This window comes from Stegostoma tigrinum, chromosome 1, assembly GCF_030684315.1.
Source record: "Stegostoma tigrinum isolate sSteTig4 chromosome 1, sSteTig4.hap1, whole genome shotgun sequence".
NCBI lineage: Eukaryota > Metazoa > Chordata > Chondrichthyes > Orectolobiformes > Stegostomatidae > Stegostoma > Stegostoma tigrinum.
Genome location: NC_081354.1, coordinates 37,467,773 through 37,611,951, shown reverse-complemented (window position 1 = coordinate 37,611,951; position 144,179 = coordinate 37,467,773). Strand labels below are relative to the sequence as shown.

Here is a 144,179-nt window from a genome sequence, read left to right as displayed (position 1 = left end):
TGAGGATTGTCCAGGTAATTGTGGGAGTAGTTGGGTTTGTAGTGGACATGTGGTTCAGAACACATAACAGGATAATATTCTCATAGAAAAGATAATAATCAAAGTTCTCATCTATTATTTAAAAGTATGGAATTTTTGGTGATTTTAGTTTGTAATTGTCATGTTGAGGTCCTTCAATGCTGGAGAATGAAACTTTTATCTAACTTGGACGTAGATTAAAGATGGGGCTATAGTACTGTTATTTGAGTTCTTGAACCTGCGCTCCGTTCACACAATCATAGATTCATAGAGCTCTATAGCACTGTAAAAAGGCTCTTCGGCCCATCAAGTCTGCACCAGTCAAAAACAGCCACCTAATTATTCTAGTCCCATTTTCCAGCAGTTGGTCCATAACGTTGTATGCCTTGACATCACAAATGTACGTCCAAATACTTCTTAAATGTTATCAGGGTTTCTAGCTCTACCACTCTTACAGCAGTAAGTTCCAGATTCCTGCCATCCTGATAGGAAAAAAACATTCTGCACATCTCCTCCAAACCTCCCACCCCTTACATTAAATCTGTGCCATCTGGTCATTGATCCTTCCACCAAGGGGAAACATTTTCCTGTCTACCCTATTTGATAGTTTTATACATCTCAGTCGTGTCCTCCTTAGTATCATCTGCTCTGAAGAAAACAACCTCAGTCTGCCCAATCTGTTTTCATACTAAAACTCACTAGCCCAGGCAACATCCTGGTAAATCTCCTCTGCAGCCTCTCTTATTATAATGTGAATTCCAGAGCTGCACACCACTCTAGCTGTGGCCTAACCCACATATTATGCAGTTTCGGTGCAACCTCCCTGCTCTTAAACTTTTTGCCTCGGCTGTTAAATAAGTAGCACACATACCTTCTTAATCACGTTATCCACTGTCCAGCTAATTAAAGGGACAGGTGCGCTGCATACCAAGATCCTTCTGATTCTCAGTACTCCCCGTGGCTCTACTGTTCATCATATATTCCCTTGCCTTGTTTGGTCTGCTCGAGTGAATGATGTCACATTTATCCGGATTGAATTCCATTTGCTACCGATCAGACTATCTGACCAGCTCATCTGTATCCTCCTATAATCTAAGGTAGTTTGGGCTCAGAGTGCAGAATCGACATCAAAAAGGAATTTACCCACAGTGACAAAGACTCCAAGATTAGGAACAATGTATTCAATTATAACATTTAGGAGGTTTCTATGGAACCGCATAAATTTGCCTTAAACCCTTTGTCTGCTAGAATTATTGTACCGTGGGGTGTGTTCACACTCTGGTGTAGTATTGATAATTTTGTATCATTAGCTCACTGTATCTCACAACTAAATTGTGTATTTTCCAGGCTGTTCCATGTAGGATCCTTGCAGCCTTCAGGGAGAAAATTTTCATACCATCAGTTTGCTGAACAAAAACCCATCAAGTTAATCAGTAATAAATTTAAAGATTTTAGAAAATCTTGTGAATGCACTTCATTCCTTACAATTCTTTCAAGGACAATTTCAAATGCGGCATTGTGTAACAAAAATCAATTTCTGTTCTCTTTAACCTTTCTGCAGAGCTTGTGTATATAATTTACCATCTGGACAACAATAACACGAACCCTTACTTGCAATGGAAGAATCTTGGAAGGCCAGATTTTCCAACAGTGGAACAGTTCCATCTTATCAGAGAAATGGAGGTTTTACTTCAATTTCAATTTTATCATTCAATTGTAACATTGGTAGATTAGCACAATTTATGCAATATGTTATTTATTATCTGTTTTTATATATGTGGAGTACTCTGAATAAAAATTGTTTCTATATATCCAAGTGCAATATTTACATAGATAACATGGTGTGAAGCTGGATGAACACAACAGGCCAAGCAGCATCAGAGGAGCAGGAAAGCTTGACGATAGGAGGTAGGGGTGGGGCTTGAGGTGGGAGGAGTGGAGAGATGGGAGGAAGGACGAACAGGTTAGGGAGGTGGGGACGAGCTCGGCTAGTTTTGGGATGTGGTCAAGGGAGGGTAATTTTGATCTCACCTCCCCCTACAGCATCCCAAATCCAGTCGAGTTCGTCCCCACCTCGCTAACCTGCCCGTCCTTCCTCCCACCTATCCACTCCTCCCACCCCTGCCTCCTTGACCTGTCCATCCTCCCTGGACTGACCGTTCCCCATCCTAACTCCCCACCTACACGCACCTTTACTGGCTCCATCCCCGCCTCTTTGACCTGTCTGTCTCCTCTCCACCTATCTTCTCCTTTCTCCATCTTCCATCTGCCTCCCCCTCTCTCCCTATTCGTTTCAGAATCCTCTTGCCCTCCCCCATTTCTGAAGAAAGGTCCAGACCTGAAACATCAGCTTTCCTGCTCCTCTGATGCTGCTTGGCCTGCTCTGTTCATCCAGCTCTACAGCTTGTTATTTCAGGTTTTATTTTAGAAAATGCTGGAAACATGAGACTGCTGGACATGTATATGGTCACAGAAATTTGAGGGTGCATACATGAGGATCAATGGTCGGCACAACATTGTGGGCTGAAGGGCCTGTTCTGTGCTGTACTGTTCTATGTTCTATGTTCTATGATGAAAATCTGTTTTGATGAAAATTCAGCAGTACTAGTTTACTAAAGTTCTATGTGACGTAAAGTCTTTATTACCATCCTTACATAGCTATTATTTTGATATTTGGGATGCTTTTTGGCAACCTTCATCATGTCCACATCAATATATTATTCCAAACATGCAATTTAGTGTTTTGAGGTAATTTGATCTTGTTTTAATTAGGACCCTGTGGTTAAGGGACCAATGCCATTTCCTCCAAAAGGCAATATCATTCTGAAACTGCAACTTCCTATTCCCTCTGTATATCTGTTGCACATCTGTGCAAAGCCTGAAAGACCTCCAAACCAGGTTAGAATTTGAATTTTATTAATTCTTGTCGATTAAAATGGTCAAAGAGCTTCTTACATAGTTGGAAATCGTAAGGACATAATCATTTCATGTATGATCAGTAAATAGATTGCTGAAAAGATAAATGATGACAATTGAATTGAACCAAAATGAATTGCAGATTTGCAATGAAAATGAATCAATGGTTTAAGATCAGCATTTGTATTGTTTGCAGGTTATAAAGTAAATAAGAGGTGATATTCAAATTTTTAATGTAGAAACATAATGTTTTCACATTTTTGACATCATTGTGAAACTTTTTTCAATGATACATTACTTAGTATAACAATTTGATAACATAGAAACAAGAGTCCAAAACCCAGGGGTTTTGAGAGCATAAGCAGCCTAATTTCCACCCAGGAACCAGGCATTTAAAGCGTACCCAGGTAATGACATGATTCTGTGCTATTTATATTGGGTGTCCAAATCCTGGGTCAGAAGTTGTATCCAACTTTTTTGCTTGTCTTCTCCTTGTTTACATAACAGACCAACATGTCTGGATAGTCCCTAAAGTTGGTAGGCTGAATTTCGTGGCACTCACCAAAATAGGCATGAAGTGGGGATCCTGGCCTGTTAAATGTCAGATTACATTTAAGTTGCAACAAGCCATCTGGACAGAAGTGAGATAGGGTTTTCACCATTCTCCAACTAGCGTATGTTGGAGGTGAGGTTTATAATGCTTTTGTTAGAACTTTACATTTCTGATGGTAGGAATGCATTGATTTATCAAGTCCCACTATGCAATAAAGCATCCCAAAAGTGTAGATATTCAGTTGACTCATTAAAATATCTAATTTGCTTTGATTTGCTGTTGACAAAGACAAAAAGATATGCCCATCAGTTTTAACTAGAAAACACAGAAACATTTATTTATTAGCAGTTCAACTTTCAGTGACGTTGAGCATTTATTATTCAGAGAGAGAGAGAGTTGGATAGAAACAGCAATGCTTCTTTTCAAACCACTCCACAACTCCTAAGAGCACTTTTTTTTCTCGGAGAGACACAGAGACTTGTATTTTCTGCACACTTTTTGGAGTTTACTCTTCAACTGCACAACTCCCAAGTTTAAGCTGAACAGAAACTAACAATCCAAAAGCTGTCACTATGCAACCTGTAGGCCAAGGCTCCTTTCACTAGTTTATCTAGTCATAGTAACAAGTCCATGTTACCTGTTTCTAAACAACCCTCTTTTCACTTGACCTTGTGTAAAAACTAGGTGAAGCACAACATTAATTCCACTTTTGATGTTTGAGTTCCAAATAAAAAGTCACATGGCAAACTCTCTGCAACCCAGGCATTGTTCAAATTTCCAGTTTTAGTTTGAAAAAAAATCTGGGAGTCTAACACAACTTGTTAAGCTGTTAAATTGTTGGCAATCCTTTGTGATTCTACATAGTTCAACTGAGTGTTTGAATACTTTACATGTTACCTAAGAAATAAAGTGTGTAACGTAGTAATTTTAACACATTATTTGATCTCTTCACAGACTAGTGGTGTGAACTTTATACCTCTGATACTGGGACAGGTGGCTGTTACATGGGATGATAATTATGTCAACTCAAAGTAAGTACTAGATAATTACAGTTATCAACAGCAACACAGGCACAATGTTAGACAAAATGAAGCCTTTGGAATTAAAGAGGCAATTGTTGCATGAAAGTGAAATTGTTTGAAGAACAGGAGGTGGAGTAGAGGTAAGCAGGTGTTTTCAGACTGTGAAATAGAATACCATGTTTCGCAAAGGGGCCAATGTTGGGACTTCTTTTTGAGATATGTTGATAATGTTATGTTCAGTTTGCAGATGGCACAAAACTGAGAAATATAGTGTTATGATCTTGGTATGCCTAGAATTTTTGGGACAGTGAAAACCCAGGTATTCTCTAAAAGAATGCAACCACAGCTTTCACTGTTTAAAACAAAAGTATTTCTCTATATTAAGGTCAAAAAACAAGAATTTAACAACTGTACTCTATCTTAACTTGTGAGTTACATTAAAACTATTAGGAGCATGATGTATGGTTAAATATAGCCAAACTAAGTTTAATTCAAATTTCCTTCTGAGCCAAGATAATAAAATGTGCGGCTGGACGAACACAGCAGGCCCAGCAGCATCTGAGGAGCACAAAAGCTGACGTTTCGGGCCTAGACCCTTCATCAGAGAGGGGGATGGAGTGAGGGTTCTGGAATAAATAGGGGGGGGAGGGGGATGTGGACCGAAGATGGAGAGAAAAGAAGATAGGTGGAGAGGAGAGTATAGGTGGGGAGGTAGGGAGGGGATAGGTCAGTCCAGGGAAGACGGACAGGTCAAGGAGGTGGGATGAGGTTAGTAGGTAGGAGATGGAGGTGCGGCTTGGGGTGGGAGGAAGGGATGGGTGAGAGGAAGAACAGGTTAGGGAGGCAGAGACAGGTTGGACTGGCTTTGGGATGCAGTGGGTGGAGGGGAAGAGCTGGGCTGGTTGTGTGGTGAGGTGGGGGGAGGGGACGAACTGGGCTGGTTTTGGGATGCGGTGGGAGAAGGGGAGATTTTGAAGCTGGTGAAGTCCACATTGATACCATTGGGCTGCAGGGTTCCCAAGCGGAATATGAGTTGCTGTTCCTGCAACCTTCGGGTGGCATCATTGTGGCACTGCCCAATGATGGACATGTCATCTAAAGAATGGGAGGGGGAGTGGAAATGGTTTGCGACTGGGAGGTGCAGTTGTTTATGGCGAACCGAGCGGAGGTGTTCTGCAAAGCGGTCCCCAAGCCTCCGCTTGGTTTCCCCAATGTAGAGGAAGCCACACCGGGTACAGTGGATGCAGTATACCACATTGGCAGATGTGCAGGTGAACCTCTGCTTAATGTGGAAAGTCATCTTGGGGCCTGGGATAGGGGTGAGGGAGGTGGTGTGGGGGCAAGTGTAGCATTTCCTGCGGTTGCAGGGGAAGGTGCCGGGTGTGGTGGGTTGGAGGGCAGTGTGGAGCGAACAAGGGAGTCACGGAGAGAGTGGTCTCTCCGGAAAGCAGACAGGGGTGGGGATGGAAAAATGTCTTGGGTGGTGGGGTCGGATTGTAGATGGCGGAAGTGTCGGAGGATGATGCATTGTATCCGGAGGTTGGTGGGGTGGTGTGTGAGAACGAGGGGGATCCTCTTTGGGCGGTTGTGGCGGGGGCGGGGTGTGAGGGATGTGTTGCGGGAGACGCGGTCACTGTGGGGGGAAAGTTGCGGTCCTTGAAGAACTTGGACATCTGGGATGTGCGGGAGTGGAATGCCTCATCGTGGGAGTAGATGCGGCGGAGTCGGAGGATTTGGGAATAGGGGATGGAATTTTTGCAGGAGGGTGGGTGGGAGGAGGTGTCTTCTAGGTAGCTGTGGGAGTCAGTGGGCTTGAAATGGACATCAGTTACAAGCTGGTTGCCTGAGATGGAGACTGAGAGATCCAGGAAGGTGAGGGATGTGCTGGAGATGGCCCAGGTGAACTGAAGGTTGGGGTGGAAGGTGTTGGTGAAGTGGATGAACTGTTCGAGCTCCTCTGGGGAGCAAGAGGCGGCGCCGATACAGTCATCAATGTAACGGAGGAAGAGGTGGGGTTTGGGGCCTGTGTAGGTGCGGAAGAGGGACTGTTCCACGTAACCTACAAAGAGGCAGGCATAGCTGGGGCCCATGTGGGTGCCTATGGCCACCCCCTTAGTCTGCAGGAAGTCGGAGGAATCGAAAGAGAAGTTGTTGAGGGTGAGGACAAGTTCGGCTAGGCGGATGAGGGTGTCGGTGGACGGGGACTGGTCGGGCCTGTGGGACAGGAAGAAGCGGAGGGCCTTGAGGCCATCTGCATGCGGAATGCAGGTGTATAGGGACTGGACGTCCACGGTGAAAATGAGGTGTTGGGGGCCAGGGAATTGGAAGTCCTGGAGGAGGTGGAGGGCGTGGGTGGTGTCACGGACGTAGGTAGGGAGTTCCTGGACCAAAGGGGAGAAAATAGTGTCCAGATAGGTGGAGATGAGTTCGGTGGGTCAGGAGCAGGCTGAGACGATGGGTCGACCAGGGCAGGTAGGTTTGTGGATTTTGGGAAGGAGATAGAAACGGGCCGTGCGGGGTTGGGGAACAGTGAGGTTGGAGGCTGTGGGTGGGAGGTCCCCTGAGGTGATGAGGTCATGAATGGTGTTGGAGATGATGGTTTGGTGCTCGGGTGTGGGGTCATGATCGAGGGGGCGGTAGGAGGTGGTGTCGGAGAGTTGGCGTCTGGCCTCGGCGATGTAGAGGTCAGTGCGCCATACTACCACTGCGCCACCCTTGTCTGCGGGTTTTATGGTGAGGTTGGGGTTGGAGCGGAGGGCTGCCCGTTTTGCGGGCGAGAGGTTGGAGTGGGTGAGAAGTGTGGAGAGGTTGAGGCGGTTAACGTCTCGACAGCAGTTAGAGATGAAGAGTTCGAGGCAAGGTAGGATGCCTGGGCTGGTGTCCAGGAGGAGGACTTGTGTTGGAAGCGGGTGAAGGGGTCAGTGGAGGGAGGGTTAGGCTCCCGGTTGAAGAAGTAGGTGTGGAGGCAAGGCGGCAGAAAAACTGTTCTATGTCCAGTCGTGACTGGTATTCGTTGATGTGTGGTTGTAGGGGGACAAAGGTGAGCCCCTTACTAAGGACTGACCGTTCGTCCTCAGTTAGTGGGAGGTCTGGGGGGATGGTGAAGATGCGGCAGGGTTCAGTGTGGCTGTCTCCTCTGGGGTTGCTGGCTGTGGAGGTTGTGGGTGGAGCGATGAGGGCGTCGGCCATGGGCGGGGTTCCGTCGCCGGTTGGAGGATCGGGGTGGGTGGCAGCGGCTGCGGTGAGGGTGGTGTGTGAGCTGTTGTAACTGGAAGTGGAGGCGGTGACTGCAGCAGCGGTCCCAGAAGTGGTGTGGCCGGCGGAGGCGGATGTGACGTCATCGGTGGGGTCTCCGGCCCTGTCCTCATGGTCAATGATGGCGGGTGCATGGTGGGGGAGGGGCAGGGACAGACTCGGGATTGGGGAGGCGCAGGAATCCTCTTGTGGGTGGCAGGGGCCAGTGAGTTGGTTGTACTTACGGTTTTTGGTGTCCAGTAAAGCTGAGTGAAACTGGATGTTCAGTCTGTGGATCCTGCGGAGGATAAAAAACAGCAGGGGTCCTTTGCAGGTCTGGGAGAGGGAGGCTCTGAGCTGGGGCAGGCTGCATTGCAGTGTGTGGAGGTGCTGGCGCATGGCTGCGAGTTTTTGGAGGTGCCGGTGCATGGCTCCTTCTGAGCCATTTATCTTAACACCACCAAGAAGCTGACTTCCAGTATGGTGATTGCTTCAAATCTACTCTTACCAGCCAACATTTATAAAATCCCACTCAACATAGATCACCAGGGTCTTAAGTCCAGCCACCTCGAATATCAGATTTCTGGTTCTAACAATTTAAATTTGGATTCTTGCATTCAGAAACTCTCTTCTCAGCTTTGTTATTTCAGATGTCCCAATTCAGTGTTAGTTGAACCCTTTAATTATCAAGCAATTTAAACTCTCATAACCAATGCACAGAATTTCAACTGAATCCTGTTTGAAACACATGCATCCTGCTGTCAGATTGTTCCAAACTAAATTGCTTAAAGGGAACCAATATAACCCGCTTCTTGTTGATCCTTTTCCTGTTGCTAATCTCCTAGGCACATTGGCACATGGTCAATTCTACATAGCCTGTTGATTTTTCTCCTAACAAGAGATAATCTGCTAGAGAAATCTCTTGAAGGGACCATCACCACATATAAAACATAGGTTTTGTTTCTCAAAGGCACACAGGTATCACAATTGTAATCTGCAAGGTGTATAGAACAGACTTCCAGATGGAATAGACTAGTGGAATTGAGAGCAGCATAACAGATGAAATTTAACACCACGCTATAACATGGTTAGCTTTGACAGAAAGACCAAGTGGATGCAATGTAAACTAAATGGAACAATTTTAAAGGGGGTGCAGGAAAGCAGAGTACAATGGATGCATCCACACAAATCTTTGAAGCTGGCAGAATTTAAAAAGACTGATTAGAAGGCATAGGATCCTTGATTTAATAAATAAAAGAATGAGAATTCTGACTTCCACAGATCAAGACAGAAGGGGTTGAAGTAAAACAACTGGAAAAACAACCCTAAATATCTTCCTTCTGCTCTTGCGGACCAGCCAAATCTAACAGCATACACAAAGCAATATTTGGCCACCTTCTCATCAGCGAAAATTGCTTATCATTTCAGACTCATACTGTGTTATAAACATTATCTTTTCTTTCCTATAAACTGCCATGTAGAACCTTTCTACCCCCAACCTCGCCTCCAATACATGTGAGGAGTTCATGGATTTCTTCAACACTAAGATTGATCAGCCAGCTCTGGCACATTCTCAAATGCCCTGTCCCAACCGAGCTAAACTTCCAATAAGGCTCTCCCTGTCCTAACACTGAACCTGTGTCTTTCTCTGCTTTATTTATGATGTTTCTTGCATGCCTTTTCCAAGTTTATTTTCTAGTTAAGAAGACCTCTCTTTATTCTCTTCTGAGTAAATTATTGACCATCCACTTTTACTTCCGGGCTTTCATGTTCAATGTGGGTTGTTAATGATTCATGCTCCTCAAGATACGTCTTGATCTCACACTCAAGTCAAATAGTGTCTGGATGTCAATAGCAGTCACTCACTGTCATCTAACTTCTGGAACTCAGCTGTTTAGTTCAGGTTTGAATATATCTTGTAATGGGGTCTGAAACAAAGCAGTCCTGGCAGAATCCAAATTGAACATCAGTGAGGAGGTCATTGCCAAGTACATTCTGCTTGATAACACTGTTGACAATCCCTTCCATTACTTTGCTGATGATCACAACTATTCAAATAGGGTTGTTAAAGCCATGGATTTTTTTTTGTTTGGCCTGGACTTGGCCTACCTGGGCATTTTCCTAATTTAGTGAATTGATGCTAATGTTGTGGCTTTACCACACTGGTTAGTTTTGGAGTCAAAGCCTTCAACGTTACAGTATTATAGTGGCCTTTGCCATATTAAAGGCACGGTGTATTTAGGGTGGCACGGTGGCTCAGTGGTTAGCACTGTAGCCTCACAGCGCCAGGGACCTGGGTTCGATTCCAGCTTCGGGCGACTGTCTGTGTGGAGTTTACACGTTCTCCCCGTGTCGGTGTGGGTTTCCTCCGGGTGCTCCGGTTTCCTCCCACAGTCCAAAGATGTGCAGGCTAGGTGGATCGGCCATGCTAAAATGCCCATAGTGTTCAGGGGTGTGTGGGTTACAGGGGGATGGGTCTGGAAGTAATCTAAATGCAGTCTGTAGTGATAGAATGAATGAATCGAACCAACTGAAGACTGGCATCAGTGATGGTGGAGATCTCAGGAGGTGGCTGAGAATCATCATCTGCTTGGCAATTCAGGCTGAAAATGATTGCAGTTTTTGTCCTTTTCACTCATGCACTCAACTTCCCCATCTTTGAGGATGGAACCATTCATGAAGCCTTTTGCTGTGGTTCCTTCTTTAATAACCTATCACCATTCATGACTGGATGTAGAAAGCCTGCAGAGCTTTGATTATAATGCATTGACTGTGGAATCGCATAGTTCTGTCTATAGCCTACTGTTTAACATGTTGGATATTAGGTTTTTAGTCCTGCATTCTAGCTTCACTTGGTTTTAACCTCAATTTTAGATGCACGTGCCAGTATGCCACTTCATTATCCTATGCTGTTCTTTCAAACTACTTATTAGTTTTGGGTGAATCATGTCAAGCTGAAAATTGGTCAAGTACATTCTCTAAACATGTATGCTATATTTTGATATTTGGATGACATTTTAGCCCCAAATGTCCTAGTTATTTAAAGGTACTGCAGTGTTATAAATATCACAGCTGTTGGAATTTGGGCTGGATTTGGGTTCTGCCAAAGTACTTTTCTGAAACAATTCCACTTGTTCTAATAATTTTGAATATGACACTTGTTGCACCTACCCATACATTTTAGAGTACAGTTTTAAGTTTTAGCAATTAATGTTAGACAGTAAAAAATGGATAAATACAATTGAAGCTAGTTCGGAATGCGTTACAGTTAAAAGGATGCTGTTGTGCTAATCTAAAAGATTAAAATCTAGAAAGATCAGCTAAATAAAAATTTGAGTTTTAGAAATTACTAGAATACCTTAAGGAAAAGAAGTTCAAAAGGTAACCCATGTTTGTTTAATTGAGTCAGAATGGAAGGCTAGAGCTACAAAATAGCAGATGGATTTAACTAGCTAAAAAGCTGGAGACATATTTCTAATGTTTACAATAATGGCATTTCAGAGTGATGGTTTTGTTTCGCAAGTTAGAGCTAAATTAGTTTAAAAGCAGCTAGTAAACCATGAAAGGTTGTAAAACCCATTTCTTTCCTCTGATCAAAGAAGCAATCATTAATGAGGAATAATTAACCTAAAGATTAGTTGAGGACATCCCAGAACAGGCAACATTTTCATAGAGACAGGTGATGCTTAGGAATGTTCCTTGGTTTCAGTTTATCTGGTTGTTTGCTGAGGGAGTTTGCTGCAGTTTTGACCTCTTGTAGTTTGCAGCTTGCTTGAAGATGACTGACATGGTGGAGGGCCCTGGGCTGTGTGCAGGAAAGCGGGATTAGGAAAGGCATCTAGGTGTCTTTAGGGTGGCATGGACAAGATGGGCTGAATGGCCCCTTTGTCCTGTATTATTTCTGTGGTTCTAATATAAATGACAGCTGGATAGACCTGACCTGTACACGGAGTAAAAACATACTACTTCACCAACTATATCAAATGCAGGTGAGGCTTAATCTTAGTTTGAAATTTCTCAGAGAACAGAATCTAGAAAATTGCCTAGTTTAAAACTTGTGGGAGAACCTACAGTTGTATCCACACAATCTAGTAGAAAGATATCAGCTGAATTAGCCTGGAAGTTAGTGTTGGTTGTTTTATTGATTTATTTAATTATTGTATATTATTTATTTACATACACAAATGCACACTCAGCCAGGACCCAAATGCTCACTAACCTACATTGACTGCTGACTTGACAATACCATGACTTTGTCCCTTCTAATTTTTAAGCTCCACTAGTCCTACAGCCATTATGTGGTCAATGTTTCAGAATGAGCATTCTGATTTAGTGCTGCCACAAATGTAGAAAATTCCATTTAGACCACTCAGGTGACCTGTTTGCCTCACTGACTGCTATTCACAACAAAATTACTTCATATCAGCTTTCATTCTTAATAAAAATAAATATTCATTGTAATATATTTAACTTTAACAAATGGCACAGAAAAGAAAGGCTTTCTAATCCTACGACTTAAACAGTGCCCCTTTAAAAAAAACCTCATCCTCACATACACGCGCTGACAATTAATACAGACAAAAGACAGACAATTTGCCACACATTATGGGGAGGAAAAAGAACCATGGGAAAAACAAAATTCCAAATAACAAAAGTCCAGATCACAAGGGTGGCTTAAATAGTGTCTCACTATTTAATGATTTCAGCATTGCGTGACACACTGTGGTCTGTAAAATAGTGGTCCTGCTTCACTTCAGTAGTGGATCTGGTGGACATAAGTCTTTTCTTGTTTGATGTATTTCTCTTAAAATCTGTTCTGGTTTTTCTGTTTTTCACCCACGTGGAGAGGTTGGGTGGGTGGGTGGAGAGAGATGTTTTTTGCACTTGCAGCTTTGTAACAAACTGCAGATGAAACAATCACAAGACTGGTATCAGGCTCAGCTCAAAGAAGCCTGTTGTCACTCTGTCTCAATGGATCCCTCTTACTGCTTCAAAAAACATTATCCTGCTACAGATATAGCAAAGTATGGAGCTATAGGAACACAGCAGGCCAGGCAGCATCAGAGGAAAAGGAAAGCTGGAGCTTTGGGTCAGGACCCTTCTTCAGAAACATCAGCTTTCCTGTTCTTCTGATGCTGCCTGGCCTACAGTGTCCCTCCAGTTCCACACTTTGTTATCTCTGACACTAGCATGTGCAGTTCTTGCTTTCTCATTGTACTACTACGAGTGTTTAGCACTTGATCTTTGGAAGTTTCAAAACTTTCCTGGTATTTCAGCTTTGTATTAGTCTAACTTCCACTTCAGTTTCTCATCCCAAAATGAAAATATGTGTTCTCTTACAATTGCCTTTACCACACTTTAAGGGAGTGTAAATATTCACCATGTGAGAAGGTTTTTTTTTATCATATTTGCTTCTTTTGCAAATTGTTTTATATTTGTGCCCTCTCATTGCCAAACCTTGTATGGAGGTAGCGGGTTGTCCCTGTGTACTTTGTCCAGAACCCTGATGCTTTACCTTCTCATCCCCAAGGAAGACAGTCCCAACTTCTCCCACCTATCTGTGTGATTGAAGTTCCTTATCCCTGGAACCATTCTCATAATCCTGTCTCACCTCCTTTCCAATGTTGTCTTTAAAGGAAAGTTTTATTTTAAATATTATAAGCTTCAGCAATTAATATTTGTCATTTAAAATGTGAAGCTAGAAATGTGTGTCTAATATGTTTTTTTATTAATGCAGATGTTTAAAAACATTTGAAGTGGAATTTTCAGTTGACGGAAAGGTTTACAGAAGGATCAATGATAAAGACACTATATTTACTATTTTTGTGTATGCTCCACTCAACAAGAAAAACGGTTAGTTTTAGCTTCTTTATTTCTGTTTATACTGTGAATTTAACCTAACATAAAATGACCTATGGTTTTGACTGTGTACAATGATCATCATTTTGTTTGCAAGCGATGTTTTGCAAATGAAAATCACTGAGTTGATTTGGGGCTCACAACCGAATTTGCCGTAAACAAATGAACTTTAAAAGATTTTTACAAATTACAGAAACAAGTAAAAACTGGTCATTTTTAAAGTGATGTTCCATTGATGTGAATGCAGCAAAGCATAAAGAATTGTCTGTTGTTGCCCAATACTGAGATTTGAAATGGAATCCTTAGTATAGGCAGCATACACCATCAATACCCTCAAGTTTCCATCTAATAGGTTGATTAGAAAGATAAATTGAAAACTCTTTTCAAAAACCAGATGCCAGACAGCATAAACAATGTACCAAAACTGTATACAGTACTCTAAGTATGATCTCATTAAGAGGCAGCAGGAACTGCCGATGCTGGAATCTGAGATAACAAGGTTTGGAGCTGGATGAACACAGCAGGCCAGGCAGCATTAGTGGAGCAGGAAAGCTGATGATTTGGGTCTGGACCCTTAGAACATAGAACATAGAACATTACAGCACAGTACAGGCCCTTCGGCCCTCCATGTTGTGCCGACCTGTCATACCGATCTCAAGCCCATCTAACCTACACTATTCCATGTATGTCCATATGCTTGTCCAATGACGACTTAAATGTACCTAAAGTTGGCAAATCTACTACCGTTGCAGGCAAAGCGTTCCATTTCCTTACTAGTCTCTGAGTAAAGAAACTACCTCTGACATCTGTCCTATATCTTTCACCCCTCACTTCAGAAATGTTCTCATTAAGACTCTAATGTCTTAATTAGAGAGTTGCAGCAAGACATCTTTACACCTGTACTCAAATCCTTTTGCAGTATAGCCTTTGCCTTCCGAATTGCTTACTGCCCTTGCAAGTTAGCTTTTAGTGACTTATGAATGATACCCACATTCCCCTGAACAGCAAAACTTCCCAATATCTTGCCATATAAGTATTATGCTGCAATGCTTTCTTCACTGCAAAAATGGATGACTTCACAGTTTTCCACTATATTCCATCTGCTATATTCTTTCCCACTCACTTAGCCTGTCTAAATCCCTTGAAGCTTTGTATCTTCTCTTCTCAACTCTCGTTTCCATCTAGTTTTGTTTTATTATCAAATTTAGAAATATTACATTAGGTCATTTGTATAGATCATGGATAGCAGGAACTGAAACAGTGATCCTTGTAGTATCTTGATGGTTATAGCCTACAGTCTGAAAGTGATTTGCTTTTACCTGTTTTCTGTGCCTTAACCAATTGTCAATCCATGCTAATAATAACCCTGTCCCATGAGATCTAATTTCCCTTATTAACCTGAATGGGACCTTTTCAAAAGCCTTTTGAAATTCAAATACACCATAACACTAATTTTCCTTTATCTTGTCTGCTAGTTACATCTCAAAAAACTACAACTAGTTTGTTGAACATGCTTTCTCTTTCATAAATCCACATTGATTCTTGCCCAATCCAACCACTGTATACTAGGTGTCCAGTTATCACATTATCACTAAATGTCGAGTTATCAGGCTAACAGGTCTGCATTTTCTTTCTCTGTCTTTTCTTAAATAATGGGACTATGTTTGATAACTTCCAATTTTCAAGAATCTATAGAATTTCATAAGATTACCAACATGTCCACTATCTCTTTCAATACTCTAGGATTTCAATCATCACATTCAGGGAATTTATCAATTTTTGGTTATGCTAATTTTACTAATTTTCAATAAAACTAATTTATTTTAGTTCTTCAATCTCACTAGTCCTTGGTTCTGTAGTGTTCCTGAGTGTTTTTCCTTTACATCTCAGTGAAAAATACTACATTTAAAGTGGCGCATTCATAACTTGATTCCTCAATGTATTAGAAAACTAGGAGCAAATTACTGCAGATGCTGGAATCTGTACTGAAACCAAAATTGCTGAGATCACAGCAAGTCAGGCAGCATTCATAGAGAGAAAGCAAACAAACGTTTTGAGTCTAGATGACTCTTCATTAGTGCTGAAGTAAAGTGTGGAGAGAGCAGCATTTATGCAATAATGGAGGTGGGGGTGTTGGGAATGCAGGGGGAGAAAGGGTGTTGACAGTTCAGATTAAGTGAACGGAACATGAGAATGGCAGAAGAATGGTGTGTCTAACTGCCAGACCAGAAAGAACAGACAGTTCCACTTGGATGGGAGAAGGAGAGAGAGGACATGGTGACAGAGACTATGACCAGTAAAATTAAAAGAAAAGGAATAAGTGGGTTCTCAATTTGAAGGTGCTAACCCAATATTGAACCCAAAATGTTGTAAAGTGCTGAGTATGAAGATGGAATGGCGCTCCTTCAGTTTTCGCTGTGCTTGCTGGAGCATTGCAGCGTGCTGAGGACAGACAAGTGGGCATGAGAGCAGGATACTGTGTTGAAATGACTGGCTACGTGAAGGTCGTGGTCATGCTTGCACACACTCCAGAGGTGTTCTGCAAAATGGTCACCCAGTCTGCATTTGGTTTCCTCGATGTAGAGTAGAAAACTATCTTGTATACGTTCCAGGAAATTATCCTGTGCAACTTTAGTGCTTCATCAGGTTTATCCAGATTAAATGTAGTTCAAGGTCCCCCCTAACTACTGTGTAACCCTTGTTACAAGCACCTCCAGTTCCAATACTACATTCCTACTATTGCTTGGTGGTCTATTAATAATTCCTCCAGAAGTTTGTTGCCTCTTGCCTTTTTTAAATTATAGGGAAGCAGATTCTATATCTTGACCTTCTGAGCCATTCCATTCTGTAATGTGTTAATCTCATCATTTATTAATATTGCTACCCCACCTTTTTACCCTTGTCCTCTGGAATGTGGAATGATATTGAATATTCGGTTCCCAGCCTTAGTCACCCTGCAGCCATTTCTCTGCAATGGCAATTAGCTCATATCCACTTACTTCCATTTGTGCTGTCAATTCACCTACTTTGTTGTGAATGCAGTGTGCATTCAAATTGAGTGCCTTTTAATTCTTTAATTATTTTTGCAATCTCTAGCTGTAATCTGCTGGGGCACTCTTAAGTTCGTACGTTCCATCCCTTCCTGCCACACTCTGATCATCAACTCCCTTATTGCTACCTGGCTGCATTGCCTTGTCCTCAGTCTAATTTATCACATTTTCCTTCACTTGAACATCAACTCCACTGTTTAGTTTAAAGCTCTCTCTGCCATTGTAGTTATATAACTTGCCAGAACACTGGTCTCTATATGGTTCATGTGAAATCTTGCCCAAAGATACAGCTTCCTGATGCTCCTAACTGTACCCTAATCATCAACATCCATTTTTCTCGCATGAATCATTGAACCTCCCCATTTAACTTTCTAATCCCAGTTACTGTAATTTGCTCATAGTTCTTTGAGGTTCTGCTTTGTAATATAAACCCGAGCTACTCATACTCTCTAAGCAGAACCTCTTGCCTAGTTCTGCTTATGTCATTGGTGCCTACTTGGACCAATGCAACTGGATCCCTCTCTTCCACTACAAGTTCCTCTCAGGTCCAGTGCAAATGTACCAAATTCTGGGCCAGTACAGGCGACAGTGTCTTCTGGACAGTTTTTCTCAGCTACAGTGAACTTTGTCCCTCTGCTGACTATACTATAACCTAGTACCTGCATCACAATGCCATGGTCATTTCACTCATCCAACCTGCAATCTCCATCTTCATCCATAAATCTCTCACCTGTTGGACTATTGCAAGAGCTGAGGCTCCTTCTACCATCCCGTTCCCAAATCTGCTTCACTCGCAGTCGAACCTTACTGATTCTGACCATGGGCCAAATAGGACAAGCCTATACTAAAGGGTGTATCTACCTCCTTGAACAAAATGTCCAAGTGACTTTCCTGTTCTCAGATACATTGCAGTATTTGCTGCTCCAGCCTCTAACTCATTGACTCTAAACCAGAATTCCTCCTGCCACAGGGACGTGTTGCAAACATGTTTTCCTTGGATCATACAGATATTTACTAGTTCCTAATCCCGCAGCCTTCACACATCACCTGTCCTGTCATCTTTATAGAATCTAATTATTGAATGATTTAAGTGATTAAATTTTAATTCTTGCCTCTAGGACTGCTGTACTTATATTCATTGAAAAACTAGGAATACCCTGATTAAAATTCCCTAGTTAAGATAAAAAGGAAATATTCACCAACCAGTCTAATAAGCCTTATTACTGTTAGAGTTGTAGAGTCCCTACAGTGCGGAAACAGGCCATTCAGCCCAACAAGCCCACCACCACCCCTTTGAAGAGCATTCCACCCAGACCAATTCCCGTACCCCTGCATTTCCCATGTCTAACTCACTTAAATATCCCCGGACACTATGGACAATTTAGCATGGCCAGTAAACCTACCCTGCACATCTTTGGACTGTGGGAGGAAACTAGAGCACCTGGAAGATACCCATGCCTACATGGGGTGAGTGCGCAAACTCCACACAGACAGTTGCCCGAGGGTGGAATCGAATCTGAGTCACCATGCTGCCCTCTTCATAAACATTTCTTGCATTAATACAGTCTTACAATTTCTAAAATTATCAGAATTTTTAAAAAATGACAAAAATACTTAAACAATGAATTCCCTGTTTACCTTTTACATTGTGTTTTGATTTATCTTCAAACACCATCAGTTTGCTCTAGTACTACAGTTTTAATTGGACTGAATACTTTTTTACAAATTGCTCCCTGTCTCTCTCCCACTTTTCCTAAGTGATGCTGCCTGTCTCCGGGTCCTCTTCTCTCCTGTTTTGGGATGCGTCATATCTTCTGGCTCCTGGTAGAATTGTAAGACCTGGATTTTAAGACTCCCATTTTTCTCCGTGTTAAATGGCAGGCATGGTGTGAGATGTAACATTGGGCACCATGGCACTAGTTGTACAAAAGAACTGCCAGTTATTTGATTGACCGACTATTTTGACGGGGAATGTACGATAGGGGTAGCGGTTTATCTCAAAACCATCTAAAGGTGCATCCACTATGGCTTGCCTCCAACCTTTACATTCCCTCCTCCCACGTAAAATTCAATCCAGTGTATTTTTGGAACTTCTTTATATTTAGCCAAAATTTCAGTAGTCTACTGAGAGCGACCTGGCTGATGCTAAAGTACTTAGTTTTTCATTTTAAAAACCTCAGCTGAGAAAAAGTTGCTTCTGTGTATGAGTGGCCTTGTAGGCCTTCCATTAGGAATTGAATGTGATAAGAAGGAAGAAGTGGTGGGAAGAGAAGTATTCTAAAGGAGACCATAACTCCAGGGATTTTAGGAAGCAATTTTCTTTCTTTAACCTTAGCAAGGACCAGATGTTCTGAAATCTGTCAACTGCTGGAACCACAACAGTCTCAAAGCAGCTTTCACCCAAGGCTGTTCAGGCAACTACAGTGGACCTTCTAAGTGCCTGCCTCTTGGATTCTATCTTGTATCTCCTGGTTAGCAACAGGAAGTAATTTGCATTGCTCTGCTCCATGAGAAAAATTATCGATCTCTTATACAGACACATTCTTTCTCATGAAGAATTCAAATGTTTGGTTTAAATGGAGAAGAATTCTGGCAGAATTAGTGTCCAGACCATAGCCCACCAATGTTCTAGGCTTAAATATGTTCAATGTACAGGAAGTTTGGTGTCTAATATGTTTTCCTTTCTTTCTTCAACAGAACTTTCACAGGTGTCCGGTTTCTATCGTATTCGTGCAGTGGATTACTGGGGCAAACCTGGACAGTACTCTGACCCTATCAAATATATTGAAGGAAAAGGTTAGAAACTTTGTGAAGACAAGTTTCACTCTCTGTGATGGATGGATGGATGGTTGGATGGATAAACAAATACATATGTTTCCTCTAAATGGGTAATTTAGTTGAATGTTGTCAGGGTATATTATATCAGGTTTGAGGATGTCGAATTTGCTTCAATGGTTAGTTGTTGAGGTAGAAATATATAAAGAAAAATGATTTCAACTTCGAAACCTAGAAACATAGAAAATTGGTGCAAGAGTAGGCCTTTGAGCCTGCACCACCATTCAATATGATCATGGCTGAACATGCAATTTCAGTATCCCAATCCCACTTTCTTTCATACCCCTTGATCCTTTTAGCCACATGGGTTGGGTCCAGCTCCCTCTTGAATATATCTAACAAACTGGCCCCAACAGCCTCCTCTGGGAGAGAATTTCACAGGTTCACAACTCAATGAAGGAATTCTACTTCACTTCAATCCCGAATGGCTTACCCCTTATTCTTAGACTGTGATTCCTAGTTCTGGACTTCCCCAATATCGGAAACATTCCTCCCATGTCTAGCCTGTCTAGTCCAATCAGGATTTTATATGTTTCTATGAGATCACCTCCCACACACATTCTTCTTAATTCCAAAAAGTACAAGCCCAGTCAATACGGTCTTTCTTAATATGTCGGTCCTGCTATCCTTGGAATGAGCCTAGTGAACTAGTGGATTCTCTCAATAGCAAGAATGTCCTTCCTCAAAGTAGGAGACCAAAACTACAAACAGTACTCAAGGTGTGACCTCACCAAGGCCCTGTATAACTGCAGCAAGACATCTTTACTCCTATACTTCAATCCTCTTGCAATGAAGACCAACATTCCATTAGCTTTCCTCACCACCTGCTGCACCTGTCAATCTTCAGTGATTGTTCAACCATTATAACCTGCACTCGGATAATAATCTGCCTTCCCATTTTTGTCACCAAAGTGGATAACCTCACATTTATCCACATAAAATTGCATTTTTGAAGTATTTGCTCATTAGTCAGCTTGTCCAAATCACCCTATAGCCTCTTAGCATCCTCCTCACAGCACACACCGCCACCCAGCCTAGTGTCATCTGCAAACTTGGAGAGATTGCATTCAATTCCTTTTTCCAAACTGTTAATATATATTGTGAACATCTTGAACATTGTGGTACTCCACTCGTCATTGCAAAGGGATACAAGAATAAATTAGTTAAATATAATTCAAATATTTGCCCATATGGAGTGTAAAAGATAGCGTGGACTGGTTTGATCTAAAAGCTTGTTCATAAGTTGTAACTTCTGTACATTCTTGTATATGAAATAAATGTATTTTTTCCTCTTACGTTTGTGTTTTTCATTAGTCATTCAAGAAAAAACATAGAAATGGACCACGGTCCATCTCATACATTTTCAACCTGGCAATCACATGATACAATGAAAATGGCATTACTGAAGAATCATAGTAATCAACCTTTATAAATTTATTCACACATTCGAAAATAATAAGAAAAATCCTAGTGAGGACTACCTTTGGGAGATATAATGCAGAAGCCAATTTTGTATCCCAAGTATGTTTATATTATGGCCCCAATTACTCCATTAACTTTGTTTTTTGTTAATAAATGTCCAACTTGCATTTGATTCAATCAATGCTTCCACCATTTTGCTTGGGGGCGATTCTCCATGGATTGACTGAACTATTGAGGCTAATTTTGACACTGTTATGTTAAATAGCACAGAAGGAAGCCTTTTGGCTGATCAGTCCTGTTATCTCTTAGCACACATTTACTTTGTATTTATTTGATTTACTTTGATTTTTCACATTAGTCCAAAAGTTCCTCAACATCAAGTGCCTTCAATAACTCCTGTTAAAAATAATCAATCCACTTGTTGTGCAGAACTTAAGCATTGTTAAAAATATATCCAGTTTGTCAAAACTTTTCATGTTGCATTTAGAGTCATACAGCATAGAAACAGACCCTTTGCCCATGCCAAACATAATCTCAAACTAAACTAGTCGCACCTGCCTGCTCCTGGCCCATATCCTTCCAAATCTTTCCTATTCACATTTCTATCCAAATGTCTTTTAAACATTGTAATTGTACCCACATCCACCACTTCCTCACGAAGTTCATTCCACACATGAACCACCCTTTGTGTAAAAAAATTTGCCTCTCATGTTTTATTTTAAAATTTCTCTTTCACCTTAACAATGTGCCCCTTAGTCTTGAAATCCCCCATCCTAGGGAAAAGACAACTACCATTAACTCTATCTATACCCCTCATTATAAACTTCTATCAGGTCATGCCACAACTTCCTATACTCCAGTGAAAAATAAGTCCCAGCCTATCCAGCCTTTCTTTTAACTCAAATCTTCCATACCCAGCGACATCTTCTGGACCCTCTCCAGCTTGATAATATCTTTCCTATAACTGGACGACCAGAACTGGACACAGAATTTCAGAAGGGGGCTCACCAATATCCTGTAAAACTCAACATGACTTCCCAACTCCTATACTCAAAGGACTGAGCAATGAAGGCAAGGGTGCCAAATGCCTTTTTAACCACCCTATGTATATGTGATGCAAATTTCAAAGAAATTAAGTACCTGCTCCCCTAGATCCCTCTTGTTGAACACTATCCAAGGCCCTACCATTAATTATTTAAGCCCTACCCTTTGTTATACCAAAATGCATTACCTTGCATCTATCCAGATTGAACTCCATCTTTTTAGGATATTTCACATGATGTTAAATGTAAAAGGAAAACAAGCTCCTTATACTGTATGAAAAGAGAGTACTGATTGGTAAACGTATTGACATGAAGAGTGCACCAGTTGGATGATGATTAACAGCTGACTGCCAAACTTTGTTTGTGTGTAAACTGTGCAGATTGGTCAAGGTATTGTCTTGTAAAATAAACCAGAGATAGGCCATCCTCTATGTTTGCAGATAGAAGCAACATGTACGCATAGCACACCCATTTGAACTCAACAAAAACAAAGTTGTGTATTAATTTATATAACTTCTCGAATGCACTAATACCCCACACTCTGAGTCTTAGAATCTGAAATCGGTTGTGAGCATAATTATTAGCACACTCTGAATTATTTAGTAAATATTGTCCAATCACAGAACCATATCGCAGAGTGAGCAGTGTTTTGAGTTTTTCAAGTTCCTTGTAACAGTACCAAACAGCTGATGGGAAATTCTGTTTGATATAATCTTTATTTTCATGCATTGGTATTTCTTGCAAGTTGTCCTGTTGAGTGCAAGATGAAAGTTTTTAAAAAATCCATTTTCAGCAATGGAAAATATTTATGTAACTAACTTCTACCACTAATTCATCCATACCTTTCCAGGTCCTAACAATTCTCTAACTGAAAACATGACTTATCTCCCCTCTTGATCTTGTGCTAGTGATTAGGAATCTATGATGCTGACTGTCCATCTCCTGGACAAAATAATTGTTTTCTTTATGTTCTACTATCAAAAACTCTCATCATTTTGAAACCCTCTATTAATTCACCTTTAAAACTAAGCAGTTCCAAGGAGAAGAGACTTGACTTTCACTTGTAACTGAAATTCCACATCCCTAGAATCATCCTGAAGCCTCGTTAATTACTACTATCTAGTTTTCCAGGGTTCTACAAAACCTATAGCGTTGCCAACTCAACCAGACTAAATTTTGTTAATAAAAATTGAAAGGATTAATGGATCTGAAGCTGCCTCTTGGAAATACTATTCCAAATGATGTCCAAGTCTGAGAAATATCCATCCATCCTTTGTCTCTGAACCAGTTTTTGTCTGTCTTTTGTGTGGATGGGGCCAGAAACAAAGGTTTTTGGTTTACAGTATAGACCAATTAGATTACATTGTTGTTTAATTTTCCTCTGTTAATAAATTGCTATGTCTTTTGTATAAGATACAAACCAGTGTCTGGAATTGATTATTCAGAGTCTGGGATTGGTCATTCAAATATCTGGTTAGGAACCATTGAGGTCAATTTTAAGGGTCTTTGAGGGTTTAAATTTTTCTGTATTGCGAATACAGAGGTGGGAAGGCTAATTTTGTTCATTTGTCTGTCTATATCATAACACCAATCATACCACCTCTTTAGGCAGGGATTTCAGAACGTAGAGAAGCTGAAAGCATAGCCACCAATAATCAGGTCTTAGAGATCAGAGACCGGAATTCAAGAGTGCAGAAAACCTGGAGGACTGTAATATTGAATCTCAAACTTCAAACCCTCATTCGTGCAGTTTTTTTTTCTGTCATCTGTGAGCAGCAAGTTCAAAACTTGCTGATCTGCAATACTGAGTTTGACAAATTGGTGTGAAAAATAATAAAAACATAATCTGACTGATGAAAGATGATCACTTAATTGACAGTCTCTCTTCCAATGACAAAAATGTGGTTCATTTTATCTATTTTGTCCACAGGTCTTAACAATCTAAATTCAATTTGTTGATTATGTTTATGTAAGGTTTAGGAAAAGAGGAACAGAAAAGGCTCTAGAGGGATACAAGTTAGGCAGGAAGGAGCTGAAGAAAGGGCTTAGGAGAGCTATACGTGGGCATAAGAAAACCTTGGCAGATAGGATGAAGGAAAACTCCAAGTCTTTTTACACGTATATGCAGAACAAGAATGACCAGAGAAAGGGTACAGCCGATCAAGGATTGTAAAGGGAATTTGTGCACAGAGCCTAAAAAGATGGGAGAGGTCCTTAATGAATACTTTTCTTCAGTATTCACAACTGAGAGGGACCTAGTTGTAGAGGAGGACATTGTGAAACAGGCAGGTAGGCTAGAGGAGGTTGATGTTAGTAAAGAAGATGTGCTAGGGATTCTGAGGAAGCTGAAGATACATAAGTCCCTCGGGCCTGAAGGGATTTATCCAAGGATTCTATGGGAAGTGAGGGACGAGATCGCAGGGTCTTTGGCAATGATCTTTTCATCCTCATTGTTCATAGTGCCGGAAGATTGGAGAGAGGCAAAGAAGGGAATAGGGATAACCCCGGAAATTATAGGCCAGATAGTCTTACATCAGTGGTGGGTAAATTATTGGAAAGTGCTCTGAGAGACAGGATTTATGATCACTTGGAAAGGCACAGTTTGATTCTTGATAGCATGGATTTGTGAGGGGTAGATCAATGCATCACAAACCTTATTGAATTCTTTGAAGCGGTGACCAAACACGTGGATGAAGGTGGAGCAATGAATGTGGTATACATGGATTTAAGTAAGGCATTTGATAAGGTTGTGGACGGAAAATATTCAACACGGTGCTCAGTTACGAGTGGTGTACCACAAGGATTTTTTCTGGGTCCTCTTCTATTTATGATTTTTGTAAATGATTTGGATGAAGGAGTGGAAGGGTGGATTAGCAAGTTCGCGGATGATACGAATGTGGGTCACGTTGTGGACAGTGCAGAAGGCTGTTCTAGGTTACAAACGGACATTAATAGAATGTAGAGCTGGGCTGAGAAGTGGCAGATGGTATTTAACCCTGAAAAGTGTGAGGTGATTCATTTTGGAAGGACAAACTTGAAAGCAGAATATGGGGTTAACAGGAGGATTCTTGGCAGTGTGGAGAAGCAGAGGGATCTTGGGGTTCATGTTCACAGTTCCCTGAAAGCTGCCATCCAGGTGGATAGAGTTGTTAGGAAGGCGTACGGTGTGTTAGCTTTCATTAATGGAGGGATTGAGTTCAACAGCCGTGAAGTTATGCTCCAGCTGTACAAAAGCCTGGTTCAGCCACATCTGGAGTATTGTGTCCCGTTCCGGTCACTTCGTTACAGGAAAGATGTGGAAGCGTTGCAAAAGGTGCAGAGGAGATTTACCAGGATATTGCCTGGAATGGAGGGAAGGTCTTACAAGGAAAGGTTGAGAGAGCTAGGGCTTTTCTCCTTAGAACAACAAAGGATGAGAGGTGACTTGATAGAGGTGTACAAATGATCAGAGGTATAGATAGAGTAGGCAGCCAGAGACTTTTTCCTAGGGTGGAGATAGCTTTTACAAGGGGACATAGTTTTAAAGTGAAAGGGGGTAGATAGATATCAGGGAGTTGGCAGAGGGAGGTTCTTTACTCAGAGAATGGTAGGGGTGTGGAATGCATTGCCGGAGAGAGTAGTGGAGTTGTCCTCATTAGGGGCATTTAAGCGGCTATTAGATAGGCATATGGATGATAGTATAACGTAGCAGTGGAGGTTAGACAGACCTGAGGTTTCGGGTAAAAGTTCAGTACAACATCCTGGGCCAAAGGGCCTGTACTGTACTGTACTGTTCTATGTTCTATGTTTATTATATTTGTTTACCTGGAAGGCTTTTATTCCTTATTAATTTCTTTAAATCATCTATTAAAATAACATGTTGTAAGATTAATCATAGATTTGTAATGGGATAACTGCAAAAACCTCACCTCCCAATAAAGTTGTGGGGCTGAATCTTCTGTTTTTTGGCCATGTGAATTGTGTCAAATATTTTGGAAAGTTTTTCACCCTGAGGCCAAATATGTTTTCTCACTGTATCTTATCCAACTTGGCCCATTAACAACTTGCCACACTGTTTTGTGTACCTTATGTCCAACCCTATCCTATCATGCATCGTTCCCAGAGCAATTCGCCACTGAACGGATATCTGTCAAAAGACCAGCATCTCTTGTGCTCATGCCATCTTCAAAAGCCAATTATACACTCAGACAAGAACTGCCAGCCGGTAACTGTTCTGCATAGATCCAGACATTTGCCCCAGAGAAAGCAGGAAAAATCTGGCACTCAGCTGTGTGGGCAAGGTCATGGAAACCCTGCTGTACAGGGTGGTGTTGAGACAGGACTTTATCCTGAGGGACTAGCGATGAAGCCCACAACACCCAAGTACTTCTGGAGAAGTACCTAGCACATAGGAAGAATGGGGACTCCCCATTCGCCCAGTATAAGTGCTGTCATCTTTTCAATACCTCACATGCACTGTCTTTGCTATTGTACTCACCTCCTGCCAAGGTGCAAGCTCTATCTTTTTTACCGTTGTCTGTAACATCTTCCTCACTTGCACTCAATTACCCCAAACTCCAATACCACTAACCCACTGCATACTCACTTGCTTAGGACTCCTCACCATCTGAACCAAAAGTAACAGATATGCCACCCACTTTCTTATTACTTGCTTTACTCTCAATCCAGGAAGAAAGCAGCACACAATAGGGCAGAAAGATTCAACACAGATGGTGGGCTACCTGATATTTGGCTCTTTGTTTCTTATGTAGAGAGCATCCTGACTGACTGTCTCAAGTGGCTGACTGGTATTGGAGGCTGCCTTGACTTGCTATTTCAGGAACCCCTGTTTGAAGGCTGTCTCCCTTGACTGAGACCTGCTGAAAACCATCCTGTCTTTGTGTCTGTACTTCAGCAAGGCAAGACAGATGATATGTGAGTCCGGTATCTTTCGCAGAGGGGGCAAGTACAAGATGTCAATGCAAGGCATTGCAAAATATGGATGCTGTGAGCATCCAGTTCAGAGTAGGTGAGTGTGCCTGGAGATATCAATATCATGTGGCCAGCATGGACATATTAAAGCAAGCAGCACTTGGATTTCCACAGCACTTTTTTTTAAACAAATAGCTTATGTTACACATATGTTAAAATAGGAAGCTAAATATTAGAGATGAATTGGACTGTTAACAAGCTGCTTAACAAGTTATAATTAATCAGCACCTCACCACTGCCTAGTGAGAAACTCGCCTTGCTACTTGCAACAAACATCAGTGCTGGACTGAGATGCTGCCAAAATCAAGATTGGCCATACAGAATTCTTGACCGATTCTGTCACAAAGTTTGTCATGGTCCAAGTCACTTAAACCCCTATAAGATTCTATCTGTGGTGGGCAATCAGAAGAACCCCTATAGTAGTTCAACCCCACTGTATATTATTAAGGGCAGAATTTTAATATTAAGGTTGTCTTTATTTTTGTTACAGTTATTGATAAAGGACTTGGTTACGTCCATTTCTGGATAAACGAATTAGGTAACAACAGCCTTTTATTTTCTCCTCTATTATTTAAGAACAAGTGCTCTTTAAATTTTATTACAGTGCTTGCTACAAAACCATGCATTCATGATACATTTGAGAATGAGAAAATTATGCTAAGGCCCAATATATTTAATGCCAACAAACTGCAAGCATTATGTCTACTATTAAAAGTGCCAAAAAAAAAACTTTTGATTTGTAAAAGGCAACTACTTTTGACCAGGTGTTATTACCAATGCTGGAGTCTGAGGTAACAGGGTGTGGACCTTAATGGACACAGCAGGCCAGCAGCATCAGAGGAGCTGGAAAGCTGATGTTTCAGGTCTGGACCTGAGATTTCTTCAGAATTTCTGAAGAAGGGTCCAGACCCGAAACGTCAGCTTTCCTGCTCCTCTGATGCTGCCTGGCCTGCTGCTACATTTGACCAGGATATTTTTTAAGGGTCTCTAAGTCATTCTCAACTCTAGATATAATCTCTCATTGGAATTCCATTTTGTAATGTAAGTGTTCTGTCTTCAGAAAAGTTCTTTTTCTTATTAGACTTCAAGGACAAGCACCTAAAATAAAAATGAATTAGTGAGAAATCATGTGAGATCATCAAATATTTGGTTTAGTTAAAACACTGATTATTATTTTCTAAAATAATCCCATTAACTTGTGTACCTCTAATCTCAGTGACTCTACTGGAGTACTTGGGGTGAACAGAAGATTCCTTAAATAACATTCACAGGAACTCAATCGGTATAACTCCAACATCCAACCAAAGCTAGAGCTAAATGCTGCGCTGTTGAGCAATCACTTGCAATCACTTTAATATCTCAACACTGTTGAAGTTAAAGGGCACTTGTGGCAGAGGTAGAGTGCCTACCTTGGACTTGGAGGACCAGATACAAGTCCACCTGCCCCAGTGGTGTGTAATCATATCTCTGAACAGGTTGATAAGGAAAAATATCCAGTATAAAGCTGATCTAATACAGGAAGCATCTAGTTTTCTCTTTGAGAGACCAAGTCAAAGCCACTAGTTAGCTCCATATTCAAAAGTCAGGGGGATAGTGCTTATGCTTATCTCAGAGCAAGCTTACCCCATCCTCTGCCAGGTTTGTGATGGATAGATGTTCTGCTTCAACAGGACCTCAAGAAATTTGCACTGAAATCCTTGGATCTATTTCGAATTAGCATTTTGACCTTGCAAAACAGGAGAAGTACCAGAATCACAGGTCATTGTTAATTCTTACCATGTATCATCAAAGAATTCTGAAGAATTCAAGTGGGTATGAGTGGTTTATTTCAGGGCCTCAATTGGATCTTAGTTGGAAGATATTCTATGAGCCTTTGTGCCCTGGAATTAATTGGGATAAATGTGGGAAGGCAAAAGATCTTCACGAGGCACACTGCCACCTGATTAAATGCCCTCTCCTACACCCAGACTGAATTATGGAGAGTTTGGTAACGATCATAATTATGACTGTTGTCACGTTGAGGATGAAGGGGGTTATTGAGGATGGATGGGTGTGTAATTCAGTGAAACGCTATTTATTGAACTGATTTCTGATTATTCAGGAAGTTAGGAGCACTGGTGATCAGATCCAAATCTGCTCTTATTTTACATCCTCCCACATCACCTCCCATGCTTTTCTTGTTTCCCAGATGTTGAAATCATCATGGAGAGTTCAGGAGACAATCATAATCTATCCAGCCGCTAAGCAATGTATTCCTCCTGAATAGTCCCGAGCTCAAAAGTATTGCTTGAGCATGTCAATTTTCCAATTATGTTTCTGGCAGCACTTTGGACCTTCTCTTGGTCTAGATCTGTAATGATCTTAGGAAAGGGAAAGTCCTTGTTTCCCAGTAGTCAGCATGTAACTTGCTGATTTTGTAGGCACAAAACCAATATAAAGAGCTGGTGCAGGGAAGGAAGCAATGGTGATGTGGGAAAAAGCTTTTTTCACCACAAATAGATAGGGGATGGAATGTGGCGGAGGCAGATTCAATTGAGGCATTCAAGAGAGTGTTGGATGAGGATTTGGATAGAAATAGTGTGCATGTGCATTTGGGAAAAGCAGGAGATTGGCACTAGGTAATGATGCTAATTTGAAGAGACAGCACAGACTCAATGGTATCCTTCGACACCATAACAGGTCTGGTGATTCTGTGATAAACAAAGCAGAATTTCCGTCAGGAATTTAGGCACAGACCTGCATCATATGTTACCTGTGGTCACAAAGAAACTGGGTATTGAAAGGGTTTAATCCTAAAGGGGGCATCAAGGCAATGTCTCCGCAGTCCAAGTTACTTTTCACCCTGTGGAATCCTGCTACTTGGTTTTGTTCTCACTTTGTTCAGAGTATGGGGAAAGAGCTAGATATGTTTGTCAGTATTAGCCTCTTTGGTTTTGAAATGTACTGTATGCTGAGGACCGTAGTTGTTTCCTTTTTTTAAATATGGAATCCCTATAGTGTGGAAACAGGCCCTTCAGCCCAACAAGTCCACACCGAATCTTAGAGCATCCCACCCAGACCAGTCCCCAGTAACCCACCTAATCTACACATCCCTAAACACTACAGACAATTTAGCATAACTAAGCCACCTAGCCTGCACATCTTTGGACTGTGGGAAAAAACCAGAGCACCCGGAGGAAACCCATGCAGACATGGGGAGAATGTGCAAACTCCACATCGACAGTTGTCCAAGGCTGGAATCGAACCCGAGTACTGGCACTGTGAGGCAGCAATGCTAACCACTGAGCCACCATGCCACCCCTTCGTATTAGGTTAAGGCCATGATGCCATTAAGAGCTGTGTGGTCCATGCCTAATATGAAGTTCTAGAAGTGACTGCAGCAAATTACACAGCCAATGATAGCCCCTTTTTTTTGAGTGAAGGCAATTCATATATTGCCACACATTAAAGCTGACTTCTCCCTGATAATTTACTGTGGACAATGCCTCCTTGTGCTGTATCTTTCTCCTGTCACCTCTTCCAGTTGCTCCTGCTCCCACCAGTATTCCTTATTGCTCCAGTTCTTCCTCCAGCCCCAAAGGCAGCCCTGCTAGATCACACGTGACTTCAATAAAACTGTCTAGAGGGCAACCAAAATCTGTATCATAGTAACAAACTTTGTAGGAGTCAGAATTGCAATTTCAAAATCAGTAAAATGGTAAATGATTGCCAAATTGTACTTATGTGAGTCTTGGTTACTGATACTTGCCATCTGCACATGATGCATCTGAAACACAAGTAACGAAACATTGGATTTGAAGGCACCTTCTCCAAAGTTCACTCATTCAGAAGGGGTTATCTCCTTCCCAAAGGACGATGGATATTGAGTTTCTGTTCATTATGAAAAAATGTTAATATTACTCACCAGATTGCAGCACTGGTTCAAACTGCCCAGAAAGGCAAATCTCTTCTTGTTTCCGACGAACAATGCGCTGGTAGTTTGGTGGAAGACCGAGTGGGCTGCGGGAGAATATGATGGCATAACCATCATCACAGGTTCCATCATCTTTTTGCCTTCGACAGGCGTAGGTAATGGCATAGTTATCGTAGTCAGTGTCAATAACCCAGTAGTGATCACCTAGAAAATAGAATTAAGTACTGTTCAGTAGCTGATAATTTGACATCAATTGTTATTGCTTATTACTGATACAAAGTAAATCCAATTATGAATACAGAGGTGTGTTCAAGTTAAGGACTTGTATTGGATGTGAGTTTGCTCGCTGAGCTGGAAGGTTAGTTTTCAGATGTTTCGTTACCATTCTAGGTAATTCTAGGGTTTACCTAGAATGGTGACGAAACGTCTGAAAACTAATCTTCCAGCTCAGCGAGCAAACTCACATCCAGAACCTCAACTTGAGCTACAAATCTTCTCAAAACTCGCTAAGGACTTGTATGTTAATTCGAAGTTAGAGTGAAACACAACTTCTTTGAAAATGTTGCAATTTCACCTTTCATATCTTATGGCACCACCTCACAACTTCCTACCTCAATACAGGACTACACATTTCCATTTTTAAAATTCATTCACAGGATGAGGGCATTGCTGGCTAGGTCAGCATTTTTGGTGCACCCCCACAGGACAGTTCAGAATGAACCACATTGCTATGGATCTGAGTCACATGTAAGCCAGAACAGTTAAGGATGGCAGTTTCCTTCCCTAGTGAACCAGATGGATTTTTCCAACAACAGATTTATGGTCATCATTGGACTCTTATTTCCTGATTTTTATTGGATTCAAATTTGACCATTTGTCAAGGTGATATTTGAACATGGGTTACCAGAATGTTAACTGGATCTCTGAAATAATAGTCTTGTTTTAATACCATTAATTAGGTCATTGCCCTTCCGTGTGCTTGTGAAGATGATGTCCTGGCTACAGAAGGAAGCTATGCTAAACCTCAATGGCATCTATCAAAACACTGGGGCTCTTCCCAAAAAGCTCAGCCAATTCTGAGATGCCACAACAGCTCGAAAAGTGTAGATAACACAAGAAATACGAGCAGAATAAGTCAATCATCTCCTTAAGCTTGTTCTACCATTCTATAAAATCATAACTGATCTGCCTCAGGTCGCAACTCCTCTTTGGACCAGCTCCTCATTGCTCTTGACTTTCAGATCTTTCAAAACTCTATTCAGCTCCTCTTTAAATGCTTTCAGTTTTCTACTCTCTACATCTCTCTGGGGTAGAGTTTTCAGATATTCACTACCCTATGAGAAATTACTTATAGTTTTAAATGAATGTATGCCCTTTAGTTTGAAATTCCCCAACTAGTGGAAACATTTTTCAACATCTACCTTGCCAAGCCTCCTCATTCTTCTAAATGCTAATGAATAAAGGCTGAACCTTTTTAGCTGTCAATTTTTTCATCTCGAGCATCAGCCTAGTGAATCTCTTTTGAGTTGCCTCCAATGCAAGCATATTCTTTCTTAAAGGCAGGGACCTAACTACATGGTTCTCCAGGTTTGGCTTTGCCAACATCCTGCACAGTTGTAACAAGACTTCCCTACTTATAAACTGTAATTAGTTTTGAAATTCTGACCTCATTCCTAACAGCTTACATTCTCACTGTAAGCAAAACGGGATCAGAATGTGATTTACACACCAAAGAAACCCAAGCTCAGCAGGGCTATTTGAACTCCATCCTCCATTCAAACTGACACCATTTTCATTGTAGCAAGCACCTTAACCCACAATGGGAATTTACTCCACTAGCCTTTAAAAATAAATAAAAACACCTTGTCTATGTCAGTGTGAATTAAAAGAAAACTGTTCTAGCAATCAAATAGCTCTTTGTTCACATTGCCCCAAGGCCTGTTATGCCATTATTAATGCTTGGCTACTGTCTGCAACCCAGCATTATCTAAATAGAGGCTCCAAAATTCACAGCTTGATTGACAGTTCAAAGAGATGATTAAAGATTATCTGTCCTTGATGTGGGTTATGAATGCAAGTCTATTTGTTTTTCATAAGTGACTAAATTGAGGAAGAAATTTAAATGTTTTGATGGGCCTTCATGATTTTGTTTTAATATAGCGAAGGTTGTAAGAGATAGTTACAAGTTTATTTCATCTCAGCATGACTCTTGAGGTGTACCCATAGCAAAAGAACTGTGGATGCTATAAATCAGGAGCAAAAACAAAGTTGCTGAAAAAGCTCAGCAGATCTGGCAGCATCTGTGAAGGAAAAAACAGTTAACATTTCGGGTCCGGTGACCCTTCCTCAGACCCTTTGAGGAAGCATCACTGGACCCGAAACATTAACTCTATTTTTTTCCTTCTCAGATGCTGCCAGACCTGCTGAACTTTTCCGGCAAGTTTGTTTTTGTGGCATTAAATTGGCATTAATGGGACTATTGGAGGAGAATGGGAGTTATGGGTTGGCATGTGTTGACATAGATGGGCAATGCGGAGTGGTTGGAGTGTGACAGTGTGTGAAGAATGAGGGCTGAAGGTCCTAAAAGCATTAGCAGACAACTAGGGAAAAGTCCCAGAGAACCAAGGTGGGCCTTTTAAAGAGCTTGCCTTGGCATTCAGCCACGTCTACGGATGCCTCTGGTTTTCCTCTGAGGGGTTGGGTCTTTTTTTTAAATTAAGAAGTCTCCTTGCCATTTTTCATAAACAATGACATTTCTTAGTATGCAGTTGCCTGCAAAGCTAAAAACATGACCAAGACCATCACCAGGTTGAAGGTCCCACTATTAAGGAAAATATCTCTTAAAATAGGTGTACGAAGCTAGAAAATTTCTAATTTCGGCCATCTGCCTTGGAGCAGAAATCCAGGCCAAACCTTACTTCCAAAAGGTATTAAATTGTGAATTCATAAGTTTTTTTAAAAATTGATAAATCCTAAACCAGACTTATGAAGCCAAGATATTGGTTAATTTGACTGTAAATCTATGTATTTAAAAGCCATGATTTGTATCTGAAGCTCCTGTAGGAGAAAATAGCTCATTAAGTTAATTGACACACTAACACCTGTAAATAACATTTGTGCCACACAAGTGCCAGGCAATCACCATTAAAATTTAAAAGTCTAGCTATCTACACTTGACATTGCTGTATCACCCACTATCAAAGTCCTGGGGGGGTGGGGGGGGGGGGGGGGGGGGGGGGACAGTTCAAAGATGTGCAGGTTTGATGGATTGGTCAGGAAAAACTGCCCATAATGTCCAGGGATGTGCAAGCTAGGTGGATTGGCCATGGGAAATGTACAGTTACAAGGATAGGGTGGGAGGAATGCTCTTCAGAAAGGCAGTGTGGACCACATGGGCTGAATGACCTGCTTCTACACTGTAAGTGGATTCTATGATATAATTGACCAGAGACTTAACATGACTAGCCCATGTAAATACTATGGCTACAAGAACGGGTCAGAAACTAGGAATTCTGATACTAATTCACTTCCTAACTCTCCAAAGCTTGTCCACCACCTACACGATACAAATCTGGAGTAAAGGAGAATACCTTCTATTTGTTTGGATGACTACACCTCCAACAACACTTAAGAAGCTGAACACCATTCAGAATAAAGAACCATACTTAATCACACTTAATTAACCAACTTGAATATACATTTCCTTCAACCTTGGGCTCAGTGGCAACAGTGTGTCTCACCTATAAAATATTTCATCAAGGATCCTTCAGCAGTAGGTTCAAAACCCAGGCCCTGTGCCACAAGGGGAGCAGACACATAGGATCTCTTTCAAGCCACACACCATCCTGACTTAGAACAATATTATCATTCTTTTACTGTTGGACTGTCCTTTTGTCACCTTCACCTCCATGCTAGATCTTACCAATGGCATTTGTCCAGCTTCAAATTTTCATTCCACCTGTACTCCTCCACCTGCTCTATTACCATTCTCAACCTTTTAATTAGGAATTAGGTAGGTCATGCCTTACAAACCTTATCGAGTTTTTTGAGGATGTGACTAGAAAGGTTGATGAGGGTCGAGCTGTGGATGTGGTGTATATGGACTTCAGTAAGGCATTTGATAAGGTTCCCCATGGAAGGCTCATTCAGAAGGTCAGGAGGAATGGGATACAGGGGAACTTAGCTGCTTGGATACAGAATTGGCTGGCCAACAGAAGACAGCGAGTGGTAGTAGAAGGAAAATATTCTGCCTGGAAGTCAGTGGTGAGTGGGGTTCCACAGGGCTCTGTCCTTGGGCCTCTACTGTTTGTAATTTTTATTAATGACTTGGACGAGGGAATTGAAGGATGGGTCAGCAAGTTTGCAGACGACACAAAGGTCGGAGGTGTCGTTGACAGTGTAGAGGGCTGTTGTAGGCTGCAGCGGGACATTGACAGGATGCAGAGATGGGCTGAGAGGTGGCAGATGGAGTTCAACCTGGATAAATGTGAGGTGATGCATTTTGGAAGGTCGAATTTGAAAGCTGAGTACAGGATTAAGGATAGGATTCTTGGCAGCGTGGAGGAACAGAGGGATCTTGGTGTGCAGATACATAGATCCCTTAAAATGGCCACCCAAGTGGACAGGGTTGTTAAGAAAGCATATGGTGTTTTGGCTTTCATTAACAGGGGGATTGAGTTTAAGAGTCGTGAGATCTTGTTGCAGCTCTATAAAACTTTGGTTAGACCGCACTTGGAATACTGCGTCCAGTTCTGGGCGCCCTATTATAGGAAAGATGTGGATGCTTTGGAGAGGGTTCAGAGGAGGTTTACCAGGATGCTGCCTGGACTGGAGGGCTTATCTTATGAAGACAGGTTGACAGAGCTCGGTCTCTTTTCATTGGAGAAAAGGAGGAGGAGAGGTGACCTAATTGAGGTATACAAGATAATGAGAGGCATGGATAGAGTTGATAGCCAGAGACTATTTCCCAGGGCAGAAATGGCTAGCACGAGGGGTCATAGTTTTAAGCTGGTTGGTGGAAAGTATAGAGGGGATGTCAGAGGCAGGTTCTTTACGCAGAGAGTTGTGAGAGCATGGAATGCGTTGCCAGCAGCAGTTGTGGAAGCAAGGTCATTGGGGTCATTTAAGAGACTGCTGGACATGCATATGGTCACAGAAATTTGAGGGTGCATACATGAGGATCAATGGTCGGCACAACATTGTGGGCTGAAGGGCCTGTTCTGTGCTGTACTGTTCTATGTTCTATGTTCTATGTTCTATGAATTGGTAGCTTGAACTTGTCTTTTTCAATTTCTCTTCTCACTTGTTAATTCTAACTCTTCTGACACTGGTACTTCATTCTCTCAGGTACAACTTAAACATGGTCACCAAACACACTGACAAGGCTGTTGTTGTTTGGTAAAGCAAGGTCCACATGTTTTACTGCCTGACAACTGTCTGATACTTCCTCCTACCTGCCTTGGACTACTGACTCCACCATTGTACTTCAAGCCATCATTTCCCAAACTGTTATTGACTTCATTTCCTCTGATGATCTTCCTTCCATGTCCTCCTACTTCCAATGCCCACCAACCACTTCTAATTCCATTCCAAAAACCATAAACAAGATAACTGCAGAGACACAATTTCAGCCTGTTTTTGACCCAGTGACCTCATTTCTTCCTGTGAATGTATTTTTCCAAAACCTCTTGTTCAGTCTTTCCCAACTACATGTGTGATTTTTGTAATGCTCACATTTAACAATTCTCATTGGATATCTCCAATGTCTTCGAGATAAAAGAATCATAGAATGATTATAACAGAGGAGGCCATTTCAGCCTATTGCATATATTCTAGGTCTTTGCAAAGCAATCCCCCACCTTTTCCTCTTGGCCTTGAAAGATTATCTATTTAAGTAATTAGCCAACTCTGTTTTGAAAAGCCTAATTGAATCTGCGCCAACTATATTTCAAGCAGAGTATTCCATATCATAACCACCGGCTATGTAAAAATAAAACACATTTTTCTCAAATGATCTTTGATTCCTTTACCATTCTATCTGATTCAGCATTTTCTGGTTTTGGTCTTTGTTAATGGTAATAATTTCTCCCTATCTACTTTGCCTAGGCCTCTGTTTTTTGAGGATCTGTATGAGTCCTAGTTATGCATATTTGCATGGAATAAGGAATATTATTTGTTCCAGTCCCAGTCAGATCCTTTTTCTCACCTCTTTTTCCTGCATATCAACAATTATTTCAGGCCATTCCTTCCTCTCAAAAAAAATGGAACATTTCACACACTTTGTATCCAATATTTTCTCTCGTCTTTGGGTTCATCTCCATTTCTTCCTATCCTTGATTGTTCTGCCTCTATTTCAGAGAATAGGCTACCAATCAATATTGAATGTATGCCCCCCGACTCCCAATGCTACTTCGACTATATTTATTCATAATCTCTGCTCAATAAAATTCTATTCCAGTTTCCTAGTTTCTCTGTCCTCATTTACATCTGTTTGGATGATGGAATCTTCTATTCAAGCACTTCTGATATGTCTTCCTGTTGCCTTAAATGAGGATTTCCCACACCTTAGTTGACTGGCCTATGATTAGTATGGGAAGTACAGCAATGTCATATTTTTGATCACATAGTTGGAATGGGCAAGTCTATAGTTAAAGGGAAACAATGGACAGTGTTCTTCAAAGAACTGTAGGGATTAACCTTGTAATATATTACTGGTTAACAGCCTAGACATCCATTGGAGGACTGAAACACCTGAGACCCTATTGATTTACAGCTGTGCTGCCAACCCAAAATGTTTATTTACATGAGGTTAATAGCCTTGCATTGAAGGATTTAAACGATTGACATTTTAATGTTTTGATGTGAATGGAGCTTTTGGCGTAGTGTAAAATTACAAATGGCATGGAGGTTGTTTCAGGACCGTATTTTAGCATGGAAAACATGAGGAGGATCTTTTCAATTTACCTTTTGAAAGGCTCTTTCCCATAGACTGTGCTTGCCAATACTTCTGAGGAGCTATGAATCATGACCTTTTAAAGGCTTGGCCTGACAAAATGAAAATTGTGGAGGATTAGGCCATGTCCATCTTTGCAATTGTGCCAGCCAGGTTATGGCTACTGGGTGTGGGCTGAACCTGAACCAGCTCAGACACCTAAAAGACATCCTTGAAAATTGGGAAGTCGGGAATGGGGTCAGGTGAGGTCACAGTGTCTGAATATAGACCTATTGCATGAGGTTCCAACTCAACTGACTCATTGAAAATTAATTCTGTTCCTATTAGGCAAGAGGCAGCAGTGCACAACCAGAAAAACCACTTTGTATAGGCAACGTGAACATTCAAGACAGAGAACAAAACACTGCGAAAGTAATCAAGCAATAGCCAGAAATATTAGAGAAATAAATACCTGTAGGTTCAAAGCTGACTGAAACCTTTAAATATAAATTCCTCCTGTTGCCCAGAACAACATTGTATTGACTGAGGCCAGCAATATGTTGAATGGAACAATGGAGGAATACAAATGAGAAAATGGGCACTGTGAAGAAAATTAATACCAAAATTAATTTTCACTTCTAATGTGGCATGCATGCCACTATTGCCAGAAGCCTTACTCCTAAGGCAGTATCAGAGGCAACAACTTCTGGCCAGAACTGTATGCAAATTCTTGGTCTGCCATATTGTGGTCTCTGTACACATTTATGTGGTATGACCTTGAGGCCTGTATTTGCTGCACGGCCTTCACAATTTTCAATACTACAGTTACTGGTGGATGTGGGCAGATACAAATTATCTAGTAATGTAAAAATGCTTTCATTAAAGAAAAACATGAGAAACTAAGGCATTATGATTTATTTGATTATTAAGCCTGAGCTAGGTAATTGTGAAAAACACAAAAACTACAAATCCCTCACCTCCACTGGACAGGTAGCTTGCAAGTCCCTGGTAAGCCATCTCCATTTTTCCTGGGACGTGAGGGTCAGGTACACTATACTGAGCCGCCATATCTGCACAGATCACCCAGAACCTACCAGCCAAGGTTCAACCATTTAATTGACGCAGAAAATAAGTTACAATACTCAGATCTGAATATTAACAAAAAGGTATTTTTCTATTAATTGAAATGAAACAGAAGGTTTTCAAGCTCATATTAGAAAAACAGAAAATGCTAGAAAAGGTCAACAAATCTGACAGCATCTATGAAGAGAGAGGTATATATGACACATGGAATTTTACTAGGGTGGCAGAGGAAGCTTTAGAGGCAGGAATAGCTGGGAAATGGGCAAAAGGTATCAGTCTGGTATCCCAACATCTCCCTACAATCCTCTGTTTTCCCAGGAACTGGTTGTGTGCATCAATGCAACTCACATGGTGGGGAAAGGAAGGCAACTGAAGTAATTAGACAGCTAATTAAGAGCCACTTTCCCAAGGTAATGCTTGTGTCTAGCAACAACATAAGTAATATTCAGCAGCTGGAGCTCAGCAAGTTAAAGGATGCAAATGCACCACAAGAGATCATTGTCACCTAAAAGTGACAATTGCTGAGACCTGTAAAAGGGAAAATGGCAAGAATGAGGGCATCCAAAGACTCTTGCCACTGTGGAAGAAAGTCTTTGAGACTGCCATTACTACTTATGTTTGGGCAAAGGAATTGCTGAAACATCATTTGACACCCCAAGTGAGTTCCAGATTCTTGTAGCTTTGAACCTGCAAGGATAAAGAATTGGCTGAACCATTGAGTAGGAGTAGCTTCACTGAGGAGGAGAGGATGAAGAAGAAGACACTCAGCAAGTTGAATATGCAGCACTAAAAGCAGCAGAGGGCTTAACTGACAACCTGGAGATAGCAGATCTGCAAGTTCAGCCATTTGGGGGTGTTTGGAATTGCAATGTTTCCAGAGGTAGTGATTCTCCCAGCTAAGTGATCGCAGATCTCTGCCCTTTGGGAGGAAGACCAGCAGCAAGATGACTGTGTGGATATAATTGTTAATAAGTGAAACAGATAGAATATTCATTACAGGGTCTGGTACTAACATTTACAGGATTTTACAACCTGCTGCCTTTTCACTGCATTGCACAGTGAAGGATGCCTTGCATATGACAGATATTGTACTACCTCAGTTTGAACTGGATACAGCCAGATTTGCCTCAGTTTTCCTCAATTGCAGGGCATGATGGACGACATCCTTGTGGCCTTACAGGATGTGCCAGAACAGCCAGGGCAATCATTAAGCAGAGGTTTGCTAAAAGATATGATCCCAATGCTTCGACCAGACTGGATGGCTGTATTCCAATATAGCCCCGAAAGCGCCTCATTTATCTGGGTGGTTCAGCACACATTTCACTCCATAGAGCAGTGGAGCCTACGCAACCCTATCTGTCTTTCAGTGAGTCTGGTCAGTTGCCATCTTCTTAATCACCAAGGGTCTCCTCCATTGGTATGAAGATTGCTCGTAATGGGATTCCATCCCACTTTGACATCTCAACTGGGAGTGAGGTGCTCTTTGTTCTATACAATGAGAAACAAGTGTATTAAAAATGTGAAGGATGCAGTTTCCAGACCATAAGACACTCTCACACTTGTTGTGCCTGATCGAGGATGGATTGCACAATACCACAGTTTCATGGCTCAGTGTGAATTCTGTATATATAAAAAATAGGTTGCAAAGGGACTTGGAATCATTCCTTTGTATTATTGCAATTAGTGTACCTTTCTTCATTTTTGTGTACACATGTCTACTTTGCCAGCCTGCAAAAGATCATCTAAGTACTTATTGCATTGTGTCCAGGTCCTGATGATGATGGCATAGCTGTTGACCTTCTCAGCTACCTCTAGCCATGATAGCTGGACTCCTTCATTTGAAATAGCACCTGTTTCCATGATATCACTTCCTCTGGTATAAGCAACAGGAAAGAGGGGTTAAATATAGTGCTCCCATTCCCTGTTTGATTTGCATTTCCTGCAGAAGTTATTTCTCCTAACGTACTCAGTATTAATCTTAAAACAGCCAACCTACAAATCTTCAAATTTTCCAGCCTGCAAATAAGCCTGCCAACTGATCAGATTGAACCTAATATTCCAGATCGTTGTCCTTTTCTCATACCTTATGATGGGGTCATTAACCTGGAAGTTTAATTGTCTGTGTCTCTCTCTTTCTCAGTCTGCACAGATGTTGCCAGACCTGTTGAGCCTTTCCAGAATTTCCTTTGACCCTTCAAATTTCCAGCATCTGTTGATTTTGCTTTTATTCTAGGTAACATTAATGTACACAGTTTTATAAATTCCCCTTATGATTTGCTAAATATCAACATTATCACATTTAAATACATTAACAGTACAGCAAATTAAATGCAGCTTGCTTGGATTACTATTCGTATATGCTATTTTTGTTGTTTATTTGTCAAACCATACATGTTAACGCATATGCAAATTAGAAAAACATAACTATTCAGAATCTACGTACATACACTTAATGCATAGAGTATGTAAGTTACTTCAATTTTGTGAATTCTATTTAATATTATTTAAAAATAAGCTTTTTTCTATTAATGTTTTCAAGTTCTAACTCCATCTAGTTGTGGTTAGTTGATGGAATCCTAAAAGGGTTATGTAAAAGAAAAGTTAAGTAAGTTAAAAACAAATTGTGAAACAGGCCATGATCTATCTGGAGTTGGTACTCATTGACACTAAAATGGGACTCACCCAAAAAGTTTCACTCTTCCCTTTGATAAAGCTGTCATTCTTCCCTCATCATCCACAAAGTATTCAGCTGAGATGTTGTCCTGAAGGAAGAGCCCTTCGGGATCTTTCTTTGCCACAGCATACCACTTGCCAGTATACTGCAGTCAAGGAAATGCAAAAACTGTGGTTATTTAGTGACACACAAGCATGTAAAACTAATTTAAATTCATACTTTGTATATATTTTCTCTCTACTGAATCTATGCTACTAGCCCTTAATTTACTTTACAAACACATGCTTGGAATTTCACTGGGGCCTTGCCAATGAGAAATAGGTGAAATTCCCAGAGAAATCTCTTTCAAAGTTAAGATAGCTGTTTACACCATTTCTCCAAGTATTTGTTGAAATCCTAATCTAGATTGTTTTGGAGGAAGGAGGGGTCATTGCTATTAAGAAACTTCATTTAAATACAGCATGGCAAATGTAGTTACGAAAGAATTTTGGTATTTTTGCAATCCATAATATTTACAATGTTGATTACAAATAAAAATAATGTTGATGAGATCATTTGTTCAGTCTAGCTTCTACTGCTGTGGAAATATATGAACTTTCTCATCAGTTTCAGAATCTGACTACCTTCTGGATGACAAAGGTTTCAGGGTATGTCTGATCCAAGATCCATTTGAAATTTTAAATGACATTTAGAAGGTCTTATTTTTATATGAATCATTATTGCTGCATTGTATTCCACAACTTTTTTCACCCTGCTGATCTCATTTATTATTTTCAAAAATTTTATTGTGTTGTTAGACATTGATCAATCCCAATCTTAATTGTGGGCTTGTAATTATGGTGTGGGACTAGTTTTTCTTAAATAAAGGTTGGGAGCTCTTTTGAACTGGCCAGCAGGTGCCGATACCAGATTTGCCAACCCCACTTTTAGGCTTTCAAGTTTTGGCGAGTACCTTTTAAGGTGCAGGCTTGTTTGGGTTGCGGGTTTGCACTCAGCATTCCCAGCCTGGCTGGATCCATTATAGAGATAAACAGTCCAATCCCCGGTAATTTTCACAACATTGAGCCAAGTTTTTAAACTTTCATGGTTGATGACATAGTAGCAGTTTTTCATTCATCACTTTCTGTACAATGGAACCTTTTAAAAGGTCCTCCTTGAGCTGCACTGGCAAGTTATGCAACCCCTATGGTGCCTCATGCTAAGATGCTTCCTTCATCCCATCTCCTACCCCTATTGCTTCTCAATGTCCATATAATGAGAAAATATGGCATTTTCAAGGTCATTTACCTGGGACACAGTACAGAACAGTACAGGTATAGAAGAAGGCTATGTGGCCCATCATGCCTATGCTGGTTCTATTTCCTAGTACCAATCTCCAGCTTTTCCCCATATCCTTGACCACTATTTCTTTCCCAATAATCATCCATTGCCCTCTTGAATGGCTCAGTTGAACCTGCTTCCACCACATTTTGAAGTAGTGCATTCTATACCCTAACTACTCACCTTGTGAATTAAGATTTTCCAACTTTACCTTTCCTTCTTTTGTACATCACTTTAAATCTATGCCCTCTCATTCATTTTTCTTTAATGAATGGGGCTAACGTCTCCCTATCTATTTTATCCAGCCCATTAATCATTTTGAAAATCTGTGTGTATGTGTGTGTGTGTGTGTGTGCGTGTGTGCGTGCGTGTGTGCGTGCGTGTGTGCATGCGCACGCGTGTGCTTGAGAGAGAGTGTGTGATTGTGAGGCAGTGTATGTGTGTGAGGAAGTGCATGTGTGTGTGCGTATGGAGTGTGTAGTGTGGTGGGGTCACTTGTAGTTCAACATGAACCCAACATCACAACTGCGGCCATCCTCATGGGTACAGAACTTAGCTATCAGCCTCTGCTCAGTGACTTTGCATTGTTGTGTAACTCAAAATCTGCCTTGGATGGTGCTTTCCTGAAGATCGGAGGCTCTATGCCCTTGACTGCTGAAGTATTCCCCCACTGAAGGGCAACACCCCCGTCTGGCGATTGTTGCATGGTGTCCATTCATCTGTCGTCGTAGTGTCTGCACGGTCTCACCAATATACCATGCTTCAGGACATCCTTGCCTTGCCAAAGTCATACGATTATCTGCCACGCACATGGTAGGTGGTGTTCCCATGTATGATGGTGGTATCCTTATTGATGATCTGACATGTCTTGCAGAGGTTGCCGTGGAAGGATTCTGTGGTGTTGTGGTCAATGTTGTCCTGAAGGCTGGGTAGTTTACTGTGAACAATGGTCTGTTTAAGGTTTGGCCATTGTTTGAAGGTGAGAAGTGGAAATTGTTCCTGATTTACAGCATCCACAATTCTTTTGATTTTTATTTTGAAAGCTAGTGTTTTTTAAAAAAACCTGTTGGACTATAATCTGGTGTCATGTGATTTTTGACCTTTTATACCACGACATAACTTTCCTCACAAGTCTGTGTGTGGCATTGGATGTCTTCTGGAAATCCATGAATACCAAATCATCAGTCTTGCCCTCATTCATCCTTTGTTACCTCTTCAAAAAACTCAGGCAAGTTAATTAAACATGATTTTGCCTTTAGAAATTTATGCTGAGTCTTCCTAATCAACCTAACATTTGTCACGTAACTAATAATTCTATCACAAATACATTAGCAGAGATCAGAAAGCAAGACCTGTCAATCAAGCATCGGTTCAAGTGTAGTTCGAGAGAGCAAAGCTTGGCTGAAGGCCCAAACAACCATTCCCCTTTTGCAACACGTAAAGCCCTGCTTAATTGATGGCTTTGGATCCCTGTCTTCTAGTATTAATCTCATAATGTTTATTTACACAAGGCTAAGTAGTTTCATGTACTTCGCAATTTCAGCTCTTGAAACCTGCAACACTTTTATTAGTATGTTTTAAGAAGCAGTTTTTTTTGTAAACACAGTGCCAAGTTATTAATGGGTGACTGTTTTAATAAAAAGCCTTTTTTCAAGGCTCACACCATTCATTAAAGCGATCATTGCTTCTATCTAATTTTGGGTAAATGGGCATAGAAGTACCATATTTTGACGTTGTGGACGTGAGTTGCAATGAAGCATTGAAGGAGAGGCATACCTTGGCATGGAGGGGCATGAGGGGCTGTGAAGGCTGTTTAGCAGGACATACATTGGCATTGGGCATGAGGAGTTATGGGTGTAGGAGAGGTAAACAAATGAGTTAAGGTAGATGGAGCATAGGGTGTGCATGGCATAATAAGGAAGTGTGAAGAGTGAGGACTGAAGACTGAAGGGCCTTTCTGTTTTTAATCTTGGGGGAGTAAATCTCACAGCACTAAGGCAGGCATCATAAACAACCCGCCTTGACACCCAGCAGCCTCAAGCAGGACAATGTCCTCACTCCCACTACCTCAAGGTTGAAAATCTGGCCCTCTTGCACTTCTACAAAAGTTCACACTGTCAAATATTTTGTGAATAACTGTATGCTTAGCTCCACAATTTTGTTACTTCAAATCAAAGAAATTTTGAAATCAGCATATTATTCAACTGCATTGTTTCCAGAGTAAACATATTTAATACGAACAGCTTGACATTAAGCAGCTAGAAGTAATGGCATATGAGGAAACGTGACTATTAAGCTTTGGTATTATTCATAGTTAAGCAGCAATGCTGGAGGAGCCAGGAAGTTGCTAGCAGCACAGTGGCTCACAGGTAAATGATTGGTGATGATAGGTGGTCTCACCTGAACCTCAAGGATCATTCAGTAGCAGTGTAAGTTATAATGGCCCAAAGGTCAGGGGTCTGAAATCTCAATTAGGGTCATGGAAGGAATGAGAAAGGCTAGAGAAAAGGTCCAGGACTTAGCAGTATGTTGTTCAACAGCCAAGAATGGCAACAATTGGCATAAGTTGTAATTTCCTTTTTTTTTGCAAGAAACCTTTTGGTTGGTTTTGCCTTAAACAAGACCAGTGCAAACCAGTGTTATAAAAATCTTAAAGGTTGCTTCAGATATGGACAGAAGCTGCCTCTTGTTTGACTCTAACTAGTTTAGTGAATAGTAATTTATAGTTAGAAGTATTCTTAGGCTTCCTACCTGCAATTTTAAACAATTTGGGAGTCTATGTAGTGTAGCGTCTCAAGGTCAATTCCCAGGCCCTTATTTAGTAACCAGATAAAGAAATCAAGAATTATGTATTTGAGCTTGTGAATACAATGCTATGCAGGGATGCAAACTGTGAGGGGAACTTAAAGTGGCTGCAAAAACTTAAACAGATTATGTGCATGGTTAACAAAGTGGCAGATATAGTGTGGGGTGACAATTTATTAGTTTTGTTCATAAGAATAGAAAAGTGGAATGTTTTTAAAAGTCATGAAACTTATAAATTTTGATGCCAATAGAGACTTTGGTGTACTTATACAAGGCACAATAAAAATAACAACATACAGGTACAGTACAGCGACCAATTGAGAAGGCAAATAGAATATTGGCCTTTTTATTCCCCCAAGTGAAATTTAAAAAGTATTCTTTCATGGAATGTGGATATTACTGGCAAGATCAGCATTCCTTGCCCATTCTTAATTGCCTGTGAACTGCATGGACTGCTAAACCATTTCAGAGGCAGTCAAGAATCAACGACACTGGAGTACAAAAATAAGAAATTTTTACTACCGAAGTATGGACCTTGGCAAGGCTCAATCTAGAATACTGTGCAGTTTTGATTTGCATTTGTCAGGTAGCAATATGAGAGAAACTTTACTTGATTGATCCAGTTCCTGGTTATAAAGATTCTGCTATGAGGCTGAGCAAATTAGACCTATACACACTGGGATTTAGAAGAATGACAGGTGATCTAAATGAAACATGTAGGATTCTGGAGGAATCTGAGTAGACACTGACAGGTTGTTTCTCCTGAATCTAGAACACAGGCAACAGGCCTGTAAGCAGTCAATCCTTTAGGACTGATATGGAAAAAAATTCCTTCACTCATTGTGTCATGAATTTTTTGAATCCTCTAGCTGCATCATTAAAGCTGAGATAGACTAACTTTTGATCTCACAGAATCAAAGATTACAGGGAATGGGTTGGAAAGTAGAGTTGAGGTAGAAAGGGAGCAATGCTTGCATAAAATGACAAAGCAGGCTTGACAGCCTATATGTTTTACTCCTGCTTCATATTTCTTATTGAAACTAGGCACTACATATCTCAATGTCTGTGCTATAAAATGTAAAATCTTGTGTTTGCATTAGAATTTATCAAACAATTTGTTTTACTAACCAAGGCTTTTAAAAAACAATATTTAACAGAATAAGTTACCCTTTTGTGGTCAAATCCACTCTTCACAGTGAATTGATCCACCACACAGGAGGTAGCAAATGTATCTTCAATAATTGAAGCAAGAACTGTCAGGAAGATAAATCCGTAGTAATCCATCTTTGGGGAAAAAGAAACAAGATTTAATTGAAGCCCAGTCTCAGTAATGGTGGCCATGAAACTATCATTGATTGTTATAAAGACCCATCTGTTTCACTAATGTCCTTTAGAGATGGAAATGTGTCTGCTCTGGACTGAATGTGACTCCAGAGCCTAAGTAATGTAATTGGCTTTCAAGTTTCATCTGAAATGCCCTATAGTAAGCCATTAAAAATTAATTTGGTTGCTTTTCAATGGTTCAAGAAGGTGGCTCGCCACCACCACCTTCTCAAGGGCGACTGGGGTGGGCAATAAATGCTGGCCTTGCCTGTGACACCCATATACTAGAAAACAGTAAATAATTTCAATTTCCTACATAGCTTCACTTACTGCAGTTTGTTCTCTGTTTATGCAAGAATTTTGTAACCCTTTTGACTTTTCCTCATGTTCTAATGTCTATATTTGTTCTCTTTCCTTTTGCTTCATAGGTCTACAAGTTCCATTAGGAAAGTCATTGGGAGTCATCCAGTCAGCAATTAGTAGTCCTGTTATCCTTTGGTGTTCACTAAGTGATATCCACTCTGCATTGATAATAATTGAACAGGAAGTGAATAGAAACTTGGAACTGTTTTTCCAAAGATTTCTTCATCCACCCAGGACAATAACAATCACTGACAGAGGAACATCCTTTACCTCAAAATGAGATCAAAACCAGATCAGAGACTTTGCTCAAAGCACCACAATGATTAATCCTGTGAAATCTGAGGTTCTGGGGGAACATAATCAAATGTAAAGATAATGGGAATAAACACTTGGGGAGAGATGTAGAGTAATAGAATTAATAGCAGTGGCACACATAATGATAATGATGATGATGTAGTGATGTTGTCAGAGTCACATGATTAAGTAGTGAGTGCCAGAAGGGAGCAGAAGCTCTAACCTGGTGTGAAGAGAATTCATTATAGGTCAAGCTGTAAACAAGTTGTTCTTGCAGAAGGTGCTATGGAATCCAGCAGCATTACTAAATAGTTTTTGACCCCAAACATATAACAAAACAGCACCCAGTACTGGAACAGAAAGAACTGAAATTTCAAAATAGGCTCCACCTGAATTAAGCTGGAACAAGAACCCTAGAAGAAAGGACATAAACAGTGATCACAGGCACTTCATATGAGTAAATGATGAAGCTTCACGAGGAATCGGTTATATTAGAAATATTTCAAAAACAAATAAAATGGAAGCAAAGTTAGTTAAAAAAAAACCCAGAAGTACATTTGAAGTGCAACTGGTAAAAGAAAACTAAAACATATAGAATCATCAAAAAAAATTAATAAGAAATGTAAGTGCAAAGCATTCAAGCGGGACAGGTTACGGCATTTGACACAATAAATTCTTTATACAAATGGATGGAGTGGATTGAAAATAAAACTGTTATCAGGCACAAATTCAACTGGAAAATATGAAATAATAGTTACTGCTGACCCATGGCTGCAAGATAATTAAAACTGGGAACTAAATTTGTCTGCTATAAGGGAAAGAGAGAAAAAGATAAAATCACTTCAATGACAAAACAGGATGTAAGAGAGGTAAGCTAGCAGGGAAGGTGTTATGATTTAATTAAGAAATAGAAATGGATTTAAAAATATAATGTGTATTATTTGTAGACAGCAGTAACAACTATGTAGTGGTAGGTTATACAGCGATTAGACATGTAGACATGCCAGAGTTGTTTAAATGGTGCTGCGGGGATGGTCGGGGGTATGGGGTATGGGTGGGGTTAACGTTCATGTAGATTGGTAAAAACAAATTAACATGTCAGAAGGGGTTAATTTCATCAGCTAAATCGGGATCCTAATGTTGTGTGAAAAATAGGTTTTGAGACTTCACTTGCCACCTACGTCTTTACCTTGACTACTTCAGGCCAAGACTTGAGCCTCACCCTTTCCAGCATTCAAGTTTCTATCAGCTCCAACAACATGCTTTTGCACTCAGCCATGACACAAGATTTGATGGCCTCAGCTTCTCATTCTCAGATTTCTCTCACACAAACTCAGATTGCTGTCATCATGACTGTGGGTAGTATTGTGTTCCAACAGCCCAGTAGCTTGTCTTTCAGGTATTATTAGGGATGTTTAGTTGTTCCACACAGGAGAAAGAACCTGCTGTTCCTACTCTCAGGAAGGCAGCATTTGTCCTGTAACACCTAGACTTGAGGGCCCAAGCAGCCTGCACTGTTGCTATCATTTATGCTCTTTAAAGAACTGTCAAAAGCACCAGATACTTTTATAATAATGGCAACAGTAAAAATCAATCAGCAATTAATATGAAAGTAGTTGACAATCCCTTTAAGTAGTACTAATGGTCCTTTCCTTCTGCTCAACATGTGCTCAGCCTTGTGTGACTAAGGGGCAATGTTAACTGGACCATTAAGCTCCAATTTGGCAGTGCTGGCATTGAATTAATGTTACTCTCTGACTGACAGCACGAGTTGCCTCATCTGCTTACTATTGACAGATGTGAACTGTGCCCACAAAAAACCCTAATAAACTGTCCTGTGCAATTTTCACCAGAAGTGTGCACAACAATGAATGGCATTTGAGCCTCAAAAGCCACTTGGAGTGCCCAAAAATGTGTTTTATGCATTGTATCAATGCAAACTACATTTTGAAGATTCAGTGATATGATAAATACACAATACAGAACACAGAATAGTACAGCACAGTACAGGGCCTTTAGCCCACTATGTTGTGCTGACCTATTATCCTATTAAGATCAATCTACCCTGCATACTCCACATTTTACTATTCTCCATGTGCCTATCCAAGAGTTGCTTAAAAGTCTCTGATTCCACTACCACTGTCGGCAGCATATTCCACATGCCCACCAATCTCTGTGTAAAGAACCTACCTCTGATGTCTCCCCTATACCTTCCTCCAATCACCTTAAAATTGTGTCCCCTCATAATAGTCATTTCCCCCCTGGGAAAAAGTCTCTGACTATCCACTCTATCTATGCCTCTCATCATCTTGTACACCACTATCAAGTCACCTGTAATCCTTCTTCACTCGAATCAGAAAAGCCCTTGCTCCCTCAACCCTTCCTCATAAGACCTGCCCTCCAGTCCAGGCAGCATCCTAGTAAATCTCCTCTGCACCCTCTCTAAAGCTTCCACATCTTTCCTATAATGAGGTGACCAGAACTGAACACGATGCTCTAAGTCTGGTTTAGCCAGAGTTTTATAGAGCTGCAGCGTGACCTCACAGCTCTTAAGCTCAATTCCCCTGCCAATGAAAGCCAACACACCATACACTACCTTTACAACCCTATCAACTTGGGTAGCAACTTTGAAGGATCTATGGACGTGGACCCCAAGATCCCTCTGTTCCTCCATACTGCCGAAATTCCTGTCGTTAACCATGTATTCTGCATACAAATTCGATCTTCCAAAATGAATCACATCATACTTTTCTGGATTGAATGCCATCTGCCACTTCTTTGCCCAGCTCTGTATCCTGTCAATGTCCTGTTGCAACTGACAACAGCCTTCCACGCGTCCACAACTCCACCAACCTTCATGTCATCGGCAAACTTACTAATCCACCCTTCCACTTCCTCATCCAAATCATTTATATAGTTCACTAACACACAGGTCCCAGAACAGATCCCTACAGAACACCACTGGTCACTGAGCTCCAGGCTGAATAATTCCCATCTACTACCACCCTCTTGTCTTATATTGGACAGCCAGTTTTGTATCTAGACAGCCAAATTTCCCTGAATCCCATGCCTCCTTACTTTCTGAATGAGCCTACCATGTGGCACATTATCAAATGCCTTGCTAAAATCCATATACACCACATCCACTGCTCTACCTTCATCAATGTGTTTTGTCACATCCTCAAAGAATTCAATAAGGCTTGTGAGGCATGACCTGCCCCTAACAAAGCCATGCTGACTATTTCTAATCAAACTGTGCTTTTCCAAATAATCATAAATGCTGTCTCTCAGAATCCTCTCCAATAATTTGCCAACCACAGAGGTAAGACTAACCGGTCTATAATTTCCAGGAATATCCCTATTCCCTTTCTTGAACAACATTTTCCACCTTCCAATCTTCTATTACTACTCCAGTGGACAGTGAGGACACAAAGATCATTGCCAAAGGGGCAGCAATCTCTTCCCTTGCTTCCTGTAGAAACCTTGGGAATATCCCGTCTAGCCCAGGAAACTTATCCATCCTCATGTTTTTCAAAATTTCTAGCACATCCTCCTCCCCAACATCAACCTGTTTGAGCATATCTGCCTGTTTCATGCTGTCCTCACACACATCAAGGTCCCTCTCATTGGTGAATACTGAAGCAAAGTATTCATTAAGGACCTCTCCTACCTCCTCTGACTCCACGCACAAGTTCCCTCCACTATGCCTTGGAATTTTCCTTGATCCTACCCACCAAGGTTTTCTCATACCCTCTTCTAGCTCTCCTAAGTCCATTCTTCAGTTTCTTCCCAGCTACCTTGTAGACCTCTACAGCCCTTCTGATCCTTGCTTCCTCAGCCTTAATTAAGCTTATATTTTCCTCTTGACTAGGTGTTCCACATGTCTGGCAATCCAAGGTTCCTTCAAATTACCATCCCTTCCTTGCCTCACTGGGACAAACCTATCCTGTACTTGTAGCAACTGCTCCCTAAACAACCTCCACATTCCTGTTGTGCATTTCCCTCAGAACATCTGATCCCAATCTGCAGTTCTTGCCTAATAGCATTATAATTTCCCCCTCCCTCAATTAAATACTTGCCCAAACCATCTGCTCCTGTCCCACTCCATGACTATTGTAAAGGTCAGGGATTTGTCATCAGTATCACCGAAATGCTCTCCCACCAAGACACGTGACACCTGGCCTGGTTCGTTGCCAAGCATCAAATCCAGTATGGTCTCCCATCTAGTTGGTGTACCTACATATTGAGCCAGAAATCCTTCCTGGATACCCCAACAAAATCTGCTCTATCCAAACTATTTGCCATGAGGAGGTTCCAGTCTATATTAAGGAAGTTGAAGTAGTCCATGACAACAACCCTATTACTTCTGCACCTTTTCAAAATCTGTCTCCCAATCTGTTCCTCAGCGTCTCTGTTGCTATTGGAGGGTCTGCAGAAAACTCCCAATAAAGTGACAGCTCCTTTCCTGTTTCTCACTTCCACCCATACTGACTCAGTGGACAAACCCTCCTCCACAACCTCCCTTTCTGCTGCTGTGATACCAACCCTGATTAGTAATGCTGCTCCCCCACCTCTTTTACCTCCCTCCCTATTTCTTTTGAAACATCCATACCTCGGAACATCTAGCAACCATTCCTGCCCCTGTGTTATCCAAGTCTCTGTAATGACCACAACATCGTAGTTCCAAGAGCTTATCCATGCCCGAACTTCATCACCCTTATTCCTGACACTTCTTACACTTAAGTAGACACACCTCAACCCGTCACACTGACTGCCACTTTTCCCTATCAACTGCTTCTCCTTCCTCACAGATTCTCTGCATGGTCTATCTGGCTGTACACCGGCTACCTCATCCTCTGATCTATAGCTCCAGTTCCCATCCCCTTGCCAAACTAATTTAAACCCTCCAGAAGAGCTTTAGCGAACCTCCCGCCCAGGATATTGGTGCTCCTCCAGTTCAGGTGCAACCCGTCCTTCCTATATGGGTCCCACCTTCCCCAGAAGGTATCCCAATGATGCACAAACCTGAAGCCCTCCCTCCTACACCAGCTCTGTAGCCACATATTCATCTGCACTTGCTCTCTGTTTCTGGCCTCACTAGCCCTTGGCACTGGTGGTAATCCTGAGATTACTACTCATCTCGTCCTGGCTTTCAGCTTCCGTCATTCACTTTTTAGGTCATCTGGTTTCCTCGCTATGTCATTGGTACTGATGTGTACCACGAGTTCTGACTGCTCTCCCTCCCCCTTAAGAATCCTGTAGACTCGATCAGAGGCATCCCTGACCCTGGCACCTGGGAGGCAACACACCATCTGGGAGTCTCGTTCGGTACCACAGAATCTCCTGTCTGTTCCCTTAACCATTGAATCTCCTATCACTATTGCTCTCTTATTCTCCCATCTTCCCTTCTGAGCCACAGAGCCAGGCTCAATGCCAGAGACCTGGCTAATTTGGACCCCTGGTAGGTCATTTCCCCCCAACAGTATCTAAAGTGGTATACTTACTATTGAGGGGAACGGCCAGAGGGGATCCCTGCACAGACAGGAGATTCTGTGGTACCGAACAAGACTCCTAAATGGTGTGTTGCCTCCCAGGTGCCAGGGTCAGGGATGCCTCTGATCGACTCTACAGGATTTTTAAGGGGGAGGGAGAGCAGTCAGAAGTCGTGGTACACATCAGTACCAATGACATAGTGAGGAAACCAGATGACCTAAAAAGTGAATGTAGAGAGTTAGGATGGAAGCTGAAAGCCAGGACGAGATGAGTAGCAATCTCTTTCCCCCTCCTGACAGTCACTCAGCTACCTTTGTCCTGTAACTTGGGTGTGACCACCTCCCTATAACTCCTGTCTATCACCCCCTTAGCCTCCCGAATGATCCAGATTTCATCCTGCTCCAGTTCCCTAACGCAGTCTCTGAGGAGCTGCAGTTGGATGCATTTCTTGCAGGTGAAGTCAGATGGGGCACTAGTAGTGACCCTTACCTCCCACATCTTACAGGAAGTGCATGCAACTACCCTAGCTTCTATTTCCTCTACTCTAGATTGCCAAGAGAATAAACAAAAAAAAACCTTACCTTACCTTTGGACAATGCCTGAATATAATAGTTCACTTTCCAGGCTTCGCGCTTTCACTACTCCCACCGATCGAATCAAGAAGTCCACTGACTCACGTGGTAAGTTTTTATAAGGAAAAGCCTTACCTTCCAGGTTGCACCCTGGCTTGCGCTCCCACCGCTTGAATAACTCTGCACTATACAACAAGAAGAAAGGAGAGCTCCTTTCTGATAAAAAATAGTTGCAGAAGTCAGTTATCCATTTTGTTGTATTCTAAGTTTGCTTCGTTTATTCTGAATCTACAAATAATAATCAATATGAAAACTTACTTCCTTTTGTGAATTACAACAATTTCCACCTACCAGGAATACAAAACTAATTCATTACCTGTCCGAACATGTTTACAATTTTATTTTGTTTTCAAGAACCATCAGCTCCCAGTGAAATATTTTGCCACAATGTGTCTAAACACTATAATAATACTTCACGCAAGTTGAAACACTCAACATAGTTGATTTTCGATCAAATCTACCTAAAAGGGAGCTAAATTTAAGTTTAGTATTTAAATACGTGCATTGAATAGCATTAGTATAATAATTTTCATTGTTCCACAAGCACGTCTAAAACCTCTGGAAATTTACCTGTTAAAGACTGAAGATTATTTTCCTTAAAAATAAACCTCTGGTGTTGTTTGAATCGGTCCAGACTGTCTGTTCATTGACTTAGTCTGTCAACTAAGCTGCCTTAAATATTGATGAACAGGCTAAATAATTTGCTATTTTTGTCTCTGTGACCCCATAATACTTAACCATTTGTTGATCCAATTTGGAAAATTCCCCAGATAATCCTTATACGGGCTTTTACTGGTCACAGATGGGCAAATGTTATATAACTGCCACATCTTAGTATTTACTTCTAAAAGTATTCTGAGATTGAATTGTATTTACGAGTTATATTTAACGTGAAATGAATTTGCACTTAATAGAGAAGCACAGTTTTACAGAAATTTAAGCTAGGTTGTTGAACGCCACAACACACAGTCTGATTCAAGCTAATCCAATAAGTAGAATTACTAACACACTGGATTAATTCAACTAAGGCCAGAAGTTCACACTTATTAAGGAATTATTCTTCAGTTTTCAATAAGTAAATTCCCAAATTCATTGTTTATTACACTTGCAGATAACTTCTTTGGGGCCTCTGTTAACATCATGGTGAGAGAATCACTGCATTTTCTCATCCAGCTCTTTTACACAGGATGTCCAAGGGCATTAAAGAATTTGTTGCAGGAAATTGACTCTGATTCTTGGGTTAGGGTTAGGAGGAGTCAGAATTAACAAAAGAACAGAAAAAAAAACACATTTACAATTTTATTTTGTTTTCAAGAACCATCAGCTCCCAGTGAAATATTTTGCCGCAATGTGTCAGCTATAAAAGACTATTTGGCATGGTGCTCAGTGTAAAGCTAGTATGTACAATGCAGATGATGCACTGTTTTGGAATGGATATTAATAAAAACAGAAAATGCCACATAAACTCAGCAGGTCTGGCAGCTTCTGTGGAGAAACAGAGTTATGTTTCAAGTCTGATACAACTCTTCTTCAGAACTGAAGGGGTTGAAAAAGAATTGTTTTTCTACTGTTGACAGAAAGAGAGGAGGAGCAATTGGAACAGATTGTGAAGCACCTTGAGCAAAAGATAAATGGAGTGCTGACAGTGAAGGGGAATTAGAGACGTAAAATGGGTACAAATGAAAGTGTGTAAAGGAGAAAATGCTGGGAGCAAAGTCAACAAGATACAAACAAAAAACTGGTAGGATTGGGGTGGGAGGGATATTGGATAACAGAGGCCATACTCTGCAGTTGTGGAACTCAATGTTTAGTTCTAGAGGCCACAAAGTGGAACGTGAGGTGTTGTTCCCCCCAGCTTGCTTTGAGCTTCATTGGAACACTGTGGAAGATCCTGGATGGAAATATTAGCATGGGACAAAGTGGTTTACTGAAATGCAAGCAACTAGAAGATGCGAGTCATTCTTAAGGACAGAGATGTTCTGTGAAGTGGTCACCTCGTGTTCATTTGGTTTTATCAATATCAAGGATACCAAATTATGAACACTTTATAAATAGACCCATCATGTACCAACCATTTGTTATTCTTGTATTTTACCAATCTACAAGCCCCATATTCTCGGCACTCTTCAAATAAGATTTTCTGCTAAACTCATAATTGAATTTATAAACTTTGAGTTCCTCACAAAAAGTGGAAAATGCTTCAGAGATAATGGGAACTGCAGATGCTGGAGATTCCAAGATAATAAAATGTGAGGCTGGATGAACACAGCAGGCCAAGCAGCATCTCAGGAGCACAAAAGCTGACGTTTCGGGCCTAGACCCTTCATCAGAGAGGGGGATGGGGGGAGGGAACTGGAATAAATAGGGAGAGGGGGGGAGGCGGACCGAAGATGGAGAGTAAAGAAGATAGGTGGAGAGGGTGTAGGTGGGGAGGTAGGGAGGGGATAGGTTATTTTTTATTGAGTGCTTTAGTTAATTGAAACTACTGAAAGTCTTGTGGCACAATGGGTATTGCCCCTGCCTCTGAGCCAAAATCTCTACATTCAAGTTCCACTTCAGTACTTTCCTCATGGAGGACCAAGCATTGAGTGAAGGGGACTGGTGAGGGTGATTCAGTCATATAGCAGAGAAACAGGCCTATTGGCTCACCATGTCCATGCCAACCAAAAAATAGAAAACTACACTGATTCCATTTACCTGCACTTGGTCCATTGTCAACTATGCCTGGGTATTTTAAGTGTTCACCCTGATGCTTCTTAAATGTTACGAGAGTACCTGTCTCCACCACCATCTAAGGCAGTATGTTTCATATTTCTACCATCTTCTGGGTGAATTTTTCTCAGAATTCCTCTAAACTGCTTACTCCTCACCCTAGACTTATGCCCTCTACTCTTAGATTCATTGATGTGAGGAAAAGATTCTCATGCTCTACACTGTTTATGCCGGTCATAATTTTGTATGCTCCAATCAGATCACTCCCCTCTTCAGCCTTCTCTACTCCAAGGAAAATAAACCCAGCCTATCCAGTTTCTCCTAACAGAGATTGCTCATCCCAGGCAACAGGTGAAACTCCTCTGTATACTGTCCAGTCCAATGATATTCTTCAGACAGTGTGGCTACCAAACTGTACAGAATATTCCATCCGTGGCCTAACCAATGTTTTATAAAGTTGCAATAAGACTTCCTTGCTCCTATATTCTACACTTCAACTAATGAAGTCAAGCATTCTATATGTCTCCTTCACTACCATATCTACCTATGCTAGCACCTTCAGTGTTCAATGGATTTGTACATGAAGATCTCTTTGATCCTCAGTATTCCCTATGGACCTACCATTCATCGTGTATCTTTCTTGCATTAAATCTCCTAAAATGCATCACCTTGCACTTATTAAATTCCACTGTCCATTACTCTGCTCAATTTACGAATTGATCAAAATCAGACTGTCGCCTGAGACCATCTTTCTCACAATCAACACCACTAATTTTCATGTCAAATCTGCCAATTTACTAATTATACATACCTTCTACATTCACATTTGTGTTGTTAATGTACATAACAAACAGCAAGTTTTCCAGCACTGATCCCCATGGTACACTGCTGAGCAGATTTCCATATAAACAATCCTCCACCATACCCTTTGCTTCCCATTTGCAAGCCAATTTTGGATCCAGTTTGCCTTGGATACAATGGGCTCTTATTTTTTTGAACCAGTGTTCCACATGGGACCTTGTCAAAGGCCTTACTAATGTCTATGTAAATCACATCAAACTACCCTCAACAATATATTTAATCAATCTCAAAAACTCAATTAAATTTGTTAGGCAAGACCTCCTTCTGACAAATCTGTGTTGCATATCCCTGCCTTTTTAAGTATTAATTAATCCCATCCCTCAGAATTTTTTCAAAAATTTCCCTACCACTGATGTCAGACTAACTTGTCTGTAATTACCTGGCCTTTCCCTGCTGCCCTTCTTAAATAAAAGATTACCTTAACTATCCTCCAGTTATCTGGGCTTCATCTGTGGTCAGCAAAGTATTAAACACACTGACCAGGTCCTCAGCCATCTCCTCCCTTACCTCTATAGCAGCCTGGGTCACAGCTCATCAGGTCCTAAGGATTGACTCTTTAAAATTTTTTCTGCTTTATTTTTTCTTTTTTTTTGTTTTATCCTCACAGTACTACTATACAGTAGTGCTTATTTTTCCCCATAGCACCCGTGTTGTGTGTGCACGCTTAAGCGCAGGGAGTCAGTAAAGACACCATTGTGCAAATAACTTTATTCGATATTTCCACCACCAGGAAAAACAGCCATATGGTCAGGGAAACAAGCAACAAGCAAGGCCTGAAAGGGTCAACACTTGCATCCCTAGAGATTTGTACACAATTAAGCCCACTAAAACATTTAATACCTCCTCCTTATCAATTTTAGTTGTGTTCACCAACCCACCGGATATTCCCAGTTACAATATTTTTCTGCTCTGTAAATAGATGAGAAATATTCATGTAAGACCTCACCCATATCCACTGGATCCACATACAGGTTGCCCCTTTGATTTCTATTAGGGTCAACCTTTCCCTGGCAACCCTCTTACTCTTAAGAAACCTATAATAAGACTTGGTTCTATCTCCCAAAGACATTTTCTTTTTTAAACAATCCTGTACACATTCTCTACTTTTGAAGAACCTCCAGTTTTTAATGCCCTATACCTAATACATAGTTCCTTCTTCTTATTCTTTATCAAATTCTCAATATTCCTTGACAATCTAGACTTATTGCTGTAGCCCTGATTCCAACTACAGGTATGCCATGGAGTAACTGTAGGATATCCTATGGGGGAGGGGGACATTCACAATGTCCCAAGATGATTAAAGGATATCATAAATTTGACCAGCGGACGCTGCACACATCAACCTAACCTAGCCTACAATGAATTTTGAGTTCCTTATTGAAAATGATCATGGCCCAGACCTTCAAATGGAAGGACAGTTCTTTGTAGCACTGCATGGACAGAATTGTACAATGTAGCTGTCATCCTAGGAAATGCTCTGAAAGTTGAAGTTTCAAAATGGCAATTATCTGCTGTTTGCATGCCTCCAAAAAGATCCAACTCTGAGTTAGCGTTGGAGACATCAGAAGATTTCCACTAACTTAAACTCAATAGTTATCCAATGAAGGTTAGTGGAATTAGAACAGGAAACCATTAAACAGTGCCACCATCTTCTGGTTTGATCACCCCTGAATCTTTCCTCCAAAGCTCCACGGATTGCTGACCCCACTTCGTATCAAGTTCAACTTTGAGATGGGAGCCTTCAAAATATCCATCTTCTTCCTAAACTGAAAATTCCCCACCACCATGTTTTAACAGACCTCTCAAACACATCCACTCCATCTCCCACACTTCCACCCTCACCCCCTCTCTTCTCTCCCACAACAGCGGTGGGCTCTCCTTGCCCTTACCTACTATCCCACCAGCATCCAAGTCTAAAAGATCATTGGCTGCCATTTCTGCCACATGTAGCAGGATGCTTCGATACATACTCCCCTCCCCTACCAGCTTTCTTCAAGGGACCATTCCCTCTGGGACAACCTGGCCATCTTCCGTCACTCATCATACTCTCACAGCACCTTCCCATGCAATCACAGAAAGTGTGACACCAAACAATTTACTTCCTCCCCCCACCCCCGCGCCTCACGATCCAAGGCTCTTGACACACCCTCATGGTGAAGCAGCACTTTACCTGAATTTCACTCAATCTATTCTTTGTAAGCATGAATATAGTAATGTGGTGTCCTCTACATTGGGGAGATGAAGCACAAACTGGGTGACCACTTTGCAGATCACCTACATTCCGTCCACAAAAATGACCAAGCATCCGATTACTTGCCATTTCAACATATCACACCATGGCCACCATGTTTGCCTTGGGCTTGCTACTAGGCTCCAGTGAAGCCGAGCACAAACGGGAAGAACACCCCAGTTTCCACTTGGGAACCCTGCAATTTTCTGTAATCTATAGAGAGTTCAAAATTTTAGGGTCTGAGCACCTTCTTCCATGGTGTTACAATAACCCATGTGTCACCAAACATTGTCATCATAGCGGCTGCAACCACAAATATCCCATTGTCAGCCACTGACAGTCCCCATTTAACAGCTATTCATTCTCTCAGGTTGACCTTTATCCATTCCTTTGTCTGCCCAACTGATTTTCTCTCTCTGGGCTCCATCTCCCAACTATCATTTACTTCTTCTCAATGTAGGAGCAAATTACTGCAGATGCTGGAATCTGTACTGAAAACAAAAAATGCTGGAAATCACAGAGGGTCAGGCGGCATCCACGGAAAGACAGCAGCTAACACTGAGATAAAGAATCATCTAGACTCAACGTCAGCTTGCTCTGTCTCCATGGCTGCTGCCTGACCCGCCAGGATTTCCAGCATTTTTTGTTTACATTTACTTCATTTACTTATTCCCCTGTCCCATCTTCGGCATGTATACCAACCCTTTCCTAGCTGCAATCAGATCTGAAGAAAGGTCATTGGACCCAAAATGTTAACTCTGCTTTCTTCCAGATGCTGCCAGATCTGCTGAGTTTTTCCAGCAACTTTGTTTTTGATCCTGATTTACAGCATCTGTAGTTCTTTTGGTTTTTATTTAAGCCCAAATTCAAGCCTGCCTCATTCCCCAGCTGGGCTGGACATCTCCCTGTGCCCAGACTGACCTCCTATCATACATCCGCCCCACAGACACTTGATGTTGTCCCCAATTTGGACTTCATTTTGTACCTTGGCATGATCGGACCTGGCATCCCTCCCCCAATCCCCAAGAACATTGCCCTACCAGATCACCAACACCACCATTCCCAGACTGCACCCTCCTGACTTACCATAAGCATTCATCCACCTGTCACCTCAAATTCCCTCCTTTATCTGGGACCCAACACATTGTGCACATCTGTAACATGCCCCTCCAACCCACCATATACCACAACACTCCACCTACCTAGCCATCTGCCTCCTCACTTTTCTTACAGATTTACATTCTCTTAGTGGATGTAAGAGTGGCTTCAGGACCTTTAAAACTGAAATATGGCAGGAACTGTGGTATAAAATACCGCTCTTTGCTGTGCAGATTCATGGACTGGCCAAGACTGCTTCAGCTGCAAACGCTCCTGGCCAGGTGTTCACAGAGAACACCTCTAAAAGTAACTGTAGTTTTTTTTTGTCTGATCAGGAGAAAGTATCTGGGCCAATTGATTTTTGGAGAAAAAAATGTGGGTTTAATCCCCACACTGGCTGAGGTCGCCATGAAGGTTCCAACTTCTCAATCTCTTCTCTCAGGATGAACTATGACCAGCTATCCCTCTCTAATGACAGAGCAGCCATCTCGTGTTCAGGATCTCTGTCTCTGCTGAATCTCCCTAGATCTGTGCTTCACTCCTCCTCGTGTCAACACTTGACAAACCCCATGGCTCCACCAAGTGCCCAACAGCCCTTTCTACGGTGTACAGAATTCAATGAGGACAAGCCAACGACTAAGAGAGAAACAAGTTGCCTGTCTCACAGGCTACAGTTACAAAATTTATGACCTAATGTATTAGCGTAGAATGATGATATTGTTAGTTATTAGAAACATGAATTTTCAAAATGATAAACGATGGGTGGGTGGGGACTGGCCAACATTCAGAAAACAGCATTTCTTTATTTTGATTGTACTGTGGAAGACAGCTTATCCATGACCAACTAAAGAAAATGTACATTGATTGGAAATTTTCTTAGAAGCACTGTTGTTTCACTACCTGGCGTAGAAACAGGAGACTCCCAAATGTCGTTGAATTTACAGTTGTGTAGTGGGAGGGGTATTTCCAATTGGTCTGTGTGGTGCTGCATGGGACACTGGTTGACTACAAGAGATACAGAGGAAGACATCAACTGTTAAACAGTTCTGAAGGATCTTGTTTACTATTTATTGTATGACATTGCTAGAACCATTCTAGAACTTAAAAAAGAAAATGTTGTGATTATATAATGCAAACATTACATTTTACTGAGCAAGAAACCTACCAAGAAAGAGAATCACAATTTGTTGCCTTACTCCTATTGGTTAATGACTGTAATTCTGGTTTTGCAGAATTTCAATCTTTAAATTAGCCATTACAGAAAGCATAAGTAACTAAAGGAACCGTAAGAAAAGTTGTGCTCAGTATTCCAGTGCTGTACATCAACTGCAGGATTTCTTTTGATGAATCAGTCAATCCTCCTATTACTTCCTTGTTCAGGGTCATTAGTCTTTGCTAGATACTCCTTCAGTATAGTCCTCCAGTATTCCTGCCAGATGGTCATTGCGTGTCTTGAATTTTCTTCTCTGAGAAGCAGGTTTCTTCCTTTTCTGAACACATACCTAGCATAAATATATATATTTTAGAAATAATATGCAAACATTTGTTCCTGCTAGCAAAATGGTGGACAGGAAATTATCTCCTTCTCGTGATAATTGCTCTGAAATCTGCAGAGTATAGATAGACCCACAGATTCCAGGTACATACAAGCAGTTAACAGGAAGAGAGTGGAGAGGGATAATTGCAAGAAGCTGGAGAGGGATACAAAGGGGCAGGCGGAGGAGTTGAAGAGGATTGGGCAGGGGAGGAAAGGGAACAGTTGGAAGAGGAAGATATCAGAAATCTCTAAGTGGTGATAGCTGATTTAACAATTTCCTAGCAGATATGGCTAGATCAAACAAGGCCTTTGGGCCCTGATCGTCTCTGCTAAAACCATTCACTATTCTTCAGCCCATTCCTTTTACATCCTGGAACACAAAGATTAACTTCTTACTTCTAACTTCTGCTGACCATCTTACAAAAATTCTTCCTCATCCATACTTGCTTCTAATCAATACATTTGAAGCAGCATCAACTTCAGGCACTCAGATTGAAGCCGTCTTCTGCTGATTTACTCCCTTCCCCCAGTCCACTGTGCCAATCTTCCTCTAAAATTCCATCTACTTCAACTTGGATTTGTATTGTTCTTTTATTTTTTCTAACTTGCTGCATCCTCCTTGCTCATTTCATCATTACTTCTGGTGTTCTCACAGGCATCTTTCTTTGGCCCCTCCTATTTCTCATGTTGCCCCTTGGTGACGATATCTGAAAACTGCAGAATGGCGCTGTGGCTCAGTGGTTAGCACTGCAGACGCACAGAGCCAGGAACCTGGGTTTGATTCCCGCCTGGGCAACTGTGTGGAGTTTGCACATTCTCCCCATGTCTGCGTGGGTTTCCTCCGGGTGCTCCGGTTTCGTCCCACAGTCCAAAGATGTGCAGGCTAGGTGGACTGGCCATGCTAAATTGCCCGTAGTGTTCAGGGGTGTGTGTGATGCTTCAAGGGGCGGTGTGGACTTGTTGGGCCGAAGGGCCTGTTTCTACACTGTAGGGAATCTAATCTATCTAAACTGTATTACTTTTCACTTGTTAATTGCTGACACCCAGCTTTACCACAATATTGTCCCTCTTGTAGTTAGCCCTTCAAAACTGCTCTTCAATACGATCATGATTGATCTGGTTGAGGTCTCAACCCAACTTCATGTCTATCCACCAAATGTACGTACCACCTTCTTTGGTCCTGCCTCCTGCATTGAGGAAATGCCCTGCTTTTTCAAATACTCCTCAATTTTCTCTTCATCCATTGAATCCACTGGAATACTCCTCCATAGCTTCTGAAATTCTACATAAGAATAAAACCTAAATTGTAATTAATGGTTATGAAACAAAACTGTAGATAAAGACATGATTTGTTTGGCAGATCAAATCAAATAGCATACCCCTTTGGCTATCCACAACAAGCAAGATATTGACTGTACCCAAACCAGCCTATGCTTGCAAAACTCTCAGGATAATGTCCAATATTAGATGGGATTCTGCAAATGGACATTTGTTACATAGTTCTGAGTGTATATAGTATTATGATAACAATGACTGTAAGATAATTTGGGCTAAAAGCATGGTGAACTTGCACCTACTGGAAGTTGTATACATTTATATAAGGGCCCAGTTCCTTGCAGACAGAAAGAACATATACACAGAACTCAGCAAAACTACTAACAACCATTCTCGAATCATTTCTCAGGGTAATGCCTTCAGCAGTCAGAGTTAAGCCTGATTTGTTTAAAATTTAAAGAAAGCTTGTCAGTGGTTATTAATTGTTATATTCTCCGTCGTTCTACCTGCTGGAGTTCACTTCTTAACCAGTTAGCACTCTCCTCCAATACAGTATAAATGTTCAATAAAAAGTTTCAACAGAAGTATTTCAGCAATATCCAAGTTCTGTACAACCAAATGAAAACTGTAGTCATAATTTTTATTTGCAGAACTAGGACAAATCAGACCCACTAAAATGCAGAACCTCAAAAAGGTAATAACCACTGAATTTAACTGAAGCCAGATTTGAAATGGTATACAGTCCAGCAGATTTGAGAGTTGTATGTGTGGCTAAAAGAGTAGTGCTGAAAGAAGGGATTTTTATTCACAGGGCACTAGCACCAATACTATTTTAAAAAAAGGGGAGTTGTTCCATTGGGTGGGTTCCACTTAAATTGGGACAGGATCAACATGCTGGCAAACATAATAATCAGGGCAATGTGTAGGGCTTGTAACTAAGGTTGGGGGTGCTGTGGTGATCAGGGAAACAGGTGATTTAAATTTAAAGAAAGAGGTCAAGGCAATGTAGAAGTGTAGCCACTTTGGTAAAGGGAAGCAGAGTGCGATAGGAAAGAAAAGTTCAAGAGTTTAAAAGGCAATGACAAATCAACAAATAAGGTTCATGTAAAGAACACAGATTAAAAAAAATCTAAGGTTCTTTATCCGAATACCTGAAGCATCTGTAACAAGATTTGCAAAACAGCAGTATGAATAGAGAAAAATATGTTTCACATAATCACCATTATACAAATATTGGTGCAAGTTGACCAATATTGGAAAATAAATATTTCCATGCACAAAATATTACAAAAAAAGACAGCTGCATGGGAACACAAGTAGACAACATAATAATGATTACGTAAAGGCAGCAGTAGTAATAATAGTAAAAGATCAGAGTTGTTTGGTTGGCAAGTTGATTCTGAAACGTTGAGACACTACCATGGAGAGCATATTATATAATTCTGATTGGTTAATATGGCAGTTAACTGTCAACAAATGGTTCCCCCATTCCATACATCCTATCCGATCCTTACACTTTCTCATTCCAATGCCCCCATTTTTTTTAAAAAAAAAAAAAAGACCTTGCTGATCCCCTAAACAGGGTTTTGGGACCTCTCATCTCAGACTGTCTCTCCAACACACCCCACACCCCGCCCCCCCACTACCACTAACATAATCATCTTTATCACCACTGATAGCGTGCAGCTTTATATAATTTACTTGCTCCAGAAATCTACACTTAGGGACAAGGCATTCACATGGATAGAGGATTGGCTGACCAGGAGAAGGCAGACAGTAGGGATGAAGGGAACCAGGGAGAAGTCAGAGATTAGGGATGAAGGGAATCTTTCCAGGATGGCAGCTGGTGACTAGAGGAGATCTGTGGAGTCCATGTTATGACAACAACTATTCACATTATACAAAAATGATCTGGACAAAAGAATGGAGGGCATCATTGCTAAATTTGCAGAGGACACAAAGATAAGTGGGGGGGACAGGTAGTGTTGAGGATGCAGGGAGGCTGCAGGAAGGACTGGGCAGGCTAGGAGAGTGAGCAAAGAAGGGGCAGATTGACTATGATATGGGAAAGTTTAAGGTTATACATTTTGGTAGGAAGAATACAGGTATAGATCATTTTCTACATGGGGCAAGGCTTTGAAAATCTGAAGCACAAAAAACAACTTGGGAGTCCTAGTTCAGGATTCTCTAAAAGTTAACATGCAGTTCAAGTTGGCAGTTCGGAAGGCAAATGCAATACTAGCATTCTATTCAAGACAGCTAGAATACAAGAGCAGAGATGTACTGCTGAGTCTGTATAAGGCTCTGGTCACACTGCATTTGGAACACTGTGAATTTCTTCAGCAACAGGGTGGTTAATCTGTGAAACTCACTGCCACACAGATCAAGTCATTGAGTATATTTATGATAGATGGATAGTTCTTGATTGGTTAGGGGATCAAAGATTACAAGAAGAAGCAGGAGAATGGGTTTGAGAAACGTATCAGTTACGATCAAATGGCGCAGCAGACTCATTGGGCCAAATGGCTTAATTCTGTTCCTATATCATAGTAATTTTGTACTGTAAACAGCTAATGGAGTGAAGCTGACCAAGTTACTGAAAAATGCTCACCTTCATCCATTGTAAACTGGCAGGTTCTGTCATTATAGAAGAGAATCTTCTTCTTGTCTGGTCTTGTCACAAAAATAATTTGATCCCCTAATACCTAAAAGGTACACAATTCCAGATTTTACCATTTACAGTAAAAATATTTTGCAAACATGTGTTCATAGGGCAATGATTATTTCAAATGGTTATACAGAAACGTAGAAATATGGAAGATAGGAGCAGGAGCAGGCCATTGGGTCCCCTGAGCCTGCTCTGCCATTCTTACGATCAAAGCTGAGCATCCAACTCAATAGCCTAATCCTGCTTTCTCCCCATAATTCTTGTTCCAATTTGCCCCAAGAGCTATATTTAGTTACCTCTTGGTGACATTCAATGTTTTGGCATCAACTATTTCCTGTGGTAATGAATTTCACAGGCACACCACTCTTTGGATAAAGAAATGTCTCCTCATTTCCATCCTAAATCGTCTGCCCTAATTCTCATACTGTGATCCCTGGTTCTGGACACACACACCCACCATCGGGAACATCCTCTCTGCACCTACCCTGTCCAGTCCTGTTAGAATTTTATAAGCCTCTACGAGATCACCCCTCATTCGTCTGAACTCTAGTGAAAACAATCCCAATCTAATCAATCTCTTCTCATACGTCAGACCCGCTATCCCTGAAATCAGCCTGGTAAACCACCTCTTCACTCCCTTGAGACCAAAACTGCACACAATATTCCAGGTGTGGTCTCACCAAGGCCCTGTAAACTGCACAACACATCTCTCCTCCTGTCCTTGAAGCCTCTTGCGCTGAAGGCCAAGATACCATTTACTTTCTTTACCGCCTGCTGCACTTGCATGCTTACCTTCAGCGACTGGTGCACAAGAACACCCAGATCCCACTGCACACTCCCCTCTCCCAATTTACAGCCATTCAGGTAGTATTCTGGCTTCTTGCTTTGGCTTCAGAAGTGAATAACCTCACATTTATCCAAATTATATATCTTCTATTGATTTGTCAACTCACCCAACCTGTCAAGATCATGCTGAAGGGTCTCTGCATCCTCGTCACAGTTCACTCTCCCACCCAACTTGGTATCATCTGAAAACATGGAGATGTTACATTTTGTTCCCTCTTCCAAATCATTAATATATATTGTGAATAGTTGGGGACCAAGCACTGATCCCTGTGGCACCCCTGCCATTTTGGAAAGAACCTATTAATCCCTACTCTATGTTTCCTCTCTGCCAAACTGTTTCCTATCCATTTCAATACACTTTCCCATCCCATGTGCTTTAATCTTGCACAATAATCTCTATTATGGGACTTTGTTAAACACTTTCTGAAAGTCCACATATACTATTTTGACTGCCTCTGCGTTGTCAATTGTACTCGTTAAAGCTTCATAGAATTCCAACAGATTTGTCATTCATGATTGCCCCTTCATAAGTCCATGTGTTTGACTGTGTCCGATTCTGCCACTGCTTTCTAAATGCTCAGCAATAAAATCCTCGACATTGGATTCAAGAACTTTCCCCACTACTGACGTTAGGCTCACTGGTGTATAATTCACTGTTTTCTCTCTACTTCCCTTTTTGAATATTAGAGTGACATTAGTCACCCTCCAGTCTGCAGGGACTGTTCCAAACTCTACAAAATTCTGGAAGATGACCAGCAACGCATCCATTATTTCTAGAGTTACTTCCTTAGGTACACTGGGATGTAGATTCTCAGGCCCTGAGGATTTATCAGCCTTCAATCCCAACAATTTTCCCATCACCATTTCTCTGCTAATATTGATCTCCCTCAGCAATTCCTTTTCACTAAATCTTGCACCCTTCAACAATTCTGGTATCTGATTTGTGTCCTCTTTTGTGAAGATAGAACCAAAGTATGTAATCAGTTTCTGAGCCATTTGTTTCCCCTGTTATACATTCTGCTGTTTCGGTCTGTAGGGGACCTAGATTTGTCCTTACCAATCTCCTTCTCTTCACCTACCTATAGTAACTCTTCGCATCAGTCTTTATATTCCCCATAAGCTTACTTTCGTTATTTATTTTCCCCTTCCTAATCAACCCCTCGTTCTTTCTTTGCTAAATTCTAAACAGCTCCCAATCCTCAGATTTATTATTTTTCTTGGCCAATCTGTATGCTTCTTCCTTGAATCGGATACTATCTCTTACCTCCTTCGAATGCCATGGATTGATCCTCTTACCCACTTTGCTTTTGCGACAGACAGGAATAAACAGTTGTTGCAGTTCCCCCACGTGTTCCTTGAATGTTTGCCATTGCCTGTCTGCTATCATCCCTTTGAGTAACTCTCCCCAATCTATCAAGGCCAACTCATGCTGCATATCCTCAAGCTCCCTTTATTAAGATTCAGCACCCTAGTCTCTGAATCAACAACCTCACCTTCCATCTTGATAAAAAAATTCTATCATCTTATGGTTGCTCTTCTCCAAGGGGTCTCACATAGCTAGATTGCCAATGATTCCCTTCTCGTTACACAGCACCCAGTCTAAAATGGCCTGCGCTACAGTTGGTTCCTCCACAGTGGTCAAGAAAACTATCCCATATACACATGAGGAATTCCTCCTTTATGGCACAGTGACTAATTTCATCTGCCAATCTTTGTGCAGATTAAAATCACCCATGATCACCAATACTCCCCTATCACATGCATCTCTAATTTCCTGTTCAATGTAATTCTCGACATCACCACTGCAGTTTGAGGGTCTATATATGACACCTACTAATGTCTTTTGCCCCTTGGTGTTTTTCAATTCTACCCATACAGACTTCACATTGTCAGACGTAATATCCTTTCTCATTGTGTGCTTGTTGTCCAGGTGATATTGAATTAAGAGTCTGCAGCACGTCAGCTGTAATGCCATGTTGTGGTGGGTTGCTACTTGTAATACATTTATATACGAGAAATATTTATTAGATTAGATTCCTTACAGTGCAGAAACGGGCCCTTTGGCCCAACAAGTCCAAACTGCCCCTTGCGGCATCCCAGCCAGACTCATTTCCCTATAACCCACACACCCCTGAACACTACGGGCAATTTAGCATGGCCAATCCACCTAGCCTGCACATCTTTGGACTGTGGGAGGAAACCGGAGCACCCAGAGGAAACCCACACAGACACAGGGAGAATGTGCAAACTCCGCACAGACAGTTACCCGTGGCTGGAATCAAACCCAGGTCTCTGGTGCTGTGAGGCTGCAGTGCTAACCACTGAACCACGGTGCCACCCCTAGCATAAATCTTTTAAATTAATTCATACTTTGAAGAAATGATGCATTAAAGGCGCAAATAGTTGATTTGGTACAAATGTTTCTGAGTTACCAGGTTTTCTTAAGCTCTGCAGATGTGGAAGAGGGCTAGGAGCTTGCAACAAGGATTGAGACTGGTAAAGGCAAGTCAGGCTCAACTATGAGGATGGCAGGAATGCAAAGAAGGATAAAGTATGTGGCAGGACCATGGACGAGCAGAAGTGCCTGGCATTCTTCATGCACAGACAGTCAAAGTAAGAAAATGTGGCGTCTGAAGGGCAGAACTGAAAATGTCCACACGCGAGTCCAATCTCAGGGTTTTGGCAAGCAGCAGGAACATTCGATCAGAGTGGAGGTCCATTTGTTTAAACAATTACCTTTATAGCTTTCTGTGCATTTGGTAGGCCTTCCTCTATATCTTCAAGGAGGATTCCTCCCAAACCTCGTTGATCATGCTTGTCCAAAAGCCTCAGAAGAGCCTTTTTATCTTTTAAGTTGTATTTGGGTTTAAAGGCATATTTTCCATCTGTTACATCAATTTTTGGGTTGCTTATTAATGCCTGAGGACAATTAAACAGATATTATTGAAAACTTTCAGGAAAGCACATCTTACTACTGAAAATTAGAACATGACATTTTTCCCCACAGCATTAGTGATGCTACTGTTCGAGTGCTAGGTGTCTAGCTACTAGGTAGACTCAAACCAGTAATGGCTAAATAATTCAATTGATACATAATAGGTATGTTTATTACAGACACACATACATTAAAGTATAGCTTATTGCTTGCTAATCTAGTATCTTAAACCAATCAACTGTCATTACTACTGCAATTCCAAACCTTTAACTATTGTGAAGAGAAGTATTCAATCTAATACATGAAATTCTTACATTTACTTACTGTTTAACACATTTCCCACTTCACAATTTTGTCATATTAATGGCTGAGTTTCACTTATAGCTGCAAGGTTCTTCATTCTTATTATATTTCCAGTCTCCCCAACACAAAGTGTTGCTACTTCTCCATGTTCAATTATGATGCTGTAGGAACATTGATGTATTTTATTCATTTTACATTTTGTTCCCTCCAAGTGTATTAAACACCCTATCTTGGTTAATATAGGATGGTATCTTTATACTTAGGTAGATCAAGGACTACTGCATCACGGAGTTCATGGAGATTGCCGAAGCGTCGAAGGAAGTAGTTGTAAAGGGATTAAAATGGTATGGCCATGTGTTCCAGAGAGATAGTGAAAATATGGTGAGGTCGGCACAACATTGTGGGCCTAAGGGCCTGTACTGGGCTGTACTGTTCTATGTTATCAACCATTAGACCACTGTGGCTCTAATGAAGAAGCTCAGAAGAATTTACTTCACTATTTGTTGAGATCGTTCAGTGGCTTGCGTCTGACTTTTCAGTGTCTTGTGTCTTCGTATTACAGATAACTATTCTGATTATGATTGTTTCTCTTTCTATTTATACATGCTCTTTTATGTCTTTTTCTGCCTTATTTTCTTTTATGTTTTTTTTTGTCTCTTATCTGTCTTCCTACTTAGTGGATAGCAGCAGGTGGGAGGTGAAAGTGATTGTGCATTCTTCAATATTGGACTCAAACATTAACTCTTTCTCTCCACAGATGCTGCCATGCCTGCTATGTTTCTCTAGTATTTTTTTTTAAATTTCAGATTCCCAGAATCCCCAGTTGTGTAACACACAGTATGGAGCTGGAGGAACACAGCAAGCCAGGCAGCATCAGAGGAGCAAGAACACAGCAGGCCAGGCAGCATCAGGTCCAGACTCGAAACGTCAGCTTTCCTGCTCCTCTGATGCTGCCTGGCTTGCTGAGTTCCTCCACCTCCACACTGTTACCTCTGACACCAGCATCAGCAGTTCTTACTATACCTAGTAGTTTTTTTTAACCGTTACTATTTTCTGGTTTATTTCCAAAATTACATTAGGTTAAACTCTATTCTGATTACTAAGGCATCGATGATCATCACCTGCTTCATGCATCAGTTGCTCTAATTTATTTTCCAGGACCATGTACAAGTGTTTCAATTATTTAAAAGTGGAAACAAATCAGGTGAGGAAGTTCTCCTGAACATCCAGAAGTTGGACTACTTTCTCCATCTTTTCATACTACTTTTATCTCCCCCCAATCATTAACAGGATAATTAAGGTATTTTAATATTATTAATCTATTCCTTAAAAACTCAATTTAAAAGTTAGTGACAAACTTGCATATCTTTGCCACTTGCTTTGCTTTTTGTATTCATTGAAAAAAATCTTGTAACAATGGGCTGCATAGTTTCTCCCATGCAGACTGGGTCAGGGAATTTCTCAGCTTGTCACATTCAATGTGGAGAATGAAAAGCCTGGTTGACGCGCTGGGGGTGGAGGGGGATGGGTTGCTGCTGCTAGGTGCAGATGATGTTGAACCTGCTGTCTCTGCATGCAGTTCAGAGACAGAGACAATCACACATGCTCCAGCTAAGGCAAAGCTAGTTAAAAGACCCACTTTGGTTATCTAGGATTTCATGTTTTGTTATAAATTAGAACCAACGTGTGTCATTATTTAAACCTTATTATCTCTTCTCCCGTTTCTATGGCCCTTTACAAATCTCCACGCCTACCACACCACTCCATGACCCCATCATTTGTTCTTACAACCTTTCCTGCTAACTCACCTAGTAATTAGCATGGGCTGAACTCAGAAGCCACACTGAGATGAAATAACGTAAATGTCTATTACAATGTTTATTACCACTTAAAGGGCTGTTTATGAAAGCTTATCCTCAAATGCTTAATCCCCTATAAAAACAGACTTTATTTAGAACCTCAGGACCCTTTTGATAACTTCTGAACTATCGACTATATATATGAGCTTACAACACCTGTTCCTGGCTGGGCTATTTTCAGATAGTGAGAAGTAGCCAGCTATTAATAATGATGTAATGGTGACCCTTGAGGCAATGTCAAGAAACAGCTATTGTAACTATTAAAGCAAGATTATTTTTAGCTCACAGTTAGGTTGTTTGCTGCAACAATTTTATAGGGCTAGAGATTTAAATAACCATAACTTGACACTTCTACTGACCTTATCTGCCTTTCAAGAGCCTGCTTCCTCCATAAAGTTACCAACACTGCAGGATAGAGGCCCTCGAAACAGCAGAAAACAGATGTTTGACACTTTGAGTTCAAACGGCCCCAATGAATTTGTGTTTCCCTCACGTATGAGACACATCAACCAGTTTTCTTGAATAGTAAAGATGGAATGTGTTGGAAATAGATACTGAATTTCCCAATCAAGGTTCCTCATGCCTGCTTCTTTTTTGAAGGTAATGACTGTCAAAAATCAGGTCCAATGAAATAGGTCCTCTTTGGTCTGCAAACTCAAGCTAAATACATTCGGCCCTAGAATCACCTGTAATAAAAAAAATCTTAATTTTCGGTGTAAGCAATTTGTATAATGTAAACTGAATATTGTAACATTATGAGAACAGTCAGTTCTAAGCAATTGCTACATTTGGAGTTTCAATGACTGCTAAATTTATTCCTATTTAGGAACAAGGGATAGGGCTTGTTGTAAGGTTGTCAACTGCTCCCTCACAACTGTTTAAGAGTCTTCAAAAGTTCAGGGTTACAGGTAGCTAGACAGGGAGGCACAGAATGCCAGAAGCAGGCTCCACTCAGTAAAGTGCTGCTGCTAAGCTGTATTATTGAGAAAGCTACTGGTTCCACGTAGTTGGTCTCAGGCAACCTCAGAGCAGCTTGATAACTCTGTAGAGATAGGACTTAGGAACAGTCTTTGAAGTAACTAGTGGGGGTAATTATTAAAAATTAGGGCTCAAGAAAAGTCCTGGAAGCCATCCACATATGAGAGGGAAAGGCCAGCAAAGTATTGGTTACACCACAGTGGTTGAATGTGTACTGGGGTGCAATTTCAAGAATTCCAGGTAGCATAGTCCCAGGAAAGGACAGTGAATTACTAGAAAGTGAGCAGTCATTAAGTCAGTCTGTGATAGAGTGTTGAGGGCATTACCATAAAATATAGGAACACAGTAGGCTATCCAGCCCCTTGAGCCTGCTCCAACATTCAAGAGAATCATGGTTGATCCAACATTCCTCACGTCCACTTTCCTGTGCAGTGTTTGTGACCCTTGATGCCCCTACTGATCAAGAATCTATCTCTGCCTTATTTATACACAAGGATTCTGACCCCACAGATCCCTGTTGCAAGAAGTTTCAAAAAAATCTTGGTCTTTGAAAGAACAGAAATTTGAATCCCTTGCAAAGTAATAGTGAGATTTATACAAGTTTTCAACACATTAGGACTCTAAAACAAAGGAAACCGAACCGACCAGGAACTTACTAGGAGAATAAGGCCTCAAAATTCTAAGGTTTGTAACAACAATGAACTGAGGTAGAATGTTGCAAGAAGTAGCATACAAGTTTAATTGACTGTGAAATCTGTGGCACATAGAGCTTAATGTAGGGAAGCACAAAAACAAACACTTTGGACCCAAGAAAGACAAATCTGAGAATTTTCTAAATGATGAGAATTACAGTACAATGAAGGAGTAGGAGGATTTTGATGGTAAAGCACAGATGTCATTGTTTTTTTTGTGCTTGTTCACTAAATACTAACGAACATGTGTAACTGAATTTTGGCCTTCATCTGAAATGCTGGAATCAAGTAGAAGTTATGTCATCTTTATATAAAGCTCTGGTTCAATTCCATTTTAGAGTATTGGTTTTAGCACAGCACTTCAAGAAGGATGTATTTGCTTTGAAATGTGACATGAAAATTCAGGAAAATGAGGTTAAAAGCAATAAGTTATGAAGCTAGGTTTCACAGACTAGTCTTACATTCCCTGGGTATAAAATATGTTAAAAGGGTGGTCTAATTGTAATACTTAAGGCGAGTAAAGGACCTGGTAAGTTTCCTCCTCTATCTAACACCTATCCTCTGATGGGGAATCCAGGAGGTGAAATAATATTAAAAGTTAGAGATAGAATATTCAGAGGTGCCGTCATGATACACTATTTCACATAAAAAACATAGGACATTTGAAATCTTACACATAAAAATGTTATGAACATTTCAAAAGCAAGACTGATATATAATCAGAGTACAGCAAATTCTGGAATCTGAAATATAAAAATAAATTCTGGACAATACAACAAAGTTTAACAGCATCAATGGAGAGAAAAACACAGAACATTGACAGGTCATCAGCTAAGAAAATATCACCAGCCTGAAATAATAATTCTTGTTCCTCTGTTCAGACATTGCTGAACATACTGAGGATTCCAGCATTTTCTGAGATTAACAGATGTTTATTAGGTAAGAGGATCAATGGAGAGGGAACAAAGGCTGGTAAATAATGTTAGGATACAGCCACAATATAATTGAATTGTGGAATAGCCTAAGCTGAAAGATCTATTCCTGTTCCCATTTTCAGTCCCAGTCCAGAGATGTGAGCACACAATCCCAGCTACTACTTTAGTGCATTACGAAGTGAGATGTCACCTTTTGGGTGAGACAATAAACAGAGGCTTTGTCTGCCGTCTTAACTGAATGCAAAATAACTCATCACGTAAGGGACGTGGGCTTTGTTAGCAAGTTATTATTGCTCATCCTTAGTTGCCCTGGAAAATGGTGGTGACCTGCTTTCTTGAGCCTCTGCAATCTGTTTGTTCTAGGTAGATCCACAATAGCATTTTGGAGAGAGTTGCAGGATTTTGACTCAGTGCCTCTGAAGGAATGGCAATATATTGATTTCCAAGTCTGAATGGTGAGTGGCTTGAAGGGGAATTTGCAGGTGTGGTATTCCCATGTGCATGTTGTCCCTGTCCTTTTCCTTCTAGATGGTAGTGCTTGTGGATTTGCATGGTGCTAAGGAGTGATGGAGAATTTCTGCAGTATATCTTCTAGATGGCACACATTGCTGCAACTGAGCATTTGAGATGGACAGAGTGAATATTTATGATGTAGTGCCAATCAAGCAGGCTGCTTTGTCCTAGATGGTGTCAAGCTTCTGAGTATTATTGGAGCTACACTCATCAATGCCTTGTGGATGGTGGACAGGCTTTGGTCAGTAAGTTGATGAATTATTGGCTGCAAGACTCCTAGCCTCTGATCTGTTTTTGTAACCACAGTACTTAGAGGCTAGTCTAGTTCAGTTTCTGGTCAACGGTAGTTTCTAGGATGTTGCGTGTAGGAAATTCAGTGATATTGATGCCATTGAATATCAATTGCTTTCCTGGAGAGAGTCAGTGCCTGGCACTTGTGTGGTGCGAATGTTACGTTTGACTTGTCAGCCCATATTCGGCTAGTGTCCAGGTCTTGCTGTACATGGGCATGGGCTGCTTCCTGAATCCCTGAAACAAACTGGTTACACAGCTTAATGACTGTTTAATAAAGATGCCTTAAACTCCTCTACAACAACCGCCTTTTTTCTGGAACTCTTTCTTATTAACAATAAATCACTTAGAACTATTTTTTTTTCACTGTTCTGGAGGCTGTTAAACTGCACTGATTTTACAAACATTTTCTTCCGAATGACCTGGCTCTGGCTTAAAGAAATTCACATACTTGCCAATCTTCTGGAATGGATCTCTTTCTTTATATAAATAATACGTTTTAATATTTGTGATAACAAAGTGTAGAGCTGGATGAACACAGGAGGCCAAGCAGCATCAAAGGAGCAGGAAAGCTGATGTTTCAGGCCCAGACCCTTCTTCAGAAATGGGGGAGGGGAAGGGAATTCTGAAACAAATAGGTAGGGGGAGGCAGAGAGAAGATGGAGAAAGGAGAGGTAGATGGAGAAGAGACAGACAGGTCAAAGAGCAGGGATGGAGCCAGGAAGGGTCAGTGTACGTAGGGAGTCAGGGAGGGGATGTCAGTCCAAGGAGGACAGCCAGGTCAAGGGGGAGGGATAAGACTAGTAGGTAGGAGATGGGACAAAAACAAAGTTGCTGGAAAAGCTCATAGGTCTGGAAGCATCTGTGGAGGAGAAAACAGAGTTAACATTTCGGGTCCGGTTACCCTTACTCGGAATCGAGTTCTGAGGAAGGGCCACTGGACCCAAAATGTTAACTCTGTTTTCTCCTCCACAGATGCTGCCAGACCCGCTATGCTTTTCCAGCAAATTTGCCTTTGTTCCTGATTTACAGCATCCGCAGTTCTTTTGGTTTTTATTTAGGTAGGAGATGGATGTGCGGCTTGAGGTGGGAAGAGGGGACAGGAGGGAGCAAGGACAGGTTAGGGAGGCAGGGACAAGCTGGGCTGGTTTTCGGATGCAGTTGGGGGAGGGGAGATTTTGAAGCTTGTGTAGAGTTCTCCCCACCCCCAACCACATCCCAAAACCAGCCCATCTGCTGTGTCCATCCAGCTCTACACCTTATTATCTCAGCATCTACAGTTCCTACCATCTCTGATTTTAATATCCGTGTTTCCCTGTGTCATAGGACAACCTATTACTAGGCATCAGTCCAACCTTTTTCTCTTCTACGTGATGTTCTAAAACACTGAATTATTCGTGGGTTCATTTAAAACGCTCATTTAGATGCACATAAACATATTTCTAGATATTACCCACAGAACTCAAAAAATGGAATTAAATTCTTCGTAACGTACACAGCATAGACACACAAAATCAGCTTTAAGCCATAAATGATTCTACAAACTATAGAACCGAAATTTCCAAATAATAATATTATAATCCTTACATAACAGTTAATTGATCATAAACTGTTTCAGGTCATGAGAGGTGCAGTACAAACTCAAATTCTTATTCCTTCTCTCCTTCTCGCACATGATGTTCAACCATACAGTTGGGTACATCGGTGATGATCCTACTCCATCCATTCTTAAGAACACCTAAGTGTTTTGTCAAATAGTAAATATATAAACATCTCACCTCAGTCATCAACCATTGTTTTTGTCTCATGCCAATATCCAAGAGTTTAGTCTCATCTAGAATTTCATCCAGCGTCAGTGGATGGGTATCTCCTCGCTGGTGGCGGGTCTGCACAAAATCAGTAAAGTTTAAACTCAATAAAAATGCACAGAAGTCATATGGAAATGAGACACTTGGCCCACCAGATCTGTGACAACATTTGCCTACCATTTGAGAAAACATTCCTGATCACAGTCCTGAGCTGCCTTCTGAAAAATTGTTCAGTTAATGTCAATATTCTATTTTTGTTTGTGTGCTAAAGTACAGGCTTTAAAGCCTGAAGTCTTCTTGAATTATCCTGTCAGTTGGTCACTGAAAGTTTGAGAATCTTTATTGATTGCTATTTGGATTGTAACATCTTGACTCACATCAAGTCCTGATCTTCTCTCAACCTTGTATTCAACAAACTAAAATTGCTCTTGGTCAAGAAATTAGATTTTCAAATTCTCATTCTTAGCTTTAAACCAACAGTTTCTGTCACAAGGCTGGGTCCCTGATGAGATATTCCACTAATGAGTTGGGCTTGATAGCCCCTTAACAAACAGGTGTTGTACTTTCTAACAAGGAACTGTGGAATCATGAAAATCATACCAGGCAGAGTTCCAATTGTTTCCTTCAAAATCATTCCAGCTGAGGGAGGATTATAGTCCATAACTTCTCTGTTGGCTTGACTACATTGTCTGTATGATGCAAGGTTTATGAATTTCCTGGAGATTGTAATGTTTTGTCCACTGGTTACTGCTAATCAGAGCTTTCCAGAAATGGTTTCAAATGGTATCACATGAGCATTGGCAAAGTTAGAGTCATACAGCACAGTAATAGACCTTTCAGTCCAACCAGTCCATAATCCCAAACTAAACTAGTCCCACCTGCCCGCGCTTGGCCCATTTTCTTCCAAACGTTTCTTATTCACGTACTTAACTAAATGTATTTTAAATGCCGTAACTTAACTGGCATCCACCACTTCCTCTGGAAGATCATTTCACACACAGACCACTCTTAAAAAAAAACTGACCCTCTTTTCTTTTTAAAATCTTTCACCTTAAAAACATGGCTGTAAAAATGAAATCTCGTCAGTCGAGCAAACAGCCTATTTTGAATGTGATGTCAGGTATGTAGGCCATTTTCAAAGATTGGCAGATCATATCAAACAGCATGCCTCTTTGACTGTGGTACCACCATACACTTGCAAAACTCACAATACAGTGTGTCACATTAGGTGTGATTAATTGTGATTCAATTGGACACATGCTGGATAACATGCAAGCGTATACTGACAAAAATTTAGGACTGTCAGTCAGGCTTGCATGTACTGGAAACTACACATATTAATCTACAAGTTCAGTTCTCCAACTCTGAAAAGGTCATACCAGATTTGAAATGTAAACTCTATTTTCTCCACAGATGCTGCCAGGTCTGGTGAGTTTTTCCAGCATAACTACCTTGTATTACGTCCTGTATTTTCTACAAGTTGTCAAAGACACTTGTAATATGCTTATAGCAGAAAGGCTTGCAATTTTCAAAAGCCAGCTACATTTCCTAATTCTTCCTGCCACTGCGCAACAGATTTCTTTCATTTTGGGGACTTCCTACTGTCTTGTCAGAAAGGTTGGTTTAGTTGAGATAGGCTGCATGGGCACCTTGGCATGGATTAGGAACTCTAAGTTGTCCTAGTTATGCATATATTTCCTATTTAGTGAAGTCACTTTGATTTGTTGGGCTCCAAAAGCAGTATACTGTGAAAACTCTAGCTGGTCTGGCTAGGGTCATAGTCTCGGATCGTGTCTTTGGGGTCCTGAAGGGAGAGGGTGATGACCCCCAAGTCGTGGTCCACATAGGCACCAATAACATAGGTAGAAAGAGGGACAGGGATGTCAGGCAGGATTTCAGGAAGCTAGGGTGGAAGCTGAGAGCTAGAACAAAGAGCGGTTATCTCTGGTTTGTTACCCGTGCCACGTGATAGCGAGGCAAAGAACAGGGAGAGATTTCAGCTGAACACGTGGCTGCAGGGATGGTGCAGGAGGGACGGCTTCAGGTACATGGACAATTGGGGCTCATTCTGGGGAAGGTGGGACCTCTACAAACAGGACGGTCTCCACTTGAGCCAGAGGGGCACTAATATCCTGGGTGGGAAATTTGCTAGTTCTATTCGGGTGGATTTAAACTAGCTCAGAAGGGGGATGGGAAACTGAGGTGTAGTCCTAGTACACAGGAGGATGAAAGTAGGGAGGACATGGACAGGACCTCACTGTCACAGGAGTGTGCTGGCAGACAGCAAGCTGGGTTGAAGTGTGTCTACTTTAATGCAAGGAGTATCCGGAATAAGGTAGGTGAGCTTGCAGCTTGGATAGGTACCTGGGACTTCGATGTTGTGGCCATTTCGGAGACATGGATAGACCAGAGTCAGGAATGGATGTTGCAGGTTCCAGGGTTTAGATCTTTCATAAAGGTCAGGGAAGGTGGTAAAAGAGGGAGAGGGGTGGCTTTGTTAGTTAAGGACAGTACAACGGTGGCTGAAAGAACTTTTGATGAGGACTCATCTACTGAGGTTGCCGAGGAAGGTTTGTCGACTGAGTCAGTATGGGTGCAAGTTAGGAACAGCAAGGGAGCAGTCACCTCATTGGGGGTTTTCTACAGACCCCCAAATAGTAGTAGGGAGATCGAAGAACTCATAGGCCGGCAGATTGTTGAAAAGTGCAAACGTAGCAGGGTTGTTGTTATGGGTGACTTCAACTTTCCCAATATTGATTGGAACCTCCTTGGTGCAGACGGTTTGGATGGAGCCGTTTTTGTCAGGTGTGTTCAGGAGGGTTTCCTTACTCAGTACGTGGACAAGCCGACGAGGGGGGAAGCCATTTTGGATTTGGTGCTCGGCAATGAGCCAGGTCAGGTGTCAGATGTCGCGGTTGGAGAACACTTTGGCGACAGTGACCACAACAGCCTCACATTTACCATAGCCATGGAAAGGGAAAGGAGCAGTTACCAGGGCAAGATAATTAACTGGGGAAAAGGAAACTATGACACCATCAGGCAGGAGTTGGGAAGTACAGATTGGGAGCAATTGTTCCACAGAAGGGGCACAACAGACAAGTGGAGACTGTTTAAGCAGCAGTTGTTGCGTGTGATGCATAAATTTGTTCCTCTGAGACAGGTAAGAAGGGGTAAGATTAAGGAGCCTTGGATGACAGGAACAGAGGTGCTTCTCGTCAAAAAGAAAAAGGCAGCTCACGTAAGGTGGAGGAAGCAAGGGTCTAGCACGGCTTTAGAGGATTACAGGCTTGCTCGGAAGGAGCTCAAGAGTGGACTGAGGAGGGCCAGGAGGGGGCGTGAAAAAAGCTTGGCAGGAAGGATTAGGGAGAACCCGAAGGCATTTTACTCATACGTGAGGAATGAGAGAATGATCAGGGAGAAGGTAGGGCCAATCAGGGATAGCGTAGGGAACTTGTGCGTGGAGTCTGAGCAGATAGGGGAAGCCCTAAATGAGTTTTTTGCTTCGGTTTTCACTAAGGAAAGGGACTTTGTTGTGAATGAGAACTTTGAGGAGCAGGAAAACAGGCTTGAACAGATCAAGATTGAGGAAGTTGATGTGCTGAAAATTTTAGCGAACATTAAGATTGATAAGTCCCCAGGGCCAGACCAGATTTATCCTAGGTTGCTCCGGGAAGCGAGAAAGGAGGTTGCTAAGCCGCTGGCGAAGATCTTTGCTTCCTCACTCTCCACGGGAGTCGTACCGGAAGACTGGAGAGAGGCAAATGTTGTTCGTCTTTTCAAGAAAGGGAATAGGGAAATCCCTGGAAATTACAGACCAGTCAGTCTTACGTCTGTGGTCAGCAAGGTTTTGGAAAGAATTCTGAGGGATAGGATTTATGACTATTTGGAAAAGCATAGCGTGATTAAAGGGAGTCAGCATGGCTTTGTGAGGGGCAGGTCATGCCTCACAAATCTTATTGAGTTCTCTGAGGAGGTCACGAAACAGGTTGATGATGGTCGAGCAGTGGATGTGGTGTACATGGACTTCAGCAAGGCATTTGATAAGGTTCCCCACGGCAGGCTCATTCATAAAGTCAGGAGGTATGGGATACAGGGTGATTTGGCTGTCTGGATTCAGAATTGGTTGGCTGACAGGAGGCAGAGAGTGGTTGTAGATGGTAAGTATTCTGCCTGGAGATCAGTGCTGAGCGGTGTCCCGTAGGGCTCTGTTCTTGGGCCTCTGCTCTTTGTAGTTTTTATAAATGACTTGGATGAGGTGGTTGAGGGGACTTGTTTGCTGATGACACAAAGGTTGGAGGTGCCGTTGATAGTATCGAGGGCTATTGTAGGCTTCAGCGAGACATTGACAGTATGCAAAGCTGGGTTGAGAAATGGCAGATGGAGTTCAACCTGGATAAATGCGAGGTGATGCATTTTGGAAGGTCGAACTTAAATGCTGAATATAGGAGTAAAGGCAGAATTCTCGGCAGTGTGGAGGAACAGCGGGATCTTGGTGTTCAAATGCATAGCTCCCTCAAAGTTGCCACCCAAGTGAATAAGGTTGTTAAGAAAGCATATGGTGTTTTGGCTTTCATTAACAGGAGGATCGAGTTTAAGAGCCGTGAGGTTATGCTGCAGATCTACAAAATCTTGGTGAGACCACACTTGGAATATTGTATCCAGTTCTGGTCACCCTATTATAGGAAAGATGTGGAGGCTTTGGAGAGGGTGCAAAGGAGGTTTACCAGGATGCTGCCTGGACTGGAGGGCTTGTCTTACGAGGAGAGGTTGGCTGAGCTCGGACTTTTCTCTCTGGAGAGGAGGAGGAAGAGAGGTTACCTTGTACACCTTGATCAGGTCATGGGAGGCATGGATAGAGTCGATAGCCAAAGACTTTTCCCCAGGGCAGGATTGACTGCCACGAGGGGTCATAGTTTTAAGGTGTTAGGAGGAAGGTATAGAGGAGATGTCAGAGGGAGGTTCTTCACCCAGACAGTTGTGAGCGCATGGAATACTTTGCCAGTGGTAGTTGGGGAAGTGGAGTCATTAGTGACATTTAAGCGACTGCTGGACATGCACATGGACAGCAGTGAATTGAGGGGAATGTAGGTTAGGTTATTTTATTTTTGTATTAGGATTATTCCACGGCACAACATCGTGGGCCAAAGGGCTTGTGCTGTGCTGTACTTTTCTATGTTCTATGTGGGCCCAACGCGTAGTGAATTTCCTGCTTAATCTGGGCTACCTTGTCAAAGGTCATTTGGTAGGGTTTTTATTTATTAGTGAGGAATATCCTACATCACTTCATGGATTGTTCGATAGATAAACTGAAACTGACCCCTTTGGATTTCTTTCATTTTCCAGAGCAGGGTAGCCACATCCTTCGAATGCTCTTCGGTCAAACGTACTAACCATGCATTACGATCAAAATTCTGGTGCGTGTCAAGTTTGCAGCTAAGGGTTCAAATTAGAAAGCCTTCAGTACCTTCCTTGCTATCCTCATATGTGTTTACCTTCTGATGTGCCCATATCAGTTAACTAAACTTGGAGTTTAATTGTAACTACACTTGATCTTCCTGTTCTGTAGATACAAGTGTGGTAGTTTTGAGCTACCAGTTTTCCCCTCACTTATTACCTCGTTTGGTTCTCAGCCTCTCCCACTGCATTTGGGACACTCCAGTGGCTGTCCAGATTCTGCTTCACTACTATGTAGCTCACCAACTCAAGTGTATCACTCTGCAAAGCTGCATAATTTTCTGGGACATTGCCTGTTTTCCCTTCAAAAATCAGAAAAATTGCAATGGCTTAGCAGTGCTCCTGCTGGATGTTTTGAAGCTGTTGTGGAATTAATCACAGGGGCAGTGAGGATGAAATAAAAGTGGATGATGTAAAATTCTGAATGATCAAGGATGAAGGCATAAGCTCTGAAAGCACAGAAAAGTGGGGGAAAAAAATGAAAGGATTGTTTAGATAAAGAACTTGATGTGCTATTAGATATTTCATACAGGATAATTGAGTCATGACAATATAGCATCCAAGACAACCCTGAAAAAGTGGTATGAAAAGTAAGTTTTGACAGAATGTCACTGCGGTAACCAACGGACAGAAATTCCTAAGAATGGAAACACGCTTGCTTATCTCACACACTTGGGTGGTTTGAGAACAAAGATCAAAGAACAAAGAAAATTACAGCACAGGAACAGGGTCTTCGGCCCTCCAAGCCTGCGCCGATCCAGATCCTCTATCTAAACCTGTCACCTATTTTCCAAGGATCTGTAACCCTCTGTTCCCTGCCTATTCATGTATCTGTCCAGATACATCTTAAAAGACACGATTGTACCCACCTCTACCACTTCCATTGGCAACGTGTTCCAGGCACCCACCACCCTCAGCGTAAAGAAATGTCCATGCATATCTCCCTTAAACTTTTCCCCTCTCACCTTGAAATTGTGACCCCTAGTAATTGAGTCACCCACTCTGGTAAAAAGCTTCTTGTTATCTACTCTTGAGGTCTACAAAATCATGAGGGGTGTAGACAATCAGGTCCCCCCTCAACCTCTGTATTTCTAATGTAAATAATCCTAATCTACTCAACCTCTCTTCATAGCTAGCACCCTCCATACCAGGCAACATCCTAGTGAACCTCCTCTGCACCCTCTTCAAAGCATCCACATCCTTTTGGTAATGTGGTGGCCAAAACTGTACACAGTATTCCAAATGTGGTCGAACCAAAGTCCTATATAACTGTAACATGACCTGCCAACTCTTGTACTCAATACCCCGTCCGATGAATGAAAGCATACTGTTTGCCTTATTGACCACTCTATCAACCTGGGTTCCCACCTTCAGGGTACAATGGACTTGAACACCAAGATCTCTCTGTACATGAATTTTCCCCAGGGTTTTTCCATTTACCGTATAGTTCGCTCTTGAATTGGATCTTCCAAAACGCATCACCTCGCATTTGCCTAGATTGAACTCCATCTGCCATTTCTCCGCCCAACTCTCCAATCTAGCTATATTCTGCTGCATTCTGACAGTCCTCTTCACTATGTTACTTCACCAACCTCACTGCCATCTGCGAACTTGCTAATCAGACCACCCATACCTTCCTCCAGATCATTCATGTATATCACAAACAACAGTAGTCCCAACACAGATCCCTTTGGAACACCACTGGTCACAGTTCTGTATTTTGAGAAACTCCCTTTCACTACAACTCTGTCTCTTGTTGCCCAGCCAGTCTCTATCCAACTAGCTAGTACACCCTGGATCCCATATGATTTCACTTTCTCCATCAGTCTACCATGGGGAACCTTATCAAATGCCTTACTGAAGTCCATGTAGATGACATCTACAGCCCTTCTCTCATCTATCAACTTTGTCACTTCCAAAGAAATTAAGACATGAAACACCAAGAGGAGAAATAAAAGTAAAGCAGTTCAAACATCAGCATCCTGTCGAATACGAACCGATACTCACATGTCAAATGGTTTGATATTATAATTTAACCATAATTTGCTATCCAAGTGCTGTTTCTAAAACTTGGTACAGCTTCAACTCATTTTAAATCTCCCAGTGTTCAATAACTTGATCATGAAGAATGTGGTTGACTTTGACATAATGTTATTTACCATCCAAGATTATATCTTGCTTTACAAGGAATTATTTGTTTTGAGATATTTATGCATGCCTTAGATGTCAAAGCAAATGATGTCAGAGGCTCTTCTAACCCAATTTATTGTGGAATGTCCTTTGATTGGTGGCAAGCCTCTACTGAATGTGTCTGGGAATAATCATTTACTACATTATCTTGGTTCTCTATTTCAGTTCATCCTCCTTTACAATCTTAGGGAACATTAGTTTATGTTTCTGTTACATGTGGCAAAAAAGGAAGTCGTTTTAACCTTACTTGAAAGGATGCAAAGAATTTTGGTTACTAATTGAATGCAGACATTTAGTAATGAAAGAAAAGTTCCTTTAATTAAAAGCACTTGCATTTCTTGTGCTTGTTAAAGATTATTTCTACTGCTAAATTTCAGTAAACCTATTAAAAACTTTGATAAGTAATGACTATAAAAGTGACAGAAAAATGTTGGAAAAGTCAAATAGAAAATTACATGAAAGTTAGAAACATTTTGCAGTAGTCACAGGCAACTAACTTCTTGTCAACAAATGATTCCTGCCACTGCCACCCCAAATGCTGCAAACACTGTTCCCACTTCTCCCCTCTATTCCCAATGTGGAGAATGGCCCATACATTTTTAGGTCAATGATTGAAAAAGGATCAAACATTTCCTTAGGATTTTTTTTAAACTAAGCTAATCCTCTGAAAATGTTTTACCATTAAGCTACTAAAAACTTATATTTATGTACCACTGTTTCCACCGTGAAACCAATGGATAACCAAAAGCTTTATCAAAGATTTGGGCCATAAGGAAGAAAAGACAATGAGGTTTGGTGGGAAATTTGACAGCAAGAGTACCTAGATAGCTGACGAGTCACTGATGGTAGTTGCAAAGGGAGATGCACAGAAAGTGGTGTCAAACAAGTTGAGGCAGGGGAATGGGTTGTGGAAGAGTATTCAGTAAGGAAAAGAAAGCAATAGACTTACATACAGAAGTTAATTGTTGAAGAAAGGGTAGAAACTAGAACATTAGAGTGCTGAGTGAAAACCGAAGACAGAGCTTGAGATATCCTAGCCATGGCTCAACAGGTAAGAATGCAAACAGTCAAGGGTAATCCCACTGAGCCACATAACAAAGGATAGCCACTGGAGATGAATGGTGGCATTAATTATGGTCTGGAATGGAGAATACATCCCAGTGACACAGGAGATCTTTTGAAGTGGAGTTAGTTGCAAGCCATCCAAGAAGATCAACAGAGTTTGCTGGGAACAGAACATCAAAACGTAGATACAAGGGATTAGTTCAGCTAATTGACACTTCAGTTGCAAATTACATTTGCAATGTCAAACTCCAGGTTGCTGGGATTCAGATAGTTTAACTATAACGAATCCGGAAAAATTTTATCTGATAGAAACTTTGCTTACGCCAATTATGTAGTGATTGTAATAAGGTCAGCCAGGTGATTGGGGCGGTTAACCTGGTTCAATTAGGGAGCCCTGGTTGGAGGATATAGAACAAGTGCGTCAGAGGTGTTATACACGAAGAGTTGGCTCGGAGTGAGCAGGATCAGTGCCAAGGCCTCTCCATGTGTAAATAAGGGGAAGTTTGGTGACTTGATGCTGGCTTCATTGGAGTCATTTCAAATTAGATTTTGTTCACAATACATCAACAAAAATGCAGAGATTTAAAACTGTTCATTGCCTATTTTAAGCAAAATTATGAAGGCTAATTACTAGTCCAAGCAGAAAGAATTGGAAGCCATTTACCTTCATGTAGTTGACTATTTTAGCAAGTACACCAAATTTGTATCCAGCACTCCCTGGAAGTGCTCTATAGGCAAAAGATGCATTTTCTGTAAAACAATAGGGTTTATTATTAGAATGTCTTTTTCAAAAGTAAAATATATAAAAACAGTGGTAGCATTCTTCAAAATCTTTTAATCAATCTACTCAAACATATTGTGACACAGCTCCACAGGCAGGTCATTCTTAATCCTTGACCTTATAACCCAGAGGTGCACAGTAATATCAATGTGCTAAAAGTGTCCCCCAAAATTACGTTGATCAATTTGTTTGAACATGTTATGAAACATTGGTATTGTGGATTTAACACTACCATGGTGCACAAGGCCATTCCTCCAGTCCCATTCTACTATGTTGCTGATTTCCAAACCTAGATGCAAAATCTGTTCTATTAGTTTTTCCTGTGATTTATTGCCCATTTACATTTGCTGTCCATTCCAAGCTCCCAACTTGAACTGTTGCACTTCAATAAATGTACTCTCAGTGCTGTTCAAAAGGAAGAGCGTTTCACGTTTTGCCCCTTTGTGTCAAGGCAGTCTATAGACTCTGGAACAGTTCCAGATTGGAGGTCAGCTAATGTAACCTCAACTATTTTAAAAAAAAGAAGAGGTGAAGAGAAAACAGGGAATTATAGACTGATCAGCCTGATATTGATAGGAGGGAAAATGCTAGCGTCCATTGTAAAAGATTTAAAAGTGCTTGACACTTGGAAAACAGTGACAGGATATTGCAAAGTCAGCATGGATTTACGAAAGGGAAATCACATTCCACAAATCTACTGTGACTCGGTGTTTAGCACTGCTGCCTCACAACGCCAGGGACCCAGGTTTGATTCCAGCCTTGGTTGACTATCCATGCGGAATTTGCATGTCCTCCCCATGTCTGCGTGGGTTTCTGCCAGCTGCTCTGGTTTCCTCCCACAGTCTAAAGATGTGCAGATTAAGTGGACTGGCCAAGCTAAATTGCTCAAAGTATTCATATGTAGGTTTTGTGGTTGGCTATGGTAAATGCAGGGTTATGGGGATAGGGTCGGGGGGCAGCTGCAAGGTGGAATTCTCTTTAGAGGGTTGTACAGACTTGATAGCAGAATAGTTTCTTTCCGCACTATAGGGATTGTACGATTCTTTGATACTAGAATGTTGGGATGTAAATAGTAGAGTTGATGGGGGGGGGGGGGGGGGAAACCAGTAGATATGGTTAACTTGGTACTTTGAGAAGGCCTTCAATAACATCCTGCAAAGCACGTAATACTGGGGATTGTATAACGAAATGGATGAAGGGCAGAGTGGCAGGCAAGAAACAAGGAGTAGGAATAAATGTTTCAGAGATAGTAGGAGCTGCAGATGCTGGAGAATCTGAGATAACAAGGTGTAGAGCTGGAATGACACAGCAGGCCAAGCAGCATCAGAGGAGCAGGAAGGCTGACATTTTGGGCCTAGTCCTTTCTTCAGAAGAAGGGTCTTACGTCCGAAATGTCAGCCTTCCCGCTCCCCTGATGCTGCGTGGCCTGCTGTGTTCATCCAGCGCTACACCTTGTTATCCGAATAGGAATAAATGAGTTATTTACAGAGAGGCAGGCAGCAAGAAGCTGCAGGTATTAGTACTTGGATGATTAGGATCAAGGAACTAAATATAATGTCTCCAAGCCTGCAGATGATACAATTTGGGTGTAAAGGTGAACTGTAAGGGGGATGCAGACATACTTCAGAGTAATTTGAAAATGTTGACTGCATGGGCAAATCCATGGAAGATGAAGTATAATGGGAACAAATGTGAAGTTATCCACTTTGGTACCAAAAGCAGGAAGGCAGATTATCTGGATGGCAAAAGATTAGGAAAGGGAAGGTGCAATGATACTGGATGCCCTTTTACAATAATTGTTGAAAGTAAGCAAGAAGGTGCAGCCGGCAGCAAGGAAGGCAAACATGTCTTGGCTGCCATTGCAAGAGAATTCAAATGCAGGACTACGGCTGGCTTGTCACTGTTAAACAGGACCTAGGTGAGACCACATCTGGAGTAACAAATACAGATTTGCAATGCCTATTTGAAGAAGGATGTTCTGGCTAAGAAAGGAACATAATGGAGGTTTACCAGGTCAATTCCTGGGATGGTTGGCCTATGTATGAACAGAGAGAGACTGGATTGACTGGAGTTTTGAAGGATGAGGGACGGATCTCATAGAAACTTGGCATGACATGATAAACACAGGAAGGATGCTCCCAATGATCAGAAATCGTGGTCTAAGGATATGGGTAGATTATTTAGGATAGAAATGGAGAAATGCCTTCACCCAGCGAGGTTATCCTGTGGAATTCTCTGCCAGAGAAAGTGGGTGAGACCAAACATTGAACGACTTCAAGACAGACAGATACAATTCTCAAGGCTCAACGAATCAAAAGTTATGGAGTGTAAAGTGTAACTCCATACTGAACTGGATGATCTGCCATGATCATATTGAATAGAACAGCAGTCTCAAAAGGCAGAATTGCTTACTCTTATTCTTACTTACTATGTTATAAGTTCTGGGCACCATGTCTAGAGAAGCAATATTGGCCCTGAAAGGAATGCAAATAGATTTACCACAGTGATGCTGGACTCTAAAGGTTAAATATGAGCAGAGATGGATGGAAAAGTGTGCAAAGCTAAGTCCAGCAATTACAGACCCGTCAGTTTCACTGCGATAGTTGGAGTAGGGGGGAAACCTCTTAGTTTGTTACTCAATTCCCTTATGAAATAAAGGCCAACATCCCATTTCCCCTCCTATTACCCACTGGCTTGAATGCTGGCTTTTTGTGATTCATGCACTAGAACCCCAAAATCCCTCTCTCTGACCTTTACAGCATTTCTCAATGTAAGTAATATTCAGCTGTTTTATTCTTTGATTTTCTATAGCACCAGGTTACGCAAGACTGCAACTATCACATTATGGAAGAACTACCTGTGTTATAAATAATTGTGTTCCCATCACTGTTCAGTGTGAAACTCCATTAGTTATAGACTGCCATCCTTAAAATGCATTTCACACCACCCAGCAATCACTACTACTTTATGGTGGCTTTGTTTTCTACTCATCAATCCTCTATCCAGGGCAATATATTACCCAAACACAAAAGCAATTAATACTAGATCAATTTTTAATTTTAAATCTGTTAGATAAGTCACAGATCAGCCATGATCTCACTGATTGGTGAGCATAAATAATTGATTAAAAAAGCTCCTCCTGCTCCTATGTTCAAGAGCAAGTGTATGAAGAGTTAAGGAATCAAGAAGAGACTTTAAAAATGAATTGCCTATCACTGCTCGTGCAAAGGATAAGTGAACGTGTGAAAAAAGTCATTAAAACAGCAAGAATTAAATAACAGTGAAATTGCAGAGAAAGAATGCATCAGAGAATTATAAGACGACACAAAAAAAAACATGAACTAGACATCCAAGTGGAAAAGATGAGATGATGCAATATACAGAATGAAAGTAGCAGAGATTGGTAGAAGAAAACTGGAGCTTTCTAACCTGAAGAATATACAGTTTTGAAAACATACTGCAAGAGTCAATATAAATTAAGATACACCATTCCTGGCCAATAACAGACAAGATCCACCTTCGAGTCATCAACAACAGGCTACAAGATTTATAGAGCACATTACGGTATTTCCTATTACAAGAACACCCTACTGCTCCTATTGTCAGAAAGGTATGTGTTCTCTTTTCTAATTCAGGATTTGTTCGGAAATCAATACTTAAAAACAGTATTTTTACATTTGAGCAAAAGAAAGGTGTGTAAAGGGCTCATCTGTTTGAAGCTTTTGTGTCAGCAGGAAACCTTGTGAAATCATTGCAATGCAATCTTGATTTTCATTACAGGCCTGTAGCTCCCTTCCGTTCACTTCCATATCGGTAATTTTGAGGTGAATAATTAACTTTTAGTATCAGTGATTAACAACATTACAAATGAAATGAAAAAAATTAATGCTGCTCATTTTAAAATTTCCTCCGAAAGCAACAACATATAATAGCTGGCTTTGACCTTTAAAAATGACAGACAGCACGTGAAATACTGCTGTTTTGGGTCTTGCAGTGTAATCTGCAAGGCTGCTAAAATGAAACAGTTCACATGAACAAAGGCTGCAGATTGGGATTTGCAGTTGCAAGATGATTCAATGCAAAATTACATTGCAAAGATTAACACAAAAAAGATTAACACAGTCTTATGTACAATGTTATTTTAATAGCAGTGTTAGCCTATTTAAAATATGAGTTCAATGTCTTGAATACTATGCACATACAGTTCTTGAAACAAACATTCTCAATAGTGTTAAAATATTAATTTAGAATGCTCAAGGCATATCATTTTTGGATACTAAGGGATTCAAGGAATAGGGGAGCAATGTGAAGGCTTAGCTGAAGTAGATGAGCAGACATGATCTTACTGAATGGCAGAGCAAACACAGGACAGCCTACTTTACTTATATCTTAGAAAGCTTCGCAGGTAAAGGAAAAAAAAAATTAAAGAATGCTTCCAGCTCTAAGTATTTCATGACATTTTGCCATTTAAGGTATGTGATAAATTTCAAGTAACACTTATTAAAGAAATCTTTATAGTTTTATACCTTGGAACAAAGTAGGCTTTAGTTCTAACAAATGAGAGTTAGAAATAAGCATTAACTCAGGGGATGGATTTTATTTACTACCCAGAAATGGGGAAGTAAATGGATTGACCTGTAAACAGAGCACCATGCTGTCTTACTCAGCGACAGTAAGAACTGCTGATGCTGGAGTCAGGGATAACACAGTGTGGAGCTGGAGGAACACAGCAGGCCAAGCAACAGAGGAGCAAGGAAAGTTGACATTTCAGGTTGGGCCCTTCTTCAGAAATTGGGAGGGGGACGGGAGCTCAGAGGTAATTAGAGAAAGGAAGGGTGGGGCTGGAGAAGGTAGGTGGGATGACGATACCCGAGTGCAGGCAGGGAGTGGTGGGGATCCGTCAACAGTCTATTGCATCCACTGTTCCCAATGTGGCCTCCTCTACATTGGTGAAACCAAGCAGAGGCTTGGAAACTGTTTCGTAAGACCACCTGTGCTCTGTTCACAAAAAGCGACAACACCTTTTGGTTGCGAACCATTTCAACACTTCCTCCCACTCCCTGGATGACATTTCCATTCTGAACCGCCTCCAGTGTCACAATGATGCCACCTGCAAACTGGAGGAGCAACACCTCATATTCCACCTCAGGATCCTACAGCACAATGGCATAAACGTGGATTTTACCAGTTTCAGAATCTCCCCATCCCAGGCTCATCCTATGCCCAACCCTCCTCCTCATCCCCACCTCCTTGACTTGACACAACCTGTCCATCTTCTCTCCCACTTATCAGCTCCTCCCACCTCACTGACCAATACCCACCACTCTCTACCTGCACTCAACTATCACCATCCCATCTACGATTTCCAGCCCCACCTCTCCTCTCTCTATTTACTCTGAGTTCCCTTTCCCTTCCCCATTTCTGAAGGGTTCCAACCTGAAACGTGAACTTTCCTGTTCCTCCGATGCTGCCTGGCCTGCTGTGTTCCTCCAGCTCCACAGTGAGTTGTCTATACCATGCTGTCTTACGACCGTAAGAAATAGGAACAAGTAGGCCATTCAGCTCTTCAAGCCTGCTCCACGGTTCAGTAGGATCACGGCTGATCCAACATGCCGCATGTCCACATTCTAGAGTTTTCTCCTGTAACCGCTGATTCCCCTACAGATTAAAGGGCCTGGCCCCAAATTAACAGGCAGGAGAGACCTGCACCCAACTGCTGCTCAATGAAGTGAGGTGTTGAATGGAAGAGACCTTTAACACCAATGAAGGGTCTAGGCCCGAAACGTCAGCTTTTGTGCTCCTGAGATGCTGCTTGGCCTGCTATGTTCATCCAGCCTCACATTTTATTATCTTTAACACCAATCAGATTAAATTTTCCAACATCTTCCTCACTCATCCCTTCTTGATTGTCCAAATTGTGCCCCACTCCTAGGTTGCTCTTCCCACCCAGGCCTTCCACAGTATTGACCTTGGCCACCATTCCTGATAGCTCTGCCAATACTGCAAAGTGCCAGACGCAATGATCAGTAGCAATATGACAGGGAATTTCCTCGTGGCCAGCAGTGGAAATTACAATGCACAATAATTAAAGGCATAATGACTGGAATATGGGGTGAACTGGAGGCAGGCCTGTACGTAATATTTATGCTAGAGCGTGGGGAGCTCACCCTCAGCTCATAAACAAATCTGTAAGTGGAAAATTATTTAACTTATCATCTAGCACTACTTGTACTGCTTCCAACATCAAACTTTCAACTTTAAATTGTAAAAAGGAAAGATATTAAATGTTGGAAATCTGTAGTAAAAGCTGAGAAGCGTTCGAAACACAGGCCAGTCAGTACCCTATCAAAACATAAAAAGGTAAGTCAAGACATTCTGTGCATGGCTTTCATCTGTTTTGTGGTGATTTCTACCACACTTGGCTTTGTATTTTGTACTCTCATCTTAACCAGACTTTATTGGAAGTGTCAGAATGAACAACTCTGGTTGGACATATTCTGTAAAGTATCAATATATGACTTCATTTCCAACTGCTTCATTCCATACTCCTACTATCGATGCCCAACACATTCATCATTGCAGTTTTTTGCTTCTAACTATAAAATGAAAGAATTCTTATCAACTGAATGATTCTTGATTGCCAGTTTAAAAATAATATTTCTAGCAATATTTCCAGTATTTTTAAAACAAATAAAGTGCTCAAAAACAGCTCTTCTAGTGCAGTGATAACACTTAAACCAAGAGGCTTAGGTTCAAGTTCTCTCTCTTCTAGAAGTGTGCAATAAAATCTCAAAGGAAAATTGGCTAGAAAATATCTAGAAGTGCTCGAAGAAATTGAAAAGAAACATTTTCCTTCTCCCAATTATTTTCATAAAACTGATCTTTCTCCTACAGCAAACTTCCAAATATAAAATTAAACTCCCCTAAATGTATGAACTCTCATGCTGTAACTACGGGCAAATAAGGTCCACGAGGTAACAGATTTCTGACTCCCTGGTGCGGGGCATATCTAACCGCTTAGCGTCTTAAATATGATTTGTGCTGATGTTACTTAAGCAAGCACTTACTTTGCACCAGAATTACTACCTGTTCCACTGAAGACAGCACTTCGTTGAACATTTTATCCAAGATTACAGTGATGAAGAGCAGAGCCCCAATTTCTGCTTTCAGGTGTAAATTGCGCAGTTACCCAACTCAGAATAAGGAAACTGAGTCAGAAACAAATGGAAATAAGACCCTGTTGAAACATCTCACGCAGTAACAACAAGATGTAAAAGAAACCCGGTTAGCATATGCAGCTAAGATAAAAAGATGGGATGACAAGTAGATCTTCTGTATATGCATTTTTTCCCCCCACTGTGAAGAGGTATATTTTCTTCCCTTAAAATATTCTACCAACATTTATATAAGGCAAGTGATTATGTTTTACATCAAACATCAATATTTTCAGATACATCATTGTTTAAGTTTTGAAGAAATGTTCACAGGGTAATCGTTCAATATTTTAAATAAAAGAAGAAATTCTGGCATTGTTAATAATGCAGTCTGATGTTGTGTTAGTTGGAAGCACCAAATTCTTTGGAAGAAAAAATAACACAATTATAATAGTAAAGACAGTATTCATATGTAACACCACTTGTCACATTTCCCAGTAACAGTACCTATCCTGAAACACTAATATAAGTATGTACTTTCTCTGTATACATCTTATTATCCATTCAGCCTTTTTTCCTCCAAAATAAATTCTTTCATGCCTTGTGGGCATTGTTTAGATTTTTCAACTGATTGTGTTTATGCAATTATCTGTGTTCTTGGTAGCTGAGAAAGTATACTCTGCTCCATCTGTTCAAGGTCAGATTTTACTACTACATCACATTCACTTCGTCTTTCCACTTAGTTCTCTCTAAACTTCTCAATTCCAACAACTGATCGAACGCTGTCTTCATGTCATTCTTGCCCCAGATTGGGAATTATCCATTCAGACAATAATTTGACCAAGACACTATGGCAGTTTGTAGCTACACTGGAATAGCCTGGCTAAAGATATGGCTAGTTCAGGAGGACAGCTGTTAAGTCCAGTTCTGGGCGCCCTATTATAGGAAAGATGTGGATGCTTTGGAGAGGGTTCAGAGGAGGTTTACCAGGATGCTGCCTGGACTGGAGGGCTTATCTTATGAAGAGAGGTTGACTGAGCTCGGTCTCTTTTCATTGGAGAAAAGGAGGAGGAGAGGGGACCTAATTGAGGTATACAAGATAATGAGAGGCATAGATAGAGTCGATAGCCAGAGACTATTTCCCAGGGCAGAAATGGCTAGCACGAGGGGTCATAGTTTTAAGCTGGTTGGTGGAAAGTATAGAGGGGATGTCAGAGGCAGGTTCTTTACGCAGAGAGTTGTGAGAGCATGGAATGCGTTGCCAGCAGCAGTTGTGGAAGCAAGGTCATTGGGGTCATTTAAGAGACTGCTGGACATGCATATGGTCACAGAAATTTGAGGGTGCATCCATGAGGATCAATGGTCGGCACAACATTGTGGGCTGAAGGGCCTGTTCTGTGCTGTACTGTTCTATGTTCTATGTTCTAAGTTGGATTGTTATTGGGATGAGAGATAGCAAGAACTGCAAATGCTGGAGTCAGAGATAACAAAGCATGGAGCTGGAGGAACACAGCAGGCCAGGCAGCATCAGAGAAGCAGGAAAATTTGCACTGTGTTGTCACTGGAATAATGTAGCCTTTACTGTGCCCAGCATATTCAACCATTTCTTGACAACAAATGCAGTAAATTCAATTGAATCGAGACAGCCATCTGTAGTGGTGAAGATTCAGGAAGACGTCAAGAAAGATCATTCAAGAAGCACATCTGGCGAAATTAAAATTGTTAGGAATGCTTGATGATAGTGTTTTGCACCGGAGGTTAGGCCTCACTATCCTTGAAAATGGGAACATCCATGAATTTGCATCCTTGTATTAGTTGTTTAATTCTCCAGCTTTGTCCATGATTGCAGTAGGACTTTGAATTTGTCAATTCATAGCAGTATTGTTTTGGATGTCAAAACCATACTGCTGCTTCTGTTTACCATGCATATAACTTTCAGGTACGTGCCTTTCATGTTCTTCTATATTAATTATTGAACTGGGGTTGCTCATCTGGCTTCTAGTGATGGAGGAGTAAGAGATATGCTAAGTTACAAAGCTTTTGCATAAAATGAATAATATCCAGTACGTTTCCTTCTTTTTATAGGTTCATATTTCTGATCTGAAGACCACCTCTGGAACATCCATTTCTAAAAATGGCAGGCAATAACTTTAGTCAAACTTGGTTTGTGATCAACGATGCCACATCTATAAATCAAGACACTGAATTTCAAGTCCAGCAGATGCAGCTGTTTAATGATAGCTGGAAGATTGCTTTCTTTCTTATTTTGCTGCTGTTTGTTCTCACTGTAATTAGCCTGGTTTTATTAGCATTTCTCCATGAACTGCTTCTTTGCTGCTTTTGTACAAAGAGCAAAAGTTTAGAAAGTCTGGAAAATGAACCCCAAGCTGCAAGAATTGTGATGAGTACTATGAAAAGACAAAGTTGAAATGGTATAGAAAATGATTTATCATGATATACAAATCAAAATAAAATAAATCATGTCAGATGGAAATTTATTGCCATTTGATATCAAAACGAACGAGAAAGAATTTGGTGAAATAGTCAGCATAGTATACAAGATCAGAGTCTTACTAAAAAAAAGTTAATGGAGTTAAATTAATCTTCAAATACAAAAGGTGACTTAAAGAAATAAGTGTTTTATCAATCCGATTCCAGAGTCCCTCAAATTAAAATGAGCACTCTGAAGTTTCTGTACAACAGTGATATGGATCCATTAGATTCAGTTAATAACGTGGAAACCGTTCAGAGAACAACAAAGGACAATGGCGCAAATCTTCAGATCTGGGTCACAATCCCTATTTTCAACGCAGATCAGTGAAAAAAATTGTCCACTTTGGAGGAGCTTTCCTAAGTGAAGCACTGAGCCAGGGTCTTCCCAGCCAAACCAGTACAGTTCAGTTCAGGAATTCACTCATTGAATCTGAAACCACATCCTCTTGCACAGCAGTAACCACCATACTCCACATTTAAAAGGCCTAAAGTCAGCTTGACTTACACTTACCACCTCTTAGTAGTTAAGGTAGTGAAGGGGCCTAGGATGCGAGGTACACAAGAAGAGTATAGCAGGCAAATAAGTACAGTACCTGGCAGGTAAGGGGCCTCAGGACAGATTAGAGACTGTTGAAGAGCTAAAATAGATCTGGTTAAGGAAGTTCATGAGGATCTGGGGTGGGGAGAGTGAGAGTATGAGGTGGAGGGTCAGGTATACATGAGGACAAGGTAGAGTCAAGGCATTGGTGAAATTTATGGTTAGTCAGGTGTTATAACTGTTTTTTAATCTCTCTAACTTTTCCTTATTAATTACTCAATTAAGTGAGGTGGGACCTTCCAAAGTGTCAGACTCTAAACTCAGCTGTATTTTTCCAGAGGGTTCCAGGCACTCAATAATTGGCCATCAGAAGTTTCAATTTCATACTTGGTTTGGTCTACTTGTAACTTCATACCCAGAGAACAACGTGTTTGACGATTAACTGCCCTCAGAAGTGACTTCACAGATTCAAAGGAATTTAGAGACGGGAATCAAGTTCCAGCCCTGCTAGTTAACTTCATTCATGGAACTGAGTGTAACAACAAAAGATAACTAAGCAGCAGAGAACTTTGAATTGGACAATCATTTCTAATTGGAAAATATTCAAACAGTAAAGATTCAGTTCAGTTACAGGATCTGGATAAATATCTGGATCTGTACCTGCTTTGATTTGTCAGGGCATACAAATTCAGTGAGTTGATATAGAGCTTAAGCTCAACTTCCTGGGTATGTCTAGGAAAGGCAAAGCAATCAATTTATTTCTCGGCTCTGAAGACTCTTCTTGGTGTTGCACTGATCATGCCTGTTTGCAATCGGAATTAAAGTAAATTATCACTGAAAAGAAGCTACAATTGTACAAAGATTGCTTGCCATGGCAACGATTCAGTTGGATCTATTGAGGTAGTTTCAGGCTGAAACAAATAACACAACTTAGAATATTTAACAGGAGTTATAAAACAATTGACAAAAGCTACATAAAGGAAACATTTGAACATAACTTGGTAAGGAAGGTAAATTTTACAGAACACTTGAAAAGACAGCATAAATGTAGAGAATTAGGGGTGTTTAATAGGTAATTCCTAATCTAAGGACTTGGCAGCTGAAGGCATGTCAGTCAAAAGTGGAAGAATTAAAATACTGGGTTTGTCTAAGACCTAGAGTTTGGATGCTACAGAGACACAGTCAAAGGAGAAGCTCTACAGGAATTATGTGAATAAGCAAAAACAGACAGCTGAATGGGACTTGTTGCAAGTTAGGACTAGGCAGCAGAGTTTTGCATTACATCAAGTTTATTGATTGTGGAAGGTAGGAAGCCAGTCAGAAGCATGTTAGAATAGTCAGGGATAGGAATAACTAAAACATATTTGAAGTTTTCAGCAGCAAATAAGTTGAAGCAGAGGGAAAGCTAGTGATGTTATGGAAGTAGATAAATTTGGTAGGCATAGATATGTAGTTAAAAGCTCATCAAGGTCAAAAAGATGCTAACATAATGAATGTATTTATTCAATTTCAGATAGGGAAAGGGAATTCAGTTGACTCATGGCTACGATAATCTTCAAATCCATTCCCCTACCTTTTCCCCATAACCCTAGATTCCCTTATTGATTTTAAAAGTTTCTCATCCTTGCATATAATTAACAACCCAGTCTCGACAGCCTTCTATGGTGAAAAACTTCACAGATTTGCTAACATCTGAGAGAAGAAATTTCTCCTCATCTCTGTCCTAACTAGATGATCCCCTAGTCTGTGAATATGCTTCCTGGTCCTAGATTCTGTGCTGCATAATCACTAATGATTCTATAACTCTTACAGTGAACATCATGAATTAGGAAAGGGAGGGTAGAAAAAAAGAGAGTGCACTTAGTCCAGGTTTAAACGAGTTAGGATATGTATGGATAAGGAATGATAAGAAAGAAAGAGTCACAGATACCAAATGTTAAAGGAAGCTGTAGCAACCAGGAAACCATAGTTTTCCTGGAGTCATCACAAAACCTGAAAAGGTTTTATAACAAGTACACAAGATTCCCCAATTTAACTGATCTTCAGATCCATGTTGATAGAAATTATGGACCAGGTTTTGGTACTGAATAATTATGATTTATTACAAGTAATTAGACTCTAGCTACAGGAAAACAATTAAAAGCTCAAGCATATTATACAAATTAAATTTTAATTCCATTCTAAACTCTCCTTTGCACACAGACAAACAGACATGGAAAGAAAAGGTCTGAATAATAATCACTAGACTTGAAACATTTCCTCTGGTTTCTTCCCACTAATGCTGCCAGACCTGTGAGTTTTGACAGCAATTTCTGTTTTTGTTTCAGATCTACAGCATCCACAACCTTTTGTTCTATTGTGGGAAAAAGTAAACTATGGGCAGAGGAAAGCTGGAAAAAAGTTCAGTTCTATTCACAGGTTGCAGAGATGATCTTTATGACTCTCATGCTGGTCAGAACATTGATTTATAGCCGTCTTTCTCCAGATGCTTCCTCTGGTTTTGCAAGAGACGCAAGGTGGCTGGTTCATTCATCAAAAGTCTCTGACTGATCAGTAAAAGTAACTGCTTACAACAACTGGAGGAAAGACAAGCCGATTTTATTCAGATTTAAAATTGGTTTTGACTGCAGAGAACAGTCAGGCAACTCTTGTACTGGTGGAGATCAAAATACTTCTCTATTTGTTTCCAACTCCAAGATGTTCAGTTACCTGACAAACAATGCTTGATGGGAACAGTTCTCTATTATCTGAGTTTTCTGTAAAATCAAAAATGTCTGCCCTCTTCCACCTTAGTTAGGATGTGAGTCATTGGGTCCAGGTATTAGTTGCTAGTTTGTCCCTTAATCCAGTAGTATATGGAATGATATAGTATTGATTTCTTTTAAAAAGGCCCTCAATCTGTTTGGCCCTTGGTTCCTTGATGTTTCTGGAATGTGTTTTTGATATAATTTTATTTATGTTTTCTATTCCCCACTATAACTTCACCTCTGCCTCTTCTGGGCTAACACTTGCTTTCATTAATATCTTACTATTAAAAAAAACTCTTACAGTCCGTTTTAGTGTCTCTTGCTAATCCATTGTTATATATTCTTTTCTGATCAATTTCTCCTTTTCTGAATTCTAAATTCTTCCCAATCAATAGGCATCCTCCTCTTTCTGGCAAAATCAACACAGTCTTTCCTTGATCTAATATAATCTTCAGCTCGTCCACTGGACACTTTTTTTATCAGTCCTTATCCGTACATAAATCATTTCTTCTGCGGGGATTTTAAACCATAAATAATGTATATTTGTTGCAAATAATATATTCATTTTTTAAACACTTGCCATTGCTTGTCCATTGTTACACGCTTTCATATAGCTTCTGAATCTACTTGGCCCAAATCGACCCTCCACCCTGTGCAGTTTGCTTTTTTTTTGCGCAAGATCTTAACTTGGATTTAAATACATTATTTTCAAACATGACATACAATTATAGTCACTCTATCCTGTGTTTCTTTATTGGAACGTTATTAAATAGCACTTTCACGTTGAATAGAGCCAGATACAACATTGGCAGCTAATAAAATGTGAGGCTGGATGAACACAGCAGGCCAAGCAGCATCTCAGGAGCACAAAAGCTGACGTTTTGGGCCTAGACCCTACATCAGAGAGGGGGATGGGGAGAGGGAACTGGAATAAATAGGGAGAGAGGGGGAGGCGGACCGAAGATGGAGAGTAAAGAAAATAGGTGGAGAGAGTATAGGTGGGGACGTAGGGAGGGGATAGGTCAGTCCAGGGAAGACGGACAGGTCAAGGAGGTGGGATGAGGTTAGTAGGTGGCTGGGGGTGCGGCTTGGGGTGGGAGGAAGGGATGGGTGAGAGGAAGAGCCGGTTAGGGAGGCAGAGACAGGTTGGACTGGTTTTGGGATGCAGTGGGTGGGGGGGAAGAGCTGGGCTGGTTGTGTGGTGCAGTGGGGGGAGGGGAAGAACTAGGCTGGTTTAGGGATGCAGTAGGGGAAGGGGAGATTTTGAAACTGGTGAAGTCCACATTGATACCATATGGCTGCAGGGTTCCCAGGCGGAATATGAGTTGCAGTTCCTGCAACCTTCGGGTGGCATCATTGTGGCACTGCAGGAGGCCCATGATGGACATGTCATCTAAAGAATGGGAGGGGGAGTGGAAATGGTTGCAACTGGGAGGTGCAGTTGTTTGTTGCGAACTGAGTGGAGGTGTTTTGCAAAGTGGTCCCCAAGCCTCCGCTTGGTTTCCCCAATGTAGAGGAAGCCGCACCGGGTACAGTGGATGCAGTATACCACATTGGCAGATGTGCAGGTGAACCTCTGATTAATGTGGAATGTCATCTTGGGGCCTGGGATAGGGGTGAGGGAGGAGGTGTGGGGACAAGTGTAGCATTTCCTGCGGTTGCAGGGGAAGGTGCCGGGTGTGGTGGGGTTGGAGGGCAGTGTGGAGCGAACAAGGGAGTCACGGAGAGAGTGGTCTCTCCGGAAAGCAGACAGGGGAGGGGATGGAAAAATGTCTTGGGTGGTGGGGTCGGATTGTAAATGGCGGAAGTGTCGGAGGATGATGCGTTGTATCCGGAGGTTGGTAGGGTGGTGTGTGAGGACGAGGGGGATCCTCTTAGGGCGGTTGTGGCGGGGGCGGGGTGTGAGGGATGTGTTGCGGGAAATACGGGAGACGCGGTCAAGGGTGTTCTCGATCACTGTGGGGGGAAAGTTGCGGTCCTTAAAGAACTTGGACATCTGGGATGTGCGGGAGTGGAATGTCTTATCGTGGGAGCAGATGCGGCGGAGGCGGAGGAATTGGGAATAGGGGATGGAATTTTTGCAGGAGGGTGGGTGGGAGGAGGTGTATTCTAGGTAGCTGTGGGACTCGGTGGGCTTGAAATGGACATCAGTTACAAGCTGGTTGCCTGAGATGGAGACTGAGAGGTCCAGGAAGGTGAGGGATGTGCTGGAGATGGCCCAGGTGAACTGAAGGTTGGGGTGGAAGGTGTTGGTGAAGTGGATGAACTGTTCGAGCTCCTCTGGGGAGCAAGAGGCAGCGCCGATACAGTCATCAATGTACCGGAGGAAGAGGTGGGGTTTGGGGCCTGTGTCGGTGCGGAAGAGGGACTGTTCCACGTAACCTACAAAGAGGCAGGCATAGCTGGGGCCCATGGCCACCCCCTGAGTCTGTAGGAAGTGGGAGGAGTCAAAAGAGAAGTTGTTGAGTGTGAGGACGAGTTCAGCTAGGCGGATGAGAGTGTCGGTGGAGGGGGACTGGTCGGGCCTGCGGGACAGGAAGAAGCGGAGTGCCTTGAGGCCATCTCCATGCGGAATGCAGGTGTACAGGGACTGGACGTCCATGGTGAATATGAGGTGTTGGGGGCCAGGGAATTGGAAGTCCTGGAGGAGGTGGAGGGCGTGGGTGGTGTCACGGACGTAGGTGGGGAGTTCCTGGAACAAAGGGGAGAAAATGGAGTCCAGATAGGTGGAGATGAGTTCGGTGGGGCAGGAGCAGGCTGAGACGATGGGTCGACCAGGGCAGGCCCACTTCCTACAGACTAAGGGGGTGGCCATGGGCACCCGCATGGGCCCCAGCTATGCCTGCCTCTTTGTAGGTTACGTGGAACAGTCCCTCTTCCGCACCTACACAGGCCCCAAACCCCACCTCTTCCTCCGGTACATTGATGACTGTATCGGCGCCGCCTCTTGCTCCCCAGAGGAGCTCGAACAGTTCATCCACTTCACCAACACCTTCCACCCCAACCTTCAGTTCACCTGGGCCATCTCCAGCACATCCCTCACCTTCCTGGACCTCTCAGTCTCCATCTCAGGCAACCAGCTTGTAACTGATGTCCATTTCAAGCCCACCGACTCCCACAGCTACCTAGAATACACCTCCTCCCAACCACCCTCCTGCAAAAATTCCATCCCCTATTCCCAATTCTTCCGCCTCCGCCGCATCTGCTCCCACGATAAGACATTCCACTCCCGCACATCCCAGATGTCCAAGTTCTTTAAGAACCGCAACTTTCCCCCCACAGTGATCGAGAACGCCCTTGACCGCGTCTCCCGTATTTCCCGCAACACATCCCTCACACCCCGCCCCCGCCACAACCGCCCTAAGAGGATGCCCTTCATCCTCACACACCACCCTACCAACCTCCGGATACAACGCATCATCCTCCGACACTTCCGCCATTTACAATCCGACCCCACCACCCAAGACATTTTTCCATCCCCTCCCCTGTCTGCTTTCCGGAGAGACCACTCTCTCCGTGACTCCCCTGTTTGCTCCACACTGCCCTCCAACCCCACCACACCCGGCACCTTCCCCTGCAACCGCAGGAAATGCTACACTTGTCCCCACACCTCCTCCCACACCCCTATCCCAGGCCCCAAGATGACATTCCACATTAAGCAGAGGTTCACCTGCACATCTGCCAATGTGGTATACTGCATCCACTGTACCCGGTGCGGCTTCCTCTACATTGGGGAAACCAAGCGGAGGCTTGGGGACCACTTTGCAGAACACCTCCGCTCAGTTCGCAACAAACAACTGCACCTCCCAGTCGCAAACCATTTCCACTTCCCCTCCCATTCTCTAGATGACATGTCCATCATGGGCCTCCTGCACTGCCACAATGATGCCGCCCGAAGGTTGCAGGAACTGCAACTCATATTCCGCCTGGGAACCCTGCAGCCATATGGTATCAATGTGGACTTCACCAGTTTCAAAATCTCCCCTTCCCCTACTGCATCCCTAAACCAGCCCAGTTCGTCCCCTCCCCCCACTGCACCACACAACCAGCCCAGCTCTTCCCCCCCACCCACTGCATCCCAAAACCAGTCCAACCTGTCTCTGCCTCCCTAACCGGCTCTTCCTCTCACCCATCCCTTCCTCCCACCCCACGCCGCACCCCCAGCTACCTACTAACCTCATCCCACCTCCTTGACCTGTCCGTCTTCCCTGGACTGACCTATCCCCTCCCTACGTCCCCACCTATACTCTCTCCACCTATCTTCTTTACTCTCCATCTTCGGTCCGCCTCCCCCTCTCTCCCTATTTATTCCAGTTCCCTCTCCCCATCCCCCTCTCTGATGTAGGGTCTAGGCCCGAAACGTCAGCTTTTGTGCTCCTGAGATGCTGCTTGGCCTGCTGTGTTCATCCAGCCTCACATTTTATTGTCTTGGAATTCTCCAGCATCTGCAGTTCCCATTATCTCTGACAACATTGGCAGCTTCCTGGTTTGTTCCTCATCACTGTGATCTAGTAACTTATAGTCCTTTCATGAACTCATTTTTCACATGGTTAGTAGGAAAATAATCAATTTTACACATCTATATGAAGATGAAAATCTTCAATGATTACTACATTACCCTCATTACGTAAGCCTTTAACTCCCTGATTTATAACAATACTTAACTTAGGGGCCCCATAGAAACTCGTACCAATATTTTCTATCCTCAATCAAGAGTAGAGATATTGGTCTTCCCAATGACTTTCACATCACATTTAATAAGAAAATTTTTGTTGAAAATGGATGAGGTTTTAGAAGGGTTTGTTTCTGTACAGACAATAAAAGTAATTCAGGTAGCGTGTCCAACTTTGGAGCTCGGGTTTTAGAAACAATATCAAGGCTTGAATAACTGTGCAAAGATATTTTCAAGAATGATATCAAGAATGAGGAAATTGATTCAGCTCATGTAGAATCTGCAAGAGAATAACGGAGGTGCTCAGCATTCAGCGGCTTAAACAGTTTGGAGGAAAGGGTTTCCCACTATCACAAAGGTTGGTAACTAAAAAGGGACAGATTTATTATAATTGAAGGATGAGATTTTTTAAAACTTGACATATTAAGATGATGTGAAAATGTGGTAAAAACAAAGGCAAAGGCAATCAATAACTTCAAAACAGAATTGGATAAATGCTTAAAAATAAAATAAAATTGGAGGATCATGAAGATACTCAGCAAGATTTTATATTTGGTTCAGGTCACTTGCATAATACTTTGCTACCTGTTTTAAGCTGCTTTAATCCAGGCCATTTTATACAATGTAGACTTGAAATAAAGCAAAGCAAAGCAAAGCCATCGCAATGGATAACCCTGGAGTGGGCTAGATCTAGTGTGAAGCAGACTGGTGCTCTAACAGCATATGTTTAAAAAAAGACAGGGCTAAATTTTGAATAAACTAGAATGGAATGATTGCTGCAGAGCAACACGGGAAAGATGCAGAGATGAAGCAAAGCACAAAATGTTAAAAATATTAAGCAGATGTGGCAAATATGGAAACAGATACAGGACTAGCAGGACAGATCAGTGGTCATTTGTTGGACATTTGACACATTGTAATTACTCCAGTTTCCAGCATCTGCAGTACTCTGGTCCTGAAAATATAGTGTTGAGCTATGACAACAGAGTCAAGGTAACAGAAAGTACTTTTGAAAAAGACTGATCAAAACGACATAGTAACAGAAAGGCAGGAGTCAGTAGAACTGAAACGATTTTTAATTTATCAGCATCATGGTTTCAACATTATTGCTCATCAAGAGAGCAGTTAAACATAAAAATAAATAAAAAGTATTGGTAAAAACCCAAGCAGAAATTTTAAACGAGTAGATTTAACAGGATAAAATTAACAAACTGTTTAGAAAATCCTCATTCAACTTTTTCAGCTGTTTCAGTTAGCTCTACAGAGATCTTGTGGCTCAGCAGTTCCCAGGTTCAAGTCTGACTCCAGTTATTCTGATCATGGAATTAATAGTTAGGGCCCAGGGTGGTCTTGTAGAATAGACAGACCTAGGGGTTCAGGTACAAAATTCTTTGAAATTTGTGTCACAGGTAGACAGGGTAATTAAGAAGGCATTTAGCACTCTTGCCTTCATTGCTCAGATCTGAGTATAGGAGTTAGGAGCTCATGTTTAAGTTGTAAAGGACATTGGCAATGCCTTTTCTGGAGTACTGTGGTGGCCTTGTTATAAGAAAGACACTATTAAATTTGAGGGGGTTCTGAAAAGATTTACCAGGATGTTTCCTGGAATGGAGGGTTTGAAATGTACAAAAAGACTGGGACCTTTTTCACTTCTACATCGGAGGTTGACAGGTGATGTTATAGAGGTTTTAAAAAATCATCAGGGCCAAAAAAAAAACACGGTGAAAGGCAAGAGTCTTTTCCCTAGGGTGGAGGATTTCAAAACTAGGGGGGATATTTTAAAAGGTGAGAGGAGAGATTTAAAAATGTTATGATGGGCAACATTTTCTTTTAAAAGCATTGAGTTGTTAATGTGTGGAATGAACTGCCAGGCAATGTCATGGATGCAGGTACAGGTACAGTGTTTAAAAGACATTTGGATAAATTCAGGAATCGGAAAGGTTTGGAGGGATATGAGTTAAGTGCAAGCAGGTAGGACTAGTTTAGTTTGGGAAATGGTTGGTGTGGATGAGATGGACTGTTTCCATGCTGTATGAACCTACGCCTCTATGGTGATGGAAGAAGGATTCATAACATGATTCAAATGATAATCAACCTGATATCATTTTCGATACTTACTCAAAGGGTGAAGGGAAAAAAAAGGTGTTCTGAAGAAACTATACAAAGGTGAGAAATAAATGCTAAGGTATGATGTGTCTTATGGATAATGCACACTGTTTTCATTGTATGCCACTGGTAGAGTACGGCTGTTTAAAGATGAGTGGCTAAAGTGTCGATCAAGTGGGTGGCTTTGTTTAGAAAGATGTCCAGCTTCTCAAGTGCTGTTTGAATGTAGATAGGAGATCAGTCTTTCAGGAATCTGAAAGCTCCTCATGTATCTACAGTATTAACGTAGTCCAATCGGTTAAGTTTCTAGTCAATAGTAACCATAGAAGGTTGTTAGAATTATAGAATGGTTACAGCACAGAAGCAGACCATTCTGTAAGTCAAACTGGCATTAGCTCTCTGCAACAGCAATTTAAAGTGCTACTTCTCAAACCTGTCTCTGTAAGCCCTGCAAATATTTTTCCCCCTTCAAATACTTATCTAACTTTGAAAAGCACTGATTGAATTTGCAGTTCCTTATCAAAACCAGATAGGTTTTTTACTTTTTCTGTATTTTTGGCTCTGGACTAGTGCCCAGTTATCCATAACAAAAACATTCTGTTTGCCCGCAACCTAGTAATTTTTTTCTCAGCTTGGGAGTGTAAGCAAGATAGCGAGAAGCCTTCAGATACTCACTCAAGGTCAGGAGTTCTCAGTTCTCTACAGTAAAAGCCACTTTAAGCCTGAAGCAAATTATTTTTCCTTCAGCAGTTGCTGTGAGTTGTGATCATTTTGAGACCTTTTAAAAAGTGTGAATAAGGGTTGTGACTTCAGTGCAAAGTCAAAGCATCCAGAAAACAAAACCAAGAAGCAGTGCTCTGATCAGCACAAGAACTATGTCAGCAGATCCTGTGAACAGAGACCACTGAATTGCTTCAGGGATAATGGGAACTGCAGATGCTGGAGAATCCAAGATAATAAAATGTGAGGCTGGATGAACACAGCAGGCCAAGCAGCATCTCAGGAGCACAATTGCTTGGCCTGCCGTGTTCATCCAACCTCACATTTTATTACCACTGAATTGCTTTCCTGTTTTTCCCTCCATTCATAAAACTCATTTTTTCCCAGTCTGTGCGTGCAAGGAGGAGTTTATAATGTGTTGCTGTTTTAACGAATAGAGTTCTAAGTGAATGGTTCATACCAGCTTACTTGTAGCTAGAGTCTACTCATTTCTAACAAATTGTAAGTCTTATTACACACAGAAAATTGGTCCACACTTTCTGTCAAACTGGATCTAAAAGTCAGGGGAAATTCTGTATATTTTACAATAGTTTAACTTTTGTGACAATTCCAGGAATAGCAGGCTGGATTTCTAGTGCCCCATCCAGTGAGGCTTAACAATGTGTAAAAAACATTTTCTTTCAAAGTTTCTGTTGGTTCTTTTGCAAATCACCTTACGTCTGTGACATCTTGGAGGAAGATTCGGTAATGGCAGTTTAGTGAAACATCAAGGGGAAATTGTTAGAGTATCTCTGCTTGGGGAAGATCCATTATGAGGTATTTGTGTGGCAATGAATATTACTGACCACTTCTCAGCCTAAACCTGAACATTATCTAGGTTCTCCTTTCTCCTCATAATTGGCTGTTTCATTATCTAAGATTCCATGGTGTTGGTGGCAGAATATTGGTGAGGATAGAGAATTTGCCAATGGGCTGGAAAGAATGAGTGGCAACCTGTAACCAGTGGGAGTTCTACAGGGATCCTGCTGGGACCACAAATGTTTGCAACAATATTAGTGAGTTGGAGGAAGGAAGCAAATGTATTATAGCCAAATTTGCAGATGACGTAAAAACAGGTCAAAAGGCAGGTTGTGAGAGGGATCGAAACAGTTTACTGAGAGATATCAACAGGCAAATGGACTGCAAGATGGGAAAGTGTGAAGTTGTTCATTTTGGAAGGGAGAATAAAAAAAAGGGTATTATTTAAATGGAGAAAAACTGCAGAAAGCTGCAGCACCAACAGTCATGGGGTACTTGGCATGAAATAAGAAAACTAGCACACAGGTTCTGCAAGTTATCAGAAAAGTAAATGGAATGTTGGTCTCTATTTCAAGCAAGTTGGAGTATAAGAATAAGAAATTTTACTTCAACTGTACAAGGTGAGACCCATATGTGTAGTAATGTGAGCAGCTTGGTCTCATTCAAAGAAAGATATCATTTCATTGGAAGCAGTTCAGAAAACTAGGATGATCCCTGGTATGCAGGGATTGCCATATGGGCAAAGATTCAACAGGTTGTAACTGTCATCACTGGAGTTTAGAGGATTTCTCATCAAAATGATTTAGAGGGGCCGGTGTTGGACAAGGTCAAAAATGACAACACCAGGTTATAGTCAAACAGGTTTAATTGAACACAGAAGCTTTTGGAGTGTTGCTGCTGAGGAAGGGGCAACACTTTGAAAGCTTGTGTGTTCAATTAAACCTGTTGGACTATAACCTGGTTCACGACATGTTTGACCAACTCATCGAAACATATAGGATTCTTAAAGAGCTTGATAGTGTAAATGTTGAGAGGATGTTAGGACCAGAGGGTATAGTCTCAAATACTAGGCAGACAAGATAGAATCTCAGGTAGGAAGAACAATGTGTGGAGTCTGTTTGTTGGAGTTAAGATACAGCAAGGAACAGCAGACATTGGCTGGACTTATTTATAGGCTACCAAATAATGATAGTGTGGGCCATGGTATTAATCAAGAAATTAGAGAAGCACGCTGCATGAGCAAAGTGTCTTCGGATCGTTTTATGTTAAGGAGCCAATTAGGGGCTTTACTAGTTTAGATCTACTATTATGGAATCAAAAAGGGCTAATTAACAATCTTTTTGTAAAATAACTTTTGAACTCATTGTGATAACTCATCCTAAAAGAGAGGTAGTTAATTCTGAAAGGTTTAAATTTGAATATGGGAACATATGAAGGCATAAAACATAGATTAGCTGAGGTGGAGTAGGATAATACATTAAAAGACAAGAACATAAAATTGAAAGGCAATGGAATAACCACCACAGTAACTAACTGCAAAAATTACCCATGTGATCTGTTAAACCAAGTTTCATTCATAGGTTTGACTTGTCCAATTTATCATCACCTGGGACAATAATAATAAAAAATAGCTAAATACTGAATACCAATGCCAGCATCTGAAGTTTATGTATCTCAATGCTTTTATGGTATTTTGCAATTATGAAAGTACTATGCTCTTTGAATGTTCAGTTCCCAATCCTGGTCATCATGCAGCAATGTTTCTGTAATGGCAATTAGATCTTGGCCATGTATCTCTCTTTACGTCTTTAGGTCTGGGGTTATAGTAAAATAGTTACAAGATTGCATGAAGGTACGTACTGTGATTATGATTCAATATTGAATAGTGAGGCAGGCTTGATTCCTATGTTAGAGACAAAGAAACTGCAGATGCTGGAATCCAGGTAGACAAACAGGAGGCTGGAAGAATATAGCAAGCCAGGCAGAGTCTGGAGGAAAGGAGCAGCCAATGTTTCGGGTATTGCTCATCTTCAGGTCCCAAAGCATTGACTGCTCCTTTCCTCCAGATGCTGCCTGGCTTACTGTGTCCTTCTAGCCTCCTGATGGTCTACTTTGATTCTTATGTTCCAATTCTTGACCGTGGCAGCAAGAGGCAAAGCCATCTTGGAGTCAAGTTTAATGCCACAAAAACTCCTTTCTGATCCACAGACTATGGAATCCTTTTTAATTATTGCCCCCTCTTCCACTTCCTGTTCCATTACAATGGACTTGGCAGCTCTGGCTGCACTCCCAAGGATTCACTCCCCTTATTAGTTTCTAAAGTGGAATACCAGTTGGCAAGCAAAAATGATAATTTCTTGTATACTTTTCTTACACTATGCCCTCTTAACTATAAACCATATTTACCAAATTTTTAAAAGCTAAATGTAACAAAACCATTGTTTTAAAATAAATATATACTTGTACATAATTCAAGTTACCTGAACTTTGTTTCGAGGAATTGCCCTGATCTGGCTTTAGTTTCTTCTTTTTAGAACTAGATGAACCGGAAGAGGAAGAGACTTTTCGTTTCTCAATAGCAGGAGTAGAAAGAGCACGCTTCTTGAACAGTTCCCTTTCTTTCAACAATGCTGGATCCATATCTAGAATAGAAAGAATTAATTACAGATCATTTAATATGTGATAAAACACAAACGCCAAATAAATCTTTTCAATTTGAAGAAGAGCAATTTGAGTATGCCCTGCTATTGGTTTTTTTTTGCTAGCTTATCTACTGAGAAACAACGGGCTATAATAGGCTCACTTCCTAATTTGTGATCTCAATTACAGCTTAGGGAAAGGTCATGATCCTCTTTCCAACAACAAATATCTAGCCAATTACTACATGTTATTAACTATCCCAGAGATTTCTTCACACCACCAGTTTCATCGCTGTGTCAGCAGCCCCACTTGAGTTATTTTAAAGAATTTGTTCATGGAATGTAGGCATTACTGGCTCGGTGAGCATTTATTGCCCACCCCCAACTGCTCAGAGGTCAATTAAGAGTCAAACATATTGCTTTGGATCTGCAGTCACATGTACGCCAGGCCAAGTAAGGACAGCATTTTCCTTCCTTAAAAAAAGGGCATTAGTGAATCAGATGAGTATCATGGCAATGGATAAAAATTCTAGATTTAAAAAAAAAAAATCAAACTGGCGTGGTGGAGACCTGAACCTACAGCAACAATACTACGAGACTTCAATGCCCTTTAAGAAAAATAAGCAAGTCACCTAGGCAAGGTAGATGATCAAAATAAACCCTACTGAGAAATCAATGCTTGCAAGGCAGAGAAGAAAATTGACAAAAGAAAAAGACCTCCATAGGTAATATATTTCATACATACTGACATCATCCAGTTCTACAACATAACAATCACATGGCTTCTCAATTGCTACTAAATTACCAGGCGGCACTTTCAACATCCAGTGTAGGAAGTGGAGCCTTGGTCCAGTGAAGTGGTCCCATCCCAGGCTAGAAGGTTCAAGTTCAAGTTCCACCTGCTCCAGATGCGTCATACATGTCATACAATGGATTAGCAAAAAATTCCTTTAATTAAATATCAGGAAAACTAAAGGCATTACCTTTGATCCCCACTCTAAACTATTTAGCCGAGCTACCAACACCACCCTTCTCCTTGCCAACCGTCCAAGACTACATCAAGGTGTTCACAAGTGGGAATCATTTCTGATTGAAGAGTACTTCCAATCATGCATCTGCACTAGTATATTCTTCCACCTTTAACATCGTCCAACTTTGTTCATGCCTCGTCTAATCTGATGCTGAAATATTCATGCATGTCTATGTTTTTTCTAGACTTGTATATTCCAACGTGCTACTAGCTGGTTTCCCACATTCAATCTATTCTAAAATTAGGTCATTCAACTCTCAGCTTGCTACCCATATCATAGTTTCACAGAAAAATGTGACAACGCAGAAGGATGCCATTCAGCTCATCATGCCTATAGTGGCTTCTTAAATGGGCATCATTATCTAATGCCAAACTCCTGCCTTTCCCTCAAACTCTTGCATATTACTTTTATCCAAATAGCCAACCATCACTGTCATGAACAGCTCAATTATACCTTACCCCACCACACTTACTGGTGCTGCAATCTATCTCCTAACTACTTACTGGGTGAAAAAGCTCTTCCTCACTTGACCTTGATTCTCTGCAGATCACTACAAATCTATGCCCTCTTGTTCTCAGTGCTTTGATAAGCAGGCATCATTTCTCCCCATCTACACCATTTGAATTGCTCATAATTTTGAGAACCATCATCAGATCTCCTCTCAGCTTTCTAAGTAGAACAGTCTCAACCTCTTCAAAATATCCTCATAACTAAAATTCCTCAATTCTGAAACTGCTCTTGTAAGCCTCTTCTGCACTGTCTCATCACTGACTCATCAAATTCTGCCATATTCAGCTTCCGTAGTTTTACTTGCTCCACCATTAACTGTCTACATCGGCTTCCTAGGCTGAATGCTGAATTCCTTCTCCGACATTCTCCCTTTCTTTCATTCTTTAAGGCATTCCTCAAAATCCACCTCTTGATTAAGTTTTTGACTTTGCCTGTGTCTTAACCGTACGAGGCTTGGTATCTAACTTTTCTCTATAATGTGTGTCCAACATTCAGTGCAGGATCCGGTGAAGTATCTTGTAATATTTTGCATGTTAAGAGTGCTATAAAAATGATAGCCATTGTTGGATTACCATGATATTTTAATTTATTTTCAAATCAAGAACATTGAAAATTAAGTTACTTTTTAGTGTCAACATTTTTTGAATTGTGTGCATCACACATCTTTACTGTGTGATAAGAACAATAGCTCAGCTGTTGAGTGCATCTGAGTCATGTCCACAGCACAATGGATAGTTTGAGGGGCAGGGGTAAAAAAAAGAGAGAAAGAAAGAAGCGGAGTGAAATAACAAAGCATAGAGCTGGATGAACACAGCAGGCCAAGCAGCATGTTAGGAGCAGAAAACCTGACATTTCGGACGTAGACCCTTCATGTGCTCTTATGCTGCTGCTTGGCCTGCTGTGTTCATCCAGCTCTACAATTTGTTATCTCGGATTCTCCAGCATCTGCAGTTCCTATTACCTGTTTCAGGTCTGGTCACTTGTTCAGAAATGGGGGGAGGGGAAGGGGATTCTGAAATAAATAGAGAGAAAGGGGGAGACGGATGGAAGATAGATAAAGGAGCAGACAGGTAGAGGAGACAGACAGGTCAAGGGAGGTGGGGATGGAGCCAGTAAAGGTGTCTGAGTTGCTGGTGCAATTGGTCAAAAGGTAACAATGGAAATCTGGCTCAAATGGGCAACATTGTATACGAAAACTACTGACGATTATGACATGTACAGGAAAGATAGGGAAGGAAGGAAAAGGGGGAGTAGCAGAATGATTAAGGAGACAAAGAAGGGATATGATTTGATAGGAGAGTTTGGAAACATTAGAGGTACCATTACACTACTAGCATTCTCCAGATTGCAAAAAGATTCCATTCTGCAGTCTGTTGGCAAAACAATGCAGCACTATCTGAAAATAGTCAAAAAGTACAGAAAATGTTTATATCTGAGCTTTAAAATTACACTCTTGCAAGGGATCACATTCACAAGTAAGGAGTGTTCCAAAGTTGGATGTTCATTAATCAAGGTCCTTGCACCATAAGCCATAAACTAGTTGAAAATATATAAAAAGGAGAAATTTTGTAGGGAAACTACTGAAATATGAAACCTAAACAGTGATGATAATGTGGCATTTTGATTATCTTAATATGAACTGAAATAGTAATACTGTAAATAGCAGAGAGGGGGAAAAAATTCAGATGAGACTTCAGGAAGACTTTCTAGATTGATAGGTTTCTATTCCAACAACGAAGGAGGAATTGCTGGGTCTGGGAAATGATGGGTTAAGTGGATCAAGTTCAGTTGGTGAACACTCAAAAACAATGAGAGCTCTTGAAGTGCAGTGCCAGTGTTCTTAACTCTGGGCCAGAAATTCTGGTGTCAGTTCCATATGCTTGAGAGGTACATTACAGCATGTCTGTACAAGTTAATTTAAAAAAATATTCAAGGAACAGTGAGCACAGTACAATTGGTCATTAGAAAAGAGTAAAAGCTGTTAATTGGAGATGATCAATTGTTAATTTTAGTGGCTTGAGAACAGATGTGCCTGCGGTAAAAAGTTAAATATTGGCAAACAAAACTGAAATCAAACATCAAGCTGTCCTACAAAGAGGTGATTGCTTTGGTACAGTCAAGATATTAGGAGAAAATATAGGGTAATCAAAGCTAAAGGTCACTGGATGTTGAAAGGGATTGAAAGTAAGATGAAGATGGAAACAAAAAAGGCAAATGTAGTTGACGAGTATATAAATACAACGTGAGAAAAAAACCAAATACAGAAAGGGTAGACAGGAGCAAAGGAAATAAGGCAGAGAGGCTGAGAAATTATTGGTTAAGTTAAAAGGAAATCCAGTTTCGATGTGCAGAGAAATAGTAAAAAGACAGCAGGTTGAAACTGGTTCAGATTAGGATCCAAAATGAAAGGATGTACATATGGAGGAACTAAAGACAGCGTGCACAACTGCAGTATAAGAGGAGTACTTGACGACATGATTTTTTTGGCAAAGACAGGTACAAGGTCTTGCGAGAAACAAGGCAGTTGAGACACTGTATAAGCCAAAAAGTGATGAAATGCTAGAAAGGCTGCCTGTATATAAAGCTGTTAAACACAAGGGCCAGATACAATACATTCCAGAATTCTTAATGCACCAATGGTGAAGTATTATAAAATGCAGGGCTAATGCTTTAATATTCCTGAAGTACAAACACTACATCCTTGTTCATAAAAAGGTTGAAAAAGGATAAATCCATCATCCAAAGGCCAGTCAGTTTAACCTTGGTAATAAGAAAGCTTTACAAATGATAATCTGGGATAAAATTGTCAGATGCTTGCACAGACATGGATTAATTAAGGAAAGTTAGCAATGATTCATTAAAGGAAAAATCGGATTTGCCCTCAACAAACTTGAAGGAGCAAGATAATAAAATGTGAGGCTGGATGAACACAGCAGGCCCAGCAGCATCTCAGGAGCACAAAAGCTGACGTTTCGGGCTTAGACCCTTCATCAGAGAGGGGGATGGGGTGAGGGTTCTGGAATAAATAGGGAGAGAGGGGGAGGTGAACCAAAGATGGAGAGAAAAGAAGATAGGTGGAGAGAGTATAGGTGGGGAGGTAGGGAAGGGATAGGTCAGTCCAGGGAAGACGGACAGGTCAAGGAGGAGGGATGAGGTTAGTAGGTAGGAGATGGAGATGCGGCTTGGGGTGGGAGGAAGGGATGGGTGAGAGGAAGAACAGGTTAGGGAGGCAGAAACAGGTTGGACTAGTTTTGGGATGCAGTGGGTGGAGGGGAAGAGCTGGGCTGGTTGTGTGTGCAGTGGGGGGAGGGGACGAACTGGGCTGGTTTAGGGATGCGGTGGGGGAAGGGGAGATTTTGAAGCTGGTGAAGTCCACATTGATACCATTGGGCTGCAGGGTTCCCAAGCGGAATATGAGTTGCTGTTCCTGCAACCTTCGGGTGGCATCATTGTGGCACTGCAGGAGGCCCATGATGGACATGTCATCTAAAGAATGGGAGGGGGAGTGGAAATGGTTTGCAACTGGGAGGTGCAGTTGTTTATTGCGAACCGAGCGGAGGTGGTGTTCTGCAAAGCGGTCCCCAAGCCTCCGCTTGGTTTCCCCAATGTAGAGGAAGCCACACCGGGTACAGTGGATGCAGTATACCACATTGGCAGATGTGCAGGTGAACCTCTGCTTAATATGGAAAGTCATTTTGGGGCCTGGGATAGGGGTGAAGGAGGAGGTGTGGGGGCAAGTGTAGCATTTCCTGCGGTTGCAGGGGAAGGTGCCGAGTGTGTTGGGGTTGGAGGGCAGTGTGGAGCGAACAAGGGAGTCACGGAGAGAGTGGTCTCTCCGGAAAGCAGACAGGGGTGGGGATGGAAAAATGTCTTGGGTGGTGGGGTCGGATTGTAGATGGCGGAAGTGTCGGAGGATGATGCGTTGTATCCGGAGGTTGGTGGGGTGGTGTGTGAGAACGAGGGGGATCCTCTTTGGGCGGTTGTGGCGGGGGTGGGGTGTGAGGGATGTGTTGCGGGAAATGCGGGAGACGCGGTCAAGGGCGTTCTCGATCACTGTGGGGGGAAAGTTGCGGTCCTTGAAAAACTTGGACATCTGGGATGTGCGGGAGTGGAATGCCTCATCGTGGGAGCAGATGCGGCGGAGGCGGAGGAATTGGCAATAGGGGATGGAATTTTTGCAGGAGGGTGGGTGGGAGGAGGTGTATTCTAGGTAGCTGTGGGAGTCGGTGGGCTTGAAATGGACATCAGTTATAAGCTGGTTGCCTCAGATGGAGACTGAGAGATCCAGGAAGGTGAGGGATGTGCTGGAGATGGCCCAGGTGAACTGAAGGTTGGGGCGGAAGGTGTTGGTGAAGTGGATGAACTGTTCAAGCTCCTCTGGGGAGCAAGAGGCGGCGCCGATACAGTCATCAATGTAACGGAGGAACAGCTGGGGTTTGGGGCCTGTGTAGGTGCGGAAGAGGGACTGTTCCACGTAACCTACAAAGAGACAGGCATAGCTGGGGCCCAAGCGGGTGCCATGGCCACCCCATTAGTCTGTAGGAAGTGGGAGGAGTCGAAAGAGAAGTTGTTGAGGGTGAGGACGAGTTTGCCTAGGCGGATGAGGGTGTCGGTGGAGGGGGACTGGTCGGGCCTGCGGGACAGGAAGAATTGAGGCCATCTGCATGCGGAATGCAGGTGTATAGGGACTGGACGTCCATGGTGAAAATGAGGCGTTGGGGGCCAGGGAATATGCAGTCCTGGAGGAGGTGGAGGGCGTGGGTGGTGTCACGGACGTAGGTAGGGAGTTCCTGGACCAAAGGGGAGCAGATGGAGTCCAGATAGGTGGAGATGCGTTCGGTGGGGCAGGAGCAGGCTGAGACGATGGGTCGACCAGGGCAGGCAGGTTTGTGGATTTTGGGAGGGAGATAGAAACAGGCCGTGCGGGGTTGGGGAACAATGAGGTTGGAGGCTGTGGGTGGGAGGTCCCCTGAGGTGATGAGGTCATGAATGGTGTTGGAGATGATGGTTTGGTGCTCGGGTGTGGGGTCATGATCGAGGGGGCGGTAGGAGGTGGTGTCGGAGAGTTGGCGTCTGGCCTCGGCGATGTAGATGTCAGTGCGCCATACTACCACTGCGCCACCCTTGTCTGCTTGAAGGAGCATTTCTGTTAAGGTAACAGAACACTGATGAAGGTAGTGCTGTGTATTAGCATCTAAAAAGTATTTGGTAAAATACCAGACAATAAGTTTGCCAGTAATACTGAAGCCAATTGAATAGAAAGGATAGTAGCAACATTGTTAAAAATAAATGGCGAAGTAATGGGAAACAGAGAGAAAGGTAATACTAGACCAGGGAAAAAGTGTACAGTTTTGATCTCCAGGGATCAATACCAGGATCTCTCCTTTTCCTGTTGCATTTTAATGAACTCAACTTGGGTGTACACGGCATATTTTATAAATTCGTGAAGAACACAAAATGTGAAAATATTGCGAGAAAGATAATGATTGACCTCAAAAGGGCATAAGCCAATAAAATGAGCAGACTGGTAGATGGAATTTAATGTGGAAAAGTATAGTGTGGTTACCAATCTCTGTTGTGTCAAGCACTCTGCTGAACAGAAAAATGCAGGAACAGGCTTCTGATTTTGAACTAGACTGACACCACGTTGGATTAGGGGAGCACTGAGCTCAGCCTAGACTGCCAGGGTCTGAAAGAGCTATGAAACTCCAGCAGTGGCTGGTGGCTCCGTAGACTGGGGGGTACAGGTGGTGAACTGCTGAGCAGGGCTAGGCCAGTACCCCGCAAACCCAATAGCTACTGCCAAGCTCAGTAATAGTTGGTGTCCTGATTAAGTGATAGGCCATCACCCCGCAGCTCAGATGGTGAAATGGAAGGATGCTACTGAGATCATCAGTGGCTAATGCCACTCGGCCTATGCCACTTAGCTTGTTGGTGGCTGATGTCTGGGACATGTGGGCAGCTGAGCATGCATTAGGTTTGTGTTGGGAATGAGCCATCGGACTCGGCAGTGGCTTTCACCTTGCAGGCTAGGCGGTGTGGCTCTATTATGACTGGGACAGCCTTATGGGTGGTGATAGTGTTGCTGTCAGGCACCGGATATAGATGCAGACTTCCTGTAACTCAGTGACATTACCACAAGCTATTATCTCTCCCTAGCCTATATCAGCAATAGAATGTTACCTCCAGATTATAAGAACTGCAGATGCTGGAGTCAGAGATAACAGTGCAGAGCTGGAGAAATACAGCAGGCCAGGCAGCATCAGAGCAGCAGGAAAGTTAACATTTCGGGTCGGGACCCTTCTTCAGAAATTGGGGGTTGGGGGTGATGGAGCTTAGAAATAAAGAGAGAGAGGAAGGGTGGGGCTGGGGAAAGTAGGTGGAATGGTGATAGGTGAGTGCAGGTAGGGACTGGTTGGATTGGTCAGTGAGGTGGGAGGAGCAGAGAGGCAGGAGAGATGATGGGCAGGTTGTGTCAGGTCAAGGAAGCAGGGTTGGTTGATACTGAAACTGGTAAAATCCACATTTAGGCCATTGGGCTGTAGGCTCCCAAGGCAGAATGTGAAGCGCTGCTCTTTCAGTTTGCAGGTGGCATCATTGTGACACTGGAGGAGGCCCAAGATGGACATGTCACCCAGTGAGTGGGAGTGGGAGTTGAGATGGTTCATAACTGGAAGGTTGCCGTTTGTTGCAAATAGAATGCAGGTACTTTACAAAGCAGTCTCTGAGCCTCTGCTTGGTCTCATCGATGTAGAGGCGGCCCCATTGGGAGCAACGAATGCAAGAGACCACATTGATGGATGTGCAGGTGAGCCTCTGTCTGATGTGGAAAGTTTGTTTGGTGCCTTGAATGGAGGTGAAGGTGACAGTGCAGGGGCAGGTGTAGCACTTACTGCGGTTGGAGGGAAAGATGCCAGGGATGGTGGGGCTAGTGGGGAGTGTGGAGCAGATGAGGGAGTTGCAGAGAGAGCGGTCCCTATGAAACGCAGATGTTTGTGGGGTCAGGATATATATTTCCCTCCTCACCCCTATCTACTTTTCGTAGGGACCCAGACTTGGGCTTAAAAATATACAAGACAGCTTTTTTCCCTTTATCAACTTAATTACATGCTAGGTTAATGCTTGCAGCTCAACTGCTCTCCGGGCAATGAGAGATAAGAGTCAACCACGCTGTGGGTTGGAGTCATAATGTAGACCAGACCAGTTAAGGATGGCAGATTTCCTTCCCTGCAAGAAGTGGCCTCACAAAGGCATTAGTGAACCAGAAATGTTTCACTTTATGACAAGTGACAGCTATTAGTCTAATTTCTTTTTAAGAAAATAGCAATCATGGTGGGATTTAAACCCACCCCCTCCAAACATTAGCCTGGAACTCTGATTACATGTCCACTGACATTACCACCATGCCACTCCCTCTAGTGATTCACCACCATATAAAACTAGGTCACACAAAGGCCTATCTCATCTGTTGTGGTCTACCAAAACTGCTCAACATTTCAAAATCAACGTGAAATGTAAAGGTAACTCAAAGGTTCTTTTTAACACTTTAAACTGTCTACTTAAACACTTTTCCCCGCCTCCTCTGTCCTCATGGACCTCTTAGTCACCAAGATTGGGATCGTTCTGCTGACTTTCCCTTCCCTTGCCTTCCTTTTACCCACAGGCTCAAACTTTCTCAAAAGATTTTTCTCTACTTCAGATAATCAGAACATTAAAACTAAAAAATCACATCACTGGGAGTGGAACAGTCTGAGAGAAATGGAAGAGCAGCTATGTAGGCAAATTTAAGGGAAGTGTAAAGTAATAGTTTTGTGACAGTAGGAGATTTCAATTTCCCCTTCATTAACTAGTGGCTTTCTAGTGGTTAGCACTGCTGTCTCAGCCCCTCAAACTTGGTTTCAATTCCAGCCTTGGGTGATTGTCTGTGTGGAGTTTGCATACTCTCCCCATGTCTGTGTGGGTGTCCTCAGGGTGCCTCCATTTTCTCCCATAGTCCAAAGATGTACAGGTTAAATGGATTGGCCGTGCTAAATTACTCATAGTTCCAGGTGCAGGTCAGGTGGGTTAGCCACAGTAAAAACCCCAAGCAGGGTGATGGGAATGGGATTGGGTGGGAAAAGGTGAGTCTGGTTGGGATGGTCTTTGAAGGGTTGGCATAGAGAAGGTGAATGGCCTCTTGTTGTACTGTAGGGGTTCTATGACTGCATGAACTAGGACAGTCATAGCATGAAAGATTTGGAGGGAGTAGAATTCTTCAAATGCATTCACAGACTGCTTTGTAAGTCACTATGCGGAAGGCCTGACAAGCTAGGGGAGGTCTCTTAATTTAAGTTTAGATAATGAAGCTGGGCAAGTATATGAAGTATCAGTGAGAGAACATTTTGCAGACATCTGGATGTGAGTTTGTTTGCTGAGCTGGAAGGTTAGTTTTCAGACGTTTCGTCACCATTCTAGGTAACATCATCAGTGAGCCTCCGATGAAGCGCTGGTGTTATGTCCCGCTTTCTATTTATCTGATGATAAATAGAATGATGTTACTGATGATGTTACCTAGAACGGTGACGAAACGTCTGAAATCTAACCTTCCAGCTCAGCGAGCAAACTCACATCCAGAAACTCAACCTGAGCTACAAATTGTCTCAATACTCATTTTGCAGACATTGATCATAACTCTGTTAAATTCAAGATTGTTATGGAAAAGGTTCAGAATGGGCCTGAAATCAAAGTTCCAAACTGGGAGAAAGCTAATTTTAATAAGGTCAGACATGGCCAGAGTGGACTGGGTGCAGATACCCTCAAGTAAATCTGTCTCAGAATAGTGGGATGCACTCACAAAGGAAATATGGTAGTATAAGGTCGACATGTTCCAATAAGGAAAAAGGGTGAGACCGTCAAATCCTGTGAACCCTGAAAGGAATATATAGCATTGTACCTATTTTTCTATAATCAAAGAGATGTTATTACATACCTCTGGAGAAGGTGGGATTTGAACCCAAGCCTCCCAGCTCTATACAGCATTGTGCTGAGGTTGTTGACTTGCTCGCCAAGCTGGCTTGTTCTTGTTCAGTTATTTCATTACCATGCTAGGTGGCATCATCAGTGGAGCCTCTCTTGAAGCAATGTTATTCTATTCTGCTTGGAATTTTTACACTGTCTGTTCCGTTATGGTGAGTAGAGTCATTTCCGGTTTTGATCTGTATGGGTTTGTATAGGGGTCCAATTCCGTACGTTTGTTGATTGCGTTACGGGTGGAGAACCATGCTGCTAGGAATTCTCGTGCATGTCTGTGTTTGGCTTGGGCTACTATAGTTAAACCATACCAAACATAGACACACACGGGAATTCCTAGCTGCATGGTTCTCCACCCATAATGCAATCAACAAATGTACAGAATTGGAGCCCATATAAAAACCCATACAGATCAAAACCAGAAATGACGCTACTCGCCATAACGGGCAAGACAATATTAATTCCAAGTGGAGTAGAATGACATCGCTTCATCAGAGGCTCCACTGATGATGTCACCAAGCATGATGATGAAACATCTGAACGAGAACATGCCAGCCTGGCGAGCAAGTCAACAACCTCACCCACAACCCAAACTACAGATCTTTGCCAAAATTTTAAAAAGCATTGTATTGAGGAAAACAGAGACTTAGGGCAGATATGGGAGCTCGACCCAGAAAAAAAAACTTTGGACGAGCATAGAATGCTGCAAGTGGGAACTTAAAAGGGAGATTATGAGAAATACATTGTCCTTATCCATCTTCACTTGTCACAAAATCAACAAAAAAATCAAGTAATTTAGTTTAACATGATTCTATTTTTAACAAATCTATATCATCTCTTGTTTACTAGTCCAAACTTGCCATAATGGCAGTTAATTTATCAGGTTGTTTCTCGAAGATTCCCCACAAATAAAATTGAATAGCCTGTATTTGCCACACTTATCGTTCCTTTTCAACATAAATCTTGGAGCTGAAAACTGGAAGACAGTACACCTCTACAAACACAATTCTCACTCTCTCAGCAATCTAGGATGTATCCCACAGAGATCAGGTGACTTAATCATTAACTGACAGCATCATTACACTACAAAAGAATTAGTTTTTCTAAACAGACTGTTTACAATACAGAAGGAGCCCAATTTGGTCCATGTGTCATCTCTCCGAATGAGTCACCCACCTAGTGTCATTGCCCTGCTTCCTCCCGCCATCATAAATCTGATCATTTGTCTTTTCCAGATTAGAATCTAATTCTGTTTTGAATCTGTCTCCACCATACTCACAAACAGTATATTCCAGACCTTAACCACATAAAGAAAATATTTTTCCCTCACATTACCTTCACTTCTTTTACCAGTTACTTCAAATCTGTCTCTTTTTCTCAATTACAATCATTAATATAATCATTCCATAGAATCCCTACAGTGTGGAAACAGGCCCTTCAGCCCAAAAGGTCCACGCCAACCCATCCCCCCATTAACTCACCACCAGTAACCCACTTAAGCTTCACAACCCCGAATACTATGGGCAATTTAGCACGGCCAATCCACTTAGCCTGCATATCTTTGGTCTGTGGGAGGAAACTGGAGCATCCGGAGGAAACCCACGCAGACATGGGGACAATGTGCAAACTCCACACAGACAGGTGCCAGAGGGTAGAATCAAACGGGGTCCCTGGCGCTTTGAGACAGCAGTGCTAACCATTGAGCCACTGTGCCGGAAACAGCAAAGATCCAACACTGATCTATGGAAGAATTTCCCCTAAGATTTCCTCCAAACAAAAAAAAATTAGTAACCAGTGTTATTAGTTCCCTGTCACTCAGAATAATTCCTCTAAACATGTTGCTATAGTCTCTTCTAACCCACAAGCAATAACATTTTTTACAAATCTATTATGAGAAAATGCACCGACTACATTTTTGAAGCCCTCATACAACACATCAACATCTTAATGATTTCTGCTATTTCCTGGTGTCTTTTCCTCTTTAAATAAAAAAAAGTTTAATCCAGTACCATAGCCTTATTGATTTAACATTTTTAAACTGTCTGAATGATCCCTTTTCTCACCAGGGCCCATGCATCATGTTCTTTGAGAAAAAGGCAAGTTTATTGATAACTCATTCAGTGTCATGATAAATCAACTGCATCGAAGTTCACTTTGATAAACATGCATGTGGAAAGTGAATCTCCATCAACTGATCTCTATTTTGGTCCACATTGATTTTCTTATTAACATGCTCGCAATTGACCTGTGGATTTCACTTTATATTAGCCACCAATCTCAGTTTATGCTGTGCCTTTGCTCTACTTCCCTTTTTCATTTCTCTATTATTTTTCATATGGAGCCAGCCTGACCCTTATATTAAAGCGATGTTCATCATTAGCCCTTTTTAAAAAAAATAAAATCATCTTATTCTCTAAATTCATAATAATTTAGGGAAATCCCTTTCCCTGCTTCTGGGAATCAGTAGACTATACCCAAAACATGTGTCACCTTCCTGACGGGATTGAATCAGTTTTAGTTAAGAGTTAATCATACGTTAATAGTAAATTTAAATGAGCACCACAGATGTTCAAAGGTAGGATAAAGGATGAAAACAAACAGATGGGCAAGGCTAGAAAAGTAGGGAGTAGGAATGACAGCCAGTAGGAGCCACACAATCAGCAAAGTTAAAGGAGGAATTGGGCACAGAAGAGTGCCTGTGTTCACTGTTGAAAAAGAATAGACTATATATAATGGGCACCGGGAAATAAAAGGGTATTCAATAATTGACTTGATCGATATAAAAATCTGGCGACATTAAAATTTGTCTGATTTGGTGTTATAATTAATAATAAAATAAAAGTTGCTGGAAAAGCTCAGCTGGTCTGGCAGCATCTGTGAAGAAAAAAAAATCAGAGTTAACGTTTCAGGTCTGATGACCCTTCCTCAGAAGTTCCATACTTTCTACATTAAACCCGAAACGTTAACTCTGATTTTTGTTCTTGTTCCTGATTTACAACATCCGCAGTTCTTTTGGTTGTTATAATTAATAAGACTGATTGATTTTATAGCCCAATGAATAAACAATTGTTACTTTGAATCAGAGTCTCCTATTAGTTTAATCAAGTTGTACAACAATGCTGCAAACATACAAATTAAGAGCAGGAGCCCCCTGGGTCCGCTCTACCATTTGATAAGCGATAAATGAGGGCTCAATTCTACTTTCCTGTTTACATCATATATTTTGACTCCCTTGTCAATTGAGAATCTACTTAACTCAGGCCCAGAAAAATACATTGATCTAGCCTCTACTTATTGCTTTGGAAGAGAATTCCACACACTAATGTACAGAAAAAAAAACTTCATAAATTGGAGACCCTTTATTTTTACATTGTGCCTTCAGCTCTAGTCTCTTCTGTAAAGGAACAACTCATCAGCATCAAATGATGCCAATGATCCATCAACAGTTAAAATACTTGAGGTCTCTACATCAGTTTTAGAATAAACCAGTCATATTTGAAAAGCTCTGCAGAAAGGAGGGATACCAGTAAAACGCAATACCAACAGTAGCAACAGCTGTGATTTCCAGTCCACCAAAAAAAGTTACCTCTGCAAAACAGCTACTAAACCTTCCACCTTTCAGTCAGTGACACGACATACATGCTCAGCTCCTCATTTGCTCGTCCTATCTGTAGCTGACCGTGAAAATTGTGTACCCATTATCACTTCTACATTATTCATTACTGGTTTAATGAGATGTTATTGGGATAACATCCCATCGATTTCTACACTTCTGTAAATTAATGTCCTTTATCTGCCTACACATACATATGCAGGCACTGCTCTAAAGCTTCCTCCCTAGTTAGGAATTCGGTGTAAGACTTTGTAATTTCTTATCTTTCTTAAGCTTCCTGATTGAATAAAATTAGAGTTAAACTGTCTCAAATAAGGGTAAGTGAAGAACGTTTGTAAAGGTGTGAGACTTCTGAAATATGTAACTTCTGTCGCTGACAAAGGGGCCAGGGCACTGACTTTGTTCCAGCCAGACACAGCGGCAACTTGAAATTACAATCTGTCTCGTTAACAACTTGAAATCGTCTCCTGCCAATAGCAGCCACTCCACGAACGATTGATACTATATCCTAGATATATGGGAACTGCAGATACTGGAGAATCCAAGATAACAAAGTGTGGAGCTGGATGAACACAGCATGAGGATGAAGGGTCTAGGCCTGAAACGTCAGCTTTTGTGCTCCTAAGATGCGGAGCTGGATGAGCACAGCAGGCCAAGCAGCATTTTGTTATCTTCGATACTATATCCTGGTCTTATGTTCTTGATGTAATAATTGTTTTGTGTCCTGTCTTTGTCTGTTGTAATAATTGTTTCATATATCATGTCATTGTGAGATGCAAAATTGTTTTATGTATTATGTACTTAGTGAAGTATAAAAAGCGGGGACTGTCCACTGCTCGGGGAGAATTACTTACGAGACTGCACTCTGTGCTGGGTTACGTACAGTGATTCTCCACAGTTCATACTTGCTCTGTAATAAAAGGATTTGTGTTTTTCTAAACAGGTCAGTGTCTTGTTATTACATCAAGTCCATGAGGGTCTCCGAAAACGAACTTAACATTTGGCGCAACGAGCAGGGTTCCAACGTGTACAGCAGTCTCACGTGGAGGGCTGAATAAGTGATCGTTCGATTGTCGGTGGAGTGAGACGGACGGGCCCACGAGGTACGATTCACCTTGGTCTCTCACTAACCTGCCACCCATGCAACCCCTCGTCTCTGCGTGGCTCTGTGCTGACAGAACCCCGAGATGACTCACAGCCTTGAACACTGCTAAATCCTAATGCCTGGAGGTTCAAGTCCCCCGGTTAGTAAAGAAATCCGGGAGGTTAGAGTCCCCCGGTGGAACTGGGAAAAGAAATCTGGGAGGTTGGAGTCTCCCGGTGGACGGGGTTAGAGTCCCTAGATCAGGTAACTGGGTTCGATTCCCCCGGTGGCCGGGGCTAAAGTCCCTGGGACAAGTAACTGAAAAAACTAAAATCTGGGAGGATAGAGTTCCCCCAGTGACCGGGGGTGAAACCCTGTGTTGGGCAATTGGGAAAAGGGAGGGGGGTTAGTATAAGACCTAGGTATAGAATAGTTACAGTGTCTCTCTGTTTCAACCACCCTGCCTTAGACCGATTGTCAAGAGGGGAAATCCCCCATGCGAAGGTCAGGACCCTGAAGTGGGTGTTGAGACTGAGGACACTGCTGTAGTATATAGAGATAAGTAAAAACAGAGCGCTAAAAAAAACAGGTAATAAAGCAATGGGACAAACACTGGATAAGTCGGGTGTCAGCACTCCTTTACATCGGTTATGCAGGGATGACCCTGAAAATGAAGGACAGTACAGATGTCTGTCGGCATGCTTAATCAAAAAAATGGGAAATGAGAATTGGCCCCTGGGGGGAAACGTGGGATATAGATCTATGTACTAGAGCAGAAGAGGCACTGGAAAGGGTTAATGTCATTCTGGAGAAAGAGCTGAAGAGCTGACTGAAAAATTAAATCTGGCTGGCTTGGTGGACAATGCACGTACAAAGGGGATCAGTGCCTGTGAAAACGAGGGGAAACCAAAAACTTGGGAAGTTTTAAAACTGTAGTGTGAGGATCATGAGATGAATGAAAGGGAAAGAGTTAAACAAGAAAGGCAGGAGAGAGAACAACGAGACAAAGAACGGGGACTAGAGCGGCAGGCCGCGTTGACAGAAAACAAACCAAAAAAAAAATTGGAGGTACCTCCTAACATATCTGGCAGCCGATGTTGTTCCAAATTAATGATACAGATCAACAAGACGCGAAGGATTAGGGAAGGCACCCCTCTGTCCCATCGGAACCACTAACTCCCCAGAACCCTACCCTGGCCAACCTAGATCTGCAGGCACCCCAACACTGCCATCAGTCCCAGCAATCGGCCATAGCCCTATCACCGCCACTGTACGCTGACCAAACTAAATCTCCTGTAGAATCTCCAAGCCCTTCAGTAATCAACCCACATGAATCGCCTGACAAACCTACGGCTTGTACAGACCCTATCTCCTGTTGTACCAGGTCTAAAACTAAACAAACAGGAAACAGAATACAGACCAGACCGTTAGTGAACAAAAGGAGGGACAACAGGATTCTTTTAAAACCCATAAGAGAAGCCCCAGGAAACACAAGTCTCGGGTGAGGTTTACTCAACTCTCTGGCACCTGTTTAGTGTTTCCTAGCAACTCCACAAGTAGCGAAGAATATGATAGTCCCGGCTGACAGGCAGAGGATAGTGAATGTGAGGACGGAGTTTGGAAGAGGCCCTCAAATAGCCATCCCCCAAAAGAAGGACCTTCATGAGAAAAATCTCCAACAATTTCCTAATCACACGGTCCCTCACCCAATCCCAACACAAGGGGTCAAAATACAAGGTAGGTCTATACCGCTTGGAAGCCACAAGAGATGTGTTTAATTATGTCAAGGGCCCCTGATCGAAAGACTAACCCAGAAGATTTTATAGATTACATCCTGGGCACTATTCAAATGTACCAAGCCACCCCCAAGCCCTCTTTAGCCTGTGTTGCATCTATGCTGTGCTCTCCAGCCCTCAGGGTCAGCCCCAGGAACTTGACCTCCCTCAACCCTATCTGTGCCTTCTTAGGGTTTACCTTCAACCCGCTCCTGCACGGGAGGCGTAACAACTCACTAACTAGAGGGCCGTTTTCCTCACTATTGTCTGTGAACAACAGGATGTCGTCCATGTACTATACAAGCCTGTGTGGCTCACTGAAATCTTTTAAACAGTCTGCCATTCGCTGGTGGAAAATGCTGGGGCTATTATGGAAACCCTGTGGCAGACAACTCCACGTGTTCTGATGTCATTTAAAAGTAGATGCGAATTTGTACTGGTCCTGCCGAACTGAGATAGACCAGAAACCATTCAAAATATCTTGCTCCCTAGTTCAGTTTGGCAAATGAGATATTGTGACACTGTGCAAATGAGACACAAGACAGAGCAGAGATTCCTCCTGTGTACTAACCCTGTTGCCCTTCCTCCTAAATGATAGCAATCATCATGTGGAGTAGTTATTGAAGCTGTCCTACCCAGTGTGTGGATCTGCCTCACTACCACTAGCGTCAGCGCTGCCACGGGTCAGTCTATGCTCCTTGGTGCTCCCCTCAAGTCCACAAGGTGAGGGAGAGAATCCTCCTATTCTGAACCCAATCCCCTGCCCCATCCCAGTGTTCACTGTTTACTGCCTGTAAGTGGACAGTCATCCTACTCTCGTCTGCTGCTTCTGCATACATCAGAGCTACAATGAAGCCACGTGATTAAAACCAGACAATCCTGAACCCCCACTACATGCTGTAGCATTTCTACTGTGTTTGTCTGATATGTCAGCTGTTGAATTGATTACTTTCCTTTGTACCGTATAGCTCTGTTACGGCAGTGATTGTGTTGCAGGCCTTCACTGACACTACACCCCCTCTCCGCCCTGCTATTCCTCAATAGTGAACGTAGGACTTAGGGCAGGAGTAGGCTGCTCAGCCTTGCCAATGTGCTCTGCCATTCACTAAGATCATGGCTGATCTGTGGTTTCAACCCCACATTCCTGTTTCTTCCTTTTGTGTATGTGCTGCCATTCTTCAGATGTCAAGGACATAACTGTCGCAGTCTACTACATCACTTACACACACACCCATACATCATACTGAAACTGACAGGTTTACAGTAGGCCCTTTAAACTTGAATTATAACAACCGGTTGCCTACTACTCCACTCGCCTGGGCACTGTAGCTCAGGGATTACCCCCTTGTTCCCAGATTCTCTCTGCAATTTATTCCTTATCTCTTCCTGCTCCAATATTAACCCAGTCACATTTCCAAGCAAACCCCCACATGACTGCCTGCTAAGGAACCAATTTCTAACCTCTCCCTGCCCGGACCTTAAATGATGCCCCACTCCCTTCTCCGGACCCAGTGTGGATTTTTAACGTCCTCAGGTACACCCATCCAGAACTCCCTGTCTGTTAAAGATCTTCTCCAGGCAATCCTCCTCCCTAAACAATTGGCTATTATCAAATGCGTTGCCCATGCCTCCGTTGATTCTACAGTTACTCGGGGCAACGCTCGGGCTGATCTGGCTGCTAAAGACCAAATTTTTATTATACCCTCTATGCACAAGCAGGCGGTAAATCGCACGCCTTCACACAAGACGGGCATGCCAGATATAGTCACTGTTCGGCACTTATAGGGGGACGCCCCTGCTTCTGAAAAGAATATTTGGATGTTTGCATTCTGCGTACTCAGGCCTTTGGGTTACCCCAGTCAGCCAAGTGTGTGTACCTGGTACTTTGTTATCTATGCTTGTTGACTGTCTGCATTCTGACACCCACCTTGGCAAGGGGGGAATGAGTGGTATTATGCTCCGTACCTGGTGGCACCCCAGACTGACTGAGGCAGCCCAGTCTCGTATAGCAACATGTGTCACATGCCAGCAAAACAATGTCGGTTAGGGGGAGAGATGCTCACCAGGAAAAACACCCTTGCCAGGTGGACTGTTTGAATGCATTCAGCTGGATTTTATTGAATTACCGCATGTAAACTGTTATAAATATTGTCTTGTCATTGTAGATGTATTCAGTAGGTGGATAGAGGCTTTCCCAATGACAAACAACAAAGCCTCAACAGTAGTAAAACTATTATTAACTGAAATAATACCGAGGTTTGGAGTGCCACGACAAATTAGTTCGGACAATGGCCCTCACTTTGTAGGGAAAATTATTAAGGAACTGTATGATACGTTACACATCCAATAACAATTCCACTGTGCCTACTACCCCTGGGTGGCAGGGATAATGGAAAGGGCTAACGGAACACTTAACACTAAATTAACCAAGCTGACATTCGAGACTGGCCCTAATTGGTTAAAGGTTTTGCCATTAGCCTGTATCACATGCAAATAACAACCCATTCTACTACTGGGCTCTCAGCAGCAGAAATAGTCTATGGCCGACCCAGTAGAACACCATGGGATGCCAATACCAGCCCACCCAAATTGACCTAAGTGTGATGGGAGAAGAAATGCAAAGGTATTTCAGACAACTAACATCTTTAAAGTTTCTCCATTCACAGGTGAAGTGTGCCTTTGGACCGCCTCCGCAGACAGCGGACCAAGACCTCAAGATTCAGGATCGGTCTTTGTGGCCACAGATTGGAGATTTTGTACTTGTCGGGGACTGGGATCACCCCAAGTTTGGGCCGAGGTGGAAAGGACCGTATCAAGTACTTGTTCGGACTCCAACAGATCTTAAAGTTAAAGGACAGAATCGCTGGATCCACTTAAGTGACTGTAAACAATGGATTTCCTCATCAGCTTGCAATTAACCATTGGACTGAGTACTATTTTGCCCATGCATAGCCAACAGGACAATCTGTTGTATAGAACACACATCCAGCTGCACGGGAATCTGACAGCATGTTACCCGCTAGCACGGTCTGTAGAAGCATTATTTGTGGCAACACCTGCCTGGAACCCTAGTCAGCTTTATGAAGTAGAGTATTCCGGTAAGCCTTGCTGAGGGGAGAGGAGAACTTGGATGAGAGGTGTGCAGGCTAAGTGTGTGGAATTGGTAGTTAATGGCCCCTCTGGTTATGTGGACACTAGACTTAGGCATGGGAAGGAAGGGGCTAACTGTACAAATCCCAACAGCTATCTGTTTTGCTTTAATGGAACTGGGACTTGTGTGCATGCTCTAGTTACAAATCACCCCCATATGTTTCCTGGCCCCATCAGTGCGTAAAGGGAAATTGCACCACTAGAGGAGGACTGTTGAACTGCCCCTGCTTAGAATCTAAGCGAATAACTGTGACCCCGGGCATACAGTGGACTTGTGGGGATTGCAATAGCACCAATGTAAAAACGGACTACGGGTCATTTCCATTTAACTCTGCAAAACTTCCATCCATATAAGAGTCACTCCTCCTGGCATAACTATCAAGAAATATGACAGTCTGTTACCTGCTACCGGACTGAAAAAGGATTCGATTTCCTCCTTAATGGGACCTTCACAACTGTCACTCCAACTCTGCTGGTGATGTTTGCTGTTGGGGCCATTGGGCCCCTCACGGTCCCTTGTCCCCAACAAGCACGAACTCAACGGCGAATTGTCACACGCTTCCTGAGCTGGGAGTTTTGCTCATGCCTTGGGCTCTTCCTTGAGAATACGGCTTCCTGGGATCTGTCAGCTTAGGAGACTCCCCAGGGGTGGTGGCCGCAGAAAACCGAAATTACCTTGTATGTGGACTCACCGCCCTGGGAAACAGCACAATGATGGCACTGGAGGCAGTCAACCAAGAATTAGCCGAACTTCGGCTCCATGCTCAGCAAACCTGGTATGCAGCGGACTATCAAATGGCTCAGCAAGGAGGAGTATGCACTATTATAGGGGACAAATGCATTACCCATGTCACCAACAAGTCCTATAACCTTACCCAGGCTATTCAAGCCATACAGGGGCAGTTGGAACAGTACAGAGAGGGACCCTGAACTGGGGAGGGCTTGTTAGGATAGCTTATGGGCTGTTCTTGGGGATCATACCTGCTACGTGGGTTAGTTCTAGTAGTTATCATAGCGGTCTACTGTACATTTATGGCATGCCTGAACCCTTGCTGCAGACTTGTGTTTGACAGGCTGGCAGCTCCCTTCTCGGCCCCGATATAGGTTATCATGAAATGATAAAAGGAGGGAATGAGATGTTATTAGGATAACATCCCATTAATTTATAGAAGTACAGAAATCAATGTCCTTTATCTGCCTACACATAGGTATGCAGGCACTGCCCTAAAGCTTCCTCCCTAGCTAGGAATTTGGTGTAAGACTTTGTAACTCCTTATCTTCCTACACACCGGTATGCAGACACTGCCTTAAGCTTCCTGGCTGAATAAAATTAGAGTTAAACTGTCTCAAATAAGGGTAAGTGAAGAACGTTTGTAAAGGTGTGAGACTTCTGAAGCATGTAACTTCTGTCGCTGACAAAGGGGCCAGGGCACTGACTTTGTTCCAGCCAGACACATCGGCAACTTGAAATTACAATCTGTCTTGTTAACAACTTGAAATTGCCTCCTGCCATTAGCAGCCACTCCACGAACGATCGATACTATATCCTGGTCTTTTACGTTCTTGATGTAATAATCGTTTTGTATCCTGTCTTTGTCTGTTGTAATAATTGCTTCATGTATCATGTCATTGTGAGATGTGAAATTGTTTTATGTATTATGTTCTTAGTGAAGTATAAAAAGCGGGGACTGTCCACTGCTCGGGGAGAATTACTTATGAGACTGCACTCTGTGCCGAGTTAAGTACAGTGATTCTCCACAGCTTGTACTTGCTCTGTAATAAAAGGATTTGTGTTTTTCTAAACAGGTCAGTGTCTTGTTATTGCATCAAGTCCATGAGGGTCTCCAAAAACGAACTTAACAGTTTAATGTAGAAAACATGGAAACAAAGAAAATAGGTGCAGGAGAAGGCCATTCTGCCCTTTCAACCTGCACCACTATTCAATATGATTATGGCTGATCATACAATTTCAGTATCCCATTCCATACCCCTTGATCCCTTTAGCTGCAAGGACCACAAGCAGCTGCCTCTTTAATGTACCTAATGAACTGGCCCCAGTAGCTTCCTGTTGAAAAAAATTCCACACGTTCACAACTCTCTGAATGAAGAAATGCCTTCCACATCTCAGTCCTGAATTGCTTATCTCCTTATTCTTAGACTGAGACCCCTAGTTTCGGACTTTCCCAACATTGTGAATATTATTCCCACATCTAGCCTGTCTAGTCCCATCAGGATTTTAAATGTATCTATGAAATTCCCACCTCATTCTTCTAAATTCCAGTCAGTGCAAGCCCAGTTGGTCCAGTCTTATCTTATCTGTCAGTCTTGCTATCTCAGGAATCAGTCAGGTGAACCTTCGCTGGACACCCTCAATAGCAAGAATATCCTTCCTCGGACTAGCAGACCAAAACTGCGCACAACACTCAAGGTGTGGCCTCACCAAGGCCCTGCATAACTGCAGCAAGACATCATTACTCCGATACTCAAATCTTCTTGATATGAACGCCGGCATATCATTAGCTTTCTTCATTGTCTGCTACACCTGCATATCAACATTCAGCGACTGTTCCACCATAACACCCAGATCTCGTTGCACCTCATCTTTTCCTAAAGTCACCATTCAGATAATAATCTGCTTTCCTGCTTTATCTATATTATATTGCAATTGCCAAGTATTTGCCCAGTCAGCCAGTCTGCCCAAGTCACCCTGTAGCCTATTAGCATCCTCATCACAGCACACACTGTCCCCCAGCTTTGTATCATCTGCAAAGTTGGAGAGATAGCATTCAATTCCTTTGTCTAGATTGTTAATGTATATTGTGAACAGCTGTGGTCCCAGCATTGAACCCTGCAGCACCTCACTCACCATTGTCTGCCACTCTGAAAATGGGTCATTTATTCCAACTCTCTGCTTCCTGTCTTGCAACTAGTTCTCTGTTCGTATCCACACATTACCTCTGATACTATGCGCTTTAATTTTCCTTACTAATCTCGTATGGAACCTTGTCAAAAGCCTTTTAAAAGAAGTCCAGATATACAACATCTATTGATTCAACCTTATCCACTCTACTGGTAGCACCCTCAAAAAACAATCCAGAAAATTTCTCAAACCTGATTTCGCTTTAATGAATCCATGCTGACTTGGACAGATTATGTCACCGCTTTCCAAATGCTCAGTTATTACATCCTTAATAATTGACTCCAGTATTTTCCCCACCACTGACATCAGGCTAACTTTTCTATAATTCCCCATTTTCTGGCTCACTTTTTTTTAAAAAGAAAGAATGGGGTTACATTAGCTAACCTCCAGTCCATTGAAACTCTTCCAGCCTCTACAGAGTGCTGGAAAATGATTAATCAATGAGCTTGTTATTTCTAGGACCACTCCTTTAAGTCTCAGGGATGCAGAGCATCAGGCCCTGGGGACGTATTGGGTTTTAATCACATCAATTTCCCCAAAACCATTTCCTGACTGATAAGGATTTTCTTCAGTCCCTCCTTCATGCTTGATCCGATGTCCGCTTGCATTTCCTGAAGGTTATTTGTGTTCTCCTTAGTGAGCACAGATCCAAAGTATTTCTTCAACTGGTATGCCATCTATTTGTCGTCCATTACGAATTCACCTGATTCTAACTGCAGGGGACGTACATTTATCTTCATCAGTCTTTTTTCTCTTCAAATATCTATACAAGTTTTTGTAGTCAGTGTTTGTTTTCTGCAAGCTTACTTTCATATTCTGTTTTTCCCTTCCAAGTTAAACCCTTTGTCCTTCTCTGCTGAATTTTAAATTTCTCCCAATCCTTACATTTGCTGCCTTTTCTGGCCAATTTATACGCCTCCTCTTTGGCTTTAACATGGTTCCTGAATTCTCTTGTTAGCCACAGTTGTGCCACCTTACCTGTTCTACTCTTACACCAGACAGGTGTGTACAATTGCTGAAGTTCATCCATGTGTTCTTTAAATGTCTGCCATTGCCTACCCACGGTCAAACGCTTAAATATCCTTTGCCAACTTATCCTAGCCAATGCATTTGTCACACCATCAAAGCTAGGTTTCTTTAAATTCAGGACCCTAGTTTCAGATTTAATTGTGTCACTCTCCATCTTAATGATGAAGAATTCTTCCCTAAAGGATATCGCAGCACAATGTTCCTAATTAATCCCCTCTCATTACACAATAACCAGTCTAGGATGGCTTGCTCTCTAGTTGGTTCCTTGACATTAGTCAAGGAAACCATCCCTCATATGTTCCAGGAAATCCTCCTCCATCATATTGCTACTAGTTTGGTTAGTCTAATCAATATGTAGATTAAAATCACCCATAATAACTGCTGCACCCTTACTGCACGCATCTCAAATTTCCTGTTTAATAAGCTCAGAACTACCGTTTGGTAGTCTGTAGCCAACTCCCACCAACATCATTTTCCCTCTGGTGTTCCATAGCTTCGCCCATACAGATTCCACATCATCCTTCATGGAACGTAGAACAGCGCAATAGGCCTACGATGTTGTGCTGACCTATTAACCCATTAAGATCAATCTACCCTGCGTACGCCACATTTTACTATCCTCCATGTGCCTATCCAGGAATCATTTAAAAGTCTCTAAAGTATCTGACTCCACTACCACCGCTGGCAGCGCATTCCACATGCCAGTCACTCTCTGTTTAAAGAATCTACCTCTAACATTTCCCCTATAACTTTCTCCAATCACCTTAAAGTTACACCCCCACATAACAGTCATTTCTACTCAGGGAAAAAGTCTCTGACTATCCACTCTATCTATGCCTTTCATCATCTTGTACACCTCCATCAAGTCACCGCTCATCCACCTTGGTTCCGAGATCTCTCAACCTTTCATCATATGACCTGCCCTAAAAGTTCACTAAAAACACAGGTTCCAGAACAGTTCCCTACAGAACACCACTAGTCACTGAGCTCCAGGCTAAATACTTTCCATCTACTTCCACCCTCTGTATTTTATTGGACAGCCAGTTTTGTATCCAGACAGCCAAATTTCCCTGAATCCCGTTCCACCTCACTTTCTGAATGAGCCTACCATGTGGTACCTTATCAAATGCCTTGCTAAAATCCACTGCTCTACCTTCATCAATGTGTTTTGTCACATCCTCAAAGAATTCAATAAGGCTTGTGAGGCATGACCTGTCCCTCACAAAGCCATGCTGACTATTTCCAATCAAACTGTGCTTTTCCAAATAATCACAAATACCATCTCTCAGAATCCTCTCCAATAACTTGCCCATCACAGAAGAAAGACTGACCGGTCTGTAATTCCCATGATTATCCCTATTCCCTTTCTTGAACAAGGGAATGACATTTTCCACCTTCCAATCATCTGATACTACTGCAGTGGACAGTAAGGATGCAAAGATCATTTTTCAAAGGGGTAGCAATCTCTTCCCTTGCTTCCTGTAGAAACTTTGGGTATATCCCGTCTGGCCCAGGAGACTTATCTATCCTAATGTTTTTAAAATTTCTAGCACATCCTCCTTCCTAACATCAACAAGTTCGAGCATATCTGCCTGTTTCATGCTGTCCTCACAAACGTCAAGGTCCCTCTCACTGGTGAATACTGAAGCAAAGTATTCATTAAGGACCTCCCCTACCTCCTCTGACTCTCTGCGCACAAGTTCTCTATACTATCCCTGATCAGCTCTACCCTCACTCTGGCCATCCTCTTGTTCCTCACATAAGCATAGAACACCTGGGGTTTTCCTTGATCCTACCGCCAAGGTTTTCTCATACCTCCTTCTAGCTCTCCTACGTCCATTCTTCAGTTCCTTCCTAGCTACCTTGTAGTCCTCTAGAGCCCTGTTTGATTCTTGCTTCCTCAACCTTAAGTAAACTTCCGGATGTTTTGTCACCCAAGGTTCCTTCACCCTACCATCCTTTCCTTGCCTCATCGTGACAAACCTATGCAGTTCTTGTAGCAACTGTTCCAAAAGAACCTCCACATTTCTGTTGTGCATTTCACTTAGAACATCTGATCTCAATTTTTGTTCCATTTTCCTGCCTAATAGCATTGTAATTCCCCCTCCCCCAATTAACTACTTTCACATACCAAGTGCTCCTATCCCCCTTCGTGACTATTGTAAAGGTCAGGGAGTTGTGATCACTATCACCGAAATGCTCTCCCACCAAGACATCTGACACCTGGCCTGGTTCGTTGCCAAACACCAAATCCATTTTGGCTCTCCCTCTAGTTGACCTATATACATACTGAGCTAGAAATCCTTCCTGGACACACCTGATAAATTCTGCACTAAGGAGGTTCCAGTCTATATTAGAGAAGTTGAAGTCACCCATGACAACAACCCTATTACTTCTACACCTTCCCAAAATCTGTCTCCCAATCTGTTCCTCAGTGTCTCTGTTGCTATCGGGGGCTCTATAGAAAACTCCCAATAAAGTGACTGCTGCTTTCCTGTTTCTGACGTCCACCGACACTGACTCAGTGGACAAAGCCTCCTCCACGGCCTCCTTTTCTGCAGCTGTGATACCATCCCTGATTAGCAATGCCACTCTCCCACCTCTTTTACATCCCTCCTTATTTTTTTTAAAACATCCTTACTATTGTGTTAATTTACTCCTTACCCCACCTCTCTTTTCTTTCCATCTATCTTTCCTGAAAATTGAATACCCCTGGATATTGAATTCCTATCCTTGGTCACCCTGGATCTAGGTCTCTGTGAACCCAATTACATCATATCCTTTAATAACTGTCTGTGCAGTTATATACGATCATATAACCAGGAACTGTGTGCGTCAACTTGTAGAGATCCAAGCAACATGGTCTATGGTGAGATGTGTGCAGAATCGCACTACAAGTGGTGAGTCTCATCTTGATGTTGGGAACAACTCTCAGCATCTCTTATGCTCTTCAAAAATCAGCATGGCAAGATCCTTTCCTGGTACTGGTGAGGTGCCAATTAGCCATAATTAATGCTTAGACTCAGAGTCAGAGGCATACATGCAGAAACAGGCCCTTCGGCCCAAAGCATCCATGCTGAATAAGTTTTCTGAACTGAACTAGTCCTACTTGCCTGCATATGGCCCATATCATTCTAAAGCTTTCCTATCCTTGTATCTGTCCAAATGTCTTTTAAATGTTGTAACTGTTCCTGCCTCTACCACTTCTGCGAACAGCTGATTCTATACATGCACCACCCTCTTGTGGGAAAAAGTTACCTCTCAGGTTCTTTTAATATCTTTCCTCTCTCACCTTAAACCTATGTCCTCTAGTGTTGGAATCTCCTACACTCCGAAAAAGACTTAAGCTATTCACCTTATATATGTCCCTCACGATTTTGTAAACCTCTATAAGGTCATAGCTCAGCCTCCTATGCTCCAGCGGAAAAGTGTCCCAGCCTATCTTAATTCAAACCTTTCAGTCTCAGAAAGGATCTTTTTTGCACCCTTTCCAGTTTAATAACATTCTTCCTCTAGCTTGTTAAATACCTGGTTAAAAGCCCAACTCACCTCATCAACAAACAGCCTCTCATCTTCCCAAAGTCACCAAATAAGTTTGACATCTGGAAAGCTTGACAAGGAAACCAGAGTGAGCATCTGGTTGAATCAGTTCACCACTTGCTCTTAACCACTGCTCCAACACTCAGTCTACGTAGACGTTTGCAGGATCCCTGCCTTGTCTTTTTCAATCCCATTCCTCAGCCAGATACCAGTCTTAGTACTGATTTCTTGCCATTGTCATTTAGCAGACATAAAGCTAGGAAGGGTGTCATTTGTCAGCAGACCTCAGTCAAGAGAGGGATAGCCTTCACTTGGAGTTTTTGGCTCAGTAATTCAATGGTGGCCTCCAATATCAGTCCAGACTTTGATCAGGGAGGTTGAGTCAGGTTTCTCTTCTCATAAAGGATGAGGAGCCAAATGTCAAGCAACCCACCACTCACCTCAAGTCTTTCTGTCCTACTGTGGGCTTTACTTCTCATGGATTGAGAGAAAGGCAAGTATTATGGGAGACAACAGTGATGGCACAGCTTTACTGTTGCCACAAGTGGGAACACGTGCTAAGTGAGAGTGTAGGTAGACAGCACAAATGCATACATGGCTGATGGTGTTGGGTTGTTGGGGCATATGAGGGTGAGTGGGGTAGATGTTGCAGGCAATAGTGAAATTACTACTGCATTAGGCTTGATGTGGAATGGATACAGCAGCAAAGGCAGTATTGGACAGAGTATGGTGGGACTTACTCGAGCAGAATGGCAAAGGACTTTGATGTTCTTCATGCAGTGCTAGATATTCTTGCTGTCAGCTGAGACAGCTCTAACCCAGGTGGCAACCTTAGACATCATGGCACAGTTAGGTGTTGCAGTTGGGTGGAGATTTGGGGGAAGTGGAAGCCCAGCAGGACCTCAAGTCCCTGATCACAACGTGGGATGCCAGTTTCCCTCTATGTGCCATATTTCAACAGGTCACCTCGACACCGAGTGCTTGTTCAGGTATACGTCTGGCTTTTAAAAAGTGATGGAGCACATGGGATGCCGAGAATTCTGTGACATCCGCTGAGTGGCGGCTTGTTCCCGGAACGGCATGTGGTAAACGTGGTCGGAATCGGACGAGACGGATCCCATAAAGGCAGGGGACAAAACCTAAAAAAAAACTAGATGCAAACCGGCAAAAACGACGTAACAGTCAGCCCAATGTCATTATTTGCATAAAATGTACAAAAACAAACGGCCTACATTCTTTCAGCTTTCTCCCAATCTATAGCCATTTTCGTGAAAGGAGGCCAGAGTTCAACTCCACATTCTGTATTTCACTAATCTCCTGTTAAGTCTTTCTCAAGTGCCTTTTTCAATCTGTACGATATCCCACCAAATTCTCAACATCCTCTCCAGTCCCCCTGACTCTAAACTAATCGTTTCTGCCTTCTGCTGTAAGAATAAGTCATAAGTTTCAGGAGTTCCCCGGGCCCACGGTGCCTTGAGTAGAAATTCGGCGAAAAGGACAGTCAGCCATCAGTACTCGACTCTCAATAAACATCCAAACAACGGGAGCAAAATAACTACTGATCACTCTACAGAGTTCTGGGTAAACCGGCTGTAAGCTCATAAAACTTACCAGCACCCCAAACCAAGGCCACCGACAATGTAGGACTCCGTCTCCAAGCAACCCTGTGATCACCGATGTCATCGATCTAACCGCCGTTCGCACTTGATTGGTTACGTCTGGTGACAAACCCCGCCCCCTTGTCGTCACTGGTTGCTGGAAGACAAGCAGCTGCATTCACCGGTTACAGTTACCGAGAGTCTTGGTCAGTCCGGGTATCAACTGACTTAGCACTATGGTCAAAATGGAAAGCTTTGGATTCAAAAAATAAATTCACTTTGAAGCCGATGAAGTTGAAGGAGCCTTAGCGTGAATCTGATATTGATGAAGGGGCAGAAAGGAGAGGGTAACGGTGATTGTAAAATAGAATCACCGGACCTGAAGCGTTAACTGTTTTTTCCTTCACAGATGCTGCCAGACCTGCTGAGCTTTTCCAGCAACTGCCGTTTTTGTAAAAAATAGGAAATGCATGTGTTTCGCACCATCGTTTAAAAGAGAGTTTTCAAGGGTGTTTTTTTTAATTCTTAAAATCCGCGGGAAGGCTGGCAGGCCGGCACAGCTCTTCACTTTGTTGGATGTCAGGGTAGGATACCTCACTTCCACGACGACTGGAATTTTCCCCCCTTTGAAGTTGTCAGAGAAGGGGAAGCTTATCAAAGTCAGTTCAGGTAGGTTTTTCCATCCATGATTTCCATTTGCCTGCTAGCTAGCCTGCAGAAGGTTGACCATTTACCACTGGGGCCATTTTTAAGTTGCAAGTTTTTAAAAGTGCTGGAGAACCCCTGTCCTTTAGGTATCTCCTCGCTCCTTTAGCTACATTAGCAGCCCTTTGACTGTTGAAGGACACCTTATTCTATCCAACTGACATGTGAGTCCCTATCCCAGCACAAAACTAGCGTGGTGGCCTTTGTGATATTTTGCTTTTCTCACTGAAGGGTAATGATCACCTGCGAGATTTTTATTGTCATTTTTAATATCATTAGTGATAATTTAGAAATAAGTTTGATGCTGGTAGATAATAAACTTCAAAGGTGGTAACCCGGTGAGGTAGATGGTAACAGATTTGAGGAAATCAGATCAATTAACTGGGTAAACACATTGCAGGTGTATTTTAACACAATAAGCTTGAAGTAATTTCTGGCAATAAACTAAGTTGTGATATGTTAAAGGGAACAGAGAAATCTTGGGTTAATACAGATGAATTTTGGTAGTCGGAGAAGCTGATGAGGCTGTTGAAAATAGGTTTTTTTAAACTTCGTTCTGTACATCAAGGCATACAGTACAAAAGCAAGAAAGGTATGCTAAACAATTATAAATCACTAGGTACACATCAGGTGGAGTATTTTGTTCAATTGGAGATGTACGGCACAGAAACAGACCCTTCGGTGCAACTCATCCATGCCAACCACATACCCTAAATAAATCTAGTCTCATTTGTCAGCATTTGGCCCATATCCCACTAAACCCTTCTTAGTCATTTATCCATCCAGATGCCTTTTAAATGTTGTAATTGTACCAGCCTCCATCACGTCCTCTGGCAGCTCATTCCATACAAGCACCACCCTCTGTGTGAAAAAAGTTGCCCCTTAGTTCCATTTTAAATCTTTCCCCTCTCATGTCAAACCTATGCCCTTTAGCTTTTGACTCCCCACCCTGGGGAGAAGACCTTGATTATTTACTCTATCCATGCTCTGATGATTTTATAAACCTCTATAAGGTCAGACCTCAGCCTTCGACACTCTAGGGAAAATAGCCTCAGCCTCTTCCTGTAGCTCAAACCTTCCAATCCTGGCAACATCCTAGTAAATCTTTTCTGAACTGTTTCAAGTTTCACAACATCCTTCCTACAGCAGGGTGACCAGACTGCACGCAGTATTCCAAAAGTGGCCTAACCAATGTCCTGTACAGCTGCAACATGACTCCTATACTCAAAACACTGCCCATTAAAGGCAAGCATAGCAAATGCCTTCTTCAGCATTCTATCTACCTGCAACTTCACTTTCAAGGAACTATGAACTTGCACTTCAAGGTCTGTTTGTTTAGCAACACTCCCCAGGACCTTACCAATAAGTGTATAAGTTCTGTACTGATATGCTTTTCCAAAATGCAGCACCTTGCATTTATGTAAATTAGACTCCCATCTGCCACTCCTCTGCCCAGCTGATCAAGATCCTATTGTACCGTGAGGTGACCAACTTTGCTGTCCACTACATTTACAAGTTTGGTGTCATCTGCAAACTTACAAACCACACCTCCTCTGTTCACATCCAAATCATTTAGAAAAATGACAAAAAGCAGTGGACCCAGCACTGATCCTTGTGGCATACCACTGGTCACAGGCCTCCAGTCTGAAAAGCAACCTCCCACCACCACCCCCTGTCTTCGACCTTTGAGCCAGTTCTGTATCCAAATGGCTAGATCTCCCTGTATTCTGTGTGATCTGACCTTCCTAACTAGGAACCTTGTTGAATGCCTTACTGAAGTCCGAAGAGATCACGTCCACTGCTCTGCCCTCATCAATCCTCTTTGTTACTTCTTCAAAAACACTCAATCAAGTTAGTGAGAAATGATTTCCCATGCACAAAGCCATGTTGACGACCCCTAATCATCCTTGCCTTTCCAAATACATGTAAATCCCATCCCTCAGGATTCCCTCCAACAACTTGCCCACCACTGATGTCAGGTTCAGCAGTCTATAGTTCCCTGCCTTTTCCTTTACCAATACTCTTAAAATAGTGGCACCACATTAGCCAGCTTCCAGTCTTCTGGCGCCTTACCTCTGGCTATCGATGATACAAATATCTCAGCAATCACTTCCCTAGCTTCCCACAGAGTTCTACGGTACACCTGAATAGGTCCCGGGGATATCCAACTTTATGCGCTTTAAGACATCCAGCACCATCACCTGTGCAATATGGATGTCTTTCAAGATATTGCTACCTATTTCCCCACGTTCTATATCTTCCATATCCTTCTCCTCAGTAAACACTAATATAAAATACTCGTTCAGTATTTCCCCCATTTCCTGCGATTCTGCACATTGACAGTCCTGCTGATCTTATTGCTTCTGAGCAATAACACTTTGTCCAGGTCTTGGAGAGGATATGACGATATTCATACAAACATACCAGGAGTTAGGGACTTCAGTTTGATAGAAAGATTAGAGAAATTGGAATTGGTTTTAGAGTAGAAAGGGTTAAGGAGAACATTTGTCAAGGCATATAAAATCATAAAGGGCTTTCCAGCAGAAGGATCAATAAGCAGAGTTTACAGAAAAAAAAAGTGGAAATGAAGTTTTTTTTTTAGTAACTGGACATGCACTTGATGAGCCATAACCAAGAACTACAATAAAGATTAGGCCTAATGGTTTCTTATAGCAAGCACAGACGCACTGGGTCAATGGTTGTCTTCTGTGCTGAAAATTTGCTATGTTTATATGGCAGGCAGGTAAAAGTGGCCAGCTCATGACTGCAGGGAGCAGAGCAGAACTGGAAGGAGACAGACGCATTTGCATCACATTATCCCACTGGAGTACTATTTTCTCAGCATCTGGTTGTGGGGTTGGTTGTGGCATATTGTCGCATTTGGCAGCACTGCGAATGTTCAGGATAATGATAAGTTCCTCTTTGTGATCCTTTTTTAATCTTATCTCAACTACATCCTGATATCTAACATGAAATGCATCCAGGCTGCTGTATGACAATGGATGCCTTCTTTCCACTCCATTCCTCACATTATTCCTTCCTTCTAATTGTCTGCTTCAGATACCATTGGCATTACTAGCTAGCGACCACAGCAGTCTCATAAGAAAAGCAAAAGCTGCAACAGACCTCTGAGAAGCCTCATCATTTGATCTGATTTATGCATCACTAGCTCAGATCATGGCACAGCATGCATCCTAGAGAATATTTCTGAGATGGAATTTGTGCATGGTGAGCTGCAGCAAGCCAGGGGAATAGGCGAGATCATTTCTCAGTTCTTCAAAAGATGTGATCATAGATGATTCTCCTTTCCAGGACTCAGATAAGGACTCTTGAGTCCACAGTTGATTCTCTTGTATGAGATGCATGAGGACTCATGAGTCGTATGAACATACAGGTATAAACATTAGGAGCTGTGGACTACTTGGGACCTAAAGCCTTCTCCACCATTCAATAAGATCATGGTTGATTTGATTATTCCACACTCCCACCCACTCCCAATAATCTTTCAACTCTTGATTATCAAAATTCTACCTATGCCTCGAAAATATTCCACCATCTTTTGA

At 41.9% G+C, this 144,179-nt stretch overlaps 4 protein-coding genes across 9 annotated transcripts in view; 2 read left to right on the top strand and 2 right to left on the bottom strand.

The window, feature by feature from the left end:
• The window catches only part of idua (alpha-L-iduronidase), a 254,145-nt gene extending 233,390 nt beyond the window's left edge, over positions 1–20,755 (top strand). For all 5 annotated transcript variants that reach the window (XM_048521540.2, XM_048521453.2, XM_048521369.2 and 2 more), the window contains 5 exons: positions 1,580–1,701; positions 2,791–2,916; positions 4,442–4,518; positions 13,481–13,596; positions 19,350–20,755. In XM_048521540.2, coding sequence (XP_048377497.1) covers positions 1,580–1,701; positions 2,791–2,916; positions 4,442–4,518; positions 13,481–13,596; positions 19,350–19,453 — 545 coding nt within the window. In that variant the 3' untranslated portion in view covers positions 19,454–20,755. The remainder of the gene's footprint in view (positions 1–1,579; positions 1,702–2,790; positions 2,917–4,441; positions 4,519–13,480; positions 13,597–19,349) is intronic.
• A 7,057-nt stretch (positions 20,756–27,812) lies between these two features.
• On the bottom strand, positions 27,813–54,456 carry LOC125447429 (purpurin-like). Of its 2 annotated transcripts, XM_059644732.1 has the most exons (7): positions 54,325–54,455; positions 53,134–53,339; positions 46,817–46,933; positions 41,533–41,669; positions 38,745–38,857; positions 30,828–31,040; positions 27,813–28,021 (listed from the first exon to the last, which is right to left on the bottom strand). In XM_059644732.1, exons 3-7 carry the CDS (start codon positions 46,931–46,933, stop codon positions 28,008–28,010), a joined length of 594 nt encoding a protein of 197 aa, XP_059500715.1. In that variant the 5' UTR covers positions 53,134–53,339; positions 54,325–54,455; the 3' UTR covers positions 27,813–28,007. The 2 variants fall into 2 exon arrangements, with proteins under 2 accessions (XP_059500715.1, XP_048377756.1); XM_048521799.2 differs by lacking the exon at positions 53,134–53,339 and having other exon boundaries at positions 54,325–54,456.
• A 3,569-nt stretch (positions 54,457–58,025) lies between these two features.
• On the bottom strand, positions 58,026–140,025 carry gtf2e2 (general transcription factor IIE, polypeptide 2, beta). The gene is made up of 8 exons (XM_048538406.2): positions 139,925–140,025; positions 110,494–110,655; positions 86,669–86,754; positions 77,266–77,373; positions 69,718–69,900; positions 66,079–66,172; positions 63,359–63,474; positions 58,026–62,157 (listed from the first exon to the last, which is right to left on the bottom strand). The coding sequence occupies exons 2-8, from the start codon at positions 110,651–110,653 to the stop codon at positions 62,041–62,043; spliced, it is 864 nt and encodes a 287-aa protein (XP_048394363.1). The 5' UTR covers positions 110,654–110,655; positions 139,925–140,025; the 3' UTR covers positions 58,026–62,040.
• On the top strand, positions 89,961–96,494 carry smim18 (small integral membrane protein 18). Its single transcript, XM_048538417.2, has 2 exons — positions 89,961–90,395; positions 96,025–96,494. The coding sequence occupies exon 2, from the start codon at positions 96,074–96,076 to the stop codon at positions 96,365–96,367; it is 294 nt and encodes a 97-aa protein (XP_048394374.1). The 5' UTR covers positions 89,961–90,395; positions 96,025–96,073; the 3' UTR covers positions 96,368–96,494.
• Positions 140,026–144,179: the final 4,154 nt, after the last annotated feature.

Coding starts and splice junctions, on each gene's coding strand:
- smim18 (XM_048538417.2), top strand. CDS start 96,074: ATGGCAGGCAATAACTTTAGTCAAACTTGGTTTGTGATCAACGATGCC.
- LOC125447429 (XM_048521799.2), bottom strand. CDS start 46,933: ATGGATTACTACGGATTTATCTTCCTGACAGTTCTTGCTTCAATTATT. Junction 41,670..46,816: donor GTGGATTTGACCACAAAAGG/GTAACTTATTCT, acceptor CCTTGACTGCAG/TATACTGGCAAGTGGTATGC. Junction 31,041..38,744: donor AAGCTACCTGTCCAGTGGAG/GTGAGGGATTTG, acceptor TCTATTTTCTAG/GTGATCACTACTGGGTTATT.
- gtf2e2 (XM_048538406.2), bottom strand. CDS start 110,653: ATGGATCCAGCATTGTTGAAAGAAAGGGAACTGTTCAAGAAGCGTGCT. Junction 77,374..86,668: donor AAATAGTCAACTACATGAAG/GTAAATGGCTTC, acceptor GATTTTGTGCAG/ACCCGCCACCAGCGAGGAGA. Junction 66,173..69,717: donor ATGCACAGAAAGCTATAAAG/GTAATTGTTTAA, acceptor TGTACCTTTTAG/GTATTAGGGGATCAAATTAT.